The following is a 144179-nucleotide window of genomic DNA, read 5'->3' as shown; positions in this document are numbered from 1 at the left end:
ATCTTAACCTTTAGTAATCAGGATTTATTAGAGGAACGGATCATGTATATTCACGATGACAGTGAAACGACTCAAGATGAGTTCAGTTTCATTGCCTCCATCAGCGAAGGATTCAAATCCTCCATCGCAGAGGATGAATTTGGCTCCAAAGAAGGAATGTTCAACATCTCCATTAATCTAGTCAACGACCAAAAGCCAGTGCGTGTTATCGATAAAGTTTTCCATGTAGTAAGAGACGGACAGAGGTTACTCACTTCGGAAGATTTGCGTTATCATGACGCAGACTCTGATTACGATGACGGTCAGTTGATTTACACGCGTCGTGGAATCCCGTTGGGAGACTTGGTTCTGGTTAATGACACGACTCATCGACTGTTCCAGTTTCGACAGAAGGATCTGGAGGAAAAGCGAGTGTTGTTCATCCACAAAGGTGTGAGCACGGGCAGGTTTGTCCTCTTTGTCTCCGATGGAAAACATTTCGTATCAAGTCTTCTGGACATCAGTGCACATGACCCCTTCCTGAAGGTTGGCGTCAACACTGGCTTACTGGTTCAGAAGGGCCGGTCAGTAACGTTTTCCACCAGTAACTTTAGTGTCATATCAAACCTTGACATCAGAGACGACCAAGAGGTTATTTTCAAGGTGGATGAGGCTCCCAAGTACGGACGACTTTATCTCAAAGAAACAAACGTTGAGTCGTTCACGCAGTCGGACTTGAAGGACGGGCTGATTTCCTACCGGCACAACGACAGCAAACATCTGGCCGACTTTTTCAACCTAACAGTGAAAGCTAAAAGTTTTCGACTTGCAGCGAAGATCAATGTGAAGGTTTATCTGGAAAGTCACCAGAGGCCTCCCATAGTGTTACACCGCAACATTTTACTGGTGGAGGAGGGGAAACCAGTGAAGGTCGACGAAACTAAACTCGAGGTGAGTTTTATGTTAGTTATCTATAACTTATAGATTATCAGCTTTGTGTGTATTTGCAGTTGCATCACAGTTTGACTATTTTTCTGTCGATAAATTCCAATAATGCTTAAATTCAGTTAACATGGTTTTGACCAGTGGGCCATAATCCTCTCATTTAAAATGAACAGAATTATGTTAATGAGAATAATGATATAATAGATATAGTTTACTTATATTATAATTGTTTATGTTTCATTACACATGCATTTGTTAATCAATTAGAAACACTACAGGTGAATTACTTCATATCCTGAGAAAAATGTTTATTAGGCAAGCATCCTTTTATAGCTATAATGACAGAAGGCTTTTAAATGTTTGTCTACAGTCTAAATTATAAAAGAGCAATATTACAATTCAATATTTATTTTATTCTCCTGGTTTTAAAGGCCGCTGAAAAGGTCAAAACTGACCGATCACCTGTGTTTGTTTGTGTGTTTTCACTGTACAATGATGCCATGTTACATTTGGAGTCAGATGAAATCTAAACTGTGGTGACACATGGAACATTTCAAAGGTAACCAGTCACTGTGTTTTCTGATTGTTGCAGGTCACTCACGAGGACAACATGCCATCCGAGATTGTATTCACAGTCAAGGTAGCCCCCTCTCACGGCTTTCTCAGGCGTTTTGTCGAAGCGGAGAATCGCTACATCGGAACCAAACATTCCCCTGTCAAGACATTTAACCAGGAGGACGTTAACAGTGGGAACATCCAGTACACGCAGGTAGCGCCCAACCAAGTCAATGACACCTTCCTCCTTGACGCCACCAACGGGGTCACTGACGTCAGCGGCATCAGGATGTCTGTTGACATCATCCCACGCCTCATCCCACTTCAGGTCTCAAACTTCACGCTGAACGAGGGCGGCTCCAAGGCGCTGACCCAGGATCTGCTCAAAGTCACCAACCGACACTTTTCTGGGATTAACTTCCTGTACAGTTTGTCCGAGCCTCCGCAGCACGGTCACGTTGAGCACTCTCGACATCCGGGTGTGTCCATAACCTCTTTTACCAGGAGGCAGGTGAGATCATCGCTTACAGTTAATGGATAAATGATTCGTTTGAGTGTAGCAGTAATGGTTTTAATGCCAATAACTAACATTTAATATGCAGAGGTCGTAGTTTTTTAATTGTTAGGAGGAAAGTGTTTTCTCAATTACAATCTGAACTTACAGGTATTTTTATGATGCTTGTAACGTTAAATACATTCTTGGATGGATAAGTAGTTAGAGGGATTATCAGTACAGTAATTAACTAGCAACTAGTAACTACCACTTAAACCACATAGCTCATAATCTCTGTATTCTATGTGATGTACTTTGCACCGTGGATTTTTAAAATTCTAATTTACAGGAATGTTTGTGGTCTTTGAAGCATAATCATCTTAATTATCTCAAATAATTATAAAATGTATGTGTGATTCAGCCTCAGCCCTTCATCTCACCCCAAACCAGCTGTTTTTTCACGAAAATGTGAAAAGCGAGGATGTGTTTGGTTCTTATGTGCACGTCACGTCAAGTCACATCAAGTCCCGTCATCATGTCCATGACATGAATGAGTTTGAGTACAGTGACGCGACCTCCGTGTCACAAAACATCAAAGTGTCGTCCTGCTGCTGTGAATTTTGAATAAACCTATGCAGCTTTAGTTTCAGGCTCTACCTAATAATAATTTCCCTTATCTCTAACCAGGTGGAACACGAATTCATTTACTACGTGCATGACAGCAGCGAAAGCTTAGCTGACAACTTCACTGTGGTGGCCAATGACTCAGGGCTGAGGAAGCAGAGTGCGGCCCAGACGGTGTACATCCAGGTTACAGCTGTCAACGACGAGCCTCCTGTTATTACTGCCAACAGGGTCCTCAGGGTGAGTCTACACTGCTCTATATTTAAACTGTTTATTTTTTACTAGCAGCTCTGGCACCATGGCTTACTGTCAGATGGTTTTCATGTGGGCAGTGTTGCCATGGCTGGCTGCATGAGGGGGAACTATGTTTGCTATGTGGTGGAGGGTCCGGGGGGGGGGCCTGGCAGCGCTGGCCGTGCTCGACGTAGGTTTTCTGAGGTGTCGGGAGTTTAGGTATCACATTACAAACTAATTCTTGCCGTGTTCAAGTACACGGTAAAGTCAGTTGAGAGAGAAGTTCTATTTTGCATTTTAGTTTTGGTTGACCGGAAATCATTTTTAAGGTCTCTTATGAATGGAAAGTTTAAATTAAGTGTAAAATAACCCCCCTGGACTTTGGGTTTTGTTGCCGGGAATGTGTTGCTTGAATCTAATCCTCCGCGAAACATCATAGTGTCGAGTGGCGTGATGTCATGACCTGGAAATAACAAACGCTGTGACTTTATGGCCTCAATTCCGTCCTGCTTCACAAGCCATCACCACTTTTCTCAAATCTAAAAAAAATGCTTTTGCCTCCTGTTTGTGAGGAACACTTTAACCTACATTTAAATATATAACGTGTAAATTAGACGTTAGAAGTTGTGGTTTGTATCTGTGCGCTGAGCCGCGTCGACTCTATCGGCTTCAGTGGCCGGAGTTGAGAGAGGTTGAGCTGGACGGAGGGGCTGAAGTGTCGGACTCCATTGTTTGTAGCTTTGCCCCAAATGCCTCAAATTCCTCTGGACCCTGCAGATTCAGAGAAGAACGACCTCCGACTGAAAAACGTCAGGAAGCCACTTGAATTAAAGTTAATCAAATCAGAGACAGAGCGATTATTTTGTCCACTAACTGGTCTGCACACGGTGATAATCTGTTTATTTCAAGTGTGCTCATTAGTCCTTGTATCACGTTTCAGTGGACATTAGGTGGAAGGTCAGGATTTTAAACGCTCTGTCCACAAGGTGGCTCTCTGCCCCCGCACATCATGTCAGGGCTCAGACTGTGGAAGACTCACAGCTTCTCTTACATCTACCGTTTCCTCATAAAATGTCTCAGGAAGTTAGTTTTGAAGCAGCTTTGATCGACTGACTCAATCATTTTTTTAACTCTTCTTTTTTTATTCATCAATGCGCCACAGGGATTATTGTTAAGTGCTGAATAAACCCTCAGTCAAACCTCCAGCGAATCACAGAGCAGGAGGATGTTTGTGTTAAAAATACAAATTATTAATTTTATGTCAGAATAAAGCAAAACAAAAAAATACAGATAAAAGAAACGGCATCAATTATTTGTTTAGTTTTTTAAGTTTAAAATGAAATAACTTTATGCCAAAAATAAAACTTGTTTATTTATTTATTATTTCATCTATAATTGAAACCAGTAGAGCTATAAATATTAGATCTATAAGTATTTACTATCATCCAATGCAAATGTCCATTGTGGCCGCTCTGTTTTCTGCAAGTCAAGACAATTTCCAGGTTTTCTTTTCTGCGGTTGAGATAAAACCACTTCAGTAAATACAGATTTTTAGAAAAACATCTCAAAGGATTTAAATCAAAGTCGATCAGAGATGTAAGTGCGGTTCTGTTACTGTTGTTAAAACTCGACTGTCGTTTGTGTGTGTGGTGTCGTTTGTGCAAATTTATCTTATGTGTCTTTTTGGGGGGGGGGGGGATCGCCGTGATTGCTGTTTGTCAAGCTGAGCCTGCTGTGACTTCCTGTCAGATCAGGGTATTATGGGAAGTATCGTGGTTTCCCGGCAGTGGAACACACACTAACACGTGTGACGAATTGTTCTCAGGGGGGGAGCCGCTGTGGGACCCGTGTCATGTGGTTTACAGGTGCTAATTGAAAAAAGGACCCCACGCTTCTGTTCCAGTAAATAACACTCAGATCCAAATGAAAGACCAGCTCACTGCCAGTTAGTGGTTCACACTCTCTAAGTGAATTTCAGGGACATTTACACAGCATTTTGTCATTTAAAATGGTAAAAATAACCTCAGACATCCGTTAGCCTGTGTCTTTGTTGTTGTAACCACTTCCCTTCAAACTTCACTTCAAGTGCACTTCTGCATCTGTGGTATGAAACATTTCTCACATTAACGGCAGCGAGAAGTTGCCAATAAACGAAGCTGCTCCTTCACAGTCTGTGCAGTATCGCTCGTGGTGTGAAGCAGCACTATCGAGAAATACACCTGTCTCAGAAAGTCTCAGCTGTCAATCCTGTTTCACCCCGTTTTCTAGCATCAAATTAACCAAATAAAACCAAACTTACTCAAGAAATTAGTGAGACATAAAATGGCAGAAACCTTCTTTGCTTGTAAGTAACCCTGCCTGTGTCTGACATCACAACAACCTGTTACAGCTGCTTTTATTCCATCATCGTAATGGCTCTCTGATGAATAAAAGCCGTTCGTAATGAAGGCTCTTTGTTCTTTCTTCTGTTCCTTCCTTTACATTAACCCGGAGCTGCGTCTCACCCACACTCTGCTCTCCCACTGTGTTAACCGTCTCCGTGGCTATTTTTAGTCCCGAGATGCTCTTCGTTTGTTCATTATGTCGCTGAATGTGACTGGAGTGATGCTCAGAGTGACACAGGTCGTTATTGCCCGACCATCTTCAGGCGGCTGTGAGATTTTTATTCATAGCACTTCTGCTTCAGTTGACGAGGAGCAGAAGAAGTGGAAAATGACCCGTAGAGAAGAATAAGAGAGAAATGTGTTCTGGAGATTAATGACAAGGACTCGTCAGCTCTGTGTGTTGGTCTTTAATTGGTCCCGCTTAATTTTCCACTGTATTATATCTGAGCAGAGAGTTGGATATAAGGTTTGTTTGGCTTCAATTTAGCATATGACCATAGACTGTATTTAAAAAATGGACAATGCCAAAATATACGAAGACTGCCATCTTACCCTAAAGCAGTTTGTGTGGTAGCTATTGGGGTAATGGAGCCACCATATTGACCAATGAGGAGTCAGTATCGGCTGTCACTCACGAAGATTCATCTGATTTTATAACAATTAAAACAAAACTTATTTGAAAGATGAAACATTTGAATCAGCATAGCTGTGGCTGGAACCACCTACAATGACAGGAACCATCTTTGAGAGGAAAATATTCATGACCTATACGGCAACCGACCACCAGGGGGTAATCAAGATGATATGGCTTCACTTTTGAGTGATTTCGTCCATCTTTATATTCAGTTTATGCTTTTGACCTGTTGTACAAATATGACTATTTCATCCGGGCCTTCAAAATAAATGTCACATTTGGATGTCAGGTACTGTCGGTACCTCCCTCTTGATCCGAGGCCAACGTTCCCTTGTTCCTGAAGATCTCCATGTTCCTTCAGATTACAGACCACACCTGTTTGACCTTGTCCACCATGTTTCCAGGTATGGGTGTCGTCGGTGACGGAGATCAGGCCTGAGGATCTGATGGTGCAGGACCAGGACACGCCCCCGGAGGAGCTCCACTTCATGGTGACGCCGCCCAGCATCGGGCACCTGGCGCTGAAGAGCGCCCCCATGAAGGCGGTGCTCAACTTCACGCAGGCTCACATAGACCAGGGACAGCTGCTGTTTGTGCACAAAGGTAAAATGAGTTCACTGCAAAACGATGGCTGTGTGTAGAGGGGGTCGGTGGTTCGATTCCACTCGCTTCCATGGCTGTAAGTTGGTTTGAATCAGCTTTATTTAAACAGGATTTAATAGGTGATAATACTTGAGCCTCTGATGTCAAAGGGTGGATAAGATCTGTCCGCAGCCTCAGATCAGGTTTCCACTGACTCCTCTGATTCATATCTCCTATTTTCTTTGCCCACACTTGCACCTTCAGGAACAGAATTATGTGAAAGGTGCTTCACTCTACATGTTGAAGAATGTCTCTTTCTGTTTATATACACACATCTACACAAGAATAGTTAGATTTTGATTGAGTGGTCACTTATTGACTGAGAATTTCAAGCTTACGTTGCAGTTTTTCTTCAGACCAGCATCAGGACTGCTGATCAGTCACTTTTCTTTTTCTGTGTATTCTGCAGAAACCAGACGCAGCTGGGAACAAAGTGAAAATATATACAAACAAACTGAGATGCGGTTGCTCTTTTTTTAATGCAGCAAAGTGAATTTAGCAACTTTCTACTTGGTTTGATGTTTTGATTTGATGTTTTTTGTGATGACATTTCCAGGTGCCATGTCTGGAGGATTCAACTTCCAAGTCAACGATGGTGTGAACTTCTCCCCCCGGCAGATCTTCAGCATCACGGCCAGAGCCTTAGTTCTCAGTTTAGAGAGAAACCGTCTACTGAAGGTGTTTCCAGGTAAATCCTTCGTGTCTTCACAGGTTAAACTGGTCCACAAGTCAGATAAACACTAAACCCACAACTTGCTGGTCCACCTCTCAATGTATTGAGTATTTTCTACTCATGTGGCACTCAGCTCTCAAGACACAAGACACAGCTTTATTAATTCAGCCTACCCTGGCCGAGGGGCGGGCTTGGGGACAGGTCACTAGTCTGTCACGGGGTCGACACACAGGAATAAACAACCTTTCACATATAAAGGCAGTTAACAGTCACCGATTAACCTAGACTGCAGGTCTTTGGACTGTGGAAGGGAGCTGGAGCTGCCGTCAGGTTTGAATCCAGAACCTTCCTGCTATGAGTCGACAGTGTTAACCGCTGCTCACCTGACGTGCAAACTCCAGAAAGACCCTGATTGGCCGTCACAGATAAATATGTTAATTCATTTTGGGGGAAAATACATTTCTTAAAACATTTGAAAAAATGTGTAGGCCTAGTACACAAAACACTGTCGTTTTTGTAAGTAGTGTATAATATTTACGTCACAGTTACTGTAAACACACTATTCTCTTAGGATTTTTATTTATGGCAGCGAGATGATGTGTGTGGGATCGAATCAAACATTTTGAGTATTCTATTGTGTTGTGGGGTTTTTGGTGGTGAGGGGATTTCTCCCAGTGACTATGACAGATGGATCTGGTGTGTGTGTGTGAGTGTGTGTGTGTGTGTGTGTGTCTGGATTTATGTTCTTTCTGACTACGTCCTCTGCCCAAAATTCCTTTGGTAAACTAAACCAGCTTTTTTCCAACATAACTTATGACATTATCCAAATACCAGACAGCTGACGTGTTGATATAAAACCACCTTGAGTGCACGTCAGCAGCTAAAAATATGCCAAACGTCGTCTGTGTGTGCAAACACTTCTGAGATTTTTACAGAGATTTCCAGTGGTCTGGTTTGTGAGTTAGGAGGAGAGGATATTGTGAGGGCAGCAAATTGCCAACTGGCATGCTCCACTGAGCTTCCCAGCCACAGGGTGAGTGTGTGCTTGAAAAGCTGTGTCCCTGTCTGTCTGAGGCAGCCCTGTTTGTGCTTTGTGCCGGGCGGAGCAGTGAGGGGGGGCGGCGTGGGAGCTTTAACTGACAATGAAGGGTTTTGATGAGGCGAGGGGTGACATCAAACACTTTCACACTGCGGAGGGGAGGCGAATGTTTTACCTCTTCCTGGTAAAAATCCTCAAATGTCTGCTGCTGTCTGTAAAACTCTGCAAAGACTCCTCACTAAACGCTCGCATGTGCCACATTAAGAAAACCAGCGTTTGGCTTCTTTCAAGTTCTTCTTGAACACACTAAGCTAATTATTTAACACAATGTATGGTTACTGTTAACTGGCCACAATGGGAGTAAACGAAAAATGTTGTCCACCCATGTGGAAAAGCAAAACTGTTTCTAGTTGTTCCAAACGGCCGGCCTCACAGTGAACCCCCAGCCATCATGGATCAGGAGAGAGAGAAGAAACCCAGTCACCTTTCTCATCAATCGAATCATCACTTCTGAGGGAAGCATCGTCGGGTTAATGTTTTCCATCACAGCGGCAGATTCCTGTACACTGGGATCCAGAGAGGACAAGTACGAGATCAATGTAGATCAGAGGGGAGAGAAGAAAGTGCGGTGGGTCATGATGAGCCGGACGACTGCATGAAGCCATGAGATGTAGAACATATTAAAGGACAAAGGAAAACAGATGGATCAACCTGATATAAAGAAGGGAGGAGTGTAGTGGGAGCACTCGAGTGACTCTTTGGAAAATGAATTACAATTCTCACAGGTCAGGTAGGAGGGGTCCTTCAGGTGGGTCGATGGGCCACTGGACTTTAAATACAACCCATAAAGTTTTTAGCAGCTTTGTGTTTTTGCAGGCCCTCTCTGTGATTTTAGGTGTTCGTTACTGATACATTGGTAAAGTAGGTTAAAAGAGTAAAGCAGGTTAAAATTATAGAAATGCAAAAGTAGTGCACAGCCGTGAGTGATCTTCTGCCAACAACAAAAGCTGCACAAACATCTGACACTATGGCAAAACCCCTTTCGTACCGATTTAGTCCATGATGGGATTTCATTGTAAAAAAGACAGGAAAGCCCGTCTCTCCCACTTCCTTTTCGAGGGAAATTTCCCATGAGAGAAGGACAAGTGCTTGTGAAAAGCGACGCATGAATTTCCCTGAGCTTCGACCCCTCATTCTATCTATCTCTCCCTGCCATCAATTACCCTTTAGTTTTCTCACACTCTTCACAAAGCAGTGGGGCTGTGGAAATCTATGTAATTGATCTTACAAAGAGACAACGGTCTCAGCAGTGAGGTCCTGTCATCGTGCACCCAAGATGTTTTTCCTCAAGTGGAAGTTTTCTGCGCCTGCGAGGAGCTGATCCACTTTTTAATTTCTTGTGTGGATTTTATGAAACAGCCCCACACTGCGTTAGGACGCTGCGTTACATCTGCAGTGCATCTTTAATGTGACACATCAAAAGACCCTCATCTTTCTATTCCAGACGATACTTTGCATATTTTGCAAAAAGATGTGAAACGTCTCCAGAGGGGGAAAAAATAAAAACTTCCTATGTTTGATGCAGCTGCACGAGTGAGGTCATAGATAAACTGAACGCCAGAGAAGAATAACAGTTTTCTCCTCAGATACAGTTTCTGGTTTAATTGATCATCTAAAGCACCTCATCAGTAAATTCTTCTGAATAAAATATCATGTCTCTCTCCCCAGGCTCCTCTGCACTAATCACAAATGAGGCTTTACAAGCGGTGACCAATGACATCAGCAACACCTCCACTCGCATCATTACATTCAATGTGGTTCGGCATCCGAAACTGGGGCGACTGGTGGCGAGGCAGGCGGATAATTCCACGGTCGACATCGCCACTTTCACACAAGATATGGTGAGTGACTGTGCTACAGGGCATCCCGTTTACTGAGGCTCGAGTCCCGAGTCCGCTGGTTCGATTCCAACCCAGCTCTCTCTCTCTCTCTCTCTCTTTCTCCGTCTCTCACGCTGTTATTCTGTCAATAGAGGCCATTGTCCTAAACAATATTGTCAGTGACGAGCCAGAGGTATCAACACTCTTCTCTCAGGACATTTCATAACAAAACACCAGGGATGTGAACCAGAGTAGGTTTAAAAATCAGGCTTCCTCCCTTTTGGTGGAAAGTTGCCAGATTTCCACTGTATGAATAATAAATTGAATAATAAATACTCCTCCTCCTCATTCAGTCGAATCGACGTTGTGCTTCTCGAGCTGAGTGGTACATGTGAAGCTTTTATGTAAGCAGTTATTTCTGATAGTCATCTGACATTGTTGACTATAATGCTCTGTCTGCTTTATTTACTGCTGAGTACAGCAGATTTAAATTAATTATGAAACCTTATACATTCTGTCGTCATATGTTTCAGACTGGTGAAGAATCACCGACGCCAATTAGAGCAACTCACACACTGGATTAAACTGCAAGTTCAATTTAGGAATTGGCTGAACTGCTGATGTCGCACAAATTTGTCGATTTATTTCAGATAATGGATTGACGACAGTTTCTGTGCCTCAGGTGGACAGGAAAGAGGTTGTGTACATTCAAACCCCCATCGAGTCGGTGGGCTGGGAAGCTCTGGACACCATGACCTTCTCTGTGGCATCACCGCCTGCTTCTCTCGACAGCCAGACCTTCAAAATGGACATTTCCTATGAGAATACTGGACCTGAACACAACACAGTCCTACTTGCAAACACAGGTATGACTAAGAGTCTACTATGTTTGCAGTTCTTTGTGGTTTGTACTTGTACATACCGGTATTTTAAGCTAAATGTTAACATTACCATTTGAACATGCTCACAACAAGCATGAATAAATACAGTATAAAGTTCACTTATATTTTCTCGGGGACAGGTGCTGAGGTAACGGAAGGAGACAGCGTCATCATTGATGAGTCTCATCTTGATGCCACTAACCTGATGTCCAAGCTGCCGCTGCCCCGGCGCAGCTCCTACGAGGTTTGGTTCCAGGTAACATCTCTGCCACAGCACGGCGTCATCGTCGTGGGCGAGAGAAGCCTCACCAAGGAGAAACCCAACTTCTCCCAGTTCATCATTAACAAATATGGTATCACCTACAAGCACGACGACTCTGAGACGACTCGTGATTCGTTCGGTTTCAGCGCATGGCTAAATCTGAAGGGAAAAACGGCGCAACGCCCTCAAGATGACGACGATTTTGTCGAGGAGAGTTTTAACTTCACTATCACACCTGTGAATGATCAACCCCCTCTGCTAAAAACCAAAGCTCCAAGTCTGGTGGTGGTACAAGGAGACACTGTGGCCCTCGGGCCGGAGAATCTCAAAGTGGAAGACTTGGACAATCCTCCCGATGATATAAGGTTTTCTGTGATAAGCAAACCAAACAACGGTTACCTGGCTCTTGAAGGAAGTTTGAATGAGTCGATAATGGCCTTCTCTCAAGCTCAGATCAATAACAGAAGCATCTATTTCATCCATGATGGAAGCTCCGTCTCGGGGGTGTTCTACTTCAGTGTCACAGATGGGCATCATAAACCAATATATAAACTCTTTAACCTAGAAGTGAGAGAAATCACCATCTCTCTGGTCAACTACACTGGACTGACACTGGAGCAAGGCAAGACCTCAGTGTCACTGACCCAGGAAAACCTTGCTGCTGCTACCAACGGGAAAAACGTCACCATTCACTATCAGATCACCAGGCCTCCGAAGTTTGGCAAACTTCTGAAGGACAACCAAGAGGTTACACAGTTTGAACAGGAGGATCTAGTGGCTAGAAGCCTGTCCTACCATATGATCTCTGTCTCCTCCGCGGAAGACAGCTTCGAATTCACTGCCTTTACTTCTGAGGCAAATCTGACTGGAGTGTTGAACATAACTGTCAGGCCCTTGGTCCAAGTCGGCAAAGGTTTGAGGATTCCCACTGGAGTCCTGGTCAAACTTGTCTCTAGTTTCCTTAACGCCTCAGAACTGGCTAATATCAGCAATAGTGACCCTGTCTTTGAAATTATATCCCATCCTAGAAATGGGAAAGTGGTTCGGACAAAACCTCAAATGCCCGGGAAAACTGAACAAGCGGAGTCCTTCACCTTCCAGGAGGTGATGCAGGAGAAGATAGCCTTAGGGCTGAATGGCAACATGACTGGAGTTCAGGAGCTGAATGACTCACTGGTGTTTTTACTGAAAGCTGATAACGTTCAACCTGCTAAAGGGGAGTTCCACTTTGCAGTGGTGCCCTATGATCCAGCACTTTTCCCCACCACAAAAACTCCTGTCCCAACCACATCATCTGTTCCTCAGACACCAATGCAGACTTCAAGAAACGGAACTGCTTCACCAGTCCTATCTACAGCTCTGCTCTCCACCCATCAACCAAGCAAAAACCAGCAAAAGTTCAAGGCACGTAACCGCTGGGGAAACTCCAACAGAACTAACATTTTCAGTACGACTCTTGGCAAACCCACCCGAGGATCCGAGGATTTCCCCTTCAGGAACACTCCAGTTCGTGTGGAGTCCTACCCTCAAAAAACCTCCAGTCCACTGCTGGTGATCTTACCGCTGCTGGCCCTGCTGCTGCTCGTCATCATCTTCGTGGTCCTCGTTGTCTTTCTGCGGCATCACAGGCAAAGGAAGCAGAACAATGCTGCACAGAAAGAGTCCACCGGTCCTCCCAGCAGTGAGTCCTACCAAGGCCAAACCCAGAGGAGCACGACGGTTCCCTCGGTGACTGTCACTCAGCTAAACCCCAACTGCCCAGGCAGCCCAGTTCTCGATCGGTTAATGCAGTCAAACCACGGCTCGGGATATAACAGCATGGATTCAAACATGTTTGCAAGTTCTTGGAGTAATGGTTCCCCTGCAGCGTCTTCCCAAATTATCAGAGCCACCACTCCCACTCTTCAGAAGAACCAGTACTGGGTATGATCCCCCGCAAACCAACTTGTCGCTCTGTGTTTTGGAAAATTCTGTTTTTACAACAGATTGAAACGTGAAAAGGGTTCTTAGCTTAAAGCTGCATTATTCAATATTTTTGTATTAATCCTGAATCAAAGTTCATGTGTGTTTCTAGCCAAGAGGTGGTGGAGGCTAAATCAGATCTAAAAGATCACCAGGTTAGAAACAAAGCTGAAACTAATTATGTTGCTCTGTCTCTCCTGGATGTGTGTTTAGATAATTGTTTTCTAACAATTCAAGAGACAACTTCAAAACTATATAAATTGTGTTGTGGCTATTAGCTTGTTTTTGAGTTTTTCAGCCCCTAGTGGCCAGAAATTGATTTATGCAGCTTTAAGGATAGATGAGGGGGGGGGGGGGGGGAACCACTATGGCCAAAGTCCTTTGCAATATGTTAATCAGAGTCAGGATGGAGTTGAGTTCTCTCTGAGTTGCACAGTCCTGTGAAGCAACAGTTAATCCACCACTAACCACTGCTGCGTGTTCAGCAGGTGGGACACACCTTGTCCCAGTCCTCACTGTGCTAATCTATAACCGTTTTGTTTGGTGCCTGATTGAATCACTCATGTCGTTGTCTGGTCCTCGTGCACGTCGACGTCTCTCCCATCGTGGGTCCTAGTCATCAGAGCGGGAGCCTGACAACTTGAAACTGTGAATTTCTAGACTGACACTGGTACGAAGATGTTTCGTCTGAGCATTTCAACTGATTGTGCAGATTTTATATTGTTGTTATGTAATATATATTATAGTATAGCAACTTTTTTTGTAAACTCAGGTATTTTTTGTTAACATTTACTTCATGTTACTCTTATTGGGGGTCGCATGTGTTGTCATTAACAGATCTTGGTTTAACCAGATTGAAAATTATAAAACTGACAGTACCACTATTAAAACTGTTATTTCTTTTCTAGGTCAAATCAGAGTGGTTGAAACTGTTTTTATTTTACTATGCAGTATTTTTATATTTCCAATAAGTTTAAATGTAAAAAGCAACGCACTAATACTTCTCTATATCCGCCCTCAGCTCAGTGATTAGAATTCAAACGGTACGTTGGTTCTCTAAAATATTAACAGATGAACAAATAGTGATTCACCTGATTTTTTGAGAAGTTGAGCTGCTAAATCTAAAACAATCTCATTACACTGGAGATGACTTTCTGAGGTGAGGTACTAACAGAACAATCTATTCTCGCTTGCTTAAATGCGCAACAATTTTTTAAAAGAACACCATTGTGAAAATACTTTTTCTTCTTACAAAGAACAAAAACAGAATCAATTTCTTTGATTTAAAAAAAAAGTGTTGGTATTTATAATAACTATATACTGCTGACAATCCTGTTTAACTTGTTTCGTTAGATCTACTGTGCGCATTGGGTGTTTGACGCTGGTGATTTATCTGCTGTACATGAAAAGGTCCTGTTCTGTTCCAACATGTTCTACTATGGGAGACGAGGAGTAAACCACTGTAAACTTCTAAATGTTAATCAATCATTTTGTACTGAAGAGAAGTGTCTATCCAGTGTATTCTAGTCTCATATGAATAATGTAACCCTCATTGTAACAAGTGTCATATTTATTTATACCATGTTTTTAATAAACCACTTTAAAATGTAAGAGAATCCTATTATATACAGAATAACTGTGAATAACATCTGCTGTCTTATTGTCGGCACATTTCTCCACAAACCAGGTTCATTAGCATCCAAATTATCCCTTATTTCTTGTTTTTGGCAGTTTTTTCTGTCTCAGCCCTTGTTGCCCTCTTTATAGACCTCATTGCGATAAAACGTACATTTCACCAGACGACCACTTAGCATATTGTACTTATCATCATCACTTCTCCGTTTCCTACATTTAATTGTGGTTATCTCGTATACGAAAACAATCAAATCTGCAGGACTGTGTCGTAGGATCTGCATTGAGGTGATGTTTGGTTTCCAAAGCAAATGTCCTCTGAAACTCCCTGTCAGCGCCCAGAAGGTAAACATGTAATGTGATTTACTAAAGCACAATGAGGACCTATTCTGCAGCTGAGGCGCCACTGCTGTGATTCAGTCCTCGTGAATGATGGCATCATGCAAAGTAAGCAGCCGTTGGCCTGATGTCAAACACAGTAAAGATGTCAGTCAAACCGAAACAGGTAGTGATTAAAGAATGTGTCCAGGACTTGTGCACATTCAGTTCCTGTGAACTGAGGGATCTTGCTGACGGTGGTGAACAAAGGCATCACATGGTGGCCTGCCAACTTAGCACAATGATGTCATGCAGCCGAGTTCACCGACAGGAACTTCACCGGATCCGTTTGTGAATTACAATGTTTGTTGTACGGAAATTCCAACACAAGAATTAAATTGTTCAAAAACTGAAAAACTTCCTTCTTAACAGGAGCATTCACACACGTCCACTGACACAATGACCGAACCTCAACACTATTCCCGTGTCCACCAGCCACCTCCAAAAAACAAACTACCGTAGTCCCAATTCGTTGTTGCAGAAATCTCCCACAAACTTTGATTCTGCTTTTGGCTCCACAGCAGCAACAACAAACACACAGGAAGGTGCAAATGTAGACGCTCAGTTAAACAGAGAAAATTAAGATAAGCAACAATGAAGCAGCTGAGGCGATTTGAGTTCATCCAACCTCTTGAATTCCTTGTGTTTTCAGCAGTTGGTACAGAGAAAGATTAACCTACTGATGAGAGCAGGTTTTTACCAATAAGCTAAAAAAAAAAAGATTAACAGAAGGAACCAATAAAATGTAATTATTTTGATAAAGAATGATAAGAATGTACTGTGAAGTATAGTCACAGATCACAGCCGGTAAAGAGATGAATACACACTGTAAAAAAAAAAGGCTTTACATGACTAAACCACCTTTGATGATGTTCAATAAAATATTTATGTTTATGTATGTTTAAATATATGTTGACATTCTGTATAATATGAGGCTTTTGAGTTACTTTTGACCGATCCTTTGAAAATTGTGCCTGCGATTTTTATTAAGTTCACGAAGAGGATCATCTCTTTTTAACGGCCTGTGTTGAATAACAGCCTCCAGGCAAAGAATACTTGAGCCCCTCATTCTGAACAAATTCCAATAGGCTTAAAACAAGCAACCACAGGCCAACTATTACCAAGATCCTCAGAGCAGGATAGTATGTGATGAGATAATGTTTACTCCCCTTCATTCTGGAATATCTGCTGTTTGCATGTGTGAGGGCACATTCAACTTAATAAAAGAAAAAGAAGGAAGGCGATTTTGCCAAGGTTACAGAGAGGAAGAGGAAGAAGAGGATAACGCTGCATGACCCAGGTTACCACACAGTCAGACAACTTATCAATAGTGTTGTGAAGTTAGAAATAGACACACAGCACATGGATTTTCTCAGGGTTTAGTCTATTTTGACCCTCATCCCCTCCCTTACGTACAAACACACTCACACTAATACACAAATAAACAATCATCCAGACGGTCTTGTCATCGTCCCATTCTGTACTTCCCCAGTTTGAATCCAAACTTAGATTTAACCTCACTCACAACTTGACAAGAGTAGAGAGGAAGTCATGCAAGATTCTACACACAAAATGTCTATACAAACACATCTTACACACACACTTGGTAAGACCACCCACAATTCTTATAGACGGTGAAATTGCCTGTTTGTGTTTAGGAATGTTGATGATCTGACTAAAGTAAGCTAAAGTCTAAACTAAGAAAAGTCAGACACTACCACAAACCAGTTTATTGCCTGAAATCGTTTGCAGAGATGCTCGGTTTTGTTTTTGATGTCATGTCAGATTTTCTATCTTTTCTCTGGTGTAACTTAACAAGATTCTGAGATACAAATATTCAAACAAAAAAGGTCAGATACTGAGACTAAAAGCAAAGTACATAAGGAACAAATTCAACGTTTATTGGTCACGTTTATGCTGTGATATGGTGACGTCTGTGTTCTCCTGGTTTTGAGATCTCATGTGGTTTCATGTTAAATTTGGGTCTTATTGATTCAATTTGAATAAAAGCAATCATATGCAGTAATGTTTTGCTTCAAATAGTATTTCTACCTGATAGTTCAACAGATTTCTACATTAGTGAAAAAATCACTAAGATTATTTTATTTTATTTCTGCCAATAGTCCTGAATCTTACACACTGGACCTTTAAGATGTAAATTAAGCTCATTCAAACCCACACAAGCATGAGCAGAGGTCAAATTATATTCTTGGAAAGAGGAAACTGTAAAGAAAGCGCTGATATCACAGTGGGAAGTTACAAAATGTGGATGTCTGGTAGGAGACGGTCACATGTCGGACACTCAGGGCCGTCAGGGTTTAACTTACCTCTGACCTGACTTTTGCAATGTGAAACAGTGCCAATGTCTGTCATGCAGTTTTCAGTCCACCTTTTAAATTACAACAGCTATTTCAGCTATTGTACCACTGAGTGTGAGACAAAACTTAGGAGAGACAGCGAGAGTTCTTGCCCTGAGATATTAAACCTCAGATTGAGCATTGTAATTTGGAGGTTGTGTAATTGTGGGGCAGAGGGTTAAAGAACAATCGCACCCTGCAAGACTGAGAGAGACAAAGCAGTCCTGGCTCATGTGGTTTCATAATGTTCGGCACAGACGAATCCAGATGGTTAATTGAACCAGTTGTATTTTAAAGACTATGTTTAGGTTCAGCTAACTCTCTCTTTCTCGCCTTCTTCTTTCTCACAGTTGCAATAACAGCAATATCCAATGCGCTGCTGGAAAACCATTAGCACATCATCCACAAAGTGTCGTTCAGTTGATTCATGCAAGCTAATCAAGGCGTGTAACATACTGCAGAGGGTTTCAGAATCTAACATGTTGGCGTTGAAAGCTGCAGTGGTGCTTGACGTAAAACAAAGAGCTGCTCTGCAAATCCAGCTTGTTTTCCCGTCTTCCCGTGCAGATCCTCACCCGAGTGGCATCAGGCTCCGTTTTATCTGATGCTAAACTGGGTCTTACGCATTTTCTCATCTGCTGGGTGGGGGGGAGGGATTAGCTGCTTGATTCACTGACAGACATTTCTCTGGATTTTGGCAGCGAGCAGAGCTTCCTCTCTGCTCTACTCGAGGCTGATGTGACCTACAGTGGCACCAAAATGGAATCTATGTGGAAAAATGATCTTTAATCTAGATATCTGTGTCCAGATGTATAGGTGGGTGTGAACCAGTGTATTAGGTGTGAACCAGTGGTAATTGTCCTTAATTATTTTTTACTGGATAAATAAATCCCTCATCTATATCCCAGGGGGGCTTTTTGATGTAATACGATATGACAGCAATTTATTAGCAAAATTGTAGAACTGTCCTTCCTCTTTCAACTTAATTGAATACAAACCTTATTTTTCAGTTTCTTTTAATTACATTGAAACTAATACTGGAGGAGTTCTTGGCAAAGCTGTTTTATTGTAGTATTCTGCTTGTAAATCATTTTTTCCTTAAACCTGAAAACAAAAGTTGGATTATTTGTTGTGATTGGTTAAAGCATCATACCGGATTTTTAGGCCTTAAACACCAGGATCATTACGGTACATGAGGTTTGAATGTTTTTGGTTTTCCTGTATAATTTCGTATAGACAACCTCTCAATTAAATCAGAGTCTGACACACACATTCACACACAGCACCAACACACACACACATGCAGCCAGCTCCCATGTGTCCCAGTGCCCATTGATTTGACGACCCTCTGTGGATCTGTCGATATTCATCCACCCTGCGATCACACACAGATGCCACGCACCAGATGTTCAGCCCGATGTTGTGTTTTCCCTGAACGGAGTCACGCATTGACATAACTCTCACAGTTGTCATTACATCATTATTATACAGGATGGAGTGGGAGGGAGAGGAGAGATATGATGACACAGGTCTGTTGACACTTGGAGAGGATGTGAGCACTTTGCTGATCCACAGTTTTCACTCACATTCCATTTACACACTAATGTAGACGTGCGTGTGTGTGTGTGTACGAGAGTGTGTGTGTGTTTGAACGAGGTCAGACCACTAGCAGTCCATGTCAGCTGGTTGTTTGATGACTGTGGTATACTGTGGTTTGTGGGCTGCAGTGGACGTAGAGGTCGAGGACTGGTCAGTGCAGTGTGTGTGTGTGTGTGTGTGTGTGTTTGTGCATGTGTGTGTGTGTTTGCGTGTGTGTGTTTTGAAGAGAAAGAATAAAACTGTACTTTACTTCCTATTGCCTAAGAAGAGAGGAAATGACGAGGATCCATTAAAAATCTTTTAGAGGCCTGACCTTAATGAATGGGTTTGGTTGAAAATGTGCAAACTCCATTAGAATGCAGAAATCCCATCCCTGCTCTAATGGAGCATTGACAAAAACACTTCTGTTCCTTTGGGTTACTTTGGAAATTTCAGCTCCAAACAAACAAAAAACAAAATTTGAAGTTGGCAAAGGTTCAGGTTCATCGTTGCTGTGTTAGTCCTGGAGGGAGAAACATGGAAATTAATATTTTGTTCCTCTGTTTGTTTGAGTTTTTGCAAGATCTTATGAAAGTGCCTTTGTTGATTCAACTTGTTATTGTGACTTTAAATTTGCCTGAATTTCCAATTTCCCATGAGCGAATCCTGCAGGAATTCTCCTATTACAAACTAGAATTGCACTCAGAGAGCACGTCCAAGGCCCAACAGTCCCCTTATGAATCAACATTTCAATCCGCAGATACAAATTTGAATTTGTATCTGCACCAAATTGCACACACTCATAGATACCAGTCCCCTGGGGACAATGCATTATTTCCCTGGGAAAATTGGGTGAAATGTTCAAAATTGTCCTTAATCGTGTCCCAGTTTGAGGGATTCTTTCTTGGCCTGTGTCCAAGTACTAGGCCAAGTTTCCGCCCTGTAGTTTTTACATAATCCTGCAGAAAAACAACCAACACACAAACAGACAGGGGTGAAAACATAACCTCCTTCGCGGAGGTAAAGATTTTCATGATTGATCATCTTCATATGTAAACTGCTCTTCACAGGCAACAAGATAACATACCCATGAGATTACATAAATTAGATTATGATTGACAGACATTGATTCAGTTATTTTTCTCTGTGAGAGAATGCGAGCAAGGGAAGTGGCCTCTTCCCTGGTTGTTCTCGCTTGTTTATTATAATTAGAGCTATAAATGAAACTCTGTGATGGGGCTGGGGGGAGGAGAGAATGCACATTGGCCCACAAAGACAAAAAATGCATGTTCTGTGTGTGTTGTGTTGTGTGTGTGTGTGTGTGTGTGTGTGTGTGTGTGTGTGTGTGTGTGTGTGTGTGTGTGTGTGTGCGTGTGTGTGTGTGTTGTGTGTGTCTTGGAGAGCAGCCAGAGAGGTGGGGGTGGGAGGGCAGTCAGCGTTTTTTCAGACAACATGAATGAGGCCCCACCAGAGTGAGCTTCCTGTGTGAGGACTATAAAAACAAAACAGGGTCTAAAGCAGAGAGCTCCCACATTCCTGAGCGTTCTGCCAGGTACAGGACGCGCCGCTCGTCCTCGGCTCTTTCCTTCAACAAACAGCAAAACACAACAATTCCATCTTGACACCATCTTACGCTTTTGACGTCACGTGTCAGACGTCAGTGGTGATCGTGGAGTTGAGCCGAGGTATCAAGGTCCCAGGCACAGGTACAGGCACTTGACCAATCTAGAGTCAGTGTCAGCAGCCAATCAGGACATCTCACCCTGTTTTTATAACATTAAATAAGTCATTAAGTCCAAACTTAAAGGAAAAATTAGGTGTGATAAGAACGACCTAAAACGTCTGAAACTAACTCTTTGACTTCTTAGTTTGATCCATCTCCCATCCAATGACATGGAGTATATGGCATGTTTGATCTATACTGCAGCCAGCTTACCAGGGGGCGCTAGAAATTATTCTGGGGGGTTCAAACAGGTTTATCCACTTAAGACTATGAATGAACCCAGGCAATGTATGCCTGTTTCATGCTCAGTGCTGGGGAGTAACGGAATACATGTAACGGCGTTACGTATTTAGAATACAAATTATCAGTAACTGTATTCCGTTACAGTTACAAATTAAATAGATGGTATTCAGAATACAGTTACATTGTTGAAATCAGTGGATTACATGACGGTACTTCTCTGTTTACGCTGGGCAGCTCTAATAATATCACCCGTTGACCCAGTAGTATAAAAGCATATGAAGAAGAAGAAGATACACTTGATTTATCCCACACACATGCACAAACATGCACAGACACACTCATGCAATGGGGAAATTAGTCCTCTGCATTTATCCCATCTGGTGCAGGACACACAGAGCAGTGAGCAGCCATGTACGGCGCCCGGGGAGCAGATGTTGGGAGAGTAAGGTGCCTTGCTCAGGGGCACTACAGGGTAGGGAGAATAGTCTTTTGATCTTTTGGACAGATCCAGGTTTGTCTTTTATGTTGTTATTCCATCCAGGTAAGTTTTTGTTGAAACTCCGTGGAGTCGAACCGTGGAGTCACATATGGTCACTTGTTGCTCCAACATTAACTGCAACAGCGTCCCAATTTAATGTCATCCATCTTCAAGAACTTCTCCGCTGTTTGCTCCGTTCAATGTCGGGTGTTGAACCCTCTCTTTTTATCTTTATGACTGCTTGTGTGTCTGTAGTGGATGGGCAGAGGGCAGGGGTGGACTGGCCATCTGGCATACCGGGCATAATCCCGGTGGGCCGTTGACCCAATGTGGGCCGGTCTGGTCCGCTATGTTGTTGTTGTTTTTTTTTTCTCTTCTTCCTCTCTAAATTCCCTCCAATTGGGCCGGCCAATTGGCTACAGAGGGCTAGCAGTGTGTTGCCAGCATCGACACATATTATTGGTCTATTGTTTGTCATTGTCAATCAATCATGGGCTGACAGGCTCAGAGAGCCCCGACAGTGCTGTCAATCACAACACAAACCAGGGTGGGGCGGGACCTCATGGCATTGGCGGTGGGAGTCGCGGGACGGGCTGCTGCTGAAACAGAAACTTAAAATGGATAATAAGAGTAAAAAACGCATCGGGGAAAAAAAGCAGAAGTCTCTGGAGGTGGAGGCTGCTAAATGTGCCAAACTGACGGACCTATGTGGTGCCGGGTTCACCAGCCCAGCAGCAGCAGGTGCGCCGGGAGACGAGCGAGGAGGACTCGACAATGATGAGCGAGTGGAGGCAGACATGTGAGCGCGCATTTTCAATTTTCAATACATTCTCCAAACTGGCTCGTTACTTGAGCAGCGGAGGTTGGCGTCGCACGCCTCTACCGACGGCGCACCTCTCTCTCTCTCTCTCACTCGCTGCCCCCTCCCTCCTGAGATGTGCAGGTCCCGGTGGCGTGTTTGCAGTCGGGGGGGGGGGGGGGCAGCGCGAGAGGTTGGTCTATCCCTCCGCAGGTTCACCTTCAGAAATCTTGTTACGACTTTTACTTCCTCTAGAATAGGATAAGAGATAGTGTCTTATTTTGTGTGCCTATAGTATAGTGGTTATACTGTGGTTTATTAATGTTCTTGGGCAGACACAAGAGGCACTTGTTTATAGTTAAATAGAAGTTCAGATGCACTGGTCCATTACTATTTGAACCTCAGCATCTAGGGTTCAAAATTGGTAAAATTATACATTATATGCATATTGTTGTTGTAATTTTTCAGTCAGTTGAGATAAATCTTGAGGAGAAACATTTTGGGTTGTTTTGTGTCTGTATAGACCTACTATAAAAAGCACTTTGCATTTTTAATTTTAGTTCTTGTACTTTTGATACTTAAGTACATTTCAACACCAGATACTTTTGATACTTAAGTACTTTTAATATGAGCTACTTTAAGACATTTAGAAGACATAAGTTACGTCAATTTAATGGCAGATGTGCTCGGCTAATTATGTGGGCCGGTCTGAGCCAAAAAATGCCCGGGCCGTTTTGTTCTCCCAGTCCAGCCCTGGCAGAGGGGGGCATTTAATAATGTGATTGGTAAAATTGGTAAAATGAAAACTCCAGGACAACAGAAGGGGAATACAAACTATGGGATGTATACTTTATCATTTATATCATATAAAATATGTCATCAATATCGTTTAGAATCATTTGTCAGTGTGTTTCCTGGCGCGATACGCTCACGTCAAGCGCAGAAAAAAATAGACTCGACACCGAAACGATCGCAGCACGGCGCAAGGCAGCCTTGGCGCAGTGTGTCCCCTCAGCCTCCCGTGGGACCGGCACAAAGGATTAACATGGAAGTGGATGGGAGCCGGACATCCAGCTGGCCCGCCGCATCTTGCGGAGGGAGAGTTTAAAGAGCTGCTGCTCCACTGATAACAACGCCGCAATCATACACTTAAAAAATGCAATACAAACCGGAAGTATTCCAAGTATTCAGAATACGTTACTCAGATTAGTTAATGTAATGGAATACGTTACAGATTACATTTTTGGGCATGTATTCTGTATTCTGTAACGGAATACATTTTGAAAGTATCCTTCCCAGCACTGTTCATGCTTCAGTGTTTGTGTAAGACTACAGCTCATGGATTGTCCAAAATGGAAAAGATTCATCCTTCGTTTATTGCTCAAAATTCCCTCCATCTATTTATTATCTACAGCACCTCTACTGTGATGGTGGCTGGGGGGCTGGACATTAGAAGAGGGCTGACCACCATGACATGGAGGAAAGGGTCACGAAAGATTCATCCTCTGAGGACTTTGAAAACTGGCCAAAGATTCTATTTCATCAGTAGCTACAACTTTAAGAAATTGAGACAAGCTGGTGTGGCCTTTAAAATATTTTTTAATGAATGCTATTTTTAGCGTCTGTGAGTGTGTGTGTGTGTGTGTGTGTGTGTGAGTGTGTGAGTGTGAGAGAGATATTGGGAGTTGTCTGTTCTTTTACTTTGCTCCTTCCAGTCACACTGGTAATGGGTGTGGCTGTGGCGGGACGTTAAAACAACACCTTCTCCTATAACCCTACTTACTTTCCTAAACTGTGAATTCTGCATTAGAATAAGCACAGTACAGACTTTTAGATGTGATTGTATCCTAAAATAATGTTTTATAAGCAGGGTGCAGCAGGTCTGAGCCTTTTCCAGGACTCTGGGCCGCCCGCCCCCGGGGAGTGGGCAGGGTGCTGCTGTTCTGAGGTCAGTGGATGATCTCATGGGAGCTGCTGTTTGGCTGATCATGCTTCCTGCAAACCAAAAGTGTCTGTAATGCTACTGTGGCAGAGCAACACAACAGAGATTTTGCTCTTTAATAAGTACACAATCAGTTCTGCTTGTGCTTTACAGGAGGAGGTTTATCATCTTCATTTTAGGCAAATAACTAGGAAAATAATTAACTTGTTTCACGTGTAACTTTATAGCATAGCATTCTGCACACAGTGTTTTACATGAAATGGTAGTTAAAAGAAAGCAGATACTCAAAAAGAGAACAAAACAGGTAAACAATAAAATCTTTAAAAAGGATTAAAGCAATGATAGGTTATGATAAAAGAAAAGTCATGGTTGAAAGTAATTAATAGAACGTTTTTTTTTAAATGTATTAACAGAGCAAATATGAAGCAGGGTTTGTTCCCATTCTTTGGTGAATAATTATAGAAGTATGACAAACATTTTCTCCCTGAGGAGTTGACTCAGTTTTCTGTACATTTTCTGTTATTTCGATCCCATCTCCTGGGAGTGAAACCAGAGCTTGTGAGATTAATTAAATTTCAGAACACTCCGTGCCTCCCAAACCTGCTTTTATAACAGCAGTTGCTTCCATTGTCTTTTTGAAACATGTGACAGTGGAAATATTTCAGGCATGAAGACAGAACACTAATGTTATTGATCTCAGCAAATAACCAGGGTAACCAAAACTTCCCAGTCGCTGTTACAGGAACACACTGGTCTCATGACAAGAAAATAACAAAGCTATTTCAATCTACACCTGCAGAGACACGGTCTGTAAATCCATATGTAACCTGTGGGTTAATAGTTAAGTATCACATGTGCTGAAGTGTAGATCAGCAGCACTGATTTGAAGAAGTGATATTAAAAAGGTTTAATAAAAAGTGAAACTATGATGAAAACCCCACAGGGGACAAACCTCAGATAAGTCTCAGGAGGATTCATCACCCACACACAAACACACTCTGTTTTTCATAAGGCATTTTACCACTGGGACCGACATGTGAAGCTGCTGTTGCACTGAGTGGTTCTGTGTTTTCGGTTTTACCCTCGAGAATCTGTTCCGGTTTCAGTATCTGCTCTGCTCCCGAGTCAGGACAGCTGTGTCGGGACAGGGCCGCCCCTCTTCCTCTGTTGACTCCAATCAAAAGCCAGCACAGACGCAACAGTAACTGAAAACAGACTCAGCCATAACACCCCCCACCCATCCCACCCCCACCCGACCCCTCCAGCAGGAATATGCTGAGTACGGGCAAACGCCTCACATTCCATAAGCATGAACTCTACAGAAAAAAAGGAAGTTTGGTCCAGACTTACATGTGCAGATCAAAGAGGGAGTTATACGACAATGATAAAGAGCTGCAATGCAATGTAACACACACACACACACACACACACACACACACACCGGCCAATACGTAAATAAATAACAAGAAATGAGCTGGAATTTAAGTTAGTTATCCCAAAGTTACATAAATAATATGTAAACATTCTTCGTTAAAATGTCTAGAAACATCTTGACCTGTGATATTTTGCTGACAAGTGTACTTACATTATCCAAAATATTCAATCCCAGAGAAATACCCTCAATGTTAAATGAAATTTAAACAAAATTATTTCCTGGATCAAGCCCCTTGATCTGCATCCCCTCTAAAAATTGAATAGGTCTTGAACCATCCCTCCCCTAAAATTCATGGAAAAATTGGTTGAGTAGTTTTTGCCTTACCCTCAAAAATATAAACCTTTTGCATAAGCTAATGAGTGTGAATCAGTTCTTTGTTAAAACACTGTGGTCAAATGTGGCGCCAACTATTGGAACTGATGGAAAACAAACCTACTGCAGGTCTTGAGAGAGTTTCATACAAGTCATATGAAAACAGAAAAAAAGACAAAGTAAAAAGTGAAAACTGCTACTCCTGCTATGATGAAGAAGAAAATTGTGTCAAATAGTTCCTCTCACTGAGAGCAGTGAATGAACAGCTGGGAGGAGGAGGAGGAGGAGGAGGAGGAGGAGGAGGAGGAGGAGGAGGAGGAGGAGGAGGAGGAGGAGTGCTGAAATGCAACGACTCTGTTCCAGAAGAAATTCAAAAGTAAAATCACTCAATCACTTGTGTCCTTCACGTCAGTTTTTTCACACTTCGTTATTGTGTTGCCCCAGCAGCGTCAGGAAGGGTATTTCCGGGCTCTGCTCTTGTGGCCTCAACTTTCTCACACTTTGTGTTTCTGTGAATGTGGTCAGCTGCTGACAATGTTTTGTCTCAACTGAAATTCAAATCTGAGTCAAGAGCTGTTGTTTCCTGTGCTCTAGACTGTGGTGAGTCCGAAACCTTCTCCCTCTGCCTCAGAATAACTGCACTAATGGTGATGACCTGATTCTTCCACCAATTGTTGTATTCAAATGTGAATGTGATATTATGTTCATTCCAAAGTTCCACAACAGATGTGCAGCTGAAAAATCCCTTGAATAAAGGTTTTTTTCTGAGCTACACAATTAAATCACTTTGACTAATTCAGAAGAACCAGAGCTTTAGGCTGGGTAGAGCTAGCATGAAAAAACAGGAGCACCCATTTCTTCTGGCGTTGGCTGTAGTGACAGAAGGCCCGAGGGGGGTGGCTGAAGGCTGCATGCATCTTGTTGGGTTTTATAATGAAAATGAAATCCGGTGACTACGATAGAGAAAGAGAGACGGCAGGAACAGGAAAGGAGATGGAGACGATTTGGGTTTCTGCAAATGGACTTAGCTTCGGCATGCCAGGATATTATTAGCCATGCTAGCGGTGTAGCTCTGCAGATGTTACCGTCGCTCTGTTGGTCAACCCACCAATTGTATCCAGACGGAAATATCTAAAAAAACTACTGTATTGGATGAAGTTTGACATGAAGTTTGACAGATATTGTTCGTCTCCTGATTTTTCATCCTGCCAAAGCTTTTAGATAAGAAAAGATAGATGTTCTTTTATTTGTCCCCTAGTGGTGACATTTCCAGTATGTTTAAAAAAAAAAAAAGTTAACATGCAATGTAAACATAAGGAAATATATTAATAGCAATAATATATACATTGTAATCACAATAAACAGATTGTGAGTGGGACTGCACATTAATAACTCTGACATATTAGAATTACAGGGACAGATTTATTGCACAGATGAATCGGAATTCACCTCAGTGAATTAGTTGTGCAATAACTCCTGTGCTCTTCTGGTAGCACTGCTTTTAGATCTCCATAGAAACATCTTATCACCTACCTGATGAATTGTGCAGTTATGTCACGGTTCCTAGATGATGTATCCTAATTATCCCCTAATGTCATCCTACAAACATTCCAGTATTTTTAAATGTGGGCCCTATATGAATATAAATGTGTGTTTCACCAATAAAAGACTCAAACTGTTTTTTGTAAGTACAATTCATTTACAAAATACCAGCTTTTCCCTTTAAATTGTGTAATATTACTCAAAGAACACAGAGCTGCTAATGTGGCTGTAGATTCGTTATGTTGTTGGATCGAAAAGGCATCTCCTCCTCCCTAAGAAAGTGGATTCATTAGCTACACGTTAAACTGCTCTGTTTGAGGGAGGGTCTGGTTGTAGCTGAGATGTATCACAGTACATTTAATTCATTGGTTTGAAGAAAGCCTTCAATTAGGGATCTAAGTCTCAGGAGGATTCATCACCCACACACAAACACACTCTGTTTTTCATAAGGGATTTTACCACTGGGACCGACATGTGAAGCTGGTGTTGCACTGAGAGGTTCTGTGTTTTCGGTTTTACCCTCGAGAATCTGTTCCGGTTTCAGTATCTGCTCTGCTCCCGAGTCAGCTGTAGCTGTAGATTCGTAATGTTGTTGGAACGAAAAGGCATCTGCTCCTCCCTAAGAAAGTGGATTCATTAGCTACACATTAAACTGCTCTGTTTGGGGGAGTGTCTGGTTGTAGCTGAGATGTATCACAGTACATTTAATTCATTGGTTTGAAAAAAGCCTTCAATTAGGGATCTTGGCAAGATAATAAAAAGCCTTCTGCCAGTGTTTCTGTAAATATCTGTATTCTGGTTTCAGGCAGTGGCAGATGAGGACAGAATCATGCAGGAGGTCTGAATAGATTATCTGATGGGAACATATTAACATAAATAGAGCTGGGTGGTTGAAAGCTGCGGTTTATGCTACTTTCTACTCATCATCCGTCAAGCTGGATCCCATGAGGCAAACTGCACTGCTGCTAAGACACCTGCTCTGCACCTTGCTTCTCTCCTTCGCTGTTTCTTGTTCTTTTGACCTTCTCCTGTTCAGTAGGTGTTCACTGTCGTCCTCTCCCCCACTGTTAACAGAGGCCAGATGTCCCAGATGGTTGGTCGGGCTCTGCGTCGTCAGCAGCATGAGCTTAGCATGAAGCACTGACACGGCACGCCGGTCCTCCAGGGAGACGCCAAGGAAACCTGCAGAGCCGCACTCTGTTCTTCTGCAGTTATTAAATGGTGAGATGGCTTCATTGCATGGGCCACATAATAGCTAAAGTATGAGCGTCTGAGGCATGTGAAGGACAGATAAAAGAAGAACTAACTGCCATGCACAATTCGTACAGTTTCCCCCCAGTTCTGACATATTCATTCCAATCGAGTGTACAATAACTACAGATCAGAGACATTTCAAATTTAAGGTATTTGACAAAAATACACAGAATCACCCTACAGCTTTCTGAGAAGGAGAAGTTTATTTTGCATCTCTGCTTCAACATTAATGTCTTCATGGTGCAGCCAGCATCACAAAGGTTAAAAACAGCAGAACTGTCTAGGTTGAACAAGTGTGATATTAAAATGACTCCATTATTAAAACAGTCCAGGAACCCGCTACCCTCTAACAGCCTGCCTTCGGACACCATCCCAAAAAACTAAACCAGGAAAACCCACATTTAGTAAACACAAATTAACATATCTGGCGTTTTGTGTGTCCATCGTACTCGCTCTTTAACATCGGCAAACTTACGTATCAGCACCAGTGCTGAGCCGGTTGTAAGGCATGGGTTCCTATTGTCAAAGCAGGTAATCCTCTCTTGATCCAGATTCTGTCTCACACTGTGAGAGTGGAAAAATCAATACTGGAGCCACTGAGGCAAAAAAAAATAAGCTGAAAAATATTATCGCCCATAAAAGACCTCCCTCATTCATAGCACAGTGATATTTTGTGAAGACTGCCAAATTTGTCGCTTTGTAAAAACAAATAGAATATATCTCAACATATAGATTATATATAGCTTTTTTTAGGAGCTAGTAACAAAAATGACCGGAGAGGTTTAGTGAGAAGGCACAGCGAGACAGTGGTGACAGCAGCTGCTCAGTGAGGAGACTGTAAACACTCAGTCCTGTTTGTCTGAGGAGAGCGATACCGGGAAGGGGCCGAGGGTTTCCAGAAGGCAGAGTGTTAGCCACTGGCTCATCGCCGCTCCCGGAGTGGCAGTCACTTCAAAACCATCCGTTAAGAACAGCGTTGTAAGGCTTGATATATGAAATCCTTCATCTGGTATTCAACAGTGGATTCAAGGCTCCTCCCTCTTTCTTGAGACTCGCTCTGTAAGTCATGACATTAATTTAGATTTCATCCACCGACCCACTGGCCCAACTGGTGACCCATCGTGATCATTGACCCATGAAATCTGAAGGCATAAGACCTTTGCTGGTCTAGCAAGTTGGCTTAACTTCATCAAATTACATGTGCTCTCTTAAATAAGGACGTCCAGTCCCTCAAGGATGTGGCCAACACACACAGAAACCTGAATTGGGTTGAAATTTCTTTTTAACAGGAGAATAATCTCCTCGAACGTCTCTCCCTGCTCGGTGAACAGCGTTCAGCAGTGTGGTGCAGGCTCCACTGGCCGACTTAGAGAGATGTGTGTGGCCATTGGTCACCAAGGTCTTAACCGACAGGCTGGGACCAGTAATCCGTTAGGCGTTGTCATATTTCTGCAGAGCCTCCTCTAGCTTGCCTGTGATTTTTTGAAAGAACGAAATCTGTTGCTGTAAGTAGTGCTGCATCTGGGCCTTGAAGTCGCGCACGCGGATCTGGTGGAAGTGCTGGATCTCAGCCAGCGTGGCGCAGGAGATGATGTTGCAGCGCTCGTTGATTCCTTCTGCCTGAGCCAGGTCCATCTTACCCTCCTCCACATGCTTCTGGCTTTCTTTCACCTTCGTCAGGGCTCCTGTTCCGAGATAAAATACAGGCAGGAATTTAGAATACATTTTGTTTTATTGGGTGTTTTGCAAATAGAAACACACCCACCCCCCCTTTTATTTATAAATATATATTTAATAACCACATGCTATACTAACCAAATTAGGAAAACGTGCCTACAAGCATGTCCCGTTTTGGGCAAAGTTCCTTCCCTCGAACTGGAGAGTTTATTTCCTTAAACTTAACCTTTACCTTTTAGACTGAATATTCGTGTCTCCTAAGAGTCATGACAAACACTCACCCAGTGAATTTATAACTTCCGGGAAATAAACAAAAACAGTATTAACAGTTTGGCATGAACAGCTTGTTCCAATCTCCCAAAGAATCTAGATATATCTGTTTCCATAGTTAGAAAATGTGAGGGGGCCCAACTCTAAAAATACATATTACACAGCTTTTTATAAAACAACCATTTAGGGTGTTTTTTTCATGCAGTTTCTTTAGTTCATCGACTAAAGTTGTTGGCAGCTCCAAGGATGTTAACATTGGCAGCTGCCTACCAAACATAAATAAGTCTGTTTGATAGAGTTTCTTATTATTGCTGATGATATGATGACAAAATCCACCAATTCACAGCAATCAGTAACTGAACAGCACATTCATATCAACTTCCAAGGTGGTGGAAATAGGTTTAGTAGTTTATTTAATTCTGCTGAAACAAACCAACAATCAAACACAGGTGATAACATTAGTCATGTTTAATTATATTATTTCTCCTCCATTGCTTGCTTGATAATTCCCACAGGGTAGCTTCTTTAAAAAAGAAAGCCACCTGACGCCTCTCACAGGAAACTATAACTTGCAAAGTAAACATTATGCATATCCCACTCATACTGAGAGTTAAATCGCAATCACCCCTCAGTTTCCACCCTGCTGCTAAGAGCTACTTGCTGTCGTCACAACCATTGTGATACCAAAAGAAGAAATTAGCCCGTATACAACTTTACAGACAGATGGGTCTATGGGAGCAGAAGGCAGGGTCAGAAACACCACAAGCTTATGACAGATGACTTATCAAGCTGCTGACCTTTTCTGACCGAGCAAAGCAAGAAATGTCAAGAGCAATAAGTTTGACGTTGAAATGCAAGAGAAACAGACAGGACGCGACCTTCTGTTTGAACGCACCACTTAAACATGTCTCCATGTCCTAGCTGCAAGCAAAGAGGACGGATGGTTGGTTAGAGCAGAGACACGATCATGCTTCGGCCATTTCTCCGTGTTTCCTAAAGTTTTGTCAGAATTCATTTATTTGTTGGTAAAAGAGAGGAACTCCAACTATTTTCCCTTTTCAATGAACTCTGCAGCCTTTGTGATGCTTTCAGCACATGCAGGTGGGAAAGCCAGAGGCCGTAGTGCAACATGTCTTTGTTCCAGCTTCTCTTTTGTTGCCTCTGTGTTTCAGGTGGCTTACCCTCTGAGATTTGAACTAATGGAAACCTAAAAAAATACATTTAGACTTCACCTGCGACCTCGACGTTAATCGAGGGAACACTTAGCACCGATAATGAGAAAACAATCCAAGTCGTAGCCATGAGATGTTTTAAACTCGCTGTAGATCTGTGTAATCTGCTCCTGTTCGTGTGGTGGAAACGTTGGTCAACTCAGTCCTTTGAAACAGGAAACCACCACTGATGTGCTGTGTGTAACCGTGATGATAAGTATCCACTGTGTCATGGAGACAGTGTTCTAAACGACATGCACAATATGAAGCAATGTGAATGACTGTGAGGGTGAGGTGTGTTATTTGTGCCGTAGAGGCAAGTGACACAGTTTTGGTCTGTCATGGGATTTTTGCGTCATTAGGTGAGTCACCAGCTTGCTTGTTTCCAGAAATGTGAGACAACGACTTTGTGGCTCTGTCTTTACAAATCATTACCCGAAATATGCTCACACACATCTCTTCATCCCTTCCTCCCAATCCGCCCAGTTTGCCCTCTGGCTTTAGCTCCTCTCAGCTGCAGTTTGACCCAGATCTTAGAAATTCCTCTAATGCACAACAGACTGGATACGACAGAAAGAGAAGTAAAGACAACAGAGGAGCAGAGGGGGCGCAAAAAAAAACAAGCAACAGGAACAAACACAGCTGTCAGAAGACTTAAGTGACGATCCCAAAGGTGTTTACTTGGCTTCCTGCATTTAAAAGCCCACTTAATGGACTTCAGAGGAATAATTGTTACCATGGACACTTCATGATGAAGACAGGATCTCAGCAATAGAGGACGGTGTCATTAACCCGAATACATAAAGCCCCAGAGACAGGAAGTGAACTTCACAGTCCTTCAAAAAAAAGGGAACCGGCCTTCTTGACAGTACAATATTAAGAAGACCTTAAAATAATCTGCCATTGTGTGATCTTCAAGCTGAATGTTTAGTCTGACCATCAGTTCAACCCCTGACATTATTTAATTTACTGTAATATATCACGAGGGGAAAAAAACATACCTCAACCATGTGAGAAGTTAGAGCCAAAAATGGTTGTTTGTGCAAAATGTATTTTTAAATCAAAAAAATAAACCATCAACAGATTATTTCTATGGCTAACGATCAGTCACTTGCCTGAGAAGTAACTGTCAAGTTGACCATAACAGAAATGGTCACAGACAATAATGCCTGTTAAAAAAACTAATTGATAAAAAAACATGGGAGTAACTCTCATTTTATTTACTATTTCACAGTATTCAGACTTTTATCACATCAATTTCATGCCGGCAAACAGCATCTGCTCAATAGTCCAGATGCTTGTGCCTGGAGATGTGAAGCATTGTAAACCAGAATGGCCCAAACCACCACCAAGACACAGCAGTCTCCTTAAATTCAGTCGAGCTTCACCAAATAGCACATGCTCATAGAAATAAGTTCCCTAAATATGACTAATTGTTCTTGGGAAATTGGCTAAAATGTTGAAAAACCTCACAATGCGGAAATATGAAGAAATGATACGTGGGATCCTCATCTAAATTATAAAGTAATGTTGGAGTTCATCTGATGTTCTGCTTTGGTTACTCCTACAAAAATGAAAATAAGCTAAATTATGCTTTGTGTTAATACAAACCTAAAAAAACATTCCAGATATAAAGCTGCAGAGTGATATTGAGACATACATCATACTGCAGAGTCACACCATGAATAAGGAAAAGCACTAATGAGTGTCTCTGAAGAAATCCTCCCTGGGTGGGTGGAGGTGGCAGCCCCTCCTGGGCTCACTGGAGGCCGACACTTCACTGCTGACGTAATCTCTGGTTACACAACACCGAGCTACTGCAGCTTGTGACCTGCACAGCAGCGGCAGTACCCATCTCATCCCTCCAGCACCTCAATCATCTCTTTGTGCATGAGAGGACATTTAAAGAGCCTGTGACAGTTTATCAGACCGACCCGCAGCCTTGCCAAAGCAGTGTCATCTAAGGGGCTGACTCAGCAGGAAGACCTGACATCCTCCCAAAGAAGTGCTTTCCCTCGACGTGCCTGCCATTGTTTTATCACTTGGTGATAAAACTGTGACGAGACCAGAAAAATACAGCTCTCAGCAATGTGCTGAACAGTGATGAAGTCAGCCAAGCCAAAAGCTTAATAATTTATTATCTTAACCTTAATTAATTCATATGCACTCTATGCTTTTAAGCCAGTTGATTAAATAACATAGGGAGGCATTAGGAACTTAAATATGTAAATGTGGGACATTAATCTTATCAGATGACGACTGAAAACAGCCTGATAACGACTTGTTGTCTGAGCCATAAAGTAAGTGACAATATGCTCTTTTCTAAAGTCAACAATATTTCATTAACCGAGAAGCACTGCAGGCAAGAACAATGTTATCATACTGTTTACGAGTACGTGTTTGAAAGATTAGAAATGGAAATATAAAGACTGTGGGTGGGGTGAACAAAGAGGTACAATGCATGTTTTCAGTTCCTCAGAAGTGACCATTTATAAGCTTTTTTACTCACCCTGCACAACCTCAAACAGAGAAGTTGCATTTTTTGTTCTGCCTCACCTTCTCACAAACAGAATTGGGGTGGCAGTGTGACATTTTTACAAGTGGCTCCATGTCTGTGTAAAAAGGGGGGGCCAGCAATGCTGATGTGTTACATCGCACATCACGATAACCAAATCCAAGCAAAAGCTTTATAATAAAATGTATTTTTAACCTCTCTGGTTAAATAGGTTATAGATTCTTATGTATGTAGTCAAATGTTTGAATAGTCAAGAGGCTCCACTGCTTCTTTAGTAATTGGGTAAACCCAGTAAAAGTTATATTTTAAGCCAAGCTTTAACTTGTAAAGAGCAAGTGTTTGTGAAACTCTCCATCTCTTTATCAAGAGCTTGAAACAAGAAGAGGCTACAAACCTTGCAATATCAGATTAGGACAAAAATACAAAAAGCACGTTCGATAAGTTTTAAAAGCAAAGCCAGATATATAATATCAGTATCATGAGCTGGTGCTGTCCCTGCCAGGCTGCAGACTAATGGCTCATGTTTTCCCTGTGGAGGTGGGGATCAATAGAGTTCAGGGATCCACAGTGGGTGGGAAAGCTCACATTTCCCTGGTCACGTCCTCGGGGACAAATACAAATCTGTCTGGAGTCTGACGTCCTAATGAGACAGATACAAAGAGCTAAAAATGGAAGTCAGCTGCGGAAAAGACTGATAAGCAAGAAAGTAACTGTGATATGACCGTAAGGCCTCCCCCACAGATAACCTACTCTACAGGGGGAATGACCATGGATAACCTCAACCTGTACGTTCAAAGCTGCCAACGTTAACATTTCACTTTCTGCTTGATGTAAAATCTAGATTATTTCTGCAACAGTGCAGAGACAAGATGATTCCAGTCTCAGCTGACCCGCTTGTCCGACTGAGCTTCTGTGTGGCCCTCACCTAAATGTGTTCTTTGGTTTATCACAACAAAAGGATGTGGCGCAGTCTCACTTCAGCTATCAAACAGGGAATATCGGTTGGTAACAGAAGAGGAAAACCAGAGAGGATATGTGTAAACAATGTATTTCATCCACCGAGGAGGTTATGTTTTCACCCCTTTCCATTCGTTGGTTGTTTAGTTTGTTTGTTAGTTAGCAGGATTATGCAAAAACTACTTGACAGATTACCATGAAACCTTATTGAGGCAAGCGGTATAGGAAAGAACTAGATAAACTTTGGTGGGTCTTTGGATTATTTAACATTGAAAGATTGTTTTTTTTTCAACATTTTCCTAGATTTCTCAGTGAAAAAAATTATGGATTTTGGATGGATGTAAAAAAAAAATGCAGCACTGTGCACTCTGCTCAGAGTTACATTTATGAGAGCATGTGACACATAGGTTTGAAGGTAGAAAAACTCACAAAATGAACATACTGTCTTCACTCCATGATATGACAGAGACATTTAAGCTGTTACCTCTTATTCTTTCTTATACATTTCTGCCTAACTCCCTCGCAGTGAGCAGACAACATGTGTATTGTACCTTTGCAAGGGTTATTCACATTTAAGGCTCTAGCCAATTTAAGTAACAAGCATCCATTCAGTTGTGTCCTAATCGAGGGAACACTTAGGATCTATAATGTACTGCACATTAACTGTTCCGTCACTGCCATGCAACATAATAAATCTTTACAGCCTCTCGCGGATCGTGGCACGGAAGAGATGCAACAGGCCCAGTGACATGATTGAATAGACAAACTACATGCATTTGCATTTGAACCTTTCCATCAAAGCGTAATAAATTAGAAATGGATTCTTTGCCTGCTTCAAGATTAAAGTAAAATATGAAAAACTGGCTCAACCGGACTGAAAATAAACAGCGGAACTAAACAGTTTCCGTCATCAAAAACAAGTTGACATCAAAGTAATTCTGAATTCAATAAGCGACACGTGGCTTTTCTTTTATCTGCCGGACGCCCTGGATTTCCCAGCAGCTTTGTTTCCAGTCCCCCCAGTGTCCTGAAGTCCTGTTTCACTGCACTCCGTCACCTTTTCTAAACAAAAAAAATGTGCCTGCAGCAAGGTTTTCCATGTGTGGTATCAAATCAGAGTTTCTTATCTGTGGATTTAGGCTGGGCTTATCACACCAGACTGTGTGAATGGCTGTGTCACCTTATTTTTGGCTGCATGTGGCCTACGTGGCAAACTTGATTTGAGCTGAGTGGGAAGTTTGTGTCCCACTGCAGCCCAAACACTGTCTGTCCTGTTTCCCCAGCGTCGCCTATTGTGGCCTGAATGGGACCAGTGTCTGTCTGGGACCTGACTGATAAACAAATATGGGGAGTTAACACAAATCACCAGTGAACTTCTAAACTTAAAGGTTCAGTGTGTAGAATTTAGTGACATCTAGTTGTGAAGTTGAATACCCCTCATCTCACCCTCTGCTTCCAAACAGTTGGAGAGAAACTCAAAAGGTGTTAGTTTGTCCAGTCTGGGCTACTGTATAAAATATGGCAGCCTCTGTAGAGAGGACCTTCTCCCGATGTAAATATGAAGTATTTAAATATAAAGAGCCCATTCTACGTAACAAAAACAACAACAATTTGAACAATTTGGATCAAACACACTGGTGAAAACAACACTAGGATTATTTTATATTCAATTTTTGCCATAAATCCCTTTCACCTAAATCTTACACACTGATCCTATATGTCTACTTTGGAACTTTCTGGTTGGAAAGTCCAGATTTTGGATTCGTACACGTGGTTAATGAAACACTGGACACCAGCAGGGAATCTAACTGGTTATGAAAAGATCCTCCTGATCTGACAGCCATGTGATTTTACTCAAGCAAGGCACTGCTACTGAACCCAAAGGATTGAGAAGGATTAGATCCCAACATCCTCTAATCTAGCAAGGCCTATGTGTTGTGCTGCATGGCATTATCTCAGGTATGACTCTCATTTGTCATTTGTCGGTGATTGTAAAGGTTTACACGTCACAGGCTTTGAATGACATGGCACAAAGACGCACTCGTTGGCACGTCCACATGTTGAGAAAGCCGTTAGTCAGGTATAACTCACACAAGGGAGGAGCGGTTAGGTTTGAGTCGCACGTTTTCTTTCGATGATCGTTTTCTCTTCCTTATCGGTGAACCACATTCTCATCAACATTCTCAGTGCAACAATGTCGTTCCTCTTGCGTTACAGCGTTGCCTCTCATGAGCGTGACCTTTTATCACAGAAAGAGAACTGTCGCCAGGTGAGGGTCCTGTAGGAGGGCGGTCTCAAACATTGACTTTCTGTGCTTAGACTAAACAGATGTGGGCAATCAGTGATGGAGGTGTGATCGCCAAACCACGTGGAGTCTTCTCCGGCTCCAGATCATTAACATGTAGTTCACCTACAGTGGAAAATCAAACACAGCTAAACAGGTGCTGCCCTGTTGATTCAGCCGATGTAAACCAGTTCCCCCGATGCAAACACTGCACATTTGTTTTGAAAAGTGACATAAGATATATTTGTGACCTGATTAAATCTGATAGCTATACCTGTCCGAAACCAATTACTACATTGTTGATCTTGTTATGGCCAGAACATGTTTTTAATTTCTTTAACTTTAAAGCCAGTTGATTGTACATCAGCCAGACCTGAGGTGAACAGATGGGTCTGAAAACTGGATTTAAAATCCACAGGTAGATTATTGTTTTATTGTATATGTGTGGAGCATTTTAAATGGATTTTAATGGAGGCCAATTTCTGCCAATGAAAGAGCAAAGACTAAATAATAAATCAAAATCATGAGATGAAAAAGTTGAGATTAAGTAAGTAAGTAAGTCATTATTTTTTACTTTCAGTTAGAGACTAGTTATTTTGAGACGCAAAGTTGTAACAGTATTTCGAGAAATTTTGCAATAGCCTAAACTTCTGTTTTTCAATAATAATAATCTTACTCTATAGTTAATGTTACTACAAATTCAAAGTTGACATATTCAAAGTGATATTTCGGCTCCTGAGAAGTTCCTGTGAAAGAAATCTTATACAAAAACATAAACACGTCAGTGACACATGTCTGACAGGCTCATTACTTTACCTTTCTGGACATGGATGATGTCTGGGTAGTTTGCCAAGTGTCCTTGGTAAAGAGCAAACAAATCCATGATCGGGTCAAGATCCTTTCTGGGCTGCTCAGCAAAATACTCTCCGATGGCTTCATACGTGTCTCCGGTGAAGGAGATGGCCTGGTTCAGTCCCACTGAGTACGCCTGCTGGTCTATTTCAAAAGCCTGGCTGAGGAACTTGAACGACATCCCCACTTTCTGGTACTCCTTCTTGAAGCCGGTGATCTGCTTGCGGGCGAACTCGTTGACGGTGGCATTGAGCTGCAGGGTGCTGTCGTCCATCCTCTTGGTGAACGTCTTGAATCCGTCTATTTTGCTCTCGACCTCCTGAAAGTCGAGCGGAGCCGCTGGAGTGCTGATGGTGAGGAAGAAGTTGGCTCCCACCATCTCGTCCTTCTCGGCCTTCCTCTTCCCCTGCTTCCAGGCCTTCTCGTCCGTGCTGCTGCAGGTGAGGAAGTGCTGGAAGACATCACATTTGGACAGGACCGGGTGGCTGGTCATGTGGTTCATCCACCACATGAGGCCTTTCCTCCTCTTGGAGATGAAGTCCTCCTCGAAGCGACCTGTGGCCTGCTTCTCGGGGATGTGTGGCACTGAGATGACGGGGAACTTCTCCACCAGGCGGGCGTACAGCCAGTCGAAGTGCTTGTACCTCCTGTTCACCTGGGCCTGCGTGTGGCTGGGGGTCAGCTTGTAGGAGATGTAGCTTTTCATCCCCTTGAACTTGGTCTGTTTGGTGGGGTCGTCGATTGTGCAACCGAAGGGATACGGGTTCTCCTGCCACTCTGGGCCATACTGACCCATCACCACACAGAGCTTATCCCCATCCTTCACAAAGCCTGACGCCTCTCCCAGCACGAAGGCCTCACCTCCAGACTTGACGAAGGTGGAGAACCTGTTCAGGTTCCTGCTGACCGTGGCTGAGCTCTTGGCCTGCTGCGCGTTGCCTCTGGCCGTGGAGGACGTGGACACTCTGTATGTGGACGGCCCGTTGCCTTCAAAGTCACGATACCGTCCTCCCACAGTCCCCGGTTCATCCGCCACAGTGGAGCTGTCATCCCAGTCATCATCCCAGTCATCGTCGCTCACTTGGCTGGGGGACTGGTAGGTGTGCTGCTGCTGCTGCTGCTGGGGAGGCTGCTGCTGCGGCGGAGGAGCTGTGGGGAAGGTGGTCAAACCTGGAGGAGACGGTTTGGAAAAGTTCTCGGTTTTATTCGGAGGACTCGCAGAGCCGTCGAAGCCTCCGGGCGGGATGTTGGCGTATCTGGAGTCCGGGTTCGAGTCCCCAGATGTGCTGCAGATGTTGTTGTTGGACGTGGAGGCGGCGTCGCTGCTCACGATCTGCACGTAGGACGCGGGGAACAGTCCCCTCTCCCCGGTGCTGTTCACCCCCTCCAGCCAGCCCTCGATGTCCTGCTCGCTGTACAGGGTGACCACCTCGTTCTCCTTCACCGACACCTCGCCCGGGTTCTCCGAGTGGAAGTCGTACAGCGCCCGGGCTCGGAGCGCCATGATCCCGGCTGGATGGAGCAGGGAGCCGGGGAAAGCGAAGGACAGCCGGGGACAGCCGGGGGACAGCGGGGGTACAGCCGGGGGACAGCGGGCTGACTCGCTGCAGGCTGGCCGGGGCAGGAGGGAGGTGCAGCGGGCACAGGGGCTAGCTTCAGTCCGCAAAACTACTCCTGCAACTCGGCGTTGAAACTTCCGACCGTCTCGGGGAACCTCCTCTTCTCCGGTGCCCTCTTCTCCGGCTCTTCCCGTTGATCGACCCGCTGCAGAGATTTGGTATTGGCCGGTGTAGCACGACTCTAACCCGGGCTCGGATCCGGGCTGGACGCCTCTGCTCTCGGTGCTCCGCTGAGTCCGCACCGCGCAGCATCCAGGCTGGATAATCGAGGGCGGAGCCACGAGATGCTGCGATCCGCCCAGACAACACCAATCAACCGCCTGGGAAGAGCCACGATGGGAGCCTGGTCCTCAGAGTGGACATGTGTCCTCCTCACTTGTTGACTGTTTCACACTGAAGACACACTGTGAGGAGGGTCTGTCCCACTTGATGGAGTGTTGTGGAACAGTAATTACACCGCTGATCACATCAATATAATCATAATAACATAAACTTTTTAAGACAAAGCTGAATACTGTTTTACAATAAAACTGAATTTCAAGAACCAACAATTCTATTTCAACATAATAAACAAGATCAGACCATTTAACATGTGGAGGTTCAGTGTGTAAGATTAAGTGACATCTAGTGGTGAAGTTGCCTGTTGCAGCTGAAGAGCCCTCACCTCACACTCCCCTTCCAAACATGAGAGAGAACCTGTGGTAATCTTCAGTTGTCATAGAAAATCAAAAGGTGTTTAGTTTGTCCCGTTTGGGCTACTATAAAAAAGTGAAAATATCACTAGGATTACTTTATATTGAATTTCTGCCAATAGATCCCTTTCACCTAAATCTTACACACTGAAGGTTTAACTAATAATTTCAGCTTTTTGTCATACACCATTCATCTAATTTTATTTATTTTATTTATTATAATGCATCCATGATTTTTCATCTACACATCAGTTATCTTGCTCTGTGTTCCTCTGATACATACAGCTACAGGTTAAAGTCTGATTGTCCCAGGAGATCATTTCTACCCCAGATTTCTACCAACACAGATGTTGAAAACACTTTGGTTCCCCATTTCACTGACAACACACCACAGCGTCCTCATCCTACCAGCACTAATGTTGTACCACAATGGCCTAAGGTCATAGATCAAAGGTCCAAGTCCCCTTAATATATTTGACTATTTCTTATTAAATCAGTTTCCTGGACATTATATTAAACTTTCATTTCAACACAGTAAGCTATTTAAGTACCATCTCCACACTCAGTATCAGAATCATGATGGGAAAATAATGAACTTCTTACCTTGATTACTTTCTGACAGAATACGTTTATCAAATGCCACAACTGTAGAATGTAAATACACTCAGCTCACCTTGGTATTTTACAGTATGATAAAGTTGAGGCTAATTCACTCATAGTCCAGTAATCTAAGATAAGAGTGTAACTGATGTAGATTGGTGAAGTGGTGGTCAGGGTGACCTGAATAATGTTTTGGATTTTCCATCATCTGAAAGGAATGTCGTCAAAAAAACCCTCTGACTTCCCCTAACCATCACTCATCGAGACAGGATCCCTTCCTGTAAGCATATTTTCAAGTCTGATGTCATGTATTTATTCATTTGAAAACCCAAAACCTCCAGAAATTCAGTTTACAGTCAAATATGACAGAGAAGATCAGAAAAAGCGAATATCTGTCCATTTAAAAAGCCAATTGTTTTCTAAAATTTATAAAAAATTATTAGTTGATTATCAAAATAGTTTCCAAATATTTTTTTGTTGACCATGACATGGACAAAATAACAAAATACAGGAAATTATTAATAAGATGAACTGAATTTGCCCATATGCTATTTATTAATCAGATCTTTAGTCAGTGCATGTTATTAACATGAAGTCAATATTTCTCAAAACCATGCAGTTTAGGTTGTAGTGACTCTGAAACCCTAAAGTCAGGCAGATGTTATTCAAATGGGCAGTTTCAAAGAGCCTGAACTTAATAAAATATTAATAAAAAAGGGCATATATTGAAATGGCATAAATAAAACTTTTATTTTACAGTTTATACGGAATTGTTTCCAGATTAATTTTAACAATCTAATTCTGCAGTAAGAACACAACTTACTTTAACATCTTCACTGCTTGTAGTCTATTACCCCTGTAATGAAACCTACTTTATAAAGCTGCTAACTGACTCCTAACCATTGCATTGAATTAATAGTTTAATCGTCTGCAGTCTTAGTGCTGGTTCGTGGGGCTTTTACTTTGACATTGACAAATGAAACCCTAGGTTCGGGAGAGTTTAAGCTTTTGTATTTTATAATTCAAAGTTAAAATTCATCTTGTCTACAGAGAGAAAACAACATAATCTGTGTCATGCTGGCATTTTATTACATAAACCATTCAAAGATGATACTGGACAACACAACATCCATAACGCCTCTTTACTCTGGTGGATGCTGCCTCCCTGTGGCTCTTTTCAGATATTTTTTAAAGGGGAAGATTTTCAATTCTTTAAAGTAGGTAAAAAAAATTATATGAAATATAACAATAAAAGTCACAATGAAGAAAGACATTGGCTTTAAATAACTAGAGGAGGCTGATCTAATATTTCTTATAATACTAATATCTTTCAAGGATACATTTGACAGTTTTTGTGTCATAATGCATTTGAAAAATAAAAATGTAAGTTATTAATTTGCATCCAATGTGAAATATGGCCTCTTATGTGTTGTTTATAGCCTTATAATTAATTATAATCATGGAGGTGGGTGAAGCTCAGTGGTAGAGCATTAAGCTTCCCCTCGTCCATATGTTGCCGTGTATTTTAAGTGAGACCCTGAACCCTTTATTTATCCAGATGCATGTGTCTGGAGGTAAATGTACGGTGCTTTGCAATAAAGCTTCTTTCAGTGTGTGTAATATTCTGCATGCACATGTGGCTACTTACCCACCATATCCCTAGAGGCCACTAGAGGTCTCTCTTCTCATGTTGGCATGTGTTTGATATTCTGAAAAAAGTACCATATTTGATTTACACAGGTGGGAAATATTCAGAATATTGAATAAAGTTTAAAGCAAGTCTCCTGTAAATCTGTCAGACCTGTGCAGAGGACAGCCAGTTCACCTCCAGCTTAACTGTGTTCAGGGAGATTTTCTTTACAGCACATGCTCATGAAATATTGAGGAGGATTGTGTTCTCCAGGGAACAGGGATGACTTCAATATGCAGCTTGCATCACTGTCTTGTGATTTATACTGCTCCTATAATCAGGATGATAGTACGTAATAGCTTTTTCTGGGTCCCCTTTCTGTTAATTTGTCCCTATCTACCCCAATGAATTACCACGCCTGAATAGGTTTTTCTTTGCAAACTGTTGTGGAAGCTCATAGGAGAAATGGAGGTCAGATTTGCCATATGGTCAGTAAAGCTACCTATTCGATTTTAGTTAGATCTCTTTTGAATGCTTCCTCATGGCGAGAAAATTCCCTGTAGATTCCTAAAAAAGGATAACAGATTACACAACATGCACCGGAAGCATAGAGTAACTAAATCCAGGATGAAACACTTGCTGTCCTGACGACTGACACAGATTAACACATCACATGGTCGTGTATTCATCTGACACATGCACATCCTTTCCCTTATCCACCCTGTGCATCATCTGAGCTGAGGCCTGTACGTGCTGCACAGGGACTACTCTTTGACTTTCAACTGTGTCCTCTCCTTTCATTCATTATGTATCGTGAAATTAATTACGTCAGAGGCCGTTGCATTTCGTGCTGCTTGGAGCCTGATAGCACCGTGGAAATCTCACAGTATGAATAGTGTGGTTGTTCAAAATGGAAAATAGGAGCAATTGTGATGTATTTTGGGATAACTCCACAATTTTGGAAATCGAATCATTTTTTGTCATATGATATTTTTCAAGCAATGATTTTGAAAAAAATCAATACAAAGTGACCTGTTGTCTTGCACTTATTAAACTTGATATTCAATTTTTACTTTTGGATTTAGCTTTAAATTTTATACTTGATCTCATTGTCATTTATTATGTTTTGGGTGGTTTGATAGATAGATTCGTGTTTGTCGAAGTGTGTTATAACATTTTATGTAAAGCAGACTTTGTCTGTACGGAAGGTGCTGAAAATTAATTGACTATCTCAATAAATGTATTCATATATTTGTGTATATACATACATACATATACTCATATACTGTGTTCATGATTGTTTATGTATGTATGTGTGTATGTATGTATGTATGTATGTATGTATGTATGTATGTATGTATGTATGTATGTATGTATGTATGTATGTATGTATGTATGTATGTATGTATGTATGTATGTATGTATGTATCTATATGTATATATACACACACGTATATATAGTGTGTATATACTGCATATGTGTACGTATACACCGTTTGTATGTATGCAAGTATGTGTGAATGTAAACACACACACATACTGTATATGTATATATTGAAGATATGTATGGAATTCAGTCACATTGCTACAGATGATCTCTCTAGTATTTTACTATTTGACCTTTTATATCTACATGCTGTTGCATCACTGATAAGAGGAAGTGACAAAGTCCTCTCCTCAAGCTAATGTGAGAGAGATGATGTATTCATATGATATAAAGATCCACAAACTTTCTATGAAACATATAATAAGTGGTCTGTTGTGGAGCGTTCACGTGAAACCTGATAAATCAGACTTCGCCAGCAGACGCTTTCTCCCCCTCGTAGCAGAAATAGCCTCCATGTGTTTGGTCATGTGACCACGCTACGTGAGCGAGGGGACGTGACGTAGCGGTGCGGGGCTTCGCTGGTTTCCTCAACCAAACACCCAGTGACACACTGGGATGCAAACGCTGCTCCGCCGGCGGAACTCGGCTTTTCTACCCACTAACAAAGAGCCGGGACCGAAGAGGCCTCGTCGTCCGACTCCGACTCGCCCTCCGCCGCCGTCAGACCTGCCTGTGGGCCGAAGGAGAACCCGGAGGAAAGAATCCCAGCTCGTGAAAACAAAACCCCTCCGAAGGGCTGCTGGTTCTATTCTGCTGTGGAGAGGCGGGGAATACAAAGCGACGTGGGGCTCGAACCCGTCACGTTCTGGAGACTAACACACGGAGAGAGTTTCACCACCAAACCAGCTGGTGCTGCTGTGACTGCCCAGCCACAGTACATGGATTATCTGGTGAGTGCAATGGCTGCTGGTTCCAACCCAACACGGGTCCCAGTGGTGGGTTTGGATCAGGTGTGTGTGTGTCTCTCTCTCTAGGTGTGTGTGTGTGCTAACCCAACAACACAGAGCTGATCTCATGCTAATGTGTCAGCTGTGTGTTTCTCTCTGTCTCTCTCTCTCTCTCTCTCTCTCTCTCTCTCTCTCTCTCTCTCTCTGTGTGTGTCCTAACCCAACAACAGAAAGGTGTAGCTGCCCTCATGCTAATGTATCAGCTGTGTTGTATGTGTGTGTGTCTCTCTCCCTCTCTCTCTCTCTGTGTGTGTGTGTTTGTGTGTGTCTGTCTGTGTGTGTGTGTGTCTCTCTCTCTCTCTCTCTCTCTCTCTCTCTCTCTCTCTCTCTCTCTCTCTCTCTCTCTCTCTCTCTCTCTCTCTCTCTGTGTGCTAACCTAACAACACAAAGGTGTAGCTGCCCTCATGCTAATGTATCAGCTGTGTATGTGTGTGTGTGTGTCTCTCTCTCTCTCTCTCTCTCTCTCTCTCTCTCTCTCTCTCTCTCTCTCTCTCTCTCTCTCTCTCTCTCTTTCTTTCTTTCTCTGTGTGTGTCTGTCTGTGTGTGTGTGTGTGTCTCTCTCTCACTCTATCTGTGTGTGTGCTAACCCAACAACACAAAGGTGTAGCTGCCCTCATGCTAATGTATCAGCTGTGTATGTGTGTGTCTCTCCCTCTCTCTGTGTGTGTGTGTGTGTGTGTGCACGTGCGTGTGTGTGAGTGAGGTCTAACCGGTTCATCCGAACCACGATCTGTTTACATGTGAAACACTGATCGACCAGCTCCCCCCCCCCCCCGTGTGTCAGTTAGCTTCACAATGACACGTTGGAGCTGTTGATGTTTCCTGAACCTGCAGGACGATCTGTAGAAGGACATGTGAGAGTCCAGCTGTCACTGTCTCCCTGGCTCGAGGTGCATCAACCCCCCTGCATGGTTTTCGACCCCACGTCACCAAACGGGCCATGACAGGTCAAAGCACTTGCACCGGCGTTGGCCATGGGAGAATATGGGTTTTGGGCCCTTTGCCCACATTGTAGGGACAGGGTGGGTGCTGCTGGAGCCCTGCAACAATAGGGAGGAAGCTGTAACTGAGGGCTTTCCCTGGGAATTCATAACGCCACAGAGGGAGAGGACAAAGACAATGTGCTGTCACGTCAGAGGGACGGCGTGAAGTGCACAGGAACTTGCCCACCCAGTGCTATCAGCTTGTTTGTAATGTCTCTCCCAAGACGTGGGACCTGAAAGGACCTTCAAACTTCACCAGGACGTTTCTTTTAGAGTCAAGATTACAAAGTCCCGCTCTGCAACAAAGAGCAATTGCGCCCGAAGCGACTGATGGATGTCTGAGGCTACTGGCCTCTCGGTGTCTTGTGCTGATTTATTTTGTGAACTAGGTTACATGTCAAAGGAAAGTTGTTGGTACCAAAGGCACACACACACACAAAGACACACACAGACTGACACAAAGGGTATTGTCGATTGTCAATAAGAGAACCCTCGTGACACGAACTGAATGAAATCAGTTTCACCCTTGCTCTCGTCTTTCTCTGCTTGATGTGCTTGGAGAACAGCACAGCCTTTATTCACTTGCATTCACACTACATCATTAGAGATCAGCTGTGGTCGAGTAAAAATAAACCATACGTATTAGTCCGATTTGGAATATTAACACATTTAAGCTCTCCAGACATATTGAGAGCAACAACGACAGAAATAGTCCGGCTTACATGATTGGAGATTTTCTGTGACAAACAGTTTTCTGTGCGAGGCCCAGCTGTAACTCTGTGGACTGTTGGAGCTCGGCTGTCCTGAGAGGTCGGCCACTCAATAGGCGCCGGGCCTCCTCTCCTGCTGTGCCACGCTGGAGACCTGGCACAGAACCTGGGCCCAAACTATGTCCCGTTCCTTTAAATCAACAGTGAAACGTGAAAAGATTTGTCACATAACGGTGGCTGGGATGAGCGGGAATGGGAGCACAGCAGCGTTTGCACATTTGCTGGGGTATTAACTGTGGTTTGAGTTGTGAATGTCATACATAAAGAGTCTGGCCTGTGCTGGATTCTGATTCAGCTGCATGGAGCTTTGAGCTCTCTCTAGAACTGTACTCCTGCCCGGTCAGTGCAAAGGGGGAAAAAAGATCACACGATACAGCAGCTCTGACACAGGAATTTGGTGCTAGCTGTTGCCATGATACAGTCGTACCGAATTACAAGTGCGAGAGTGGAACAGCTTTTGGACCCTAACCTTTTGCAGACTTTACCAGAAAGGAAAGGACACAATGAACGTGTTGTGAGTGACATCGAGTAGACGAAAACAAACTAATACTGTATTCTTAGTTTCACTTACTCTAACTCCGACCAGAGCATTCAGCATTATTGTTGTTATGGATGGTAACTTTTTCTTTTGTTGGCCAATAATAATTAGCTGACACAGACATATTATCTAGACATTTTTGTTTGCCAATATGTGCTGATATTAAAACTTTTATCATATAGAATAAATAATGCTGAAAGGATGTTTTATATAATGTTTCCTTTTTTATGTTAAGAATGTTTATTTTCTATATAACTTTCAAGTTCTTTATGTTTTTGTTTTGTTTGTTTTGTTTTTCTTTCAAGTTTATGTTTAAACTGTTAAGTATCAAGTCACAATTAGATTTCTTTGCCATAATTGTTCAATAATGACATCTTAGGAATCATTGTTATAATATATCGGCCGATATTACTTTTGATCAGATATTTCGTACACCCGAGCATCTTTACCAGAACCAATCCCGATAAAGCCATATAGTTCGAGCTCAACTCACTTCACTGCATTATATTTGTTTATTTATGCAAATCCACCGCCTGAAGGTTATTTCATCAATCTCACTCAACCTTTGCCATTGATATAGAGTTATTTATGGCTGCTTCACACAAACGACTGAGGCTAACCTCAGGTGGACTGACTTTCAGGTTGTCTGTGCAGCTCTGTCCCTGAAGAAGACAGATCTATGAGGCTGTAAAAAGCATTAGCTTTGCTTGGTGTTAAACAGCCAGTGTGAGTTTGATGGAATTAATACGGTGGGTTACATGTTTTCTTTGTGTGAAAAAGAGCTAAGCATTATTCCATCACATTATATGATTTGGATTTCAATTCAACGGTCCAGTTGAATGTTTAATTTTGATTGAATTCGATGCATTTTTCTTGATGAACAAAAAGTGGTGGATTTGTGTATCTGCAGCATACTTAAATCAGTAATGCGCTTCATAAAAAAGAAGAACCCATTACATTAACACTTAGGCTTCAGTTTTTTAATTGCACTTTAGAAAAAGCGGTGTTGCCTTGAACATATCTACAGAGATAACAATTATATTTTTTGAAGGGATGCTGAACCTCACATGAACTTTGTAAAAAAAAAGCAAAGAAAACAGTTATACAGCCGTCAGGACTATTAATAGTTTTGTTGAGTCAAAAGGACCAAACACCTGTTTAGCTTAGTGTCAGTGAGTGCCCCTGCTGTCCACCACCTGTTTACATTACCCCTGGTTTCCTGTCTGTGTAGTTGCATGAACAGAACGTGTAATGTGGAGTGGTCTGACTGGTTGTTGGAAGTGATGTAAAGCAATAGTTTTGAATAAACTCATTAACTTATTTACCTCTCTTTATAACATGGAAATCTAAAAGCACAGTCTATTATGAAACATTACCCAGAAATCATGGCAGAATTCTAATCAAATAGTTATTAGCTTGCGTTTTCAGGCTCTTTTTGAGGCAGGATTAACATTGTTTTAATGGATGAATGTGGGAAGGTGTCCTTGGAAATTCTGCAACTCTCACTCTTGTGAGGATTTAAGAACAACATCACACCTTTAATGAAAATAAATTGTCTTGATAGAAGCCTGTGTGAGTTTTTGGCAGACCAGCTGTACTACAGGGCACATCTCCTGCACATAGCAGGCTATAACAGATAGACATCTCTCCACTGCAACACAGGAAGTGGAGCTGATGGGGATTTCTTGGCAGCATATGAGTCCAGCCTATGGGATACAAGGCTGGTGTTACTGTTCCTTTCAATCTTGTCCCCTGTCTGACCGTGTTACACACATCACTGGTGCTGGCAGACATCTCTGCCAACTCCCTTCAGAGGCAAACGGAAACAACCGACTGCATGACGACAAGAGCACCTACACAACCACCATCTCACAAAAATATTTCTACAAATATCAGGTTTTACTTTGAACGGAGCGCTCAGACAAGTCGGCCCCAGATCCCTAAACATACCCGTTATTTAGGTTGCGTTGCCCCCAGCGGTAATGTCAAATACCTTTTCTGAGCACAACAGCATTCCTGACTTTCTGTCCCTGCTTCTAACCTTCCAGCTGCACGTCAGGTTTCAGTCTGCTGGTTAGCTCAGTGCAGTGATTCCCCTGTGTCTGTGGAGAGTGCTCATGAGTCAGCATCTCAGGCCGGAGCAGCATCACTGTTGCTCAGGAAGATGAGGGAATATTTATGGGGGTTCATAAAGCGATAATTATGAGGATCACTTTGAGTTCCATATTGATGTCAACATAACTTGATGGACTGTCCGTCTAAAGGGGCATTAGTGAACTTTATTTATATTTTTATTGCATTTTATTTCCTTTACATTCTCTCAGACCATAACCACTCCCATTGTGTTGGTCCCCGTGAAGCTTTTCCTCAGTAGAAAAACAAATGTAGTGGACATTGATTTGCTGCAGTGGTGTATTATTCTACTCTCATTCATTTTGAAGAGCTGTGGGTCTATAATAGCCATAAACAAATGCAGATTGATAAGTAGCTTTACTTATCAATCAATGGTGAAAGATGTTAAACATTGATTTTACTAATTTGTGGTGTTGCTGCATACTCTTTAGATAACCGTTGAAATTTTTCTATTCCCCCTTCCAAAATTTAACATGTGTAAACACTCAACATGTATATATGATATGACATCACCTCTTTTGCTTTATCGTGACCTGAGGTTCCGAGAAAATCCTATATTGTTGAATTGAGTTTAGATCAAATTGAATGATCTACTATAGAACTATATGACAAACAATTAAATCAAGATAAAAAATTTCACATCAGTCAGCATTGATATTTATCACGATATTTTTAAATTATTTTGTTTCAAGTGTATCGACTGATATTTTCTTCCTGGTGAAGGTTCTGTTTTTCAACTCTTCTATCTGAAACACTTGTTAAACAGCAAAACATTTTACAAAAGTTTTATATCTCCTTGCTGAGCTTTCACAATTCATAAATATGACTTATATAAATATGGAGCTTTTCTTACATTCAGGTTTTCTGCAGGTAATATATGTGTATGTGTGTATTCAAACACAGCTTCATGTTGTGTCAACCCAATAATATCAAACTAATGACATTGTGGTTGGTCTGTAATCACAGTCCTGGCACACTCAGGCACCATGTGCACCCAGCAGTGTTTCCTCTATGATTTCTTTAGCGGGGGGTATAACCTTGGCTGTTGGACCGAACATTTTAAAACTGTGAAATAAGCTGACACTTCACTGCAAAACAGGAATAGATTTACCTGAGTTGGAAAGCTTGCAGCCTAGTTAAAAGTGTTTAATTAAAAAATAAAATAAATTCATAGTCATACGGAAACCTCTACTATTACTATTTGGACATTTAATTCATTGGAGAATACCTGAGTTATTAGCAGGTTGGGGTTTCACCTTATTGATGAATGTGAAAAATGGATTGGGATTAAAGCTGCAAATTTCTCCCGCAGTCAGCTGCCTCTGTAAAAAGCAGAGGGAGAAATGTCCTTTCCCATAATAACCACCAAAATGGAGAATATGGAGGTGAATAAGCTATGGTTAGTATTTATTTCAGTTGCTAGTGTCTATCCTAGCTTAGGTAATTCTAGTTGTTATGGTAACAAAAGATGCTCTCAACCAAAGATTCCAGAGTGCTTTGACTCAACTGTGCCCAAGTGCGGAACACTTAAGTTCAATGTGAGGGCAGGCCATCGGGGGGGATATGGGAGGAAGCACAGGACTCCAGAACAGTACAAGGCAACCAGGCCTAGTATGAGTACATCCTAATTCTGAAATCGGCATATTTATATAGTGGTTATGCAAGACAGGGACAGTAAACATTTTGCTGATATTTTTTACGATCCACCAACCCACTGCTGTGATGGGAGTTTTCCCGGTGCATGTGTCAGATGTCCAGTCTGATTACTCTGAGTGGCTTTAAAAGTGCCAGTGAGTTAAAGGATGGGAAACTGCATGTTGAACAGTAGGTTTTTGTCTCTATAGTCATTCAAATAAAAGTGAAGTTTTGCAGTGTAGTACAGTTAGTATTCTATGTTTTAAAACTGCAGTTCATCAGCAGGTTTTGGCAGCGACTATCACAAGACCGCTGAGCTGACCAAAACAAGCTATTTGAACATGACTCACAGATCCCCATGAACAGACGGACTTCTGACAAAGCGTCCCACAACAGTCACAGAAATCCCCACGACCGCTGTAAGCTCAAGTGGTCGGTCGCTTCGTCCTCCTCCTCCATGCAAGGAAAGCGCTGGTTTCCATACTTCATGCGTCGCGTACAGTATGGGGAATAGTGTGTGGGTGTGTAATGGTGACTAATCCAATTTGCAGTCTTATTCTGTATCCCTAGTTGTCACTGAGCCCTTAATCTCTGTGGAGAGAGAGAGATTCTCACAAACTAATCTCAAGCTTGTGTCTGTCCACTGATCCCTGAGAATAGTTGTGTCTTTGAGTGAATGAAAACGGGGCGTAAACACGAGACCATAGCCTCAGTGCTGAGCGTCAACCCGCGTACAGACCCTCACGCTGCTGCTCATGCTTGAATCAAAATGGCTTGTGGATATGGGCAACTGCCGGTGAGATGGTGAGGGGCTGGACTCCTGTTGTTGACCTGACACTGCTGTGTGCCGCTACTCCTGATCATCCTCCGCCCATTCACTTACTCCAGAGGCTTGGCTTGTTTGTTGCCGGGGGTTACGCTTGCTGGTGAGCACAATGTCGGAGCACATGCAGCTCTCCCTTGCCTTGTGCAGGATTGGGCTTTACACGGTAAGAAATGAATACATGTTGCTATCTGTTGGTAAGAGAGCGGCAGGGATGTTGTGTGTGTCTCTGTGTGTGTGTGTGTGTGCTGGATGGAACGCCGTTAGTTTCACCATGGATTAATCCTTCACTGTTATGTTTTGAAGCAGATACCGAACAAGCGCCAGTGGCTGCTGCTGCTTCCCTGTTGCTTGGTCACTGAGTAGAGAGAGAGCGCTTTGCTCCATTCGAGTGGGTGTCAACGTTATATTAAGGTGGAACAGGTGGAGATCAGCACTGTGATGTAAATTAAATGCACAGAGAACAAGACGCGCTCTGAGTATCAAGGCTGTTTCTCGGACAATAGAAGCAAAGACAGATAATGGTGCTTTATTCCTGCATCTCCATTCAGCTGCTTGGTCAGTGGTTGTCGATGAGTCTTAAGCACAGTGCACTTATGAATGGATACATTCTCTTTATGCAACAGATGGAGGAATTGTGGTTAAAGTTGTATTCGTCTTCTTGGTATTATTGGTGAAAGATGTTAAACATTGATTTTACTAATTTGTGGTGTTGCTGCATACTCTTTAGATAACCGTTGAAATGTTTCTATTCCCCCTTCCAAAATTTAACATGTGTAAACACTCAACATGTATATATGATATGACATCACCTCTTTAGCTCTCTTCAGACTGTTCACGTTTCTTCTTGTGCATCTGAGACAGAGAAATCCATAGGAGAGAGCGAGACAGCGACATGTCAGAGGGAGTCTCCTGCCTGTGGCCTTGTACCTGATAATTGTAATAAAACAATTTACTAGATCGTACATAGAACAAGCCACAATGCATGGAGTATTTTAAAGATATATCCTTCCTCTAGTTTGCACCAGTTGTAATTTAACCATGACTCATGTTGCATATTGTCAGGTTCCCTGTTATTCCCTTACTAGCTGAGTTAGTCAGGGAATAACAGACAAGGGTTATTTTAAAATAGGAGCGTTTAACAAGATTTTGCTTGATTCGCATTATGCACCTTTAATACTGTATCTCAGCCGTGGCTAATCTTTTCAAGTATACAATAAATGGAACTACAGCAGATGGGCATAAGGTTTATTGGATATGAAGGTAACTGAACATGGTTCCTCTGTTGAAGCCTGTGGTGCTTTTGTGGATGGTGAAGGCAGTTAATGCATTCAACACTTTCCATGAGTGTACGTGCACAGACACAGGACATGGTGAGCACAGCCCAGAGCAGTACAGGGCATTACTTGTTGTCAATATGTTGAATTGTGGGAAGACGGTTTGAAGATATTGGAGATTTTTAAGGCTGATCATAAATATTTCCAGAGGAAGTTTGACAAATGGTTTTGGACCAGTTGTACCATTAGCATGACGACCATAACAGCTTTCAGCCCCTCACTATGATAGACTGTGGGATTATTGAGTGCGTGAAGTGGGGATCAATACAAGTCTAAGGCTAAGATTGTGTAGTTCAAAGAAGTGATTATTTTTATTGTCTTGTGGGCATTGAAGAGATTGAAGCCTCTGCTGAGTCACCACAATATCCCATAGAGCAGTTTGCAAAATCAAACCTCAGCATGTGATGCTCTGGGAGACCAATACTGTGATTCACCCCCACTACTGTAACATGCATGCAATACAAATTAGAACTTTGGCGTGAGAGAAAAACTTCACACTGACCTAATAATAAACTGTATCAGTGATTTTAAAGAATGTTTATATTGGGCTTTTCTCTTTAGGTTTATAGTCTCTTGCTCTCATTGTCTCTTTGTGAACAACAGACCATTCATGTCGTGACTCAATGTTATCGATTAATGTTTTTGACGCTTTGGACTCTCCCATGTTCCTGCTGATTGTTCTCTGTGAAGTCCCCCACTCACACTGTGCACACCAAAAAGAGCAGAAGAGACAGCATGTTAAACCTTTGTCAGGATGACACACAACTATAGATCAGTCTGTATTAGTAAAGCCTGGCAAACTGTAGCAGAGGACTGGGTTCTGGCACCAAGGAAGTAAAGAACCTTCTGTAAAGTAGATCAATAGATGTCCCACCCAATACTTTATCCTGCATACTAGCATAAAAGGCTAAATAATTAATTCACAACATTCATTTCTTACTGCTTAATTTTAGCGTTATCAGTACTCTCCCCAAAATGCTGCCAAATCACAACAGTTGCATTCTTCCCGGTTTCTTTTTCCCCTGTACTGATATCATTGTTGGTCCAGCCGGATTTGCAACAGGTCTTTAAAGGGAGGCACACAACCTCACCTGACATTCAGAGCTTGTCCTCGAAAGAAGAATAAAAGCCTTGAGTGTGGTAATTCGTTTAAATCGTAATTTACTAACCATGTTAGTAGGCATCTTAATGTGTCTGATTCAGCAGGTGATTGATTCATTGATCGGATCATACCTTGGCTTCACATAAACCAGAGCAGCACTTCTTAATGTCATGGAAAAGGGCCAAAAGCTGTATTTATAGCAGATAAAGGTCCCCAGAGCCCTTTTTAGGAAATGCAGTAGCTGACACGTGCCTCCTTAAAAAAGTAATTACACATTGGGGCTCTGGAGCCTAAAGAAAAACTATGCTGTCCATCACTTTGAATGAAACAACACAATACAGTGACTGTCTAGTCTCATTCATTAGAACAAGATAGACCTTTCCACTGGTGGAATGAACCAATGTAAACGCAGACGTTGTGAGGAATAATAAAGCAATATGACTAATATACAACAAACACACATTTATTGTCCTAGAGATCACCAATTTGGGCGTATGAGTGAAATCCAATGCTAACCATGGCCATAGTTTTCTATGGCAGTGCTCCTGTTCCCTTCTTGTGTGAAGTGTGAATCCAGATAAACAGTCCAATCATTCCACACCCCTGCAGAGCTACAGCTGCATTAGTTGGAACAAACAATCTCTTTGTTCCAACTTATCCTCGCATACATATCTGACACATAATGCTGCATAAATCACATTGTATCCTCTGTAACTCAAAGTCTGCAGCTAGATTTTGTTGGAGTCCTTGGTAGCAGCAGGTGACACGGGGCATTAGAATAATTTACTGTGTGCACTGCAACCATAGCTACTGCTCTTTAGACCTTGTCTTTGCAGGATGCCTTAACCATTAAGGGTCTAAGTGATCGTATTGGGCATCTTGTGGTCACCTCATTATGCTATTAATGGAGTGGAACATGGCTGTTCCTCTGGTTTGCAGGCTCCGACCCCCAGGCCCAAGGCCACATCATTCAGAACAAGACTTTCAGGACTGGGTCGTGCTTTATGTATGGCAGGAGATTCTCCAATGATGTTAAGAAACATAGCCAAGGTCAAATCTTTTATCTCTCATACAGACCTGGAAAAAAATCATTCAGGACCTTCTTTCCTCCACTAACTCCCTTTATAGTGGTCTAACATAGAAATCAATCAAACAGTTGTAATGTTTTAGAGGGGTGTTCTTCTTCAGGGCTGCAGATCGTGGTGACATATTCTAGATTGATGGATGTATCTGTTATTTTGTCCAACCCATTCAGATTGGTGAGTTTTGGCTGAATAATTGAGATTTTTTGCTTTAATAATTACAAAAATACATATACATTTTTTTATACAAAAGTTTTGGTCTTTTCTGTGCAGCTACCACCGCAGTGGTAACACCTGCATCCTCCAGTTTATGTAGTTTATTTTCTTAATTTAAGTTCAATATATTTGGTTGTGATGGTATTTTCTTTTTATAGACTTATTAAAGATAAGTTCATGGTTAAACTGTAAAAATATCAGGAACATTTTTACATCATTTGAACATTAAAATAGAAGAGTCTGCTGCACACAGTTTCTTTCAGAAATAGAGCAGAATACCGTTCTCTGTATCATTTTACTTGAATCATTTATCAGTCTCTTGCTGAAGGCTGTGTTTGACACCCTAGGAGTGAGAGTGTTGTGATGGTGTCCTTTGTCCCCTGGGTTCCTCTGCTGTGCACAGAGCTTTTTCCTGGTACCACGGGCCTGATATGTTTGTCTTCACTCACCAGCTGTGAGCAGCCACCTCCTCCTGTTACCTTTTCACCAATAAGAGTTTTTATTGTTAACATTCCCACTCTCCTCCCTCTTCTTTCTCTTTTAAGTCAGCCTTTTGGGGTCAAGATGAGCTACCGGTGTCATCCAAGCCTTACTGTTCTCAAAGTGTCGTTAATTCCTTTGTGCCTCCGTTCAATGTTTTTCCAATGGATCTGCAGCATAACAACCTGGAGTTGTTGTTTCATATTTGTTCACTGTTGGATCAGAATTTTGCAAGTTCAGCCCGGCTCACCACTTAATAACAGGACAGTTTTGGAAGCAGCGATTTTATGCCTGCCTGGTTTCAAATAGATAACTTTAGATGTTTCCAGCTGCAGTGTTCAAAGTTCACAAAGACACCTTGCTGAGAGTAGGAAAACACAAATGATTGACCACGTGGCTTCTTGAGCTTAGAGGTTAAATGTCTGTTGAAAAGTTTAATTTGCTGTATATGCATTAAATTGTCAAAAATAAGAGCAAACTTCACTTTCTATGTAGAGGGAGTACTTGTATTACATGTGACTGTTTTGTGCTCCCCATTGTACTGCATCGTTTTAAATACTTTATTTGCATAAAATACAATAACCTATCAAAATGTAATTTAAATAGTGCCATAAATAGCTGAAATTGCTAAATAAATGTGTTAATTGGTCCTCTATCTGTTTTTATATCAAAAGAACAATATGATGGTGGTTTTGCTTATATTTCTTCTATCGATTACTATATATCTATCGAATAATAAAGCTTTTTAGCTCCTCCCTGTAAATTCTGCCAGTTCCCGGCTGGTCCACGGGGACCTAATCTGTCCAATTCAACAGTTAAATCCACATGCGTAGGCGAAGGTGGTGGAGAGTCCTAGACAACAGAGAGCAGGCTGTTGTCGTGAGTCTGCATGTTGAGCTGTTAGTCAAATCTGGCACTGAGGGTGTGCTGCACATTCACCACTATTGGCTACTTTAAACAGCAATTAATATCCAAAGCATCTCCCTCCGTAGCCTCATGTTTCTTTCACACATGTAAATATGCAGAATCAAGCAGCACTCTGACATCTGTTACACAGGGTCTTTACAGTAGAGACAATCTGCAGTCGACACAAATTTGCCCTTCAACTGTCGAGGCTCTGAATTCACAACTTGTCCTGGCAGTTGGCTTGAATACAAATCCCTTTGATAACATTTCAGAAGAAATCTGAGTTGCAGTGTTTGGAGGAAATCCCAACACCTACCTCTGAAATGACGATTGTTGTCTGCGAATGCATCCTGTTCTCAGGAGGAGGTATTTTTAGCTGTCTTATCTTGAGATTCTCCAGGAGTTAGGGTGTAATCCACTCTTCTTTTTAACTCTGTATCACACTGATCATAACATGAACCTAGAAAACGAGAATTGCATCATTTATATGGAATAGATTTTTTTTTTTTATCTCAGTCAAATTGTGTCCTTACATTATTTATATATATTATTATTATCATTATTATTCTATATAAATAATGTAATAAATTATATATATTATATATTTTTATATTTTTAGAGCCTTTAGGACTCATAAACACCAAAGACATATTGTTTTAGTCGTGCCTGTTATGTCATCAACAGGTTTTTGCATCGTAAATATACCTTTTTCTCACACTGTGTTAGCAGCGTTCATTTCTAACTCACATCCGTCCTTTTGAAAGACAGGATGGGAGCAGCCATTGCTCCATCCTGGGCCTTGAATATCCCACACTTCAAAATAAGCACAGGACCTGGTGGGATGATTATTGAACAATCTCCAAGGGTCACCCTCACCCTATAGAGTACCGTTTGGCTGCCGGCCCATACAGGGGATTTTTGTCGTGTCAAGGATGTTTGGGAAGGAATTTGGCTCTGGTTGTTTTTGGGAAACAACAAAGAATAACTTCCTGTTTTAGATCTATTGGCTGACAGAGCAGGGCGACGCCACATTCGGCTTTCGTGCAATGACTGTACCAGGATCTTAGGGGAGACTTTTTACAGGACTACATTCTTTCTAGGCATGCCATCAAGTTGTTGTTGATAAAAGTGTTTAAAACCGTAAGTGCAACAAAGGTGGAAACCATGGAAAACCTACAGGCTGGGTTGTAGGGTAGCATGTTTAACAGTGCCAGATAGACATGGAGGTAGGATAGAAAAATGGTGTGACCAAAACAAGCATGTTTATTGTTTATTGTGGAGGATGACATTTAACCTGGGCATAAAAGAAAATCAATGCCTCAGTGAAGGAAGCTAAGGAGATGCCACAGTGAAAACTTAAATATGATCATACATGAAAAATAATCCAGAACATTTCACAGCTTGTGGCAATAGGATAATATAGTGGGTGGCAAAGTTGTGGCAAAGGTAAGGTTAGATTTTAATTTTTTTTTAGATGCAACCAGACTCAATGTCTCTAAATATCCTTTTAAAATGATGTGGATTCCACAAATGATTATAAGTCCAGTTTGCTTTTGAGTTTGGATGTTTGAGATTCGACAGCGGAAATAAACTAAACATCAACCATGCATGTCCATTATTCATACTTGCATTCCTTATGCTTTAGTTTCGACTTGAAAAAAATGTACTCTACCCTTTGGGATCAACATAACATATTTTAATATCTAGAAATGACTGATGATGTTTCTCTCAGTGAAACACTTTGTCTATGAAGACAGATGTGATGTATGAGTTCACATTGTGTTGCATCAAGTAGATTCAGTCGCAATTGAAATAAACTAATTTGCATTTGTTACACCTTTTATGTCATATAATCATTTATCTGCTTATACATGAACCAATCTGTTCTGTTGTCCTGTATTCAGAGGGCTAACTTACAGTGCCCTTGACTGTGAAACCCCTATCCTCCAGGCTTTTGTTGTTGTGAGACGTCTTAAAGGGTATTTCTCTTACACAATAGTCTTTGTTGCCCTGACATGACAGGGACCCATCTTCACAGTAAGCTGATGTCCGCCAGAAGCACATATTCTAATATGCTTGTCCACAAGCCATTGTAATACCTGAGTGGGCAGCAAATTACTTTAGCAGTCCAAGCCAGAGGGCCTCTTTCTTTATGCGATCTGTCTTATTGGCTACCGGTCAAATTTCTCTTTCCTCCTCTTGGCCCAGTTAGAATTCAACAGCTTTAAATGTAGTGGCAGGTTCCAGCGGAATATGATCAAATCTTCACTCTGTTTGTGGTTGATTGTCATTGCAGATACCAGCTTACTGTTATTAAAGCTTTCAAATCAAAGGGATTTTTGATCATCCTCATATTTGTCTATCTTAGAACCGATCAACTGATACCAATATTAGTTCAGTGTGAGCATTTTTTTCATTGCTCTGGGTCAGTTTTCAGGGATTCAAATGCAGAATGAGAATGTGACATTTAACATGTGACCTAAAAAGCAGTTCAAGGAAATTGTAGACAACTGTCTGAGGTTGGATTTAAAAGGTTGTGTCAGAAGCAGACTCTTTTCTCCATTCAGATAAAACCTTCTGCTGGCGTTTGTATTCAATGCATTCTATGGACACGTGAGACCATTCTCACAATAGACTTTCAAATGGTTTTGCATTTACTGTTTTCATTCTTCCAGTTCTGCAGCTGAAATCCTGCCTATGATGCCAGAGAGCGTGTAAAAAATGTAAAATAAGAGGAACATGACAGCTCATAGCTGTTATGTAAAATCCTTCTGATGTGTTCCATTCAGGATAAAATCCTTCATGTGATTTCTTTCTGAATGGTACAATTCAATCAAGTTCCATTCAGAAAGAGATCACATTCCTCATTTTAAACCAGTCAAAGGATGAAAAACATTCCTCATTGTACAGTGAATGTTCGCGTTGGTTCTGTTTTGTGCAACTCAGAGAACAAATGTACATACACCTTTCAATGACTGCAAAATGCAACACATGTGTTGTGCAAATTGTTGTAGGAGGTTTGGGAAACTCTGAGACGAGACAAGATGAAGCCACATAAATAGATTTATTTAGAAAATTATATTTCCCAAAAATATAAAAAGGGACTTCAGGCGAGTATACTTCAGGCACAATTCTCCACCATGTCTCTCGGTGTCTATCAGCAGCGCAGTTAGTCCAATCGCTGAGGGACTCCTAATGGTGACAGGGGAGCTGGTGCTGGTCATGCTCCAATTACTATTTCTGACAGCTCAATTTCCAGCTGCATGAAAAAGACGTCCCACCATGTTCAACACAAGTAATTAGACAAGTCTCTGCTGTGCCACAAGAACAGAATCAGGTCAAAGGAACTTTTTAAGCAGCGTTAAAAACATTTTAACCGACTATCCAGTAAGATTGAATTGATCACACATATGCTGTTCCCACTGTGATCTGCTCCACCCACAGACATGCTCCTCTTTGATCAGTGTGAAAACCAATCCCTTATCAAGGGGTTTCCTCTTTCAGTTTTGTTGAATGGGTGCAGATATTTTTGTCCTCATGTGGAGGAGGTGTGACTAAAAGTGATATGGGCAGCTGTATTGTATAATTGCAAAGACATGCATACAACCGCATATAATCATTTTGTAATTGCAACTCCCTTCTTAATATACAAGTCATTCAGAGATAAAAACAAACCCTGGTAGGAAACTTACACTGCATCATGTAAACTCAATCTTCACGGTTGTTTATTGTCCTGGTGACTAGGGCGGATGCATGTTGATGAGTCTTGTGTACTTATCTTTTAATCAGATATTTATTGATTTAAATCACGAATTTGTCAACAGTATTTTGTCTGCAGGGTTGTAGGGCTGCTTGTTTGCACACAACATTTTACGATTCAGAAATTAGGCTCTGACCAAATTTAAAAGGAGTGATTTCGTAGAAAAAAACATTTATTCCTCAGTCAGGTAATGACATAAGAGTTGCTCTGACGTTGCTACTGAAACTAACAAATTACAGTAGCACTAGTATACCATAATTCCCAGTACACATAAAAGTCAATTAAATGTATTGTATTCACATAAGTACAGGATGGTATAATCTTAACTAATACATTTCAAAATATATATTTTTTTACACTTTTCTACAATTTTTCTCCCACTATTTGCAACTGTTTTTGTACAATATATGTGCATAACAGGGCAAAGGCACATCTTCTGATAGACTACTTGTAGATCCACAAATGAAAGTGTTAAATATGAGTCAAGACGTGGCTGTTGGCTGTGGAGTTCCACTCGTTTGGCTGCATCATGTTGCTATAGTGCTGGATTGCTAGGCTAACTGTACTTTACATCCTGATCCTGATTTTCCACAATTATATCGTTTACTAATCAAAATCTGATGTATTTCCAAAGGTGGTTTTTCGATTTCTCCAAGTGCAGATGACTCTCTGTCGTCGTTACCACACGGATGTTGTTGAATTATTCTCTTGTCTCAGCTTGACCTACATTCAGGTTCAATCAATGAGAGCGACTGTGACTCCTGTGTTTCATGCTGGGCTCTCCGTGAAACCACTCAGGCCCGTGTGAGAAACTGTGAGGCAGACGCTCAATGTAGTCCTCAATCCAACATGAATTTTCTACAACCAAATGTCTTTTTTTCCTCTTAAGATTGAATTATGTAATTGAATTAAGGATATTAGTTTACAGAACTGACCAACTATCTCCCTCTCGAAAGATATTGACGTGCAGAACAAGAGAATCCGCTTTTCAAGAAAAGAAAAAATAGACCGTAGTACTGGATTAATCAAATGCACAATTTAGCTCAGTCAGTGTGATACAGATTATGGTGAGATAGCAGAGCCTTTCTTTCAGGTTTTGTCAGCTTCATTTGTCGAAACATTAAGGCGACTCTGCTGGAAGCCAAAGGATGAAGATGTGCTTAGAAGTGTGAGTAAGCAGTAAGACACTGAAGCGTGGTGGTGGGTGTCTGACCCCTGTAGATATGCTTCTCCTGTATTACTGGTCAAGCCATGTTCATGTCATGCGCAAATTATGCTCGCTTGTTTTAGTGTAACTCTTTCAGCGCCGACAATCCACCATCTGTTCTCATCTCAAACATGTAAACCTTCCAAACTGGTTATATCTACGATCAGTTATGACTTGCATACCTTAGATGTGCTCCCCTGCAGGGTTATGAAAGTGAGGATCAGGCTGCCTGGACTTGCTCAGTATGTGGGAGTGAGCTGCTGATCTGAAGAAAGGCTGATGGCGCCCTCTGTTGTCATTAAACACACATTGACACAAACTCTAATCCAGAGAATGACTCAATGCGCTGATGTTTTACTCGTCTGTGTCATACATCTTTTATGCCGGGTTACTCTTGTTAAAAGGCCATTGCATAATGCAACTCCATCTCCGTCCATGCGTCCCTTTAAAACTCAACACTGGCATTTAGTGGAGTTTGTGTAACAAGGTAGTGACACAGACGAGTGCATTTATAGCATTGTTTTTTATTGTTAATAGGGTTGATAGTAATTGGTTTTATGTGTGAGATCTCAGGCGACCACAAAATGTTCTGAGTTGAAAGAGGAAAAATGTCCCAATCCTGAATCACTGCAAATTGTCTTTTAAGGCAGAAGGACTTAAGTTATTCCTTATTGCAAGATGTTTCCAAAATCTGATATAACCATTTACAGTGACATATTGAAGCAAGACATCAAACAAGCTAATGAAGACTAACACACACTGAAAAACAAGTCCATAAAAGTGTGATTCAATGTGCTTTAAATGGGATAGTGTGCTGTTTTCTGTTTGAAACACTTAGGGCAAAGAGTGGTTGTGACTCACCTCACTGGAAATCAAGACTTGTTCAGATGCACATTGAAAAGGAAGATGACTGAAAACTGAATGACACATTATTAACAATTTTCTCTCTGGTGATGAAACTAAATTTGATTGTGCCGAGCTGCCACAGCCCAGGTTATTGATAGGAAACCCTGCATCTGTTTGAAACGTGTTTTTCTCATGATAATCCTGTATTTTACTGACTAATAATTTCTCCTTTATAGACAGAATACTGTATCTACTGTCCGTGAGCTTTGATGTAGCACAGGTTCTAAATTTGGTTTCTAAATCCCCTTCATCTGTCAGACAGCTTGAGATCCATCTTCTTGAAATGTAGTGATGTCGTCCAAAAGAAGCAGCTTAGATCAATTCATCGCCTTTGATCCCAACTTCAGTTCACTGATCATCTTCAGGATCTTTTAATCCTGATGTTTGTGCCACTGTAACCAATAAGCTATACTGATCCCATTACATGTTGTTCTTGTTAACAATGATTAATTACATATGCCAAGGAGGCTATGTTTTCAATGCTGTTTGTCTGTTGGTCTGTTGGCAGGAAAACACAAAAGCAACTGAACTGATTTATTGAAATTTGATGGAAGGGTGGAATATGCGACAAAGGGCATTTTTCTCTATTGATTTTTTTAAGAAATAATGCAGTGATCTTGATGAAATCAGTCAGTGATATCTACGAGTATGTGCTTAAGGGGACTGTTGTTGTCTACTGAATGTGCTCTACTGAGTATCATTCTAGTTCTTAAATGTTTTGTTTGTATTTTGTCTGATACCAACAGGCACAAATGCCGACTTTAATATATCAGAGCCAAGTAAATATCTTCAGACTTCTGAGAAAAGCAGAAAATGCTGCAGTCTGAAACCATGGTGTGTGTATTTTGTGTACTTTTTTCAAGTATACAAAAACAACTGGGTTCTCCAATAAGTATATTTTGATTCCAAACTTATACCGACAATAACAATTTAAACATAAACTCAGTGTGCAAGTTCTATGGTCCTAGAGTCACCAAAATTCCCTTGTGTGTCCTCCAGGTGGAGCCATGTAGTCACTGATCAGCTCAGCTGCAAATTCTGAAGATAATTTAAAAAATGTCCCTCTAATATATTTTATGGTATTAATAGACTGACATCTACATTAGTATTTCAGAGCACACACAGCCTGGAATTAAACTGGGAGAATGAACCTTAATGTACTTACTGGAATTAGATGAACAAAGGGATCAAAGCTCTATATGTACCAGTCATATCCTACTGTATTTAAGGAGGTCACATACTTAACCCTGTAAGGGAAATTCCTTTCATGTTTTAATAAATGTCTAACATCACATGCTTAACTGTGGTTCATTTTAAGAGGCATTAACAATCATGGTAGTAAGAGGATGTGGGAACCAGGATGCAAACTGGTGGTTTCTCTTATAGCTGAGGTAATATGTAATCACATGTAAGAGCTACATCAAGTGGACTGTTGAAAGGGATTTGATTGTTTGCATTCATTTCTAAAACTTCAAAAACTAAAGTGAAAGGAGATACATAAATGAAATGTTGAAGAAGCCTCAGCACAATCCATGATAACAGACTGGATGAATTTGCCCTAAACCATTCATTTGTGGGTATCGTATTTTCAATTCTTGTCATTGTGTAACTTTACAAGGAGATTTGACATAGCAGGGCATTTAAAGAGCGACTCAACCAGACTTTCATGACTTTCATCTGCAAAATTGAACTACAGTTAAAGATTATCTTCTCTCAGCAGACTGAAATTAATTCAAAATGTTTTCCAAAATACAAACCACCTTAAATCCCCCCCATCCATTCATGTCAGGTTAACACCAGGTGCTTCCTTTCAAGTTAATTTTTCTGGATCTCTGTTGGACTTTTTGACATGCAGATATTTTTCCAGTTCCCTATTATACACATTCATCTATATTAGGTTAGGCTAGATACTAACCCTGTGGGGAGCCAGGCCCCAGGAAGGACTTAGGCTACCTCTGAATCAGCTTGTGCTGCACAGTGTCACAGGTAGGCCTGTGATGGATCATGGCACAGTTGGCCTCTGTCTGTTCTTTCCTGTCTTTGACTAAGTAAACGTTTCCCTCTGTGCTCGGTCGTTTATGAAAGCTGCTTTGCGCAATACTGGCATACGCACAACATCTGTCCATCAGCCTTGGCTCTTACTCCGTTTGTGTGTGTGTGTTTGTGTTTGTGTGTGTGTGTGTGTGTGTGTGTGTGTGTGTGTGTTGTGTGTACACCGGGATGTTCTTCTATTTGTCTGGTGTTCATCTCTTTTTCTGATAAATTATGATTTTGTTCGTAATGGGAAGTCTTGTTTTGTGTTTTTTCTGGATCACACCACAATCCTTGAACAGCCTCACACCGCACCTCTCACTCTGTCTTTGATATAATTGTTTATTTTGTCATTTACAAGAGGCGATTTCACAATGAGTGTTTGCATAAGTATGATCTAATAAGCAGCACTCACTTGTATGAACCATCTCAGCTCTTGCCTGTTGTTTGTTTGCCTCTCAGTCCAGTGTATCCGGCTAGAATGAGTGTTTCATTGTGGTCAGCCGATCACAAGAGTATCTGTGGTTGATCCTCTGCTTTGTGGTTTCACAATTCCTCTTCAGTAATTACACTGAGGATGATTGACCATCCAGTAGGTGTCAGGCTAATGCAGAGCAAACATGCACTGAAGACCCCTGAATGATACAAATTTTCCTTTTTGATACCTTACTTTACAATATCCCTATTCAATATTTGTATTAAGCTGTTGTGTTAGGCAGTTAAAAGCTCAGCTGAGTTATATTCATAACATATATTGAGTTCTGTGCCCGTCCCTGTAACCACAGATGATGGATTTGTATAAAGTGATACGATTTTAGTCCTCTTTGAAGTAGAAGAGACATGTGGTGTCCATTGGCTTTAGTCGAACACGCTCTGTGTGGGATTTAGTCGTGCAGTTTGTATAGTGGTAGCTTGCATACACATTTTCCTGATTTTGTCCACAGACTTTTCTGTCTTCACCATCTTTCACACACATGTTCGCTGCAGTCAGAAAGTATTAGGACAGTGGCACATGCTCTGCGGTGTTGGCTTTGTACTCAGACACATTGGATTTGAAATATAACAGACTATAAGGTTAAAGTGCTGTCTCTCAGCAATGATTTGAGGGTGTTTACAGGCACCTCAGTGTATGAATCATAGTTCCCCTCTTCCAAAATACCCCCACATGCCAGGGGACTTAAATATGACTGGAGTTAACAGAATCATGAACCCATCATAGTTTGTTGTCTTCCCTGGTGATGATATCCCAGGCCTGTTCTGAAGCCTGCTTCACTTAAGTCTTGATATAAGAGCTTTTTTACCATATGATCACTTTCTTCAGCAAGTGAAAGGCATCAGTATAATTGAGGACACACAAAGACTGGGCCAATCATGAGTGCTCCTTTTGTTGTTTAAAAACAAACAAACAAACAAAGCTCCCTCTCTGATGGCTTTGGACGCTTTGTTGGATATTCAGGATCAGTGTCCGTACACTACTATAGTTAGACAGCACACCACTCTGCACTGTAAATGCTTATTTTCTGTACTATTTTAAAAACAATGTACAGGAATACTCAGGACCACATAATGTTAACACTATCTCAAGGCACTGCACGCACACATACAGCTAGGAGCAGTGGAACCGCACTGACCCCGTCTATCTCCTGCATCAATCCTCAGCGCAGGCTTGTTGCACATGGATGTGCTGTATATATATATATATATATATATACACACAACACCTGAAGGTTCACATATAGCATTTCCTTTGGACCTGGCGGTGTGTAAGCATGTCACTGGATGATCCAAATGTAATTGCAGGCACCATCCCTCAGTTTGGCACCAGAGCAGCTTTGCTTAGGTGGGTTTGGATCCATGGAGACCGCAATCTGGTTCTGATTTACTTAATCGCTCTGAGACTGTTGTTCTTGAGCAGTTTGCTTTGCAAGGGAAATAGCTCAGGAAAATAAAATAACAAACAAGCAAGCGGCTCAAAAGCAAATGTGGTGTGTAAACAGTTCTCGGGCGGCATTTGATTGGTCTTCAAAACTATGGCCATTTCATGGAGCCACTCCCCGAACCCCCAGCAACCTCATCCCTGCACAATTAGTGGGAGGTGAATGGGTTTATATGGAGAGTTGAGGGGGAACCAGTTAAAGTTGGCATCCATAACAGATTCCTCACAATGGAGAGGACCCCCTTATAAGGCGGTGAGACTGTGTACCTGACCCAACACGACGGATTGATGGAGGCATTTGTCAAAAAATGGCGCCGATGGGGTGAGGAAGGGTAGGTGAAAGTGGATTTGAGGTTTTGAGGCTGGCCCTACAAAGAGTCCGCCAGCCACAACGGAGGGGCCCAAAGCGTGTGATTATTAATTACCGATGGCTTCCCAGCCTTTGGAAATCAGGGGGCCGCAGGCATCAGATGTGTGGAAGAGGCAGAGGAGCGAAAGGCCTGTCATTATCATCACAGAAACAATGCTCGAATTTGGCTGTCATGCATTTTTGCCTAATTGACTGTTTTGATGCAGGTTTTTTTTTTCTCCATTTTGTTTTTGAGGGGGCACTGATGCCCCCCCCCCCCCATCTCCCCGGTCTTGATGAGAGAACTTGGTGGGCTTTCAGCGTCACCCAGCAAGAACCTTCCGGAGGTTCTTTGATGGCAAGAAAAGCCCCTGGAGATCTCAGGGGCCTCATTGGCCTCCATTTATGTATCGGCACCATTTTTGATTCCTGACAAGAAACGAGTGAGGAGAAATAGTAATGTATGGAAGGCATACAGTCTGTGTATGTGAATGTATGTGCTACATGGTCTATGTGTGTGTGTGCGTATATGCACAAGCGACCGAGTGGTACTTTTTTGTGTGTGTGTGTGAGACTGCAATGAAAGGGGGAGGCCAGGGACCCACAAACCACATGAGGGGTCTCCTAATTTGCATAATTAACTGTTGACACTAACTGTGCTTAATGAAGGCCTATTGAAGTCATTGACCCTTTTACACAGCCAGCCCCTGGGAATGAGACAGAGGCTCCTCCGGCAAAGGTTAAAACAATGTGTCTGGTTAACTTCTGACAAACGCGCCGAAACGCCCCAAAGTCTCAGAGACTCATGCTCAATGGTCGAGGTTACGGCGCAGAACGACCTGCGATTTCCCAGAGCTGAAACACCACCAGATGTTAGGTGCTGGTTACTCATCGCTCATTAATGGTTTATTGTTCGACAGAAATTGCCCAGTCACAATTTCCTCTGGGATATGTGTAAGCAACATTGATAGCAGAGTTCCCTTTCGGTAATATTAAGAGTTCCAAAGAACTTGTTGTTGTTTTACTCCATCCAAAAGGTTTTGTTTGGATACGCAGAATTACACTTAAATTCCCTAATGCAGTTCCACGAAACTTGGCTGAAGGGACATGGGTCAAATATATTGAGTTTTGTTTTGGACCCAGGAATTTTCCCCTAGAATTTAACATTGCAAGCGCGTTTTCCCAGAGAACAATTCATGGATCTTGAAGAATCTCAGATATATTTAGAGGACCGATATCTCCTGTGTGTAATTCAGTGCAGCTTGATTGAATTTAAAGGGACTGTTGGGACTTTTCAGATGTATTGGTGGAGATATATGCGCCCAAGTCAGTTTACATTTGATTGATCTTGTTACTAATATGATTCTTAGGAAAATTACATTTTTTATCACAAAGTTTAATCTGTTTTTTTGTACACTGTTGGTCAGACAATACGTTTTTGACGTCCTTCAACACACACACACAGACACAGTGTCCGTTGTGTGTGTTTTGTAAGTATTTAATGTATTATATTTTAAAGCAACTTTACAAAAATGTTGCCACTGGGTTCACTCTTGAGTTATATCTAACACTAACCTATAGATAGCCTTGCTTGGGCAGGCGAGTTGTATTTGGGTTGCATGTGTAAGTCCATTATTAGAAGAGGGTGGCACCGGCCACATTTTAGCCAATAAAACAGCAGAAATGAACTGAAAGCCTACAGTGTGTTAACTGGAGATGAATAGCAAGAGTAGGCTGTGACCAGTGCTTGTATTGTGAAAAACGCACTCGCACACAAACAAACCACTTGGCATTCGGCTGGTATCCCTTCATACATGCTTGTAAATATTTGATTTAGTTGTTTTCTATGAAAGAGATAGTAAAATCTGTACTTGAACTACTTTTATAAAAATCTGCTCAGTGGTTTCTCTGATGCATCCAACTGAAGGAAGACACAGTTCAGCTTACAAGTCACTGAAAAGGTCCTCTTCACACTGAAGTTACACACACACGTAGCGTTTAAAGTTATTGTAACTGTGGCACTCTGGATCACCTGTAAAATATAATGCAAAGGATCTGCACATTGGAAGTGGAGCACTCGATATGTTGTCACAGTTGTCAAAGATTTTAAGACAGCAGCCGACCGACAGACAAAAAACGTCTGTTAGGGGAACTTGTCAAACATCAGAGCCATCTTTTATGTGTTATGACTAATTTCTTCTTACGCTTCTGAAACCACTTGGTCCCTTAATGTCTGTCAATCCTCTAGGGTCATGACACTTCTCTTCCTGAAAATGCCCCTCTGTTCTCCTTTTGGCGTCACTGTTAGTAGTTGACTCCTATTAATGGCTTTTCCATTTTGTTGGTCTTAAAAGCCTCCAGAGGCCTATCCACCATTCCTGTCTAAGGTCTGTCGAGCAGAGGGATTCTCTCTCTCTGTCTTTAGTTTGTCATAGGCCGCCAAAGAAAGCTTTTCTCTCCTCTTCCCTCTTAATCCACACACTTTGACGTGTTCAACGAGGTCACTGGGGATGTTATGAATGATCATTGTGAATCTGTTTGCGTTGAAAAGGCTTTTCCAGTCTCCCCCACCCCCCCACCCCCGCTCATCAACCTAATTCTCGGCTACAGCACAATGTATAAAAACAGATTTATTGTTCAGTTGGTCCCCATCAGGTTTTTTTTCCCCAAAGGGGCCTAGAAATAGTTGATGGGAAGGGGTCTTTCACATTTAAGGACAATGTCCTTAAGTTTGAAACTTTCCCACACTTGTTTCAGAAAGGGGCCCTAAGATCTGTTTTTATCAAAAATTGAGTTTGTCATCAATAGATAGATGCTCTATGAATATATATTATAACTGGTGTAAGTGGGGCAAGTACCCTCCCCATCCACCCACCCTTTTTATGTCTATGAGATGGGGCGCCCCCCACCCCCCCTGGTTCTTGCACACTGGTTTGAGGGCCTTCAAAAGGGGGCCCCTCAAGCTTTGATCCTCTATATGGGTGCGGAAAAACATCTTTTTGCCCTACACTGTGCCCAGGAAACCAACGTTTTTGCCGCCGCCGTATGCTAATGCAGCCAAGCTAATCACCCTACCCAATTACAAGATTTATATACCGTAATGGCACCCAGTGGTACCCCTTCAGCCCTTCAGTTCTGTGGCCCCTTATCTACCCTCCGGATGTCCCATGGAGCAAAGGTGTCTTCTGTCTGTGAATGCAGCTGCCTTGCCACCACCTCAGCCTCCAGCTTTCTTTTACATAAAGAGGGTAACATGAAAACAATCCCGTGGGTGGGCCCCTTAATGCTGTCCCTCTCATTCTCCATCTAATGTACTTTTCAAGTAAATGTCGTGAAACACACAGTAGCACTAAGGTGGACTCCAGACAGATAGATGTGTCGGGGGGGAGCTGCGGCCCCTCAGTCTCCTCAGCATGTCTGGGGCACCTGCTGCTCGGATTATATTTATCCTATCAATATCTTACCCATCAAACCCATTTCATCTTCTCCCCATCATATTAAATTGCGCCCTCAGTGGGACTATAATTTCATACTTCCAAAACGCGTCCTCATTTGTCATCCCTTGTTTTTCTTCCTTCTCTGCCTTCAGCCTGGTGAAATGTAATGTCTGGTAGTGTGTGTGTGTGTGTGTGTGTGTGTGTGGGGGGGGGGGGGGGCACAAAGGTTATGAACTCTGTTGATGAGGGGACATTTGTAAGAAACTGAGTGTTTGTGCTAAGCGATAGTGAGAGTTTGACCCTAGACTGCACCGTAGCCCACTCCCGGCCCCTCTGAATGGGACGTACATGGAGCCTGTGAAGTTCTGGCTGAACCTGCCAGAGCTCTTGGATCTTTCCCAGCTTCTCCTCAGGTGAACTCTTGTCCTGCTTGTTTAAAGGAGGAACATGTTCTTCCCAAATAAAAGGACGGTAATTCAAAAGACAATCTATTTTTTCCTTGAACTTAACACGAGATGTATTCCATAACTGTTTTTTCAAACCTCACTCGTAGACAGTGAACATGAACGATGAAGGGAAACACCATCTCAGATATTAAACTTAAAAAAAGCCTGTGCATACTTTACTCTGGGAAACGGCAATTTTGGATTTGAGCAAAACATATTTCTTATTAGCTTCAAAGAGAGAGGGAGAGTTGTGGGTAATTCAAAACATTCAAAAGGGTAATTTCAGGTGTTGCAGGTTAAATGAATATAATTGCTACACTCACACATTATTCTGTCCCTGAGGTTATCAGTGTGAATCAGTACCTGCCCTCCTGGACAGACACGAGAGTGTAGGTGCTGTCGGTTTGCTTTGACCTGACAGATGGCATTGTTTTTACAAAATGGATAAAAGCAATCTCATTAAAATGGGAATCATTAAAAATAGCTTAAATTGTGGCAGTGGAATACTTTATTCACGTGTTATAGCCAAGAGCTTTTAGTGTTTGTTTTTTAGGACTATTGGTGTGGTTGTGGTTTCCAGTTTCCAGTTTTGCATTGGTGGCTCATGTGCCTGTTTTGTTAGGGGGGGCACGAACAGAAACAGTAGTTAAATTAATCACACGGCTAATTTGCAGTGCACATTTGTTGTCTTGTCCAAATTCTGAATACGTCTGTAAACTGTATTTCATTATTGACATGTCAATCTTTAATAAAGGTTTTCATTGCACAGGAATGTTGACCAGACCACCTTCAAATATTACCTGTTGTCCAACAATTTACGTCTATTGATACTGTCGATCAATTAAAAAACACATTTCAGGCACAAAGGTCAGAGCCTCTGCAAAGGCTCAGGGAAGGGTGCACTTGTTCTTAGTGTTTGTGTGTCTGTATGTGTGTGTGTATGTGAACCACAGCAGCGGGCACTTACTGCCACTTCCAGATGGTGCTGGAAACAAACAGGGCTACGCTGTAGGACCCCTCAATAGGACCGTCTAGACTGGTCCCTGACCAGACAGATACAGCCTCCCATCAAATTAGCGTTTGTCAGATTTATGGTAATGGTCCGCAACAGTCTTCCTGTCAGTGACATCAAGATTTACAGCACTGACACCCACCCATGACCCCCCTGCTGCACACTACATATATGCCATCCTCATCCTGACTGTTCCCTTTATCCTACAAATGCACCCTCCCCTGCCCCGGCCGCTTTCGCTCTCTCCATCTTTCTTTTCTTAGACCTTGCTCGTTGCTGCTGAACAACTCTTGCCCGCCACCCGGCCTTGGTTGTAGAAATGGTTGTGTGTGTCTGTCGGGGAGGTTTGTACGAATGCTGAGGCCATCAAGTCCCCCAGTCTCCCTCTCTGAAAGCATCACAACCCCAGTGGCAAAACCACCCAAGCCCCCTCTGCCTCCTCAACAATGGCTTGTGTCAGGGTTTCCTGTTAATCCTCTGTGATGAAGCTGGAGTGTTTTTTGGGGTGAAGGGTTGGGGAGGAGGGTGAGGTGGTAGTGCAGAGAAGCTTGAGGGGGTGTAGTTTGGGGGTGATACTGAGTGTTTGGGAGTGTAGAGGCTGAGGAGCAGAGGGGAAGAAGGGATACATTATTGGTGGTGGTGGTGGAGTGTGAGTGGAGGACAGACAGAGAGCCCCATGTATGCGGATTAGCGTCGCCCCCTCTTTCATGTCGGCGTTTTTGGGTGGTAACCCGATCCCCGGGCCCTAGCTCCAGTGAGCCCAGTGGGAAAGGCTTCCTGACAGATATCCCGTCCATTCTCAGCCCAAATGTTTTTCCAAGGCTCCTCCTCTGTCTTTGATCCTGCGTCCTCCTCAACCACGCAGGGTCACAAGCTGCCATGTCAGGCCAGAGAGGAGCGGGCCGGACTGGAGCTGCTCACCGAGGAGGGGAAGGGAGAGGGGGTCACTCTGGTCTGTCCGTCTCAAATCTTGCCCCATATTCCCGACTCGTCTTGGTTGTCTTTCAAAGATGACCTTACACTCCAGATGGTCGCTGTCACGTCACCTCATTCAGTCAGATTACAGTCCAACCTGCACCTCTGTTAGTAAACAGCAGGCGAGACGCATCTGTTTTTCTGTTTGTTCCTGGGACTGTGTTCACTATGACGAAACTCATTCTTCTGGGAATGTTTTGGTGTTTTAGGCAAGATGCCACCCTTCCTCAGTCCTGTGCTATATATATTAACTCTTGCTCGAGAGAAAAACTGAAATATCGCCCTGGAAATATACAGTTTTACAGCTATTTGACTTTATGATTGTTTTCATTTGTTTGTGGTGAGATGATTAGAGGATGTAAATTCAGTCACAGTCTCCAGTTACAGTAATGCATTTCTTCTTACCTCCGCAGTGCAATAACTGCAGTGTCTTCCAGCAGAAAGCTGGGGGGCGCTCCAACTTCACACTGTGTCTTTCTGTGTGTGCGCGCACGTGTGTGTTCCAGCTTGTCTCCTTGTCCAGACACCTTAGCATCAGGGCAATAGTGTTTGAGCTCTGAAACGAGGGCCAGACAGACAGAAGTGGGATGAATGAATTGGGTAACGGGGGTGATAGGAGAGAGAGAGACAGAGGGAGAAAGAGAGGGATGTTGCTTCAGAATAAGGGGATGATGTGCCTGCAAAACAGTGACAAGCAAATCAGCTTTAAAACAGGGCCTCCCCTACACACACAGACATGAAGGCATAATGGGTTGTGGGTTGTTTTGTCGACTTAAGTAAGACACGGTCTACTTCACCAGACGGGATATTGAGCTGGTGCAGACAGGGTCATCTTGTTATTGCTGTATGTCTGTCATTACAATCCAGTAGGTCTCTGTGATATTGTGTTTTAAGCTGTTGAAGTCAGCAGTAAACATATATTTATCATTCACTGCATCAAAAAAATTCCACACAACTAGATATGCATTGTTGATGTATTGAATTGGAGTGATGCGTACCCCCCCAAATGCCTCAGTGTATTTTGTGTGTGTGTCTGTGTTTTGTGTGTGTAGGTGTCTGTGTTTGCACAGGGATCTATTTCTGATGCCGGGGGTAATGAATGGCACCTGTTTAGTCTCCTTAGTTGGCCACCATTTTTGAAGTGCAGTAAATCTTGTATTTCATCACCCGCAGCTACACTTGAAAGCGTATCACAGTGCTCACTGCCAAATACGCATTTTGTTTGTTTAATCTCGCAATTGAGGTTTTAAGAAACCAGTCAATCATGCCTGTAGTGACAAGCATCGTGCCTCCGGTATCATCTCACGTGCACCGTCAGGGAAGAGAATGTGCTGTCACCAGAGGAAGGGGAGGAAGTTAAAGGGCCGGTGGAGGAAGTGTTCAAAACATCAGGAGGACGTTAGTAACCCGACCTCTTGGTCGGTAAATATTTGTTATGTTATGAATCGGAATAAAGTGCGGTGGGTGGTTTGGTGAGGTGTGGCGGCGGACGCAGGCCTGAAGCTGTCTGTGGTTGGCGCGGTAACAGCTAACCATGGGAAGGGTCCAGTGAGCAGCCTTGTGTGTCTAGCATGTCTCTCTCGCCCCTTAACGAGAATGGCATGCAGTGTGCCCCACTCACCCCCTTCCCTCACTGTACTGAGCCACACTGTGTCCCACCGTGCACCCCCCATCCAGCTTCAAAGCGGCAAATAACAACAACAACTGAAGGGGGAGAAGATGAATGAGGATGAATGAATGTGCCCCTTCCACCCCCCCCTTGCACACACACCCCCTCTACCTCCCTGGCTCCCCTCTACCCTTCCTTCTGTCCCTGACGGACTGTCTTCGTACATGCCCTTCTCTGCTACCGCCCTCTGCTTACCCCTGGTTTTGCAGGCCTGTGTTATGACTGTGGCCGGTGTGTATTACACACATATCTGTTAGCGCCACTCCTCCGTCGGGACGCCCATATAAAGGACTGTCATTTTCAAAGGTCAGGCGTGAGCCCTGCGCACAAGTGTTGTCCCGACACTTGGTCTGGAAAAATAAAAAGGGCTTGCTTGACCATCCGTGTCCTGTGTCTGTCTACGTTGGCTCTGAGTCGCAGAGACCAGTGTCTCGGATGTCCTTTCCCTTTTCTCCTCCCTCCTCCCTCCTCTCCTTTCCCTTGCTAGTGCCACTGTTGTCGGGAAATCAAGATACCCACCTTGTGTCATTTGGCAGCCAAGGAGGAAGTCATGGATTGCTATTTGGTGTGCCTATCTATTGGAACAGGAAATACATGTGATACCACATTATTACACTCATTAGCACCATTGCTGGACCGAGTGCAAACTGTTCATTTCCGTTGGTCTGTAACCTACCTTTCAAAACACAGACGTGCTCAGCAAGGACACGAGCCACAGATTTGTATTCTGAGTGCACATGATTTGTGTATGTGAGGCTTATTTAAGTGCTGCGAGGGCTCTACATCCTGGTTATCCATAATCATAGTTTCCAGGAATAATGAATGAAATAATATTTTGCTTTGCGTGTTTGATTTGTCAACATGCCATTGACGGTCAGCACCTACGTTAGCAGCTATGCCTCTGGATTTTCAACATGAACGCTAAAAGGGGTCGGCATGCCCACTATGCCTCTAGTGACTGGAAGCTTAATGCTCCGCACACTATTGCATATCAATGCAACTCGCAGGAAATGCAACAAATTAAAACACTAATACCAATGAAATTCACAACCTCAAAAATAGTTCATGTTGTTTTGCATGGCTGCACCATTTGTTCAAATGGAAAATTCATATGTATCGTTAATAGTCATTCAGACTGATATATTTGGTATTTTTGGAAACAGATTTGTCATAACTTACTTGCTTAACAATCCGTGATGTTAAATGTTCATAAGCTCGGTTGTGTATGATAAGTGCGGAATTTGTTATGTTTGGATAATGTTAGCCAAACATCTGGATAAACACAGTGCTACCTAATGGTCCGAGAAACTGCTAATCTCTTCTGGGCAAAGCCGTGGATAAATGATGTAGTTGTCCTGAGTATTCCAGCAATAGCATTAGTCCATGATGGACACCTGAAAGCACCGTGAAGAAGCAGTAGTGGTGTTGTATAACAATTATATCAAAATGCACTTAGACACAGCAGAGAATTTAAAAACATTTAGCAGGAGAAATTGTTGGCCCTACGCTGCGTGTTCTTTTACAGCCCCAATGTTTAGTCATTATTTCACAACTGAAGCAAGTAGAAAACCAGTCCAGAGGAACTAGAAGCTTGTTGGGATACCTCAATTGGGAAAATGCTGTCATGTCACTGCCCGTTTTCCTGTCCTGTGGTCTCTTAACGGCAGCCAGAGAGTACGAGAGTGAAACATGAACTAGTCTGCTGCAGTGGTAGCGGCTCCCTCTAACCCACATTTATTACCTCTAAAAATACAAAGTGGTTTTTCTAAAAAGAGCCTGGCTCCTGTTCTGTCCAACTACGTCAGGTGAATTTGCAACACCGTTGGTTATGACTCACCGACAAAACAGTTTTATCTGAATGGTTCAGCGTTCGTTTGAAGTGGCTCGACGCTGTGCATTGATCTTTTTCCATATACATTCAGTTCAAACATCCAAAGGATATGTGATGTAGACAGTATGCAAATCAATCTACGGTCACTCGAGGTCGGCAGGCTGCAGGGTGGTGCTGGTTAGGCTGCACGCTGGAGAAGGGAGGAGGCTGATGCAATCCACATCTCGGTGTATGGCCATTGATTCAATGCATAAAAAATACGAAACAGCTACTAATGTCACACAAGTGATTTGTAGTGCCAAAGAAAATGCTCAGGATTAAAACCAAAGCATTGTGTAATGTGCCATAGCTGCTGTCTGCAGACCGGAGTAATATGCTCATTCTGCTGGTAGAATAACTCAACAGTGAGCTGAGCGTTTATATTCACAGCAGCACGAAATATTTTGGAAAGTTCATGTCTCTTGTCAAATTGTCTGTTTATCTTGATAAAGTGCCAAAAAAGTGTTGCCAAACATTTGATGTGAAGTTTTCTGGTGGATGGCGTAGCTTTTCACTGCTACATGTCAATCCGACTCGACCGGACACGCCTCCAACTCACACGAGACTTGGCCGGGAGACGCGTTGAGAATTGGCCCCAGACAGGAGTGGAGACACGGCTTTGAGAGAGGGATTAATGTAAATATGAAATGATTGTTCGCAAATTGTTGAGTGCTTTTCTAAATAGCAAAGGCCTCTGCTAGAAGTTAGATATAGATAAATCAGACAGTAAGAATCTGCTAATCTCACCATGCCTATGCTGTAGCATGAGGATGTTTGAGGGAAACACTGGAGAACAATTTACTGTGGTAGTCATTTTCTTTCAATACCATGGATATAGGGAAAATAGGCTCTACCTTCATTAACACCTGGCTAGATGCTATTAAGTTCAAACGTCTGTATCTTTGAAGCGGACCCACCCGTGTACAACTCACTGGTCGACCATCAGTGGTTCCAGCTTCTGTTCTTGTGTATTTGAGCTCTGGTTGGCTGCCAGGAGGCCCAGTTATGTCACCCATTAAACGTCTCGACATCTTTTTAAAATTGTACGCTTGGGGGTGGCTTTTTCTTTTTTTCTCTTCCATTCTTTCTGTCGTGCATCTTTTAAGGAGACGTTTAATCTGAAAAAATGCAGCCTGGCTATGTCTTTAGTGATATATGTTGTCGGCAGTGTTTCTCATTTACATAAAGCCGAGCTAATCAGCTTTCACAACAACAGTGAGGTAATGTCTTGGCAGGTCTCTCAGTGAAGCACAATTAAAACATGTCCAATCCTATAAGAGGCAACCAATCGATAAAGTCTAGGAATGGCAGACTTTTTATGGAGAGTGCTCTGGCAAGGAGTCTCAAGATTTTTTTTTTTTTTTTTTTTGATTGCCTTTTTAATGCACAGGTGGCCTCGTAGTAGTAGTTTATCGGTAGCTTAACAAACAAGGAAGCAAAGCTGGCACATGTGTGACAGTACTAGTTAGAGATTACTTTTATATCTCAGTCATTTCCATGTTGTGTGAATGTCCTTCAAACAACATTTGAAGAACCGTTGAATGTTTAATTCAATTTCCAGTTTTAATCACAGCTTGTTTGTTTGGATGCCTTGAAAAGCAATGGAGGCCTCGGTGACACAGCACAACTGATCATTGAGCATGTAGTTACCAGGGGAGGGGGGCCGGGCTCTCGAGGTAAGCAAAGGCCTTTGGACATGTTTATTTTCTCCTCTGCCTTTTGACCAAACTCCCCTTGTCAATCTTGTGCTGTCCAAGAGGGCCAGAGGTGGGAGCGCCCATCCCGCTCTCTCTCTTTCTCTCTCTCTCACAGGGGCCACTGTGTACGTGGGGACTGCAGGGTCAGGCCCTGGATGCTCCTTCGGTAAGGGTTGTGAAATCTGAATTGTACAGGGCGGGCCGGAGGTGGGAGCTGTCGTGTCTGACTGCTCCCACATTTCCAACTGCGGCAGCAACCTTCTTTGTTGCCGTCATGCACACCGGGTGGAATAATAATATTTTTAATTTAATTTTACTGGGAAAATAAATAAGACTTCACTTCCTTCACATCTCCTCGCCCTAACCACATGCTTCCTGACGGCTTAGAGCACTGACAGCAGATTTCACCTTCTCAAATCTTTACATGTAGCTTGAGGGAAGGTAGATGATGGGGGGCAGCAAGGGGGCGAAGAGAGCATGGAAGAGAATAGAATGACCTCATCAAACCAAGTTTTTACATGTGTTCCCCCATCTGACACAAATGTGTTTCTGATCTTACCGTTTTTCTTGAGAGGGGAATGTTTCCTGTTTGAGTAGACTGCTGGGTTCACCGAGGAGTCGGGGGGTCGGGTTGCTCAGCCAACGTCTGGTTCTGTTGAAGAAGATTCCCCACATCTCCATCAAACAGCAGCTCTGTTTTGGCACGGCTCTGAAAACTGACCCTGGTGGTCACGTTTGTCTGGGGGTCTGCGGGAGAATCAAGACCGAAACACTCTTTGCTGCTGTCGTGTTCTTCTAAAATCTGAAAGAAACGACAGTTTCATCTCCTAAAAGTCTCTGCTTGTTGTCAAAGATCTGATCTCCAGTTAAAATCTGATTCCAGTAGAAATCTTTGTAGTTGTGAACCAAAACCTAAAACTTGAACATTTGCCAAATATTCTCGACCGTTGATGAAGAATATTTGTTTATCCTCTCGTTTGTTTATATCTGCCTCTCCCCACTGAGGTATACTTAATACTTAATGGCATGCCAAAGCACACCTGGGGAATGTGTGCACAGATGTGCAGCAGTTCATGTACACTTGTCCATGTGTTTTCCTTCCTGTCAGAGTCTTTGATTGAACAGAGTAGCAGTGGGTTGTGCAGGGTCGTCCCCTGACATGAGCAGTAAGTAATCCTGTGTTGGTGTTCTTCCACCTGAAATGTGATATAGTATATGGGAGAGTGTGTGTGTGTGTGTGTGTGCGCATGCATATGTGTGTTTCTGCCCTGCCTTGTCCAGACTGGTTCCTGTCTTGCTAATAAAAGAGATCTCTTTTTAGTTTTGGATACCGATCTCCCAACACAGGTTTAAAGATCTCATTCACGGTTCACACTGCATTTGCCCCTTAATGTCTCACAGCAGGCCCTCAGTCCCAGGCTGTGATTCATGGAGTGACAGGTCTGCCTCTGACAGCCATAAGGGCCCAATCAGACAGGGTCCACACAGACACACACACACACACACACATACACACACACACTGCAGACAAAAACATGTTCACCAGTGCTAAGGTGCATGCATGTACCGCTCCCATTTCCTTCCACATCTCTTTTCATGTAGACTTTAACACAATATGACATAATTACATGAAATCATGCAAATCAGACCTCTTGCGGATTTATTCTTGCCATTGCTCTGATTCCTTCTTTTTTTACTGGAACACGAAGAAACCTTTTTTTCTTCTTAAATCAGCTGAGAAACTGGAATTCTTCAGAACTTTGACATGGAGTGGGGTTAAATGCTTCATCATATAAAAACAGCTGTAATGCCCACGGGACTCTTCCTGCAGAGCTGGAGAGACACCAGTGTTTATTCCAAGATAATTTGTTTTAAGGGTTACACAATGTGTTGTCATCCCAAATGCAGAGTCTTAATTTAATCTAGCCCATCTCCCCTGGGGGGAATTTTTTGGTTTCCCAATGCATTTATTGTTTTCTCTGTTTTGTTTTAGTGTTTCCGGGCACTGTGCTGTAAAGGACCCCCACCGCCAAGACCCGAGTATGATGTGGTGTGCATTGGCCTGACAGGAGCTGGAAAGACCAGCCTGCTCTCACGCCTCTGTAGTGAGGGCAGTGACGGCATCGTTCCTACAACAGGTGAGCACCACGTGTGGATCAGTGGAAAAACGTTTTTCAATGCGCTTAAATAAAAGCACTCACCCTTCACAGATATTCACCTAACTTTCCTCACGATCCTACTTGCAAGTTTTCCGAGCTTCTGAAAAGCTGTCATGTTTCTAGAACAAGTTGTCCTTTGGATTAGAACCACAGATAGATCATTTTTGTCCAGGTATTGCTGCTCGCCAATAGGGGGAAGCAAGTCTCCAGTATGTCTTTCAAAGCCCCAGCGCTCATGCCAGAAACACGCTGCTGGATCTCACTAGCCAATACTCAGCTTCTTTCCTCTAGTCAAGTGGGAGGCTGATGTTAAGTATGTCCAGAAGAGGAGGCTTTTGGGTTAGTACATCATCCTCCTGGTAGGCAACGCTGTGCTTTCCATATACAAAGCGATCCCTCAAGGACATGGACATTCCTCTTTCCTCCCCTGGCTTGGTCAGCAGTCAGCTTTGAGCCATTGCAGAAAATCTCATTTTAGGTTCAGTCACTTTGCACATTCACCATTATAAAATAATTCCCAAATGTGCTGCCTGCAAGTGCGTCCCCGTGGCAGGCGGTGATTCAAGGGAGCGATCACCTGTCGACACCCACCGTAATTGATAAAACATGCCGATTATTTACCTTAGCAGGGAATTATTTTAGTGAACTTCACTGAAATAAGACTTAGCTGTCAGCACCGTTTGCATCTGCCAACATCAGCAGAGGAAAGATCATGAAGAACAATGAGGGGGAGGTCTGTTTTGGCTCCACCCTCTTCTTACTTCATGATTTTGTATGTTGTAATGTGCTTAAATCCCACATTTAACTTCTAATTCAGATGTTACAATCATAATCAGCCCCCCGTCTCTCCTCCGGTTTTTGAATCTAACCACAAGAGGAATTCCCCCCAAGAGATTTTGCATGATTTGAGCTGAGCGTTAATCCTCACTTTTGTCTTCACTATTTAAATTTGTGCGTCACCGCAAAAAAACCCACCACATGATACATGGTAGCACTTTAGACGTCAGCCCAGACCTCCTCTACCTCCGACATAGAACAAAACACTTTAGCTTCACTTGTTTTTCTGTTTTGAACCCGGACCCCACAAAGTGTTATTTTCCTCCATTTAAACATCACAATAGTGTTGACAGTCCTCTTTGTGTTCACCAGCTCGTAGTTTGAAAAAGGTACATCATCTCTTACAGAGACTAAATGACAAAGTGGATATTTTTTTACGTCAGATATTTTTTTCCTATCCCTTTTTCTCATTATTAAAAAGCAATTCAGCCAACATTCCTAAAGGTTGACTCTCTCTCTCTCTCCTAACATGTGCCGTCCACACACACGCACACACACACATACACACAACACACACAACACACACAAACTAAATTTCTTCATGTCGTTACAATGTTGGATTTTATTTTGTCTCCTCCCAGGTTTCAGCATCAAAGCAGTGCCATTCCCAAATGCCATCTTGAATGTAAAAGAACTTGGAGGTAAGAGATGCAGCCCATTCTCAATTAAGCTTTCATTTAATCTGACAATTTCCCCCCACCCCCACGTTAAATCCGCAGTGGGAATTTATTGATCTGTCATATAAAAGTGGCCAGGTAATGATTTTCTTATGGGTCAGCCAAAAACGAGTTAAAGCAGCAAAATGTTTTGATCCTCTGTAAACAAAGCAGCTGTCCGAATCATAAACAAGTTTTTCAAACGTACAGATTTGCCCTCTTAGAAATCTGAACGTTTTTACTTTATTCAAGGAAACCTGTTCTGATATTATCTCTCCCATCTGTCGACAGTAAGTGTTTATACAATTAACTGTGTACTCTACAGATGCAAAAGCATGTTTGTTTTTTACCTCCAGCAGCATCACACCTCTCGTACAGACGTCAGACCTGTTAGTGGATTTCAAAGTGGCTGTACAACCTGCACCTTGTTATTCCTGGAAACGAACAGCACTCGAGGAAGCTGTTTAATAAGCACAGATGAGGGATCTTGAGGTGGAGATACGTAAACAGACCCAGGGAGGCCTCCGCTTCTTAAAGGGAGCCTCAGGAGAGAGGGATGAGAGCTATCGCTCTCTCCTACTAGCTTCTTAGTGACACGAGGAAATTTATGGTTATTTTGACAGTTAATATAATTTATGGTTTTCTTCTGCAGAGTATGGGGACATGGCAGGTGCAGTGCTTATTTTGAAGGTTCACCCAATGTAGCCTCCTGAAAAGATGAAAAACACTCTCACACACACAGACACACACAAAGAGGCACCAGGGGACCACCAACGAGGGTGCTACCAAATTTGGACAGAGCGTATTAGGGGGTTTTGAAAAAAGGGTTTTCTGGATTTGGTCAAAGCCAGTCTGATGGGACATTATTGTGGTTGGAAAAACACTGGTCCCACGGATGACACGTTTGATATAGAGAAGTTAGTGTAGGCTGCCACCACAGCAAAGGATGGCGAAATCTGTTCTCTTGTTCTCGTTGCCCCCCCCTCCTGGACCCTCACTAGTCGGCTCCTTTTCTCGTAAATACACAGAGCACAAGAATCTGAGCGATTTATGGTGCCATCCGTTATGGATATTTTGGAGAGGGTGAAAACAACCACATGATGTTTTGACGCCTCAAGTGACTAGTTTTTGTGTGGAGCGCAGTATTGCATTCAGGTTGCTGTCTGAGGTTGGTTGTTGACATGCAGCCCTCTTGTTTGGCCGAGTGAAGGCGTACACTTCTTCCAAATGTAAATTACGTAAATGTGGAAACAGGAGAGCTGGTGCACTTTTGTACTTACTACCTTACTCCTTTCCTCCTCTTAGCCTTTAAAACAGTAAACATTCCTGGCTTAGTGTTATTTTGCTCTGCATCAATGATGCGGAAAAATGATACAAGATGTGACGCACAAACGTCAGTATTCTTGACCCCACAAAATGCTTGTTTTACACAATACCTTTGTGGCTTGTTCTCTTCACTCAGCCTTGACTAAGGCAAGGGAAGAAGCTCGTTGAGGAGCGTGAAGAAGTGAAGCACTTGTGTATTTCCTTCCTCTCCCACCGCAAAGCCCATTGAATGTCAATGAGGTATTCTCCCTTTATAGTATGCAATGTAAAGCAAGTCTTGCATATACAGGTAATCTTAAGTACCGGAGGTTGGGGAGAAAGTTTAAGGCACCAAATGCTGTTAAAGTATAGGCTAAGTATTTGCTCATTTTGGTTAAGTAGAGAAGGTCAAACACGTTTATCCCTTCCTCACAAAACATTTACTTTCTCACATTTTTATATGGAGTTCTTATTTGCTTGGCCGGGTAACCTAGATTATTGCTCAACCCATTTCATCAGAGAGATAAAAGTGGCTTAAGTTGAACAGGATGGAGGCACATGGGAGAGCAAGTGCAAAGGTCAACACCTTTGGCAGGCTGAGAAATTCAGCGTACAGCAAACAGCTGGAAACATGGCACTCGGAACTGGCCGAGGAGCCAGGTCTGTCTCAGTCGTTTAAATGTTGCAGGCTACGAGCCCATGTAAGTGTGGCTGACTCACAACTGTAACTTGTATTGTTGCTAAGCAGGGTATTGCATTTTTAACTCTCCCTGCCCTGAGTGCACTGGGCCAGTTTGTTATAAGTGCAAGCTGTCCCTTAAACCAGAGGCACCGACCAGCCTGGGCAGGAAGCCCTGATGTGCGATGCCTAGGATTATTCAGACTGAGCTATACGTTTGTCCCACTCATGGTTTCTGTTTCTGCTTTCTGCCTTATGTCCCTTCTTCTCTTTACTATTGCTTCTGGATTTTGCTTTTGGTTCTTTTTGGATCTTTGTCCTTCCTTTGCCTTCGCTGCTTCTGTCAATGTTTGTCTCCTTATCAATTTGACCACATTGTATGGCCTTGATAAAGGCACACTGTCCCACTGTCGCTTTCAGACGGGACCTGTCCATCTAAGTTAGTGTCTTTATGCTATATTTACATGCAGGAAACCCAGTCCATTGTTTTCTTCTGAAATCTGACTTCTTTGTCACGCATATGGATAACAGCGTTTCGAACGTGGATTTGCACGCGCATCACAAACAGGAAAAGTATCACTGTGTGATTATTAAAACCAAAGTCTGACTAAAACTTAAATAAATAAGTTGGTTTCCACAGCTGAACGGCAGTCTATTTAAACATGTGCACGCTAAAAGACAAACTGTGTGGTCTCACTAAAGTCTGTCTTCACTCTGAGGAAAAAAACCTCATCATGCGGCACTGTCACACAAGACCAATGCACTGAAAATGTCAGTCTTAGTTTAGACATCGGTTTAAGGGTTGTGTCTAAAAGTAGGGATGCACAGATCCAACTTAGTTCAGTCTTGATACCGATACTGATACCTTTGTCTGATAGAGAATACCAATCTGATGCCAGTGTCTCTCTGATGTCAGTGTATTCATCACTGTGTGGAAGAGACAGGGATCATTAATTTATGTGTGAGGCAACGTCAGACTTGACTAGAGCATAACTTTGTTTATTAGTTATTTATACACATTTATTATTAAAATAATAAATAATCGTGTACCGGCAACTTGATAAATAACCCAACACCCGATCCAGCATGTTCAATTAGCATCAGACTGATATCTGATATCAGATCAGCGTATCTCTGTTCAATAGTCGAGAGAAAATCATCTTGTGCTTTATCATTTCACCTTATCAAAGTACACAAAATGCACAGTGAGGCAGTGTCACCAGTCTGACCTCTTGTTTAAAATTCTCGGTAATTAGAAAATCAGGAATTAAACAAATGCACAGAGTAGATTGAGCGTCTTCATTGAAACCCACCCAGCAAAAAGAGGGTGATAGTCTCATTTAATCAATTCGCAACACACTTTAAAATGAAATATTTTTGTTCAGATCGAATAAGGTGATCGACATTGAGAATCTTTATTCAAACAAGTATTTGCTCCCCTGCTGGTGCCAGGTATGAGGACTCAGAGGGAAGGGGACCTCCAGGGACGAAGGAATCTATTAAGTGTGTGCGTATAAGTCTGGACAGTGACATGACGTCAGGTCTAGACGGGCCATTTCACAGTGTGCATTTATGCCACACAATGACAGCTGATGAAGAAGTGGTGCTTATAATCACCACTCGTCGCTATTGTTCTTTAGTGTTGCTGCTGCGGTTAAAAATAAGGACTTTTGATTTGGAGTTCAGTGGTACATGTGTTCGCATGCAGTGTTCCTGTTGAAACACTATCGATCATCTGGTTTTCCAATGATGTACCTTATTACAACATAGGTGAAATTAAACGATTAATAGAAAAAGATGTTTTCTTCAGTGCCAATTTAAATGTTACAATTTTAAATGAGCAAAATAATATTATCGTACATTCGCTGAATGTGTGAATGAGATTGTTGTACATTTTAAAGTGTTACTTCGGCTATAGTGTCACTTATAGAGTTCATCTCATCATTCAAGTCTACAAGTCTATTATTTACATGCACAGAGATCACAATGCAAGACGAGGGAGATTCAGGAACATTATTGAATATTTGCCAGTCGTCTTTGGCCACCAACAGGCAATGGAAGCATTTGAACATCTCATAACAAAACCACTAGGCTTTAGTCATCTCAGACCCAATGTGGTTCTTGTTTCTATCAAACAGGACCACAGTGTGTGCTACTTTGCCCAGCAGGGCAGCTTTTCCTTTGCACAGAAAAATGACCTGACCAAAAGTGAAATTGTAAATTGTCATTTGGGTTTAAAGCAGATGGTTGCATTCACAGACTGTGCTGATTTTTGGAGTTCTGAGGACAGCAGTGTAACTGATATCTATTTGAGGCCTCATTCAAGGATATGACCTTATTTGATGTTGGTTTTCTCGGCTTGAATGGTGCATCACAGACATCGTAAGGGACATAGCATTAATATCATGAAAGTATCAAACCCACCCCAAACAACAGTCTGTTTTGATGTTGCATTTGCAATGTGGTCGGTCAAATGTACAACAACAAGCAGCTTATAGCTGTATACACTCAGCGTCTTTGGTTCAAATAAGGTTAAAATGTGAGGTTTATGTTCTAGAGGCTTAATTAAAGTGTTGTATAAATAGCAAGAGTGTGGTGATTAATTATTACTTCAACCAGACAAATAACTTGTCTATAACTGAAAGCTGCTGTACCAGCCAAAGTGGCACATTATGAAAATGACTCGCCCAATGGAGAGGTGGGGTTTGTTGGCAAATCAGAAATACGGCCACATTATTTTCACGTAGTAACGCATCTTATTTATCTCAAGCATTCAGAGGCGCTGCCATTCTGTAAAGCATCTTTGTCAGTAATGTGTACAATGGTGTGCTTAAAAAGACAGTGCTGAGACTACCAGTTGATGGGTGTATCAACAGCTGAAGTGTTTTTCACCTCACTCCAGCCCCAGCTCATTCCTCAATGAAGTAAGCAAACTTTATTACTCAAGGCCTCCCTCGCTGGTCCCAGCCCTCCCTCCCATCACTCCATTGTAGCTGTTTTGTTCAGGGGAAAAAAACACTGTCTGCTTTTCGTTAGGGAGGCTTCAAAGGGAGTTGCGTTCAGTGTTTCAACTTTCGAGAATGAAAAGAGACCTGATTAGCAACATGTTTATGTTTTGTATTGTAAGGTAAAAGCTGGCAAAAGTGAGCAATATAGGAAAAATATTAGAGTTGTGTTTGAACTGATTGTGAATGTGAAACCATAGCTTCATTAATACCCAACAACAACCAAGGAAGAAGCCTCAAATGGAAAATACAGGGTAATAGTTTGAATTTGCAGATGATTTCAGAAACACCAGCCATCAAAACCAACCGAAAGTGAATCTGAATTCAGGCCCATGAATCATCTGCTCTTAATTCTCCCCGTGTAATTGTTTACTTATGTTTTACTGACATTTTCTTCTCAGCTTAGTTTATTAACTCATTGTCACACTTTGTTGAAAGAAGAAGAAACCTGATCACCGGAATGTTGTCGCCACTTGTGTTTTTGTAAGCAGCAGATGTCTGCTGGTTTTCCCATTCTCTCCTCGTACCTGCCAACTCTGACAGCATGTACTGTTTCCATATTTCTTCTTCATGTCCTCAGCCTGATTTTTGTTTGTCTCAAACAGTGTCCTTGAAACCTGAACCATAAATACCTGAACAAAATCACATTGTGTGAGCTGAAAAATGGTACTGGAGGTTTTCCTATCATGAAGTAAAGTAGTTAAAGTATATATAACTGTATTACAGCAACATCAGTTAAGCTCAATCATTAAATCCCATGTTGGAAAAAAAACACAGTATTTAATTGAGGTTTAAAGTTTAGAATATTGTTTAAGGTAAAACTTCAAAATACCACGCCTCAATTATACTTTTTTGTCATAGGTGCTCGATAACGTCTTCGTTGGGAAAAATGCCAATTTTGAAAAACATACCAGCTGATATGTTGATATAAGAAGTTTATTAAAATAGATTTTTTTTTTTCACAAGCAACAGCCCAAAACCTCGAAATTACTAAGAAAAGCACAAAATCCTCACAACTCAATTTCTGTATTTAAGTGATATTTGTCATTTTTGATTGAAAAATAACTAACAAGCACAAAGTATTTGAAAGTCCATCATCACTTATTCACTTTGTCCTCAATCGTAAGAAGTATTTAATGGACAGGGGGAGTTGGCTGCATCGGTAGTAAGTGTAAAGTGCTTTCTGCTGTGCTTTAACACTTTATAGTGTCCTGTAGCTTTACAGTATAATGTACATCTGCTAAAGATTCACATCTCACAGACCTTAAACCAATATTACATATTGACATATTTCCTGCAGTGCATTGATTGAGTTGTAACATTCATTGTTTCAGCCTCAACTGCAACAGAAGATTGAATACTTCAACTTTGTGGAATGAGAGAAGCTGTGACGGGGGGGGTTTCGCATCACTGAGTCAACTGTTTATATTATGGCATGAATTAATATGTTTTCCTTAATAGAGGGCATATAATCATACTTACACCGTTACTACTGTGTTTAAGTGACACTTGAACACAACAATGGTTTGAGTGGAGTAAAACATTCTCTTCTATAATTAGAAGCCATTTATCCAGGATTTATACGCAAGTTTCAAAGGGCAGCTAAGAAGACAGGAAGACAGACAAACAAGCAAAGACATGAGGTCTTACTCATTGTGCACTTATTTGATTAATGATATGTAGTAGGGCTGCCAGCATCCCTCAGGAATCATGACGTCATGCTTGAAAATCCTCCCGTTAGACCAATAGATGGCAGAAGTTGCCAATGAGATTCAAGACATGATGGACATTCCACCATTTCCAGGCAAAGATGAGAGAAACTTCCTAGACAATCTCTCAAGTGCCACTTTGTCTGATAGCTTTCCACTCCAGTGAGAGGTGTGAGTAGAAAGAGTGGGGGAGGAAAGAAGGACGGGAGGGGAGAGCACGAAAGAAGGGAGGTAAATGTCACCGAGAGCACTTTGTGATGTTTAAACATTTGCCAGCCTCACTGTTCGTCACTTCTTGGCAATTACCTTACTACGAGCAACAATAATTAAACAACAGTTCACACGATTGCAAAGGAAGTAACCTCACCAGACGGAGGAGCATAATCTTAACCAGAGCGTGTACGTCTTCTGAAAGCAAACGCTCGTCTCTGCATATGAAGAACATAAAAATCCCCTTTGTAGTTGTGTGTGCATGGTGTCAACAAGGTTGTTGAGCGTGTAGAAACAAACATTTAAAACAATTTAATGGAAAACATCTTGAGGCAACGGAGAGTGTGCAGCTGAGTTAATGAAACGTAATCATTGTGTAACGGCAGAAGATTAGAAGTTTATTTAATGTCCGCAAATTTAAATCAGATTACAAAAAAACTACACTTTGATGTATAAACAGGAATTTTTTAATGCACTCTAAGTATTTTAATAAACACCTCGCATTACACGGCTTGAACTTTTTCCATATACTGTTTAAATTTAAATGTTTTCAACTCGAACTCCAGAAGATGTCATGACACCAGCGGCGCCTGGTTAGAGCAGTAGGAGGCCGGACATGACGTATAAATGTTGCTGTGGAAAGCACACTGTGTTTGTTAGTGTTAGTGTAATCCCCAAAAGCTCATGAATCTCTTTGCCTTTTCAAGTTTACATCTTCGTTGTCGTCTTCTGCATCACGCGTTAGAAATGTCCTCAACACGCCCAATCACTCACCGCAAATTTACGAGACATTTCTCTGCTGTATTCTCACGTGGGACATTAAACTAATGACGCAGCTAATCCTTTTATGTCGTTTGGCAGGAAAAATGCAAAAGGGGCATGCTGGAGGATATGACAAGTATATGGTGGTTGGTTTGCAGATGAGTCAAAGATTGTTATTGCAGATTCTTCGGTTGGGATTGTGAACAGGTGTAAATTAAGAGGGACACAGTGGGTGAAGAAATATTTGGCTTCAGGAGCAAAAGGGGCCAGGCCAACACCTACCAACTCTACCAAGTAAGATGGAAGACAATGCATGCAAGTTTTCCATGAGACTAATAGGAAAGGACGTTTTTCTATCATTACTTCCCTCTTCGATAGCATCGCCTACACTGTCATAGAGTGAAAGGTTGCATGGAGGGAGGTGGTGATAAAAAGGACACGATTGACTCATTTTGTGAGCAAGCAGGTCTCTTCCACAAATCTCACATGAAGTTGCAGTGACGTAAACCATTGTTAGCGGAGGTGATCGAGCCAAGTTCTCGCTTTTCAAAGAAGGAACCATATGCTGTTGACGAATAATGAACCCGATGTCGGCGTATACGGCCTTGAAAATGAGCCCAGACTCAGTTTGAACGATCCAGTGAGGATGTGTTTTTACTTTACACTGAGTTTGGGACTGTGGAGATCACTCCTGTGTCTCAACAATGACCCGATGAGCGAAAAAAAGAGTTGGCTTTAAAAGTACTTGATACTGCAAAACTCTGTGGTTTTGGTTTGACACAAAGCAAGAGGGGGAAATACTGTGGATGTCTGAGTTTACAAATAGAACGTGACATGATTATGTTTCCTCAACATACACCAGTATGACCTCGGATTTTTTAACTGTATAAATAGCTCAGTGTTCTTGGTGGTGAATGAAAATTAGATTCAAGCTACAATTGAGGTAAAGAAAAATGCTACATTTTTGGAGATTTTCATGCTTTTTAAATTTAATTATTTGACACACATGTTTCTAATGGTCCAGAGAGGTAATTTATAAAATCTTCTTAAGTCAAATATTTCCTAACAGTTTTTATTCTAATAAACAAAGAAAAAGGAACTGGAAAGCAGCGAAAGTGTTTACAAGCCTTTTTAATTACAAAGCACAGAAGCTGTAGTTATTACTGCTGTTAGCACTTCACATGACAATAATACCGTTTGTGTTCCCAATGACTCCTCATAGAGGCTGACCACTTTAACATCTGTCTGCAGGAGCTGACCACATCAAGAAATACTGGAGTCGTTACTACCAGGGGTCCCAGGGAGTCGTCTTCGTATTGGACAGCGCGTCATCCGATGAAGACCTCGAGGCCGCGCGGAACGAGCTCCACTCGGCCCTCCAGCACCCACAGCTCTGCACACTGCCTTTCCTCATTCTCGCCAACCACCAGGACAAGCCTGCCGCAAGGACGCCAAACCAGGTAACCAGTTATTGCACCTCAAGCGTCACTAACTGTAATCAGGTTCAGAACCTGAACTTCCACAGATTCATGGAACTTGACATGTGTGTCTCAATCAGAACAAAGTGGTGGAACCTTTGCTGTGTGTCAACTCCAGCCTGTTAACATGAGCACTGAAATGAAAACCAAGTGGTTCATCGTCACGCACACAGCTGGGGTGTGGTCCGGGCCCAACAGTTTGCCACGCTACCGCCAGACGGGCCGCAGCAGTGCGTTAGTAGAAATGTCATGTAGTAGGTCGTGTCACCACCTCCCCCCAGGACAGAATTAATCACTGCTCGTGGAGGCAGGAATAAAATACAGCACATCTAGGGTCGTCTCTCTGCTCCACCCCTCTCTCTGTTCTCTCTCTCTCTTTCCGCCATCCTTGTCGCTAGCCATGCTACACCGCCACACAGTCCCATCACAGAATGGGCCGTTATGGCTAGCATGCCCCGGGAATCGTTCTCCCCTCATGCGTACCTACTCATGCATCATTTTGCTCAGGTCTAGTTAATGTTTCTAAAGGAGAGCTAATACTGTGAGAGGGTCGTCTGTTTTTTCCGAGCTTAGCCCCCCCCCCCAGTGCTGCTGCTCTTCGCCGATGTGAATTAGACAGTGGGAAAAAACATAAAGTCCTAGGACCAGACTCAGACCCAAAACCGAACGTATGACCCCACCTGAATCAGTCTAACTTAGTTTAGCTAATTAGTATGGATTGGTTGTACTTGAGCACAAGGCGCTATAGTCACGGAAACCCACTAATCTTATTGATATTTTAAATGGCAGCTGCTTGTTTTAAGCCCGACAACACTGATCTCTTTGTTGGCTTTCATAACGTAGCCAATTTAATCCAGTCTGTGAACTGCCCACACTTTCCTACCGGTCTTAGCGTGATGTGTCCTCTGCCATATTTGACCCGTCATTGCATCAGTCACTGGAAGTATTGACTTTCCTGAATTGTTTGCAAACACTGGTGACACGTGGGACACGTTATAGAGACCGAGGGATGAGATACTTGTCGCCCAAAGGCCTTTTCTGCGCCACGTAGGGTGGTGCTATTCCAGTTCACAACGAATGACTTTCATAAAGTGAGTTGGTTGGGGTGACGGACGAAGCTGATGTTATTACAGTTGATGCTGTACTGTGTCTACTTCTATCAGCATTTGAGCATATGGTAATTTACTGCTGCCACTGTCTGTTCCCTCTGCCTTCCCATACATGCACCTACACGGAACACATTAAACCAAACCCATACACAGACATGGAGATTCTTTGGAGATTTCTAATTGAGCTACAAGAATTTAGTCTTTAAATGCACTTATAGATCCTATTTACAAGGATTCCAGTAATATCAGCCTTTCAAAGACATATCAATGTTTGCTGATATGAAAACTTTTATTATAAAGAAGGCATAAAATAGGTGCATTTATGTTTACATTTTACATAAAATGTTTTAAATGTTTAAAATCAAGTTGGATATATTTGTATTTTCTTTGCTTAGTTAATAAAGTTTATGCTTAAACTTTAAAACATCAAGCCTCAATTACATTTCTTTGTCATAAATACAACGATGTTACGACTATTTAGGATTCATTGCCATTTTCTCATTTTGATATCTGCTAATATATCAGTTTCTGAAATGTCTTACTCCCCGTTATCAGTGTCGGCATCAGCCTAAGAAAATCCATATCGGTCATGCTTTACTATTTAGTCTATTTATGACAAGCTGGAGATTTATTTAGTCTTAACAAGGCTTTGAATCCGTCTGTCTGGGTGAAAACATCTTAATTCAATCAATAAATTAAATTCCACTGACACTGAAACTTTTCAGAGTCTCCAGGGAGCCACAGTCCGAGCACTGAACTCGGCTGTGGGTTCAAATAAGATCTTACCTGACCTGGTTTTCTAAGTGTGTGTATATTGTTTGTAATACGTCAGTGTGTTTGAAATTTCATGGTCATTATGAGTGTTACCATGCCCGTGTGTGCATATTATCATCTGACTCATGGCTGTGTCACTAAAGAAGCTTTGTGTTCAGTGACTCACGAGGAATCTTTACTAAGATGAAACAAAATCTTATAACAAACCATGAACGGAATGACTGACTCCACCTCTTTGTTTCTCTCATTAATGGTCTAATAAGTATAACCTAAGGTAATAATATCAAATTTATACTGTTGAAAATAAAGTGGGAAATGACATGTCCATAGTAAGCCCACTCAACAACTGGAAAGTTCAAGAGGGCAAACCCTAACCAAACATTTGCTCAAGAACCGTATGGGGTCCCTTCCTGGAGCTTATTTTTAATTTCTCCATGTTCTCATGCTTTTTCTTCTACCTCATGTTAATCTCCGTTTGAGGAGTTTGAATCTTGTAAACATACATTAGATTAAGACTATAAAAGCTCTATGTGCTGTGATGAAACAGGTGTAGACCCTCAAGGATTGAACGACTAACTTATTAACACATTCTAGTAAAGACCCAACATGTGTTTCCACGGTGAACTGGGTAGATGGTTTATCTAAATTCCTCAGACGCTGGTCACATGCAGCACCCTGTGAATATTTTCTTTTTTTCAAATTAGAACTTATGCACATTTCTGAGCTTTCTGTTACTCTACTACACATTAGACGCCCAACTTCAGTGTGGTTTGTCTCCAGGAAGTTTGGGAATATTTATGTCTTCATATTACTTATTGATAAAGGTTGTCAAAATGCTCTACTGTAGAGCCGAGTTGCTTAATATTAAATGAAAGTTACACTAAAAGTACCAAGGTACATGTCAGAAACAGGTGGCAAACCACTCTTGGCACCGGCCGGGCTGGTCCTGTATAAGTGCAGTGTGTCTCCTCGGCTGAGGATAAAAGCAGAATTAAAGATATGCCACTTCCGATTTCTAAAAACTTATCATCGTCAGCAGCAGCAGGGACGTTGGAAGCATCGCAAAGAGGCCTCCGAGTGAACCCTAGAAAGTGTCAGGCTATGTGCTCTATGTGCAGCTGCACTTCTGAACACACGAATCACACATAGTATCACTCATTTATAGGTTATCTGGAGTATGTGTATTCATGAATAACCTCTTTGATTAAATTAGTTACATAACCGCTGTAAGGGATGGGGTACATTGGATAAAATGTCCCAGATATTTAATGTTAAAGTTGTTCATGATGTTGTCATGTTCAGGACACTGATACAATACAAAAATCCCCCTGAAACAAAGCATGAATAGTGCTTCTCTATTCAAATTAATGTTTTTTTTATCCAATGAAACTCGGTAAACATGGTTAGTGTTGTCTATGGCACTAAACAGTTTCAGTTTGGCCAATTTAAACATCCTTTCTGCATGCAGCTCCCTCTTCCCTACAGAAAGAGTGCTTACATCAGCCATATAGACACGTCCATTTTCACAAGACTCAAAGAATCTTACATGTGCACGTATCCTTTAAAGCTCTTGTATAAGGCACCATATATACCCGCTATGTTATGTGTGTTTTCATTATTTATTGGAATTTCCATTAGCCTTTTCGTAAGGAAATGTGTCCCTTTAAGGGTCGGTGCACATTGCTTTGAGATGTTTTGGGCCAGTGGAGCTACTCCACTGAAACTTTAGCTTCATAGAAGCTTCGCCGAGTTCATTAGGTCATCAGCGGGTCAGGAGGGTAACAGTATACAAACACTGTACATCCTAGTGGAAGGTGAAAGTCTTTTATGTTTCTTAACCACCATACATTTTAACTATGATACATTTAAGTGGAACATAATACTTCTAGCAATATTACACTATGAAGTGGAACCAGTCCTCTCTTAGTATTTATATCTACTGTAACATTTGTTTTTCTGAGTTAACGTTGTAATAATGTTCACGGTAACTTTAATCCATAACATGTTGAAAAATGAGCCTTTAAACAGGAGTCACAACCTTTGATCGACCATAACAATTTTCTCAGGAGAAATCTGTCTGGTTCCTTCTTTTGTATTCCCTTTGAAATGTTTAAACGGTTTAAGCATGTCTAACTGTTTATTCGACGGGTCACTCTAAATTAAAACAAGAAGTCATACCTTAGGTCTTGTATCACATGTGATGCATGGGTACAATGTTGCGGGTCTTGCCACAGTTTTCCACCTTCAACGGTATAAATGGGGTTTCATGGGGACTATTTTACATGTGGACTGTTGCCTCTCACTCCATTCACTGTCTCCGAAGCATATCTCGGCAATTTGACTGTTTCAATACACGTAACTAAACCATAATGTTTAACAGCTGCCATCCCAAAATATCTTCCAACAAATATTGAATTGCTTGAAGAAGGAAAAATAATAATTTGCTTTGATAACTTTGTCATCACAGAGGTCTCGAACCTTAAAATGACATACTTTGAAGTTCTCCTCTGAAAGTTATGTAAAACATTCCACATGAAAATGAAACGGATCCTGTATGTAAATAGGAAGTTGCACAGTCCCTTGGACGGTCATTAAATGGTGTATAATGTTACAACCATGGATGGAAACCTGTAGAGGAAACCATGTTGTGTTTTTGCCTCTGGAGGTCTGTACGTGATCTAGATTGCAGAATTAGATTACGCCTACAGATGAATGAAATTTTCGATTGAGTTTTACTGGAACATGTATTGGATTTTTGCTGACGTCCTGCTGCAGACCCCTGGCTTTACTATTTTAACTCTGCAAACCTCCAAAGACCACAGCTGCAGAGCAGGTTCTTTCCTCTTGTGAATGTTTGACAAGCACCACCCATGAAACAAGCCCAAATTGAGTTGGTCTAAATTCTATTGGCTGCTTCTCTGGCGATGACACTATACACAAATGACGTCTCCATATTGGCTTTCTTCTCACAGCAGCCACTCTGTTGACAGAGCAAGGTGGCTCATTTCCTTAAAACACACACACACACACACACACACACACACACACACACACACACACACACACACACACACACACACACACACATACACACACTTGCAGTTGCTATTGCTGTTTTCTGGGGAAGTCCTTGTTTACGGTGTCACGTTCGGTACTAAAGGTGTTTCTGGCACTGCTAGAGCAAGGGGTGAGAGAGGGTGGCGGAGGGGTAATACAGCTCAGTGGGCTTGTTAAGGCCTCACTGGGGCCCTCTGTGCTGGTGCAAGTGTTTTTCAGAATCAGGGAAGGTCTGGAGGAGGTAGAAGGAAACGTGGGACAAAATTCCTTGTTGACATCAATCTCCTGCCGTTGGGGGGCCCAAGGAAGCTGGGAAGGAGTGGAGGGGAGGTCACCCTGTTGATATAACACCTCAACAAAGCAGGTCTGTTTGGATGGCTGGGCCTAATGGACTGCGTCCACGAAGAGGTCTTGTTTTTGAGAATTCTGTTAGTGTTGTGGACAGAGGTCTTTTTGGTTCTATTGCTGCTTGTGTTATCAGAGGAAGAGACAGAAGACGGAAAGAAACTGATGATACACCGTGTGAAGAGTGGAAAATTATGGAACCCACGAGAGAGTCACAGAGAGGCAGAGAGAGAAAAGGGGGTAGAACAAGTATACGGAATACAGAGAAGATAAGGAACAATGAAAAAAATACAGTGAAGAGGGAAAAGGGGAGGCTGCAGTGTCTAACCTTGAACCATGAGGCTGCTCTGCTCCAAAATTGAAGACAGAAGCCCTAAAACGTTGTGGTCAAAGTCCCCATGACTAAACGGGAAAGGCGCCCCTCCATACACTTCTCCTTCTCTTTCTCCTTCACACTCTCATTTGCACAAACACTCAAGTTAATCCAGCTCCAACAGACCCGTTATGATTTAGTCCAATGTGAGAGAAAAGAACAATGCCTGGTATGAATTGGAGCACATCTGTTTTCACTGCACCAAAACTAAATCTGATGTGTGTTATGCATTGTGACAAAGTTACACCACACAGACGAGCATCCGCTCTAATGCGTCATACACTTACACTGCAGTGTATGTGTGGCATCAGTAAGAACAATGAAGTCAATGACAGGAGGTCGGTGTTAAGTCTTAAACTGTGTTTTACAACCACTTTTTGTCTCAATTTCCAGGAAAATTGTACCAAGAGACAAATTTTCACCTCTTCACCAGCCAGCATGCAAACAATCATTAATCATCAATTTGTCATGTTTTGACAGAGACAGACAGGCAGACGCACACAGACACTCAGACACACGCAGGCACATTGACGCAGACCTCCACGGTTTCACATACACCAGGTTTTCCGCCTTCGACTGATCCTAGATGGAATAATATTCCTCACGGGAACAATGTTTTCTCCTGGCCGCTGTTGACCACTGTTGACAGAAACACAAGACAAGCTGAGAACATCTCCTCATTTGTTGTCAAGGCCTGCATATAAACAGAGGAACAGCCTCTCAGAGGTTCACTTCTACTGTAAATCACGGTGCTTGTGCAAAAAATGTTTTACTCTCTACAAGTTTGAACACCCGCACTTCTTGGTTGGATGAGTTCATCTCAGTTATACGTTGATTCAATAGAAGCATACACTGCAGTTGGTGAATGACATGACGAGTTTTGGATTACGCTCATGGAGCACGGTGTGGAAATCCCACTCTGAGTACAGCTGCCCCTGGGTGCTGTGGCCTTTTACATTCACTCAAACATGTCTACATCTATATTCTGCGTTGTAACACTTACATACTGTGTATGTATGAAAGTGTCAGGGACACACTTAAAAACACTGCAGGGGGTGGTGGGGGGGGGTGATAGACAGTGAACGAAAGCATTACACATATCCTGAAATGCCATCTGATGAGTGGTGAAGTGAGACTTTGCATCTGCACTGCATAGATGAAGTCACTTTTGGCCACTCGCCTTGAATTTAACCCTTCATTTACACGCCTGCATCCATTTTATATTGAATTGTGTTTGGGAATTTATACCCATCCTGCACTGTGCTGCAGATCCTCTCCTTTTCTCTCTGTGTCTGTACTTCGCATTAGGATTATTTTTTATAATTTGTGTCCTATTTTTTTTAAATTAAAAAAGGCTGAAGAGGGAGAAGATTCCAGCCATTAAGAAAAAAAGCTTAATCAAATTATGTTCATATATTTTTAGCCTTAAAAGTGGAGTTGCAAGCTAATCGCTTGATGAATGTTCACTTTCTCTCTCTTTTCCCACAACCACAGTGTCGGAATAGTATCAGTGCCATTGATAAAGCATTGGAGAGGAAGTTTCCAATCCCTGGCCTCCCTCACTTTCACCACTCCCCCCTTTTTCTATTCTTTCATTCATCTGCGTTCATTCATCTGCCTGCTCGTGTTTACCCACCACCCCTGTCAGAACATTGTGGTGAAAAACTGGTAAACTGCTATACACTGTAACATGTGTGGGCCAATTAACAAATAGTACACCCCTGTACCTTGTTTTTGGAGATTGCTGTTTCTATAGCCTTATGCAATACATCCATCCACTGAGTGAGCCCTTAACGGTTTGGCAGACCTTGTGTCATTTATTGTTTGTTGTCTTTCCATGTCCTCCTTTCTCTTTCCTCACTTTTAAACTCCCAATAAACCTCTAAAAATGTTGAACGTACTCCAGCATATGAAAACCTATAACTCACTGGGAGGCGTGCTTTCTGCAGGGAACAACCTCACCAACCCCACGTCTCTGCAGCCAGTTTCTGTTCTCCTGTGGTCCACAGGAATGTGCCTCCGACAGTGATGGAAAACCCACAACCCAAAAATTGTTCTTCCCATGTACAAATGTCTCATCACCCAACCCATGCACCCCCGGATTCACGCAATAACAATTAGAGAACACTGGTATAACGGGAAAGATGAACTGATCAGGTTTTATTCCATGTTGCCAAAGACCCACTCTGAAGGTAGAAAGGTCATTTTTATCAAATGTATATTTTTCATTTGACTTTTTTACTTTAATACACTTTAAAGTGATAATTTCACTCTCCTCTTGCTAATTTAAAATGTGTGGACCAAAGTTGTGATGCGATTAAAACACAAGTATTGCATTTTGCATACAGGGTTTCATTATGCTGGTATACTGTCACACAAGCAGAACAGAGTAAACTGTCGTATTTCTGAGATTCCCATCCAGTTAATGGAGACGTTCTCGTCACTGATTGGTGGAACTGTCGGCGACAGCTATAGGTGAGGCCACCACTGGCGATTCAAAAAGCTGCTTGGGTCATGGTGTAGGGGAAGTAATTGTTACCCGGCCTTTTTGTCTCTATTATCAAGCTTCCTGAAATAAAGTGGGTGGAGTGGGGGCATGGGGAGGGAGGGGGGGGGTCTGTTTGATCATTGATCTCCATGACCCCATTTGAAGGGTCTTAATCTCTCAGTTGACCTCCTCAAGAATTTTTTTGAGGAAGGTTGACAGGGGTGGATGTTGACCGGGAACTATTAAGAGAGTGTGGATGCTGTGGGGAAAGTGATGGGAGCGTGTTTCCACTCGAGTGGTTAAATCAGTGAAATGAACCTGGAAGGTGTGTGGATACACACATGTTTGTACAAGTGTATATGCAAATCTGATATATGGAAATTGGCACACACACTGCTGTGATCTTTCATGCTGCTAAGCCACTGATAGTCGCACCCGAGTAAATAACTCTATCAAAGTTTACATAGTACCAGCTCACCCATGCTTCAGGGTTCAGCTTTGTTTTCACGCACAAGCATGTTTTTGTTGAGCAATTCCTGGTGTAACATATTGTTTATACAAATATGTTTCCTCCCAACCTTCCCCCTTTTCTCTTTCCTTCCTCTCAAAGCACATTGAGATATAAGAATGTTTGCTACTGTAATTAGTTGTGAATGTTGTGGTTGTAATATGATCATTCCCGATAAAACAAAAAGGCATTTTAATTGATATCCTGGCGACTAGAGGTGATTTTCTGTCCTATCCCCCCAGTGGCTGAACGTGCAGCCTTCATCTGTGGATGTTCCTCCCTAATGCAAATGTCGAGCTCTATCTCCAAAGAAGCTTTAAGGCTAACTTTCCTCTAGCCTTTGTGTCTCAAGTCCCCCAGGCACTACTCTCCATGACAATAAGAGGATAACGCTGTCTCTGTCTTCAGGGCTCAAACTGAATGTTGTGACAAGACAACCAGACTGCACCCTTTCACATACATCTGCTCCACAATTGAACCACTCCATACAATACATCATTAGTATTGTCCACATCCTCATGATGGTTGCAAGTTGACAATGGACCATGTGGAATATTGCGACAATAATTTTTGCCTGTAAGAGTTGTGTATTTACTTATCCATGTAATTTATTCTTTTATAAAGGTTAACAATGATGCTCCACTTCATCTCTTCTTGCCAACGATAAAGCCTCCAATCCCCTGGTGGACTGACACAGAACATTTACTCCAAATAGTTTTTTGACAGTTACACTTCATTTGTCAATGAGTGGCTGAAAATGTGTAAACAATTAACCGAGAACATTTGTCATTTGATGAGACTTCCACTTATCATTTGAAGTGTCTTCTGTGTGGATGAAATCCAGTTAAGATTTAAGACTCTTTTCCTCACACTTGGCCACATGTGTGCGACTCCATTGGCCAGATCCTAAATATGATTGGGATCAGTCTTTTGTTTTCCCAGAGTAGATACAAATCAAGTCGTAGAGATCAAGAGCAGGTAGTAAAATCTATTTTGAACATGCACTCCTCTGCCAGATCAGTTTGTGGATTTTTTTTTTTACAGGGAGTCTCTTCAGTTTAAAATAATTTCATATGGCTAACATCGAAAACACTCAACAGTTGGAGCAGCTCACCAGTCCAGGTTGTCCATTTGATTTGAGTACAGGGATATAAGGTGATTTGTGTGTAATGATGTCTGAGAAAAGATGGAATTTGCAGCCTTACTTTCTTTTTCTTGCTTCATAACAAATCAGTTTTGCAATACTGTTTATTGAGGTCACAGTGTTATCATTCATTTGTAAATTCTCGTCGTGTGCGATTAACTAATAATGAGGTGTCTGTTGCGCTTCTTATTTTTGAGGTATTCACGTCGATCGTAAACATTTACATGTTGTGGGAAGAGAAGAAACACTGACAGGGAGAAGAGATGCAAATGTTTTCATTTGAGTATCTTTGGCATTCAGGCCAGATAATTAAGTTGTTCTTTTAACTTGTCTCTTCTTCGAGCCTCCAGATGCGTCTGAGTGTTTTCAGACAAGGTGTGTCGCTCCAACACGCCCATCGGTGAGCAGCTGTGCGGATGTGCTCATTTATGCGTGCATGCGCACAACCATGGCAATCAGACAGTTGTGTTTTACATCAACAAACCTCACCTTGTTGTTCTCTCACCCCACACCCCCCACACACCATAGTGTTATGTGGTCAATTCACTGCTCGCCCTCAAGAATGCAGCTACAGTCCGACTGCACTACTCTCAGACACACACAAACACACGTACACGCACTCACATGCATGCTGCGGTCTCTCTCTCTCTCTCTCTCTCTCTCTCTCTCTCCTTTACTGTCTTCAGCTGGAAAGGTTTAAAACACAAACTTACCCCAAATCCTTGGGAAGGAAACCATAAAGAATTGATTTGATGTGAAAAGGAAAACCACAGTACTTGGTGAATTGTGATAATGACTTACGGAACACTTCCTGGCTTCTTGTTTTGAGGGGAGATACTGATCTCAAGTAGTGTTACCTAAGGTACTCAGTATGGCCAGGCACAGAGATTACACTGCCGAGGCAGAGGAAAAGCAAGAGGGCTAAGGAAAAGCAAAGCTGCAAATAAGAGCGTTCCTGTGGCCCCCCCCCCCCCCCACTGCTTATCTCTCTGCCCATCGTCTGGGGCTCTTTTATCAGCACCCCAATTGTAACCAGGCCATGGGCATTGACTATATTTTTATACAGTGTTTAGCTCTAGGTATGCTTGAACACATTCTCATCAAGCTGCTATAACTGAATGTTTAACTATTTAATTCTTCGTAAAAATGTCCAAAAAGCGACTACACCTATGTGATCAATTTTGTTGACTTGTGTACTTACAACGTTTTTCCAACAATGTTCAAACCCAGAGGAATCCCCAAGTTTATTCAAGGTTTCATTCTGTTCGCCCTTTAATTGCGTCACATCCACTTTATCATCAGGAGTTAGTCAGCTGGTTTTTCCTTCCATTGTTTGTATTAGTCACTTGTTATGAATCAAGATCATTTGTTGCTGTTTGCCGCGTAATGTGAACAAAACTTAAATACATTTCTTCATCCGTGAACAGACCCGAGTGACGTCAAGTAGATGTTCTCCAACAACTCCCATAACGTCACCATATTAGGGGTTTTGTTCATATGTTGATTGACAGTCCCCTAGCGAAGAAGGTTTGTACATAAGTGAAACAGTGAGGTGACTTTTTTGCTGTTATACTTTAGAAGCGGTGATCACGATTGTTGTCTTCAGCTCGTATGAGGCCTGATCATAAATCAAACATCTCAATATCACTAAGAACACACTTCTGCATTGATATAATAATGCTCTGCTCTCTTTTCAAAGCCTGTGTGTTTTAGCGGCTGCATTCCTGCATGGTATAACTACCTCCAGATGTTATCCTGCTAAACTGTACCCATGTAGACATTTTTTTTCTGAAAAGGCAGGGGACTCTTGCTTGAGCTGGATTTCCTCCTATAAAGTCACTTTATTTGAAAATGCTTATTCATTCATGCTTTCAAATGACTTGGATGTGGGAGTCCCACAACAGAGCATTCTGGATAAAACATTAATCCATGCTTCACTAACAAACTCTCTCTGTGACTTAAAAAGACAAATGACAGCTTAAGATCTACGACTGTGTAGAGAAAAACATATCAGGTCCATCGCAGGACTGACACTCAAGACTTTGTTACCTGTGGTGGAATGACCACAACCTCTTTTACTGATCTTCTTAGACCATCTGTTCGTGTATCAGCCTGGCGCTCCACTTGTCTCTGTGTATAGGTGCATGCACATATATGTCTGTGTTTTATTGTAAAGTTGAATCTCAGTTTTCCTGTTCATCCTGCGACCAACTTACCCCCTGCGATGGCAGACATGACTGATCTGCGGGCTTGTCAGGTACCATCAGCGCAAAGCTGGTGCCATGTGACGCCCCCGGCAGCTTGCCAAAAGCTAATTGTGCTAATTGGCGAGCGCCAATCCTGTAACAAGGCTTTGAGGGGCGACCCACCGACACAGATGAAAGCGCTCAGATTTGTCTTGTGTCAAGGACTTGTGGGTAATCGGCGCGTCCGCTGACCTGCAGGCCAGGAGGGCAGGACCACAGCGCTGTATCCAGTCTGTGTGTTGAGAGGGAAGATGAAGGGGGACAAGAACTGGAACATCCACCCACTGCGTCTTCCCACACATCAGAAACTGAAGAATGAAAATCACGTTATTACCGCTGCTGACTGACACTAATCATTGATCCTTGAATGTCTGTCCATGAAACTACAGAAATAATTCCACATTCCACATTCCACATTGAAGTGTTTACCGCCATAATTTCCCCTTAAGTCGGTTGCTTTTTTGTGGAAATATTAACTTTATTTGAACAATATATACACAACTACATCTATAGAACCTGGCCTGGACTTACCACCACTTGTGTGCATCTGACGTTAGTCCCATCAGCCGGTGGTACACAGTGGAGTATATATAATCCAGTGTCAGGATTGATAGATGAGACCAGAAACCAGACAAACTCTCCCAAGAGCTTTAACAGTCAGCAGGTCATTTTACTTTTGCAGCTTTAGTTGTCTGATAGCCTTAGCTAGGGTTGGAGGGTGGGGGGTGTTTAGTGTTGGCTGTCTGCGAACGTGAATCCGTTTAGAAAAAAAAAAGAAAAGATGAGCATATGCTTCTGTTTGTTCCTTCAGCTGTTTGTTAGTTGTGTCGAGCTCGTTCCACTGGGTGTAACATCCTATTTCCACAAATCCTTTACTCAGTTTTCATACTGTCTGGGAACTTATGAAAGTTTTTTTGCACAGCACTCAGAAAGACGTGTGCAGGATTGTGTGTCTTTAAGTGTGAGACAAGTATGACCAAAGACAATCTGTTGGCTGTAAACAATGTAGACATGATGAGAAAAGCCGTCTGACAAGGTGACAGACACCGTCAGAGACGAGCAAAGTCTGACAGTCATGTAGATGTTTCATAGATAATAAGAAGTCTGCATTCTTACATATTAGTCAGTCAAATGAATTAGACCGTGGAGCTTCAGTCAAGACTTGCACGAGAATGGTAAGCTAATAGCTTAAGCTATAAGCACATTTTTGGATATTCACCTTTTATTTTCGTAAATATTGCAAACATCGTAAATAATGAAAGCATTCTGACACTGGTACATAACTGTTCATCAATACTGGGATAGCCAGTAAACCTTTTTTCCAAACTTCATCAAACATCTATGATGTAATATAAAATCTGAAGATTCACATAAGGTGACTGCAACTCTTATTTGCTGTAGTTGTCTGATTGGAACACAAGTACACTCTCTAACAAATCCAGCGTGCAAACACACACACGTACATGCACACGCCACTTACCTTTCTGTCAGTTCTCTTCAGCCCTTCAGAGAGATCAGCCTTGACTTTTCCAACAGAGGGCAGCCCAGTATCCACATTATAAATCACTTCAAAGCTAATGAGAGTTATTAATGAACTGAATAATATGTGACCTAATCCCAGTCAATGAACAATTTATCAGTCTACTCTTGAGTTTGTTTATAGTTTATCTCGTGCGTTAATTGAACAGCTTTTGCGACGTAGGTGGTATTCCAGGCTAAGTTACTGTAAAATACCGGCACTTAGCCACAGGGGGTTTGCAGTCTTTCATAATAATGATGTGGCTTCCTGGAATTTAGTGTATTTCATTTAAAACATGTAACATTTCATCACAGATTAAAAAAAATTTCCATCTGATCTAAAGTTCTTTGCTTACATTTACAGATATTTAATTAAATGTGCAGTCTAAGTGATTGAAATGTATTTTGCTAGTTTCCCTTTATACTGTAATCAAATGTGAAATACAATATGACCTAATTACAGCTGATGTTTTTCTGCATACATTGGTTAAATAGTGTCTGGAACTTGATACATCACCGTACCCTGTATCCATTCTGTACAGCCATGGCTGCCGAGCACTAAAGCGGAGTACTTTCATATTGCATATGAAAAAAATGTAACACAGCAGAACATTCGTCAGTCAGTCAAGAGCGTCGGCTTTTGGTTGATATATGTTGAATGGAAAGAAAGATCAAACACTCCTCCCATTGACTTAGTTCCGTCCGTGACAGCTCATGTTGGAAGGGTTAAACCGTGTGTGCCAGAAATTAAATGAATGCACAGAATACTTGGCAAGTCACTCTTCCCCAGTGCAATGTAGCTACATGAACATGTAAACTGTCTGAGTTTTGCAGACATTGCTGCAGGGCAGAGGGAATTACACTGTCACACAGAGGATATGGAGCTGCCGTGATATCCTCTTGGCACATAGTTGACGACCATCCAGGTGGAAATTGGGACGCTCTGCCAAGAGGGAGGTTGCGAGTGAGGCAGTTGCGTGGGAGGTGCTCATCTGCATCGGCGAGCATTGTCTTTCATGTAAACACTATATGGCTTTACCTGTTGTAGCTGTCAAAGACACAAGAGGAGCTTTGTGACGCTGGGCGTGGGGGCGAGCAGATGTTAACACTCGTGTGCAGGTGTGTTAGCTTTTGCACATCTGTACATTTTTGGCATTCGTGAACTTGTGCACATCTGTCGGCACTGCAATCGTACCACACAGCAGGGACGCGTGTTAGTGAGATTCAATTTGTTTCGCTGTGATTGTCGGTGAAAACTGAGCACTTTGCAAAATACGCCCTTTCTCTGATGCATGTACGTAATTTGTATGTGTCAAATTAAAGTATTCTGAAGATATTTTAAAATAATCCAACTCACTGATTGTGGGCTTTTGTGTTTTTGTATTGATTAAAAGTACACAGCCGCTTACAGTCATTCAGAAACTTGGCGGTTTAGTGTGTTTGCCTTGTGCTGAATGATTTCATCTTTATGTATCTATAATACGGATATATTATTTTTCTGTGTTTTGAATAATTGCCTCAGAAACTATTTTAAGTCAAAGTACCTTTAACACTGCAGTGTTACATGAGGTAAGCTGAGGTTTGAAGCTTCCAAACTAAGTTCGTTCCAGATTGTGAAGTAACTTTTTCAATTAAAAAATGTTGTCCGGACAGTTTCTATTGATATAAACAAAATATATATTTACTAAAGGCAGGATCTAAAGAACATATCAGAAGAATATAATGGACACCTCGTACAATACCTCTTGATTTAAGAGTTCTTGCACTTTTTTACTTTGTAGATGTTCATCATTTAAACCACTGGACTTAAATTGCAGAAGCGACATTAAACTGCCACAGTACAGTGGCAAAAAACTTGATGCAGTAACTAATGTGTGTGCCTTCTCACCAAATATCACGAATTCCAATGTTTTGCTCCAGCCAGAGCCGGTAAATATCCATGGCCACCCTGCCTGCAGACAAACAGCGAGGCACATTTAATGGCTCTGAAAAATGTCGACCAAAAATAGAGATGTGACCAACAGGATTTGGAAACCAGGTGTCTTGAGCGCCACAAGCCTGCCTGGGTACGATTAAAGCCGCAGTATTATCTTTAACATTCTTCAAGCGAGATAGCATCATGCTTAAAGGGTTTCTAAACATTACCAACTACTGCTTTTTTCTGACTGAGTGTGTACGCCAGCAACAGGCTCTCACATGATTTCCAGTTGGTGAATAGGCTGGATAGCATTGTGCGATGTAGGTTCCGATTACAAATTGAAACATCCCTATATTTAGAAAGGATTTCGGTGTGGTCCACTCGCATGTGTTTTTTGTTTTCATCTCAACAGTACACACAGAGCCCACACACCCATGGGACCAAAATGTGATCTTTGTCTGGAGATGGTATTTGTATAATCATTAATCCAACCACACCACATGTGTTTACACACTCTAATTGTGTTGTGTTGTCTGCATTCTGTCCACATTGTGATGAGATCTCCGCTTACACGCAGACCATTTAATAGGTTATTTGACCCACACAGAAGGAAACAGAATTCATAATTTTTTCCCCACAACAATGCTTTCACTTGTTTGTGGCGCCCGAGCTATGGTGATGAAAAGTTGTGTTGCCTGGCGGCAGACAGAATATGTAAGCGATGCTTGCTGGGGTCAGGGCAGAAGGGGAGATTTGCACATTTGACGATTGGTTCAAAATGATGGTGACTACAGCACAAAAAGAAAAGAAAATCCTCGGCACCTCAACCCTTTTTTGGATCCACCTTCGCCACACAAGTTCATTTTAGCAGGATTATGCAAAAACTACCAAACCAAATTTCTTAAAACTTGGTTGAAGGGTGTGATATGGGCCAAGGAAGAAACCATTACATTTTGGAGCAGATTCAAACAATGAGGCTGATTTTAACTTTTCTTTAGCATTGCAGGGATCTTGATGTAAACAACAGACATAGTTGAGGAACTGATATAATTATTTGTCTACTTTGTTTCCTATTAATTGCACTTCATATATAAACGCTAAAGAAACTTGTAATTCCTGAGTGAAGTCCGTGTAACTATCTTGACCAAAAGGTTGATAACAGACGGGATCTGAGCTGCTGACAAGGAAAGTTCACATCCAACCTCGGGAGTGGTCTTCTCTCTTATACTGCTACTGAAAGTCAGCCACCATCAATCTTTTCTTTCCAAGTCCCTCCCTCACACATCTCATGGCCCAACCATCACTGTTTGTAGTTCAGGGGCAGTTTCACTCTTCCTGTGCGATTTGCGTCTTAATCGTACCAGATGACAGATGAGTCCCCTGGGCTGTCTGGGCCACATGAGACGCTCCTCCATCAGCTCCTGTGATCTGGATTACCCTCCCAGGGTACTTGAGACGAGCGTCAAAGGAAGACAGACAAATCCTGCGGGAGTATTACCTAACAGATAATTTAAGGTTAAATAATGTTAACTTCACCACATCTTTAGCTCAATTGATTCACTTTCATTCAGAAATATCAACAAAACAACTTTGATGTTACCAATATACAATACAGTACAGTTTAAACGCCCCAAGAAGGCAACATGTCCTGACGTGTACTTTTGATTTGTACATCTTACTTTCAAGTAAAACGCTCCACGATTCTGGGTAAATTTACCTCATATGCAGTTGCCTATCTTTTGCATCTAAGTTGTAACTTCCACCAAGTGTTCCCTGTTTTTTCGCTTCGCAAACTTTGCCCTCTGGGAACAGTTGGACGCTGTCTGCTGGAGCTGATGTGGGTGGTGTGAGCCGTGCAACCCTGCCACTCTGCTCCAGTGTCCTCGTCTGTCCCTGTCTGGCCTGCCCACCCCTCCACCTCCCTCCCGTGGTGTCCTTTCGGAGGGCCAGCTCCTCTGAACCCAAACAACAGTTCCATTTGTTCTGCCAGGGCTGGGAATGCACTCAGCCATCTTTAGCTGTGTTTCTGCCAGCCCCACTGGATGCCAAACCTGTGTGGACCTTACTCATATGCCAGCTCCTCTCTTTCTCTTGCTTTCTTTCATTCTGTCTGTCTGAGTTTGTGACGGTGCCAGTGTCTAAGTCAGTGGTGAAGGGCCCTGAGAAGGCACCATCTGCGTGGCTATGTGATTGGGAGGCTGTTGCACATTCTACACCGCAACCAAAGTCGATAATACTGAAAGATATAGATTGTGTACGAGTGCATTCCAGGGCAATTAGTGAACCTAACCCTGATCAGAGTTACTGATATAAGTTGTAGATTCGTGACAAAATGATGTTGGTTTTAACCTTTTTACACTTTTAATGGTAGTTCTGGTCATATCATAATTTTTGTGATCCGTTCATGAAGTTCATTTTTTATATGAATTCATTTTTAATTTCAAATGCGTCACAGAACGGACCCATGTTTGATGTAGTGTAGACTACAGCATTAATTCAGACAACCATTTTCATTAAAGAGCATTGTATCAAAACCTTTCCATTTTGTTTTGGCCTGAGAGTTATTAAAGAACATATTCATATTTTAGATTTGCTAAATTGGAGTTTCACAAAATATTTCACATTTTCTCTAGTGAGAAGGACGTCAGAAATATTACTTAAATATGACTCATGAATATTAGATTGTAATTTTATAATTTTTCAAATCAAGGACCTTTATTCCTTTAAACATGCACTCGGAGAGCAAGACAATAAAATTCATCAAATGTCATTTTCACCAGGCCTTCAGACTTTACATAATATAAGTTTGGGTTGTTGCATTCACATTATAAGAAACCTAACATTTTCGTTTAACATTATCATACAAGTTGTCAGAATGAATGAATATACATTTTCAGCTATTTGAATTTGTGTATCCACTGCTCATTGGAGACAAATAGGCCGTGGACCTGACGTGAACGCCTCATTGCCCAACACTCCTCCATCACTGTTGTGTTCCAGATGGATGAGTGAGTGTATGTAAACACTGCATAGTCTCCCAGCACTGATCTCAGTGCGGAACCAATGTGGAACTCTTTAGATTGCTCTTGAAGGACTTGAGAAAACACAAGTCGTTGATGGCAGCCATTCAGTCCCACAGATCGGGTTGTATCCATTACTCCAGCAAATGAGGGATACGGAGTCGGTCATTCAGAGGAACAGTGGACAGAAGTTATGAGAAAACCGTTTGTACTCACTGGTTGTTCTCTGTCCTGGTTCATTTGAGCAAGGTTTATCACGACCAGCTTTAAACAATGGGTTCAATTGATTTTCATTGCCCAATTTGTTCTTTGTAAACCTCGAGGTTCTCGTAGTATATTTAATTGACCAGGCCCTCAGGACGTTTAGAAAAAGTTGCGTAGCTGATGTTCTTCAATTTTTGGGACCACAATTCTCTCCTAGATTTCCTCTATGTGGGAATTAAACTCCCCAAATTCAGGCACTCTAGCGGCATCTCTGTCAACTAGACAAACAGGACACCAGAGAAAGTGGGCAATAAGGCGTGGGCAGGGAGGGCTTCCACGGCTGAGCGCAGAGAATGAAGAAAGGGGAGTAATCTGCTCTGTCTGGTACATTACCCATGAATGAGGTCTGAGCACGTCAGGGGACTCATAGAGGATGCACTCTGGCCTTAGAACACAAAGAGAGGGCATGGCCGGTCACTTTGTAGCACTTAAATCCACCACTCCAGCTTCCACACATCATTCACTTCAGTCATTTCTGTGCTTTTTTTTTTTTTTTTTTTGACTTCCTTAACAAGTGTGTGACATTTCAGGCAATTTAGACAATCCAACAATACCAGATCAGCAGTGCTCCTGTCCAAGCACATGCTTCTGAATCAAATCAGAAATCAAATAAAATGATATATCGGGGATATATATATATTTTTTTTTTCTCACCTTTTTGTCGACTTATTTTCCTTCCCCTGATCTTGAGTAAGACCAAGCCCCTGCTTTCCCGTCTTTGACGTTCTTATCTATGTTAGTAGGCAAACACCTTGTAAACAACTGGCCATTTGATCCCCGTGCCCCATCTCTCTCCACTTTTAGAACCAAGTGGCCCCTTAATGGGGATGTTCTGGCTGGTATGGATGTGTCCAGACTTGTTCCATAGCCCCCCCCCCCACCCCCAAAGAACAGGAGCCCTCACTGTGAATCATGGAGATGTCTCATAAGGAATATGCTCATCTTTCAAGTAAATTGGGCAGTGTTATTCTCCGGGCCTTATTCCTGACAACAGTTGCCATGTAGGAGATCTGATTATAGCCCCGTGCAAGGTGCTCACGGCTTATTCTGTGGTTATGATGTCATGAACATGAGATGTCCATGGCTTCAGGGCAACATATTTATTAGCCATGCTTAATCCAGCGTGCTAATAGGGAGGGTCTGCATTCCTCCATGTGAGCATTATGATCTCATCACATGTTGAACTAAATTGATATTTATTCTAGTTCCCCCGTAGTGTTTCATTACCGGTGATAAATTGGTCCAAACTACTGTAGATTACAAAGAACAGACAGAAATGGAATAATGGTAGGGATGAAAGATCAGCCACAATGACAGAGTTTGAGAAGAATTCATGATACAAGTCTTTTTGCTGACTTAAAAGTGCATGTGATGCCACAATTTAGTTAAACGATTGATAACGATTTGGTACTTTGTAGTACAAAGTAGGTTTAGTTCTGTACATTAGTACATAAAACCAGTGTAATTACTGTTGTAATGTGATATTAAGATGGCAGAGCAATGCTTGATACTATAGTTATACCTAGATCTGTTTGCATGCACAGCTGAGCTACAGTGAGCTGGTGCACAAGAGGAAACCCAGGTAAGGTACATTTTCAGGCCAGTCTGGATTCACAGGTGAATCCAGATGTAAAATTCTCAACAACGTCACAATCTCCGGGCAAAACTAATACTTTTGTAAGAGCGAGAGTAAGATGCCCATGAGGTGGTGATGCGTTTTTTGAGACATTCAGATAAGCAGCTTTGGACTGTTTCAGTAGATTTGATCTGCGTTAAGAAGATGCACACACACAGTTTAAAGCACAGTTTTGTTCTGCAGTGCAATACGACTGCAACAGAGACATTCGCTGCAGACAGTATTGTGTGGGACTTGGCAGACACCCCCTGAAGCGTCTTTTGAAAAAGGTTACCTTGTTTGCCCCTTGAGCTATTTTTCGCTCTGCCTCTCTGTCTGGACTCGCCAGTCTGTGAAAATACTCTTCTCTTACCTTACATCCTCCTCTCTGCCTTCCATCTCACGTCTTGTCATGACATCACCAACACAGTGGGTATCCACAGCAGACAGCAGTGAACGGGCGCTTGTTTAATAAGCATTATTAACACACCTGCTTTGCAGCACATTCCTGATTACACGGTCTAATGGGACGGGCACTTCAGGTAGGATTAGTCGAGCCCGGGGGCCGACACCTGAACCTCCGTCCCGCTCTTATCTTCTAACTCAGGGCTATTGTAACCCAGCTCTGACTGTGTGTGTGTCATCCGTCTGTTTACCCATGCACACCGAGCGCTATGATCCATCCTGTTCATCTGGTTGTTGTTGTTGAATTAAAGGAGCTAAATTAGGAGTTGATAGACAAATTCGTCCAGAAACGATGTCTCCATGTGCAGGAAACATTGTAGTTAGTGTTCCCATAACATACAGCAAGTTTGTCTGTGTTGTTTTTCTATTTTCTCTGTTTTGAATGTTGAAATGATTCATTCTTTATTCAAAGCTCCTGTCCAATTTACTCCAAGTGAACTTAAGTCGCATTTTCTCAAAGATGCATAAAAACTCCTTGTGACTATTTAGAACTAATTCAAACTGATTGTGTGGTGACTTCTGGCAATCTTCCCACTTCAGTTGTTTTGGAGGGGACTGTAATGGAACCACACTTCACAGTTAAGTTGCTGAGGATGTGAAAATCTCTCCCGTGTTGTGTCTGCTTGGGTTTCGTACGTATTAAAGTGTCACTTTGAGGTGAAGTCTGTTATCTAAACTTTTTATTTAACCCAAAACGTAATCAAAGTATTGCCGAGCTACTGTTAAGCCCATCAGTGTCAGAATCCTAATGATGTGTTTGGTTTTTTTGGAGCGCATGTTTTGTCATGCCCAATATGCAAAGTACACATATAAAAGAAAACCTGTCTCGTTTCCCACACAGATCGTTTTTCTTTTCAGACCCCAAGTGGGTGGTGGTAATTGTTCTCAATTTTGCCTGTTAAATTGTGGGCACAGCACATTATTGTCTCTGTACCACCGACATGTGCCAGATTTGCAAAACCACCTTTTCATCCTTTTTTAATCGTGGTGGATTCGTGAGTTCTGATTTAAAGCATTTCCCCCGGTGTGCCATGTTGTATTATACCATGAAGGAACTGTGGGCTGGTGGTATGGTTTGTTTTTGGTGTTGTTTGGCAGACTGGAGGCAATTCTGAGAGCAGTATTAACTTTATTTTTTTTTAAACGTTAATTCCCTTTAGCTTTTTACGTAACACCAGATTCCCAAAGCAGTTTTAGGTAATCTGTAGTCCTCATGTATTCACCTTGCGAGTGGCATGTTATGTCACTCTGAGGACTAGTCACCTTCTCTCGGGTTAAATCAGTGATTGCGAGGGAATGAACAAAATGTCTGAGGATATGACTAAGCCCGCTAAGACCTAATGGAGGCTAATAGTGAAATGTTAGAGGTCCCTGATGTGATATGACCGGAATGACCCTGCATGGGTTAGCTTGCATGGAGTCAGCCTGGTGTCTGCACCCTGTGGCATGACCAGTCCTCTGCACTGACATCCTCTTGGAACACTGTGTATCTGCTGATTAGTTTCGGACACTTCCTGTAAGGAAGTGAATCAAATGATTTTGGGTATTTGAGAAGCAGCCTCCAGATGAACGCAGCGGTAGCTTCGCTTCCTAAGGATGTAAATGCACGAACAGGATACATGTCCTTTGCTTTTATTCTGAAAGAAAACAAACAGAAATCTTTTATTTTCTATGACGTGGAACAAAATGATAAAATCTTCTTCGTTTTAAATTGCTCCTTGAGTGTTGTGTAGAAGGGGTTTTCCACTTTGCAAGATGTACGATATTGTTCCCTCTTTTCTTTGGTAATCCTAGCCTGTGGATGGATAGAATTTATTTTTCACCTGTGGGAATGAACTGCCAGTCATTGACAATGGAGAGATTGGCATTTCACTTCTCACAGTCACGACTGAAAACGGTAAACATCCGCACAATGGCGTGCGTAACGGAAACGTTTATGTGTAATAATCTCTTGTAATTGAGGCCTTCTGAAGTAATGCCGGGTGCTGAGGCCCGTTATTGTTTACTTGACATGCACACCAAGCAGGTACTCTCACACCTCCAGTCGAGTCACCTCACCACAAAGCGTCTTATTGAGCCGTATTTATTTCCAGCAGTGTTGGTAGCTGTTAAAAAGACCCAGGTGATACCCCTGTAGTACGTGTGTGCAGTCTGACTGCTCTGAACAGACACACTCAATAAAGGAAGATGAAAGCTTTGGAACGACAGCCAGACAATGAAAATGAACGACTCTTTACGCAACCAAACAAGCCACTGCCAGGTTTTTGGACCCAGTTCAATTACCATAACAATGCTCTCTCAGCAAGCTATGCTTTATCTCCTCTAATTTAATTTGACTTTGATTTGGTAATTTATGTTTGTCTGAGTCTAATCCAGAATGTTCTCATTTTCTCCCCACGCTGAAGGCTTCGCTGAATCACTTGAAGGTAATATGTTGATGGCACTAGAGAGGAGCTCTTTCTCAAGGCTCTGTTACTGATAGGGTATTTGGTAGTGTAAATGTTACGCAGTAATATATACAATTACCTCAGAGTGATAACCTCTGCTCCCAGAGGCATTTCATTACCTTCATAAATGTCGTCTTAATCTGATTAGAGTCATTCGATAGAAGTGATGTTCTTTTAATGATGCGACTGCAGGTGTGAACAGCCCGCACAAAGAAAATGTGTTTTAGAGACGTGTCATGAAAGGTTAGTTTCATGTAAACTGGTGGAACACAAGGAAACAAACAGTACAGACTGAATTTTAAAATGTCGGAGACAGCTTCCCTGTTTTCTTTTGTTTAATACACATTCAAGACGTTTTGTTTAAACAAGTTTCCGAGGTCATAGGGATTGATGATAATGATTTTCAGCTTCCCAGCATAACTCTGACAGTTGGAAAATATAAATGAAGTGATAGTATCAAAATATCTTATTGTTTAGACATTAGTTTGACTCACCTATTCATTTAGAGAAGAACACAACACTTGAGACATTTCTGGCTGTGGTCATGTGCTCGCTCCCGGCTCTCATCATGTGCTTTTCATGAAGCCATTTCAGCACGAAATCTAAAAAATGTTGGTGAAACAAGTTTTTTAAATTGGTGCCACCATCATACAGGAATTCCTCCTGAATCACAACAGTGAATACTGCATATAAGGGGGGAATATTTATACATACATTTTGCTATGGTATCTATATTACTGTAACAGTCACACCTAGTTCAAGCAAAGAAAACACTCAATGCAAGCTCATCATCCTGGCGTTTCACCTTTTTATGATAATCAGACAGCTACATATTAAAATTCAGTGCATTAGAAATAATCAATTGTCAATATAGTTGACATTGTAGATTTTTTCCCCAATTATTATTATGTGACATTGACGTTTCATGCATATGTAATGAATTTCCAAATCGATGCTCTGGTCCTGAGAATATTTCCGTGCACGGCCATTTAAATATCTATAATGGATTATGAAGAGCAGGATTTCACAAACCTATTAAGGAATATTGATATTCTGTCTGTATTGTTCTGTATTCTTGTGTTGGTAAACAAGAAGTAAAAAAAATCCCTTCCCCCTTTTGTCAAAGAGGCAGATACATACTTTTTAAAAATTCATCTTGCAAGTATTTACAAAATAATTTTTAGAAGTGTTATGTTTTGCATCATACTTTAACAAAATGCATCACGTTACCTTCTGCCAAGGATGTTACATCAATTCCAGGGTATTTTATTTTGTGCTTTAAAGGAGATCGTGACTAAAGGACTACACAGATGTAGATAATAGTTGAATTCTGCAATTTGAATGGCTTCATAGATGATATATAAATTTGTAAATAAGTGAATTGATGGTGGATGATTGATCAGAAATGTTCTTTAACCATTGTAACGGACAAAGTTGTTGAAAATTTCAGTGTGACTTTTGTTTTGAAATCTGACGCACTATCTCCTTCCTGGCCGTTCTTACTCACCCTCGACAGGTGGCAGACCTCCAGATGGCTTTTTGAATGTTACATCCGATAGACCACTTGCTCTTATCGCCAGGAATTAGTTCAGAAGTTGTCGGCGTGTATCACGTAGTTAGTTACACTGCCAGCTAAGTAATGTGGTGCAGCATGTCCCACCCTGCACAGCTTATGGAGCTCAGCACAGGCTGAATCTTGCCTGACCCATCTCTAATCAATATGCTACATTAATCAGAAACAAATGTGCTTGGTTTCCTAAGAAATGTTTGCACATGTTTTGGCATTTATGATGAAAATAGATAATTTAGTAGAATGGAAGCCTTATCAATGAGTCATTATTAAGTCTTGCACCATAACAGGATGCAAATATATGTTGAAATAACTGTGGGAGAGCAGGAAATCTTTAATAACCACAAGAACCCACTGTAATTCATCAGAGGAATTTACGTTCATCTTCTTCTATTTGCCAAGGGGGTCGAGTTTTTATGCACTGAAATCTAGAATGTCTTAAATAAATCAAATATTTGTCAATGTTGTAATTAGTGTGAAATTAATTTTAATTCATTGGCTTCCTAATAATACACGTGGGTTGGTGTGGCTGAGTGTAGTGTTCAGAGTAGCAGTCTGCTGGCGTTGCTGTGTTTGAACCGTTTCAGATCCCTGCTCGTTCATAGAAATAAGCTTCACCTAACTGGGACAGTGATTCTATTTCCAGTGGCTGGTGCACTCACTTGACTTTGCAGAAAGTGCCATGATAACTTTTGATCAAACTGTGTTGGGAACAGTCCAAGACGGAAGTGGCTCGTCAACCACTGTCCTCTGTCCCATTTTGCACATGGTGAACTTGCAGGTCTTGGCACTCATTGGGTGGTGGCTGTGCTCAATGACTCATGTGGTGCCCAGTGTCTGAAACTTTCGTCAAACGTCTGGCACATGGTGTGTGTGTCACTGAGGCCTCTGACGCTGGTGTCTCGAAATTCCCTGGTGGCCGCTGATTGGTTGTGTGGAGGATGAGGCCCAGGTAAGGGCCAATCAATGGACCTTAAGAAGGAAACAACAGTGTGAGCAACTCTGTTACCAAATGGCTCCAACTGACTTGTAAAGATCACCCTTACAATACCTTCCACTTGCGTCATTACTGAGTGGAAACGTCTAATTATTGCCAGCTCATTTAGAATGATCAGAAGGTTGAAAGTTTTACATTAGTCACCAACAGGAATGTGATATTTAGTTTTTTAAGTTTTTATTTATTTCATTTTATATACATTTTTGTGTTCATTTCTTAAACAGGAGTTTAAATGTTGCCAGTAGAAGCTTCCATGTTGTTGTTTTTTGGAGAGATCATTACATTGTTAGATAAAATCCAAAAGGAGACTTTTCGTATTAAACGCTTTATTTAATAAGGAAATCTAACTGACATCATGATCTCTTTGGCTGGAGAACACAACAGAATAAATGGAAACTGAGATAAGACACACAACAAGCACATCCAGCCGCACACAAACAGCATCAGAGCATGTGTTTAAAAAGGTCCAGGATTAAAGGTTTATGTTTCTGTGGGTTTGGCTGCAGAATGCTGTCATGTTCAGTTAAAATCTGCACTATTTAAAGGGAAGGATCATATTTAACTTGCAGCTCTTTTTTGAGAAGGGACAAGGTCGAACACAACAAGATAATGAAACAACGACTTGCTGTGAACAGGGTGCAAAAGCATTTCTCATGACGAAGGTCTGTTTCTCACTTGAAGTGGAGTTTTCTCACAACTCTGATATGAAAACTCTGATCTAGTCACAAGCGTGTGGTGCTATTGTGTATAATATAATACCAGATGTCTGTTTCGTTGAATGTCTTTACTACACAAGTCGTGATGCGTCCCGAATCCGATGCACGTCCTCTCCTCCCTCAGCTTGTTTTTAATGTCGCAGAAAAGAAAAAGTAAGAGCTGGTGATATTAAGAAGCTTGCAGGGGGGCGCATGTGTGCTCCACTCAGCTGGTCCGCACACACTGATGCTCACGACTAACGTGATGCGATGCTTCCCTGTTGCGTTGGCTTGCCCTTTTGTTTTTAACATACCTCATCGTTGGAACAAGCTCCGGTCAGTGATGAATCATGGGGAGGGCAGCCTGTGAGCTATAACCTCTCTTAGTCTTTTCGTCTAGATTGAATCGTTAGTAGTAAGCATTCAGACCCAGCAGACAATCAATAACGGATTGCTGCAGCCCCGTCAAGTGATTCAGCAGATGTCTGTATTCTTCGGGGGGGTGGCTTTTGCCTTAAGAGAGTTAAGTAATGTTGCAAAATTAGAAGTGAGCCAATTTCATCTTCCTCCTTCTCTCTGCAGAATAATCATTAAGAGAACTTCCAAAAGGGCTCATTGCCAGTCTTGTAAAGATGAGATCATTGTGCAATGTCAAATAATTCTGAAATAGGGACTAATGAAAACTGCAAATCGAGTGCAGTCAGCGTTTCAAACAGACATTTCCGCTTGACTTTTGCTAATTTGCCATCACAACATTTCAGATGCCAAATGAAGATGAATGTGTTCGAAACCGTTTTTGCATAAATATTTCTGATGCAGAATTTAAACACAGCATCAGACAGAGAAACCAGCTCAGTTTTTCGAGCAGATTTAATTGAACATTTATATTATGAGAGGAAGGGAGAGATTCAGATGTTAAACAACGACACATGCAGCTGCCTGGATCTGGAAACTGTGTTTGTTCATTTAGTAAAATGCATTTTAAAACCCGCATAGGTCTGATTTATGTGAAAATATTTGTCCTATTGCTGAGTTCAAACTCTCTCTCTCTCTCTCTCTCTCTCTCTCTCTCTCTCTCTCTCTCTCTCTCTCTCTCTCTCTCTCTCTCTCTCTCTCTCTCTCTCTCTCTCTCTCTCTCTCTCTCTCTCTCTCTCTCTCTCTCTCTCTCTCTCTCTCTCTCTCTCTCTCTCTCTCTCTCTCTCTCTCTCTCTCTCTCTCTCTCTCTCTCTGTGTGTGCTGAGTGAGCAGACGAGACTGATGGAGGTACTGAGGGGGAGGACGGGATGAACAGCAGGAAAGCAGACAGGCGGAGTGGGAGGGGGTCAGGTGGCGTGACTTTTTACTCCGCAGCTCGCTGACCTTGACAATGGAGCCACAGCCATGACTCGGATGGCTCTCTCCGATAGCGTCTGTGAAACTCTCTCTCTCTCTCTCTCTCTCTCTCTCTCTCTCTCTCTCTCTCTCTCTCTCTCTCTCTCTCTCTCTCTCTCTCTCTCTCTCTCTCTCTCTCTCTCTCTGTCTCTGTCTCTGTCTCTGTCTCTCTCTCTCTCTCTCTCTCTCTCTCTCTGCGTCGCTGTCTGTTTCTCTTTCTCACTGTCTCTCTTCCCCTCTTTCCCTTTTTCTACCTTCCCCTCTCTCGTAGCCCGCTTGCTGTGGCTGCCAAAACGCACCACCACCACCACCTCTCTGCTGCAGCTCACCCCCCTCTTACCTCACGTCTGCTCTTTTTCCAGACAAGCGGGTTTAAAAAGTCAACTGCGTATTGAGCCGTCTAGACTGAAGCCGGTCAGCAACCAGCCCTCCCCAACCCCCGGCGCCCCTCCCCAACCCCCTGACTTGTGAGTTGCTGGCTACAGTGGAAAAACGGATGAGGAGCAGGTGACCTTGCTGAGCTCTGGCCCTCATTTATAAAGTGCCAAATGGCTCTACGGCCACATTATTCAAACACACCGAGCACAAGGGCTGGAACCAAGCTGAAGCTGGCCCTGGGTATGTCCACTGTAGGGAGAGGTGTTATCTCACTGGTATAATCTGCAAAATACATCATAAATAATATTGCAATAATAATATCCGATGCATATAGTACCACTTCTAGAGATATCGTTCTTTTTTCACACAATGTTCCCGACGGTGCTTTACTCTTTAAATATAATTCAGATGAGTCAGTCCAGTGCTTCTCTTTTTCTTTACAAAGTGTCGGCCTTTAAAACGAGGGGCGCATTCCGTCCAGATCAGTAACGTGCAGGTGCCTGTGCCAGATCGAGCTTCCTACTCTGCTGCCTGTTTCTCTTTTGATGTTCAGTTTTATGAGTAATTTTTAACTTCCTGTTTTGGACGCCAGTAGCAACTAACTCATTAACCTTACACATGCTTGTTATGCTTGTGTTGTTTTACACTGGCCAAATAAATCTTTTGGTTTAGGGGACATGCAGAATGATCAGCAGACAGGAACTGCAGAGGACCAGTCCGTGGCATCGCACAGCTCTCAGATTTCTGCTCCCCGCTGTCAGTTGATGAGGTGCACTGTATTACACCCTGAAGTGTGACATTCCATGTAAAGCAGCACGTGACGGTTTGTTAAGAGGTGTCTCCAGCCAGTGGCCCTTACCAGACAGTCGTTTGGATGACGGCGTTGACAGCTTTATTTGCCAACGTTAGCTCTTACAATTTTTTAAATGCCAGTCTGCCTTTTTAATCTTGTTTTACATTACATGCCGTCGCTCTTCATTCTGTGATTTAATCATTTAACTATGTCTCTTTATATGGAGATATTTGACAAAATTTCAGCCCAACAAATTCAGTAAGGTTCGCAGGTCCTGGGTGAATGTGGGTAATATCACATGTATAATCAGTGTTCCTTGTTTGTGTATGATGTTTAATGAAAAGGGATTGTTGAAACCGAGTCTCCCGTCCCACAGTCTGTGATCAGCGTGAAACACTCTGTGTTTCCTAAACAGCAGAAAAATGTTTCCATGGAGGCTGGGCAGTGAGCTACACCTTTGCATTTTTGGAAGTGGAACAAAATGCCTAACTCCTGGTTGGAGGAAATTCAAGGAAGGAAAGAAAATAGAAAAATGTTTCGAAAAAAAACTGAAAAGGGCTTGTGACTGTCAGTCGCCCAATTATTAAGTTTTATTTCACCGCAAGCAGCAATGATAAGCCTCTAAGCAGCTTGCAAACATTTGGATACCACATGCATGAATTGTTAAATCCTTGGCAAGTGAGATTACCAATTTGCAGTGAACCATTGTCAGTGTTGACTGGTTGTGGCAAGAATCTTTGGTTTTGTAGGATGAACATGTAATTTATTTAGATTTCTTTCAAGTTTGGATGGTGAAATGTTTAGTAATTTAGATTTTTTTGTAATAAACCGCTGTCACTTGAATCAATCTGCACCAGATGTGAGCGACCAAGCAATATCCAGACATCTGCATTTTGGGAGCGTCTAGGAGCAGAATATTTCGTAGTGAAGGCTCAGTGATTTCAGAGATTATTTAAATGATAGAAAAGAAGGAGAAGACCGTAGAGAAAAAATGGAGTAGAATTAAGAGATTAAACCTGTGAAAGAATTTTGACTTTAGGCCAAGACATTTTTAAGATAATTGTGAAACGTTTACTTCATCATTAAGGCGCCACCTTGAGGCCAATGGTTACACAAATTACACTTATTACACAGACAAAAAATGGGCGCGTAATAAGTGTAATTTGCAAACCACCTGCTGATTTCTGTGAATTTTATCGTTTTAGCTGCACAACACTTAAAGCTGAGAAAAACAAGAAAGAAAGATGAAAACAAGTCCGTTAGGGTCCCCGGACGCTTTCCTGCTTGGACGCTTTCAAAGAAAAATCTGTACACAGACAGCGTGTGGGGCAACATGTTGGACTCAGGATATATTGTTGTTCAGGTGGTAGAACGATCATCTTGTAATTGTAAAGTTCCAGGTTCAATCACCCTCCTCCAAAGAGCATGTTGACGTGTCCTTGAGCAAGACACTTAACTGCTCCTGACGCTCTGCCAATCATTGAATGTATGTGTGTGTGTTTAAGTGGGTAAATGCGACGTACATTGCAAAGTGCTTTAAGTAGTACAGACTAGAAAAAGCGCTGTGTAAACGCAGTCAATTTACCATGTAATTATATTTCCATGCATCTTTTTAGGTGGCCCTGATGTGGAGCTACACTCCGCAGGATGTTTTAAATCCAGATGTTTTAGCTTGTAAATATATCGGACTCTTTCATAAATGCCGGGCCACTTTTAGTTGTGTACTGTTGCATAGGTTTCCAAGCACCTATTAACCTCTGTTTGCACGTGTGCTGTGTGAGTGAGTGATTACACACACACAAAAAAGACTGCTGACCCTCCCTGCCAGAGGAGATCTCACAGATGTGTACCCAGTGCTCTGTCCATCCCACCTTGGACGATGAGGCTTGACAAACCAGTCAAGCTGCACATATTGATTACCTCTGGAGAATGTGTGCTAAGCGCAATATGTGAAGCTACTTAGAAACTTCTTGTCTCTTTGATGGTCCATCTCTCTCACATCTTTGTCAATCCTGCTAGTGCAGCCGTCCCGCCCACCTTCATCTCAGTTTTCTTTCCTTTTCCCACCCATACAGCCTTTCTCATCCTGTCATCCCTGGGCTGGTGGGCTGGTGGTCCGTCCCTTTGGGAGGTTAAGGGGCACCGTGGGTGAGAGGGCAGTCGGCAGGTTGTGTGGGCACCACGCTCGCCTTTTCCCACAGCCAGCGTCAAATTATGCTGAACTCTGACCCCAGCGGGTCCTCACTCTCAAAATCGGTGTGGAACTCAATTCAGCTATGCAGACCCTATTCAGGGCTGGACTTTCCATTGGAGGAGAAAAGAATCCCCCCATCCCAATTGTAGTCAGTGCCCTCCCTTTGTCTAGTGGTCAAGCGGGGTCGGACGACCGGCCGCCACTAGCCAGGACAAGACTTCCGAAAAGCCTATTCAGCATGTGATTTGACCCCCAGGTTCCATTGCTGACTCACAGGGATCAAACGCTGGGAATCTCTGGGGGTTTTCTTCCATGGAGATTTTCATCCATTGAAACTTACCCTTTAGACAAAACTCAAAATGACTAATGTTGTTTGAGTTTCATCCTGGCTCTACAGAGGTGACTATGGAAGACTTCTGTTTCAGTCTCTTTTGTTCTTCCCCTCTGAAATACCTCATTTTCAATGGTCGTTATTGGGTTTATGCATAATTAGCTGAAAAGGAAAGAGCACATGGGGCAGCTTTCCTCCCTGGTATGAAAGTGTTTGTTGGTGCTGTGGCAGCTGTTGCTTGGGCTGAGCCACAGTGTTGGCTGTACACCTCTGATTTCCTGGTAATGATTAAAACCAGTCAGGAGCAGTTTTCTAACAGAAGGAATTAATAGTGCATAAAAATAAACACACTTTCTTAAGTATATCAAATCTCATTTTTGATGCTGAGGACCTGGAGCCCCGTAACTATGCACACAGTTTTTTTAACAAAGAAACCGCTGATGTGTGGATTTAAATTAACTTTTGCAGAGTGATTGAGACTAAATTAGAGACAGACTCGAAACAGCTGGAAAAGGTGCGTGTAATGTGTGTTTTATGTTCTGACCGAACGAGCTGTGGTTTCGTTGTTTACTTTGTGTTCTTATTAGTGCGTTTGTTTCCTGAGCCGTTGTCTGCGCTCGTTCCATCTACTGTGAGGAACCTTTGTGTGATTTATTTACAGAACACAAACAAATATGTGTACTTGCGCAGACACATGAAGAAGCCATGTGAAGATGTGGTCATGATTACGAAGAGGCGAAGGTATGCAAGGCAGAAAGACAATAAAACCCAGGAACCTTGAATTTCAAATATGATGCTCCCATGGTGTGTGCGTGTGTGTATGTTTTTCTGGGTCTGTTTGTCCATGTGAGAGAGGTGTGCGTGTGCGTGCGTACGTGTGTGCACAGACTCCAACTTGACGCATGGTTTAAATCTTTTGCAGAGGGGGACCACTTTGATTGTAATGCCGCGTGCTGTGTGCTAAAGCAGGGGCCTGCTGCAGCTTTCAAGCTGGTCAACTGTCAGGACTGGAGCGTGAAAGGGGGGCCTCCGAGTGAAAGGGGTGGAGGGTCCCACTAGGGGGGTCTTGGAGGAGGAGGGGTGGCTTGTGACAGACCTCCTGGGCTTTGAGGGCCCTCTGTGTGGGCTGCTTCAGCGAGGCGGCCCTCTTCAGAAGAAGACGAGAATGAGGGCGGGCTCAAGGGAAGGTGCTGGCATATTGGCCCCCGCAGCAGAGACCACGGGCAGGACGCCAGCCCCCCCGTTCAAGTCCCACAAACCAGATGTTCCTGGTCAGGGAGCTCTTGGCCTTTAATAAATTGAGTTACTGTAAATCTGTTATAAGGCAAGGCAAACATGGGCACCCCTCCCGCCCCCTACACTCATATCCCAGATATTCTGCCCTCAGACTTTTCTCGGTGTCCTACAGGTCAACCCCTGGGGGAGGGGCCATGTCCCGGCTCCTGAACCTGCCAGTCATTTCCTACACTACATGAGAGGACGGATGTTTTTCTTCCTCTTTACCCCCAACGCGCACCCTGACTATTGAAAATGTAATTCATGAACACTTCTTGACTGTAACTTTACCAGGTTTCTGAGTAAAATATGAGGGACCTCACCCAAAGAGAAATATATATTGAGAAGTTAGGACATAACAGAAACTAAGGGCTTTAATAATCATCTTAAGGCAAATGAGCCCAATTCCCAGGATCCAGTAGCTCATCTGTTTCTTGACTATTCTGATATCTGATCTAGTTGAGCAGGGAGAATTGTTTAAAATACTTATCACAATACTGATGAAGATATTTGCTAATATCAAATAATCAAACTGATATTTGTTTGCTCAATTATTTGGGAGAACATTAAAAAAGCAAAGTAAACGTGCTCAATGTCCAAATGAGAATATTCCTGAGCACATCTTTAAAACTAAAAAAAAAAAAAAAGTTGCCTATATGGAAAGGACATTATCACCGTGTAGGCTGTTAAGTGCAATAGCATTGTTCGGAGGAGCACACTAAAAGGGTTGGCAAGAATGTCCCCTGTGCAGTCTTGCTTAGATTTACAGCGCCTCTGAGGATGGCTCTGATCTGGCAGTGGTCAGTTGGCTTTGAAGAGAATTGTTCCGCAAGTGAATCACTTTGAACCTGCACTGCGCTGAGCCTCGGGGAGACCCATGGTCCCACATGAGTGGAACAGGACAGTAAATCTAAAAGCCGCTCACTTCTTGCACTGTGACATGGGGACTTAAGTCTTAACTTGCTACCTCCAGAATCCCCTGGTCCAACAGTTCTCCAGCAATGGCTCGGTTCCAGGGTGGCTTCAATGTTTTTATGGGCTTGCTAGTTCTTGGACGCATCCAAAGCAAATTAACTGAAAGTTATTTTCCCTGCTACTTCTCTCAGTGCTTGAACTTTAGGTTTATAGTCCTTGTATTACTTGTGTCGTCAGGGCTTCTTTGGAATTAAGAAAAGCATTTTTCATCAAATCGCTTTCCGCACGGTCTGCTTGGGACTTTGCAGTCGTGTGCATCTGCGAACCACCACAATTACCTAATTGTGGAAGGAGCTGCAATAACAAAATTTAAACCATTGATGTCTTCAACTGGGCCAAGTGTGCAACAGTCCTGCCTGAGGATTGGCCCGTTGGTCTTTGGTACCGCACTTCCTTTTCGGCCTCCCTCAAAAATGCACCAGCCGCAACAGAGCCAATCAGTTTATAAGATATCAAGAGTGGGAAAGCAACAACAACACTGTACAAATGGAAACCACAAATCAGCTTTTCCAGCTTTTTCTGACTTCAAGCACCCACTGTAGTTTTGAATAACAATGAAAACTTCCTTAAAGACGAAAGCACAAGTACAGATGTGAGTAGGTGTGGACACGGGATGAGGCTGCATTTAGCCTGAGCTCCATGGGGTCTTAGTCCTCACTTCATGCAACTTATATTTGTTGACATTTTTACTTTTGACTTTATTATCAATGTATCAAGAGACAGAGAGATAACATGGCCAAACAGAAGGGGTGTAACATCCGGGGCCATCAGGACACTCCCTTCATCTAATACTTCCCCCCACAAGGTGATCAGGTTGTTGTTTTGCTTGTTTAAGGCTTGCAGATAGTTATCTCCGCCGTGGTCCATTGCCCAAGGTGTTACAACCTCTTCTAAATAGGCTTCTAGTTTTTACTTACTGCCCAGTGGGCTGTTTCATTTGACACCTTCCACGGTTTGTGGTGGTGCAATGTTTGTTTTTTCACAGGCTTCCCAACTCTTCCCCTCATGGGGACCTCCAGGCTTTCTCATGTCTTTAAGGCTCTTTAGGTAAGCCGGAAAAGCAAACAGAGCCATATCTATTATATGGTAAGTGGATCTCACATTACCCCTCCCATTTCAATGCAGTCGCCAGTGTGGTCCACTTTTCAAGTGACTGATATCTTCACAGGGGCCAACATGTCAGGAACTGGTGTAATTGATTGTCTTGGATATTTGAGTATGCCACTTTCCTTATTTCAGAGCTCCCCTAATGCTTCCCTCTCCAGTTATATAGCTTACTCATGTGGTGAGATTTTGACACGACAGTGATGTGTGATAGACGTTTGGCCATGTTGGGAAAAGGCAACAGAGGCCATATCTGCCATTTTTTGAGTCACTCTTATTTTAAAGCTTAAAATATTAAAATATGACATAATATAAGGAATTCCCCTCTAGAATACCTAATACCTGGAAATTATATATTTTGACCACATTCTCCTGCTTCACCATAGGTCACTGTGCACATGTGCTTTCAATCCAAATAAAAACCTTGAGGCTGAACTCATTAGTTCTCCAATGAGTTTATTATTTATCTTTGGCCCACATAAAAGTTTTGATAGTTGCCTGCAGTCAATGTTTGAGGGATCGCTTATCTGTTCAATCACTTATTTTTATCAGTTTCTCTTAATGCTTTGGCTTTTCAAAACATCGCTAAAAGGCAAAAGCTTCTCAAGTGAACATTTCCTGTTCTTCTCTTTATGATCACATTACTTCAACAGGAAGAGATTATTAGTATTATTTGATATCATTAAATTTAGTTTTGATATTTTTCTCAGACTTTTGGAACCTGAGGCTACTGCAAGAGCCAGACTCGACAGAAAAAACTCGCCCCCCGATGAGAAATTGAGAGCTGACAGCACAGGTCATTTAACTTTCTTTCACGATACTGATCTGTGGCAGGAGTGCATCCAGTAAACCTGCGTCTGGCTTTGCTGTTAACCTCTGCAAGAATGCTAAAACTAACTTTAGAGTTCCCAAATACGTGTGCATTGCGCAAGACCATCGAACCGCAGCAAGTCTTTTATCAGAAAGATCCTGAACATGTTAACTGAGTGCACTGTGTTGCCTTGGACCGGTGCCATCACTCTCCTAGGAAAGGAACGTAATCTGAGTTACTCAGCACAAACTCTTCGGCAAAAAAAAACATGAGAAACAGACGGGAAATTCACCAAATAATGACATTGTTCCATGACCATTACAACTTCAAAATTATGCTAAAGGTGGGTCAAATAGACAGACAAATTAATAAAACTACAATTCAATATCATATGAAATGTAGATGCTCAACGAAAGCAGGCTCAAACTGGTAGAAAAGGGTCAGTGATATGTTGTGTATGTCATATGTTTTCATCAAGTCAATTTCTATTATAACAACCTCACCTCTACTATTCTATTCTATCTGCCGCTGTCTGCATGAAATCTCCCAGAAAAATATTGACGCGCTTTAAGGCACAAAGGAAGTGGGTCTGCCTCTGTGCAGCCAAAACAAAAAGAGGATAGTGCTTTTGTTCGCCCAGTAGATGTCGATAGAATTTCCCAGGTAACAGAAATTACGTAAAACAACTTTCTTCTTAATTGTTTCTTTATCAGCAAAAGAAAAAGACAGAGAGTGATAGAAACGGAGTTGTTTACACTGACCCATTGGTGCTGTGTTTGTCCCAGGACTCGCGATGGCTACAGAGAGCTCTGGAACTTGAGGGTTCAAAACTGTTGTTCAGTTGGCAATATTTCTATCAGAATGGTCAGTAACAGAATTTGCCTTCTGATTTATTCATCATCGCATTGAGAGTGGGGGTCCTAGTTCAAATATGTATTTTCATGGTTGCGATGCCAACTGTTATATTATTAGAAAATGCTAGAAGGGAAAAGTTGCTCTGTTTCTACTCAATATAAATGTTGAAAAGATGCATGCTGGGATTGGATGCTGCTCAAACTATGAGCCTAATTAGAAATAAAACAAGCAGGTTGTAGAAATATTTATTTTTAAGATTTTTAAGATTGATTTTCTTTTAACTTTTTGTTTTTCAGTAGCCTAAAAAAAGACTTAAGCGCAGAAGAACACCTGCTTTCTAGTTTGAATGCTCACATTTATTTTTAGACTGACCACCTCTGCATAACAGGGGTATAAATTTGTCTGGGGGTCTTCTTCTATATTCTCAGCCGCCAACATCACGCACATCCTTGACTAGAATTTGGCTCTTACTCCGTCTTCTTTTCTCTCTCTCTCTCTCTTCCAGTCAGTGTGTTTTGAGTGTTTTTGCCTCCCTGGTACGTTGACTCGGTCAGGAGGCCAGAGCCCGGCTGCTGGTGGCGGGACATCCTCCTGACGTGACATGATGCCAACAGTGACCATCACATTTTGTAATCTGGCATAGGGTTAGGGAGCACATGCTATGCGTGCCCATCTGCTGCTTTAAGGAACCTGAACTAGTGCCAGGGTTGGAGCTTAAGCTTAGCTGACTAAATGTCCAGCCACTCCCTGCAGACACTGGGTCACAACTTGTCAAACCCTAATGATGCACCTTCAATGAAAATACTTATTTTTCTATCTCATTATACCCGAAAGGTAATTGCTGAATTGTCTCTTTTAATCAGCATATGAAATTTAAGACGATAGTTGGAAAACCATGAGTCAATAAGTCTTTCAGTCCTTTTGTATTTCCGATAGCGATTAGTGAATTGTACCTAGAAATTCCTTCATATAAACAGTCCCAGCCTGAAAGACTTCTCCACAATAGCTCCTGATAGACTAATCGGTTGAAACGATTTACATTTACGTTTTATGTAAATAAATTGTTTATTTTCTTAATATAAGTTCTATATATTTTATATCATTTATTTATAATAAAGTTTATAGTTAAAATGTAAAATACATTTCTTTGTCATAAATGTCTGATAACGACATTTGAGGACTCATTATATATAATAATATATATATATATATACACACACACACACACACACATCGGTATAGGACGTTTTTAAACTCCCTAATATCTTCATATTATTGGCATCTGCCCCAAAAATCCATATTGGTCGGCCTCCAATGGAGAAGGCATTTGTTATCATGATTAATATTTCTCACCACTGATCTACAGGAATTCACACAGTAAAACTATGTTGCTACAATGCCGGCTCTCCCTGCGGCACTTGGCTTGGCAGCAGTCGTACACACTTACCAAGCCTCCTGCATAATTCTGCACATATGTGGAGTATATCAGATCTTGAATTAAACCTAAACGGATGCACTTTTACTTTAGTTTTTCCTTTTAGGGTTTGTTAATCTGCCAAAACATACAAACCGGTAACAATGGCTGTTTTAGGTCTGTAGGAGGCATTGATCCGTCCTCCACCTTACACAAATTAGTTATAAATTTAGTTTATCTCTTACTCTTAAAACAGGATGAGATATACTTATCTTTAATAAGAATACTTATAATATCCAGGCCAAGCTTTAGTTCTCAGTCCCTCTGTACAAATAGTCATTGTAACTATTTAGGCCTGTTGCCAAAGGGGTCGGCTTTCCTGAGGTTTATGACTCTCCCCTCAACAGTAAACCCCAGTGGCTGACATGGCTGGATTCCAGCAGTGGGAATACAGTCGACACAGACACAGGTGACTCCAGATTTTTTGACACCCTTCTGCATCTATAAGCCGCTGTCTCCTGTATGCACAAGGTTAGGCCCCTGGTCTGTATGACCTAGAAGAAGCTAGACTCATCCTAGGAGCCATCTGGCAACCCAAGTCTTGTGTGGCTTACCCTTCCCACTGCCTCACGCAATTCCTTAAGCAAGCATAAGTGTGCTTAGGAGGACTTAATCTCAGAGAAACTGGTTTGGGCCACACTGTCGACTGCCCGTGTGGATGCACCCGACCGCCGGGTCACGGGGTTCCTTCCGCCGTGTTACACTGCGACACGGTTTTCCGGGATGTGTCCCGTCCGCCTGTTGTGTTATTAAAACCGTTGGATTGGATCTTCTCTGTGCGTGAAATGCAGCACGTATAACGGTGTTCATACCACCGAGGTGTTCAGTAGAGTATGTGTGGAATTCTGTGGTAAATCATGTGTTTATCACGAGTGCACAACTGTAAAGCTGCACTCAAAACCTAATAAGTCGTCTGGTCTGGTGGGGGAGATCTCTGTCTGTTGCCTAGAAGGAGGCATTAGCCACACGTTGAGATGCCCCTGGGTGTGTTCCGCTGGCCTGTGAGGCCGAGAGGGAAGTGAGAGAAGGAGGCTGTCTGCACTTGCACAGAGGTCACTGCTGCCCTTCTGCCTGTCTGCCAGTGCAGGGGCCAGAGTCTTCCAGAAGAGGGCCTTGGCCACAGGCGGACGAGTGAGCCAGCCAGCCAGACAGGCAGCCAGCCGCATCGTCTGCAGTCTAGGTCTGGGGCTCGAGCCTGGGCTAGGGCAGCTCAAGTTACCCAGACAGATTTGTTAACACTGTTTGGGTCCGCTCAGCTTTCGAGCCCGGCCGCTGAGCCCAACGCGGCTGAGGTGACTTAATCTGTCATTAAACTCACATTACACCCGGACAGAGACTCGGCTCAGGGGGGCAGAGACGGCGCTCACTCTCCCACTCGCTGGCATGGCTGGCTGGATTTGAGCAGACACAAAGAGTACCCCCCCTCCTCCTTCTCCTCCTCCTCCTCCTCCCCATCCTCTTCATGCCACACACCATGGCACAGCTAGACAGCGCAGCACGGTCTAGACAAAAGCAATTTCACTTGAAGTTGAAAAGTCATTTGACTGTGTGACAGGCACCTGTGTGGGTTTGCTGGTGTTTACAGGGAGTGTGCCTCCATTTGTCTGGTTGTGTTGCTTTTCGGAATACACAGCGTTGATCTGTTCAGTCAGGTCTGTTGTATATTTGCATAAATATATGGAAATGCTATCTGAGCGCTAAAGAGATTGTGATTAATATCATATGTTATCTATAGAGTGATGTGTCTGTTCTTCCACCTCCGCTGTTTGTTTTCTTTAACAAACGCTCAATGTGAAAACCGCACAATTTTTATTGTCAAGGTCTTTGAATTCTTAAGATCTTGCACAGAATGTTTTTCAATCTACTTCCTGATCATTTGGTAATAATTTGCTGGTCGTGTTCCTGGATTCATCTGATTGACATGCATTGCATTTCTTTAGAAGCACAGCACATGTGTGATTGTGAAACTTACTAAAGTAATGAATAAAATAAACAGAAAAGGAACATTGTGTTTATTGCATCACTGACATTGGTCCTGACATCGTTCAGTCCCGATCAGACGAGCAGGAGGCGACGGCTGAACCTCGTCCACGTCGGCCGAACCAAACTGCTTCCATTTCCCTCACATCTGAAATTCTCACAACCTGCAGAACCTTCAGGAGTTTTTGTTTTCACCGAGCAGCTGGTTCTGGTCTCCCCCCCCCCCCCACCACCACCACCCAAAACTTCACCACACCCCCACTGATGAAAACATGAACTTTATAATCAGTTGCCAACGTATTTCTCAAAGGGAAACTGTTTAATTTCATGTAGTGTCATATTTATTTTCCTGTGTTTGGTTTTCCTGTCTGTACCTTTGTGTGTAAACTGATTGTGTATTTGTTACTCTGTGAAGAAAACATTTTGTGCATGGAAAACTACTTGAACAGCGACAGGGATGATACACGAGGACCCTCCTTTTTTCCCTTTTTTTAATGTTCTTGGCTTCTCAGGACAAAGTGTGTTCTCTGAAAACTTAAATGCAACATGTGAACCAGGAGTTTTCTGGTTGTCTCTCTGAATTATTAGATGGTTGTTGACCTAAAATGCTTCAAAAGCTTTACCGTGTTTTCAACACTGCTCAGAAAGCACAAGATTATAGGTGAGGACTTAAAACAACTGATGTTTGTTGGAGATCTGAATGTACATGGTGGTGTAATAGCACATGGACATTCACTGAAAACTGGATCTATTATCAGGATGAATTCCCTCAGACGACCTCTGTCCGTGGTTTGTTTGGTTCTTCAGTGAGAACACGCACAAGCTACGACAGTTTCCCTGAAACTTGGTGGAAGGATGGCTCATGGAAAAGAACTCATTGGATTTTGGCTCTGGACAATGATGCAGATCCAGTGATTTCTTTTGTTTTTCACTTACTCATGCATTCCAGAACATTTACACCAATTTCCCAGGAAGTAATTTATGGATCTTGATGACCCGACCCCATATTCAGGGGACTGATCTTAAACTTAAACATCTGTATCTAGCAGAGTAACATGTGGTTTCATACGGTAACTGTTGGGCCTTGGCAGAGGTTTGATATCCACTGAGCACCGATCTAGTCACTAAATGTGATCCTGTCTAAATTTCTGGAGTGCCCCTGAATATTTGAACTGATCACTTTTCTTTGTGTTTGCCGAACAGATCAAGAAATACTTTGAGCTGGAGCCGCTGGCCCGAGGGAAACGCTGGATCCTGGACGGCTGCTCCACCGACGGCATGGAGGCGGTGAAGGAGAGCTTCAGTCAGTTCATTAGTCTGCTGGAGGACAAAGACACTGAGCCTGCAAGGATATGATGCTAACGCTGCTAATGCAGAGACATTAGTAGCCACCGGCTAACAAACGCCACATCCTGCTGGCGCCCACGGTCACACACTCATGCACAGACACAACCATGTACACAGGAAAGCACCGCGGATGTGGGCCACTCTGCCGGAGATGTATATTCTATGTTATCCTCCCTTCACTGCGGCCTCACGGTTTTAAATTGGAAGAGTGTGCGACGGCCGGGCGCGACACAACCTGAGAGGAGAGCTGCCGCCGAATCCACCCGACGTCAAGTCAAGAAAAGTCCTCGAACTTTTCCACAAATGGAAATATTGTTTACTGCTGTCTGTGCCATTGTGATTAAGTGGCATCTGGGACCTTTGTCATTCCTTGTAGTCAATATCAATGAACACTAACACACACACACACACTGTCACACACGTAGCGGGGGCCAGGTTCTCTGTAGATATGTTTAAAGTCTCCACTAATTCCTCTCCAGAATGTGTGTGTGGACACGGTTGCTTCTCTGTCCTGTGTGACGTGCTGTGTGAGCTCAGGTGTGCGTCTCCTGGGACTCAGTCCAACAAATGTGGTGTCGGGTCGGGGGGGCGTAGTGCGAAGCCTTGTGTTATGTACGGTAGTTACATATCGATGTGTTGTCACGCCATAACCGCGTATCTAATCTGAATAGTGTAGTCTGAGTATCTCATGGAGTATTATGTACCTGCAGAGGAGTATCTGCTGTGTACTCTCCTGTTCGCCAAACACGAGTCCGACTCCTCACGGGACTCGGTGCCCGCTGACGTCATGGAGACCAGAGTCTGAATGCTTTTTATAAATGTGCAGCGTAGGGTCTATTTTATAGCTCTGTATGTTAACCTGATCACATGTTTTATATCTCTCACCACACTTATGAATTCTTTCAAATCAAAAGACCAAAATCAAATAGAAGCCGCAGCGATGATTCACCGGCTGCGAAATGAGACGGATTTCGATTCAGTGTTTAGAAAATATTTCATGTTAGTGTTTTCTACTTTATTTTTTTTCTCTCCTGAGTTTGACATGATCCCTCTCAACACTGACCCCCACCCCCCCCCCCCCCCCCGTCAGGCTGGAAGACAAACTATCAATCAGCCGCAGCAACAGCTGCATCTGACAAGTCCCTGTCCGACAGCCTAATGCCTTCCAACTGTCTGTGAAGACCCCTCCCTGTCTGCTGGTGAGCGTGCCTCCCCCCCACCCCCCCCACCTCATCCCCAGCCCGCTCCAACCAACTCCCGCGCTCCGACTTACTGCTCGGGGGGGGGGGGTTCCGTCTTCAGGCCTCATGTGGTCTCCAAACATCTCAGATGGGTCCTGTTCATTGTGCCACAGGTGTGTGGCTGTTCCCAGGACGATCACTCCTCCTCCTCCTCCTCCTCCTCCTCCTCCTCCTCCTCCTCCTCCTCCTGCATTCATTTCAGTTTCTGTTGTTTTCTTCAGTGTTTCATGAGGATTTTTGATTTAATACTTTTTTTTTGTACAATAAAAATGAAAGTGTTGCATTCTTTTGATCGAATGCAAAATGAATCTATGAGACCATGAGGGATTCTACCGATGTTAGACTCTGCATATCATCCTCTGACAAACACACAGGTTGGAAAACATTCATTTTCTGTTTGCTTGTGTTTTTTCAATCATGACTTTTGTCTAAAATGACAATTAAAGTTTTAAAACTAAAATATCGTCTCAGTTGTTATTCACATGTTCAAATCTTGCAGAGACACACGTATTTCTCCGTGTCACAGTGAATGTCTCTTTCCTTTTTTATATGTAAATAGAATATCGTACAGTGCAGGATATTGTGTGTATTCACAGAACAGCGACTGAACAGTGTAACTTGTGTTTGTTGTGTGTCACCTGTGTGTGAGTGTGGACGTTGCTTCAGACTAGGTATGAATGTGTTTCTAGGTTTTTGTTCTCAGTAAGTTCCCCCCCCCCCCTTGGTGTCTCTGTGTGAAACGTGTGATGAGTCCAGTGTCGGCCGTCGTCTCTGGAAACATTTTCTGCACAATGTCTGTGATTTGTGATTTAAGGTGACCTGAGGAAATCTGAGACGCTGGGAGATAATAGAGGAAACGCAGATGATCCAGTGGAGGTCGAGTCAAAGGTTGTTTTGGGGGGGGGGGGGGCGTTGTTTTGTTTTTTTCGCTCAAAGTCAAAGTGGAGCAGCTGAAGAAAGTTTGGAGTGGAAAGTTAACTGAGTGAGACAGGAGTTCCTGATAAATATCCCCGACTCCGTGCTACCTCTGCCTCCCCTTTTCTTCTCCTCCTGCCCTTCTTCCCTCTCTTTCAAATTAACCGTGTGGCTTTAATACAATGTGTGTCATGCAGGTTGCCCGGGCGACTCTTTGATCCTGTTTTCCAGTCTCTGCCTCTGGGGCAGACGTGCTTCTCCTCAGTCTGCTGCACACCAGCTCTGGAAGCTGCTGCAGCTCTGAGACAAACCATGGACTGCTGCGCTTGTCTCACTCCCCTTTTCTTTTTCTTTTTTCTCTTCCTGTCGCTCTCACTTTCTCTCTGTTTTCTATCTTCCTCTCCTTACTGTTTTCTCTCTCTCTCTCTCTCTCTGGCTGGTTCTCTCCATTTCTCTGTCTCTCCCTTGCTCGCTCTGCTTCCCTTTGGTCACGCCGAGGCAGCCCTCCCTCAGCATGGGCATCCAGAGTGCCCAGGGGAAGGGAAGAGGCCAGAACCTCAGCGAAGCAGCCCTCCCAGGAGGAAAGAGGGAGAAACGGGGGTCCTCTCTCTCTCCTCCTCACTCTCTCTTTCTGTCTGTGCCGTTGATTTCATTCCTGCGAGGGAGATGCAGTCCGTCCTTTCCTCCCACCACACTCAACCTTTACCTGCTCTACCTGTAGAACTGCTGGTGTCTGGCTGCAGAGTTTTTTTTTTCCTCTCGTTCTTGTTGCCGTGTGTCTCACAGACAAGAAGCTGCAAAGTTATCTTGTTGATACTGTGTGGTAATCCAGTCCAGACTTCTCTAATCAGTCGTCTCACGGTTGCTTTACCGAGAAACAGTAGAGCCGACCTGATGTTTACTGTGATGGATACGGTGTCTGTAGAAAGCTCAAGTCTGAGCAAGTCGATTTTCATAATTGACTGAAGTGAACGGTAATGAATGGCTGCCCGGAAGGCAGGGAAGACAGCTCTAATCTCAAATCTGAGAAACTATGACAAGCCTAATTGTTGGCAGTGATATAAAGTGAAGGTGTGATTTGTAACAAAGGGATGAAACATGAAAAAAATGCAATTTGGAGAAGGAAGCTGAACTGGGAGCCCGCAGCGGAGAGAAGACCTGCCAACAACAATCTGAGGTGGAAAGCTACCGTCTCCATCGTGGTGACGTTTGACTTTTTGCATTAAAGTCACTATCAGTAGACTTTTCACTTACGGCTCGGTTGCACATCAAAGTTTATGAACACAGGAAAATCTGCAGATAGTTGTGGATTGGATTCAAACTTTCAAGGCTGTAAATCAACACTCGTAGAACGTAAAGAATGAAAGAAGCCAGATGGGATTGAGATATTATCCTCACACTTTTCTTTTCTCCTGAGATACAGGTAACCATAAGCTGTTTGATGTTAATATAAAGTAATATACAGTATTTGATGAATCCACATACAGTCTGTTTGCTAAGAACAATGCTCACAAACAGTGAAGTAGGAGCAGTCGCAAGTCAAACATGTTATCTGACAGATGTGAGGAGGATTTCTAAATTAGAACATTTGCAGTTTTAGCTGTTCAGACTACAAATCAGTAAATAATCTAAAATTCTTACTGTTTTTGTTTTAACTCATAAAGTTAAATCTTCTGGGAATTTTATTGACAGACTTAAAAATTGAATTGGCCCTTTCCCTTGAGAATCATTAAGGAAAAGGCTATTTATATTATATTATTATATTTTGGCATGTTGGATATGATTATAAGGACAACGTGTGTCACTCTCAGTATAACGAATCACCAGATGAAAAACAAATCCCAATGACACAAAACAAAAAGAGCTTTGTGAAATGCAAATGCACGACCTGACGGGGAACCTAACTTCTGTTTACAAGACAAACAAAAAGCCGACGTGTTTTCTTAAACTCTGCAAAGAATGCCCATTTCTCTCTGTCCAGTGTGTGTGGCAGCATTTCTGCTGATAAGACCCTGCTAGGAGGTGGAACAGATGTTGCCCAGATCTCCATGTGGGCCTCGTACCCCTGCTCTGCCTCCCACAGCCGGTGCCCCACGCGGGACACCCCACATTCCCTCACAGCGAGGGGCTGCTCTCCTCCTCAGGACCCTCAGACAGTGACACAGCACAGGGATCAGCCGTGATGCTGCTTTCACTCAGGTTACGTGTGTGTGTGTGTGTGTGTGTGTGTGTGTGTGTGACAGAGAGATAAGAGTCAGGTAGTAGACTGGACCTCATCAGGAGGTGTTTCCTCTTTGTTTTAACAATCTCCTTCACGACTCCCACACACTCCTTTAAAAAACAAATAGGAATGTTGGAACGGGTTAAAGTGACGTAGGTTCGAGAGGAGATCTTCCCCGGACCAAATAATCAGCCTCAGATAAGTGAGACGATTATTTCAAGGAGTTGACATTTGAACCGGTGTCTCTCTCTATTTAATTTTATTTAGATCAACCAGCAAACTGAAGGCGTGAGAGAGCTGGTGCAACTGGCTGACGACCAACAAGGTCCAGTAACAATCCAGTAAAAATATCTGTGACTTTTATTAAGGCCTGATGGGGCCTCAGTCCTTCTCAGCACAGCAAATAAAATCGTCCCCTTCATCAACAGTCTGGTCCCTTAACAGAAACCTACAGAAGTGTGTGTGTGTGTGTTGAGATTCCTCCGAGCTGTCGTCCCTCCCTCTGAATCCTTCCTGTCTGGCACGTGAACCTGCAGGTTTGTGGTGAAGCTGTAAAACTGAACCTGATTGAATCCTAAAGGGTTCCAGCGACCCGTCATTATCACCACTGATTAAAGCTCAACTTCCGTTTTTTTAGTTGTTGTTCTTTTCTTTCAACTTGACTTTAACTCTTAATAATAATCCGGTTCACCGGAGGTTTCTTTATTCGTCCCTTCAGTCTCTTTTTATCTGATTTAAAGACCATGACACACCAGCACATTGGACTTTATTAAATTAGTCTGGATGTTTTAAAGTTCATTACAAGTGGAAATTGAGAAGATTGGACACTGACCAGGTTGTCAGTTCTTTCCAATCAGTCCTATTTGGACCCAGAAGACCTGGAAGAGTCCCCCCCCCCCCCCCCCCCCCCCATCAACTGGAACCTGTGAGATCAAGGCAGAAGCTCTCTGAAACCTGAACCACAGCAGGTGAATCTGAGCAAACGGGAAGTTTCACAGGTACAGGTTCTGCTTTTATATGTAGTTTATATTTATTGTTCTGCTCCTACATTAGAGAAATAAAAAGATTAATACATGATGATGAATTATTTACCACATACAGGAGATCACTGTGCTTCATGTGTTGATCACTAGTTCTTATTCGTAAACATGACAAAGAAATATAACATTTGTGCTTTCATACAGCGGTGGAACACAATATTCAGCTACTTTCCTTAAGTAAAGTTAGATTTACCTCAAAGTAAAACTACCCCACTACAAGTAGAAGTCCAAAAACTCATTCATTCAAAATACTAAAAGTACTGAATGACCCCTGCTGTTTGATATTATTGAATTATTATGTATTACTGCATATGAAGTAGTTTATGTTGTAGTTACTACTTTATATACTGCTGTGTAGTTCTGTCTTTAACAAAGTAATCACATTTTATGAGCTAATATCTCTGACATATATTTCGTATCTTTAAAGTATCTTGTAAGTATATGAGAGGAAAAACTTTCAAACTTGTGAGCTTTTTTAATTGAGGCCTTTTTTGTTTTAAATCAGTTTTGTCTCTGAAACATCTTTTAACTCTTTGTGAGTTTAAAACAAGCCACATTTGAAATGATCCTCGTTTGGATCCTGCGTTCGTCCGAGATCTCAAATCGCTCAAACCTTTGTCCTCATTAAATTGCGGAAACCATGCCGTGCAATTCTGCTCGGGCCCTTTGTGGCCACCTACACGCCTCTTGTTTTTCCTGCCTGGTCCTGTTGGGCGACTTCCGTGGGATTCCAGCAGGCTTGTCACTCAGGTTGTTTGTCCTGGGGACGAGATCTGTGTGAGTCCTGTTTCTCTTCCTCTCTCCTCGGCCCGAGTGCTGATGGAGACCCGCATCCCAGGTGGCCCACACATCAAAACAAGAGGGATCGCGGCTCTTGGTTTTCAGACAAACATCACTCACTTTCTTTGTTGTCTGAGGGACAGGGGGCATGGCGGTTTATCTCCAGAGGATCTCCCCCGCTATCGCCTTCCACCGGCCCACTGGCCCACCGGCCCATCCCACAGGAGCCGCTAAAAGCAAATGTCAGTCACGGAGAAGGCGTTGCATTCCTTCAAAAGGTCAATTAGTGGTGGCCGCTGGAGGATCTGTTGCATGTTTGAGTCAAAATATGGGGGACGATTTAAAAATCCTCTTTTCAACGTTCCTCCAATCCACTGGCAGATTTACTCTCGCGGCCCAAAACAAAAGCCCAGCGGGCGATTCTTCTTCTTCTTCTGCTCTGTTTGAATTCCCTCAGCGTGATGACACCTCACGTTGCAGTGGACGAGCGGCCGGTCCTCTGCACCCACCTACCACACACAGTGTGAGTCATGTGACCCTGAGCTGTCTCTCTCTCCGGCCCGGCTCGTCCCCTCCAGGCCCAGAAGCAGAAACTGGTCTCTGGGTCTTTTATGAGTGTGACCTTGACTTGCCCGTCTCGAGCGGTCTAGACTCGGCGCTCCGTTTACTGGAGTCCCCGTCCCACTCATGGCCATCAGACTCTTTGCTTGTTACTGGGGACTCTCTCTTGTCATAAGTCTTTGAAGACAGACAGACACGACTCCTTGAGCGTCCTGTTTACTGTCCCGTCTCGGGGGGGAAACAGCGACCGACCGAGACGAGCGCGGTGACGTGCACGGCGTCTCTCTGCAGCCGGTCAGCACCGTGCACGTGGGCAGAGTCCAGCTGTGCTCTGTGAGAGGGTGCTCAGGCTCTGACGCCATAGCAACAGGAAGTGGACGCATCAGGAGAAACAGATCCATGTTTTCTTTGAGACAAATTCAATTTACGACTTTGCCCCCAAGTGACTCTGTTTTGAAACAACACAACACAAGTGACGGTCGGTCTGTGCGAGTCTCGGCCTCTGGTTCCGAGCCAACGCGGTGAACCTTTCGTAAGCAGCTGATTAATGAGTCTCTAATATGTAGTAAATATTTGAATTTCACCTCTAAACGTTCTGCCCTTGATGCTCGGCGGCCCCGGGCCAAACACTGGAGGTGGATTAGCTCATAGAATCCAAACAGTTTACGGGGAAAGCGGCTCCAGTGACGACACTATGTGGGCAGCTTGCAGCTCTCAAAACACAAACGTTCCGTGGGAAAGCAAAAAAAAAAAAGGCTGAAAAAGTGAGTCGTTCACGGGGACGATCTCGTAAACACGCCGGCCGCGAGAGAGAGAGAGCGAGAGAGAGAGAACACCTGTGTTGTCCCAAAGTTTTGGCCCCGAGCGGTTTCATCACTACCGGGGGGGGGGGGGGGGGGGGCATATCTGGGTCGAGTGCAGATTTAACGTTGCCCCGGCGGTGATGATGAAACGCGGCCTGACTCACGCAGGAAACTGCAAATGGGACGCGAGAGGAAAACAGGAGAAAGGTGAAGGCGGCCGCTCGGATGATTCAGCTCGGCTGCAGACAAACACGGGCTGGATATCGGCAATAAGCTGCAGCCAGAAATAGTGTTTAAGGTTCGGAGGATTAGGGTTAAATGTCAGAAAGGTCAAGACGGAGACCAGTTTACATTGGCTTAGAGACGTGAGCAGCTCGATTGGTCAAGTCCTGAGTTCACAGTCCGTCAACACTTCTCCAGTCACCAGTGTTTCACAGCCTGTGGACTCCTGTGTGGTATTTGCAAACCTGAGTGAGATATTTCCACATTAACAAACATGGATTCTTACTTTTATGTTTACGAATAAAAAGAAGCGTTTTCGTGAAAAAGCGTTGAAGTTCCAGTTATAATAAAACGCAGTCGGCTGTCCTGTGATTCTCAGAAGGAGGTCACGTGGCCGCGCCTCCTCTCTGTTTACTGTCCTTCTGAGGACTGAGCCTAAACATCCTCTAACAGGATTATCCAGCAGGAGAAGCGCGGGGTGAGAAGATGTGTCCACTCACCTGCCAGCGGCTGAGTCACTGACCGACAAGTTCACCCTGAGGAGCAGCAGCCTCCTTCCAGGGACTGCTCCGTCCAAAAGGGAAAATACTGTCACCATGAAATATCTTAGTTTTATCTTTTTAACTATAAATCTGAAACTTATGAACTTTATATAGTCCCCTGGATTTGAAAGCTGAACCTCATTGATAGATTTGAACCCTATTTAACACTTTAATCAAACACTCAACATACACAATTTATTTAGGAATATAAACATTGTTCATGTTGTACAGAAGCAGAGTTGAAATGATGAACACTTAATGACCACAGTCATATCAGATCTACACACGACCCAGACTCTGTAGTTTAGTTTCAGTGATGATCAATAACCAGAAAATTTAAATCCTCCTAAAACTTTAAATTTAATTATCTTTAACATTTATAAGAAACCATAAATGTTAAACATCCGTGTTTGTGCTTTATTAAAAGTGACAAACTTGCAGATTTGAAATATCAGAGTCAGAGTTGATCAAGCTTAATTAGAAAGTTACAAAACAATTGAAAAATGTTGGATTTTAATATTGATATTAAATATTGACATCTTTTGATTTGCTCCCTAAATATTGATTTTTAGTGAACTGACATTTGTGACATCATCTTTTTCCATCTCAGTTCCTCCCACTTTCTCTCTTGAGAGATAACTACACATCGATATGGAAGAGGCCCTGAGAGGTTTTTGACTTTGTTTCATTTTTATCTTAGTTTTACTTTCGTTTATTTTATTAATATATTCTGTTTAACTTTTAGTTTTACTTTTCTCTCTGGGCCTGATATGTAGCTGAGTGAAAACAACAAGTTTTCAGGGCCTTCACCTTTAAGTTTGGAAAAATATTCAGCTCTTTATTGAAGCTGCAGTGAATAATAATGTGATGTTTACACTGATGCTTCAGTCCATCTCAAATGATTCTGTTCGTCTGCTGCTCAGCTTAAAACATTTCACCAGGACTGAGACTAATAACGAGACTGAAGATGGAAGAACATTAACTCAAGTACTTTACTATACTTTTTAAATACTTTTACTTTATTGTTTATCTTTTAAGTTGATTTTCTTTAAATTTCCTCCGATACTGATTAGTAAAAATGTAAGTAAACTTAACACAGTATATTTTAGTCATGATAAACCAGTGAAGTGTTATTTCTTATATTTTGCTGGTTATTCATATAATTTATCGAACTGATTCCTGATCCAAATAAACATCAATAACCTGTTGATCTCGTCAACAATGAAACTGAATATCATTTCTTAACTGTAGACGTAAAATCTTTTAAAATGTTAAAAACAACAAATTCAAATGAAGAAACCTCATTTCATACTTCCTCACACTGACCCTGTTTGTTTGGTACCTGGACAGAATAGAGCAGTGAGCTGCTGGAGGTTGAGGGAGTGACACTGTTGCTCTGTCCTCAGCGTGTCTCTCCTGTTGCTGCCCAGCAGACACCCCCCCCCCAGCCCCTCTGAATCAGCCTGGTTCACATACACAAGATTAAGTAGCAAAAGTGACATCCAAGACCAATCGGGCCACCCAAGAGAACCGCAACCAGCGGAAAGGCTGTCAGAGCCCCTTTCGCAACATTAATCTTCAAGCCTCTCCTGCACTGCCAACTCACATCTCCTTCAAACGGGACAGGGAGGTAAGAAAAAAAAAAAACTGAACTTTTCCCTCCCCAAGGTTTTCTCCTCTCCATCAATTAACTCTTTGGGGGACAATTAATCGTCACCCGCCATGTGCCGGACGACTTCAAACACCGGCAGGATGAATTACTTTTCCAGACATTTTTTAAAACTCGCCCTTTTAATTTGGCAACAAGGAGATTAGTGTGGACATTTGTTCGATGTGTAATTGACCTAAACGCCACCGCGAGGCAGAACTTACACTAAAAACGCTGCTTTCAAGTGATTTACGCCGGAGAAAAGTAGATTTAACTTGACTGCTGAGCTCTGAGGAGACGCTGCTCCGGCCGGTTCCGCCCGTTAATAAGATGTTAACATTCAGCGGTGGAATCTGTCTGAAATGTCAAAGGGCTGAAAGTAGACACTCAGGATGCTAACTGAGCTGCCAACCTCCTCAGCTAACCCTTTGTCTTCTTCCCTGACCAATGGCATCTTTGATCTCTTTCAGGAGGACAACTCTATGATGTGTGTGTGTGTGTGTGTGTGTGTGTGTGTGTGTGTGTGTGTGTGTGTGTGTGTGTGTGTGTGTGTGTGTGTGCGTGTGCGTGTGCGTGTGTGTGTGGTTTCCCTGACCTTCTCAGGGGCTGGTGTCACATCCAACCTGGTATCGCTGTGAATGGGAAAAACAGGGAAGATGAATACAGCGATTGATAAATAGCGGGACGTGAATGTGTTGTGCGGTGGAAGCCTTCAGTCCCAGGAGAGAGAGGGCCGTCCTAACCCCAACCTTTTCTCCCGGCCGAGACCCGAGAGGCAGCGTGGCTTTGAAGAGGGCCACGCTGAAATGCCTTGAATACTTTCTGCTGCTTCTCACTGAGATTCCTCCGCACATGGCTGAGAAGGCGGTGGTTCCCTGGTGGAGGTTATTCCTCTGAGCTGAGGAACGCCTTCGTCCAAACGCCACTGAAACCACAACAGTGTTGCGATAAAATCACGTGTTTCTCCATCATGACTTAAAAAAATTAAATCCCACAAGCTCCATAAAGCACCGCATGTGACCTAATCCGCTGCTGAAAATAGTCCAACTCATGTACATTTATTCTTGTTTGAGTAATAAAACTTTTTCTGAAATGATTGAGCTTTTTAAAAATTATTCTGTTTGTTTAATAACTTTTAATTTCACTTTTTAAATATGTTTTTCT

At 42.4% G+C, this 144179-nt stretch overlaps 3 protein-coding genes across 3 annotated transcripts in view; 2 read left to right on the top strand and 1 right to left on the bottom strand.

Annotated features, from left to right (window-relative positions):
* The window catches only part of cspg4ba (chondroitin sulfate proteoglycan 4ba), a 24668-nt gene extending 11497 nt beyond the window's left edge, over positions 1-13171 (top strand). The window contains exons 3-10 of the mRNA XM_061072272.1: positions 1-930; positions 1517-1990; positions 2660-2836; positions 6253-6451; positions 7047-7178; positions 9931-10103; positions 10765-10948; positions 11104-13171. The exon at positions 1-930 is cut by the window's left edge and continues 2646 nt beyond it. Of these exons, the coding sequence (XP_060928255.1) occupies positions 1-930; positions 1517-1990; positions 2660-2836; positions 6253-6451; positions 7047-7178; positions 9931-10103; positions 10765-10948; positions 11104-13154 (4320 nt within the window). The 3' untranslated portion in view covers positions 13155-13171. The remainder of the gene's footprint in view (positions 931-1516; positions 1991-2659; positions 2837-6252; positions 6452-7046; positions 7179-9930; positions 10104-10764; positions 10949-11103) is intronic.
* Positions 13172-29044: 15873 nt separating this feature from the next.
* On the bottom strand, positions 29045-40498 carry snx18a (sorting nexin 18a). The gene is made up of 2 exons (XM_061071994.1): positions 38591-40498; positions 29045-30545 (listed from the first exon to the last, which is right to left on the bottom strand). Exons 1-2 carry the CDS (start codon positions 40128-40130, stop codon positions 30292-30294), a joined length of 1794 nt encoding a protein of 597 aa, XP_060927977.1. The 5' UTR covers positions 40131-40498; the 3' UTR covers positions 29045-30291.
* Positions 40499-45080: 4582 nt separating this feature from the next.
* On the top strand, positions 45081-134103 carry LOC133002230 (ADP-ribosylation factor-like protein 15). Its single transcript, XM_061071995.1, has 5 exons — positions 45081-45444; positions 80795-80939; positions 82379-82438; positions 91375-91583; positions 132899-134103. The coding sequence occupies exons 1-5, from the start codon at positions 45433-45435 to the stop codon at positions 133049-133051; spliced, it is 579 nt and encodes a 192-aa protein (XP_060927978.1). The 5' UTR covers positions 45081-45432; the 3' UTR covers positions 133052-134103.
* Positions 134104-144179: the final 10076 nt, after the last annotated feature.

The sequence above is a fragment of the Limanda limanda genome, chromosome 5 (genome assembly GCF_963576545.1).
Source record: "Limanda limanda chromosome 5, fLimLim1.1, whole genome shotgun sequence".
NCBI classification, from domain to species: domain Eukaryota; kingdom Metazoa; phylum Chordata; class Actinopteri; order Pleuronectiformes; family Pleuronectidae; genus Limanda; species Limanda limanda.
The sequence above is the reverse complement of the archived record's forward strand: the minus strand, read 5'-3'. Positions and strand labels throughout refer to the sequence as shown.

Bases quoted from the DNA above. Each gene is read 5' to 3' on its own strand.
- snx18a (XM_061071994.1), bottom strand. From the start codon at position 40,130: ATGGCGCTCCGAGCCCGGGCGCTGTACGACTTCCACTCGGAGAACCCG. The intron at 30,546-38,590 runs GTAAAGTAATGA...ATCTCGGAACAG, and splicing joins CATCATCCATGTCCAGAAAG to GAGCCCTGACGAAGGTGAAA.
- LOC133002230 (XM_061071995.1), top strand. The intron at 80,940-82,378 runs GTGAGCACCACG...GTCTCCTCCCAG, and splicing joins CGGCATCGTTCCTACAACAG to GTTTCAGCATCAAAGCAGTG. The intron at 91,584-132,898 runs GTAACCAGTTAT...TTTGCCGAACAG, and splicing joins CCGCAAGGACGCCAAACCAG to ATCAAGAAATACTTTGAGCT.